Here is a 144,179-nt window from a genome sequence, read left to right on the forward strand (position 1 = left end):
TCTGGGGGTGAAAAGCAATGCTGAATGTTAATTGTGTACCCATAGCCTCCTGAAAAAAATCGTGAAGTAAATCGAGGATCCCTATTTGAGACTATGGATACTGGTACACCATGGACGTGAACTATTTCCTGAATATATATTTTTGCCAATTTATCCATGGAATAGTTGACTTTAATAGGGATGAAATGAGCAATTTTCGTCAAACGATCAATGATCATATAAATAACATTCAATCCCTGTCGTACTGGTGGTAACCCAGTTATAAAATCCATAGAGACATGATCCTATTCCCACTCTCGAATAAAGAGTGGCTACAACTATCCTGCTGGTCTCTGGTGCTCAACCTTAACCTGCTGGTACGTCAAACACTGCTGTACAAATTCGACAATTTCCCTTTTCATTTCACTACACAAAAAATACTCTCGCAGATCCCTATACATTTTAGTACTGTTGATAAGGACTGTGTATTGTGATCTATGAGCCTCTTCTAAAATCGTTCTTCTAATATCATTATCTATAGGTACACACAATCTGGTGCAAAACCTCAGAGCTCCGTCATCAGAGATACTGAACTCCTCTCCCTGACCATCCTGTACTCTGGCTATTACCTCTGCTAATTTTGCGTCATCACCCTGAGCGGCCTTAATCTTTTCATATAGTGTAGGCTGCACAACCAGGCAGGCAATAAATGCTTGAGAATTATCCTTTACCAATTCTATACCAAGTCTCTCCAAATCCATCAGGATCGAATGCTAAACCTCTAAAGCTGCCAGTGCTGGTCCCATTGATTTCTTGTTCAGAGCATCTGCTACCACATTCGCTTTCCCTGGGTGGTAATTAATAGTGTAGTCATAGTATTTAATGAATTCTAACCACCTTCTCTGTCTCATATTCAGTTCTTTCTAGGTAAATAAATATTTTAAGCTTTTGTGATCCGTGAAGATTTCGCACTTTCCACCATAAAGATAATGCCTCCAGATTTTTAAAGCATAAACCACCGCAACTAATTCTAACTCATGCACAGGATAGTTCTTTTCATATTCTTTAAGCTATCTAGTTGCGTAGGTAATGACTTTTCCATGCTGCATTAATACACATCCAAGACCCTTGAATGATGCATCACTATATATAACAAACCCCTTCTCCCCCTGATGGAATAGCTAGTATCCGAGCTGAAACCAACCACTGCTTTAACTCTTGGAAACTCTGCTTATAATCACTGATCCAATCGAATTTCACATTTTTCCTCGTAAGTCGTATCAATGGCCCCGATAATAAGGAGAAACCATCTACGAAGCGTCAATAATAGCCTGCCAACCCTAGAAAACTCTTGACCTCCTGGACATTTCCTAACCTTTCCCAACTCACCACTGCCTCTATTTTACTCAGATCAACTAATACAACTACCTTAGAGATCACATGGCTGAGAAAAGAAACCTGCCTCAACAAGAATTCACACTTCTTGAACTTTGCGTATAGCTTTCTCTCTCTCAATGTTTGCAATACCAGCCTCAAATGATACTCAGGCTCCTCAAAACTCCTCGAGTAGACTAGTATATCATCAATGATTATAACCACAAACTGGTCCAAGTACTGATGGAACACTCGATTCATTAAATCCATGAATATTGCCAGTGTGTTAGTCAATTCAAATGGCATCACTAAGAACTAGAAATGCCTATATCTCGTTCAAAATGTCATTTTTGAGATGTCTTCTGCCCTCACTTTTACTTGATGATAACCTGACCTGGGTCGATTTTAGACCCAAAAATTCTTGCAATTGATCTTTTAGTTCTTTTGACTTAGCCGGAGCCATTCGATAAAGTGCTTTAAACACTGGTGCTGACTCCGGTAGAAGTTCCACAGTAAATTTAACTTCACGGTCTAGTGGCAAACTAAGTAATTCTTCTGGAAATACGTCTGAAAATTTTTTGACCACAGGAATATTAGCTTGTTTCAGTTCTTCTTTTGGCAACTCCTTTATGTAGGCAACAAATCCCTGACAGCCTTCTGGAATCAGTTTCCTCACCTGAATAGTTAACACCAGCTGTGATGAAGAACGTACATGTGAACCAAGAAATATGTATTATTACTCACCTAGAGGTCTGAAAATCAATTCTTTCAAATGACAATCAATACTAGCATGATTAACTGCCAACCAAACCATACCTAGAATTATATCAAACCCCTGCATGTCTAATATCACAAGATCAGCTGACATAATTTTCCCTGAATGGTCACAGGAAAGTCCTTGAGTATTCTCCTACATCTCACCACTGATCCAGTCGGTGTAACTACAGCCAACCCAACATCCAACAACTGTGCCTCATACCCTGTTAACTTATCATACACCAATGAAATAAAAGAATGGGTAGCACCTGTATCAAATAAAAAAATAACTTTATATGAAAAAGCAATAAGGGTACCTGTGACGACGTCTCCAACAGTCTCGGAGTCTCCCGACGTCAATACATACACCCTCGCCGATGTCATGTTCCTCTGCTGACCTCCATGAGGCGCCTGATGACCACCCCGGTTCAGTCTAGGAGCTGGTGCATAATTCAACGACATCTGGCATGTTCAAGCCATATGACCAGGTCTTCCACAACATTAGCAGACATTCTCCCCTAATCGACACTCACCTGAATGTCTCCATCCACATCTGGGGCAAGTGGTATAAGGTTGTCCACTCTGAAATTCACTGTACTCTACCATCTGCCTCTGACCCCCACCGGATCTACCTCCTCTCCAAGGGCCTCGGTTGGACCCCACCTGACAACTCGACGGTGCGGTCCTCTTTTTCTGGTTCTGAATCTCAATCTTTCTCGGCAGACTCTCCTATGCTATTATGGCCCTGTCAACTAGCTTTGAGAAGTCCTGTATCCTTAGTACTGCCACCTGTCTATAAATATCTCGCCTTAAGTTCCTCTCGAACATCCTAGCCTTCTTTACTTCATCTGGAACAATATAAGGGCAGAAATGCAATAATTCAATAAATTTTTCCTCGTACTGCGAGACTGTCATCGAACCCTGGGACAAGCTCATAAACTCCTGTTCCCTAGCCTCTCTAACCAAGGAAGGATAGTATCTATCAAAGAACATACCCTAGAATTGAGCCCAGGTCATCGGCACTGGAATTACACTCTGCTCCTCCAATAGTCTAGTGGTCGTCCACCATCTCTCGGCCTCCCCTGTCAGCTTGTACATAGCATAAAGGACCCTTTGCTCATCGATGCAGTGAAGCACCGTAAAAATATTCTTTATCTCCTACACCCAATTCTCTGCAACCATAGGATCAGCCGCTCCTGAAAATGCTAGCGGGTTCATCTTCATAAATTTTTCTATCGTACACCCCTGAGCTGGAAAGGGACCTCCCTGCTCCCTGGAGCTCCAAGCAATCTCAGCCATAACTTGCTGAGCAACATTATGTAGCACAGCATCTGAATCCCCGCCGCCTGCACCAAAAGGCTCAGCTCCATCATCACCACTAGCGTGAGCGCTACAACCTCCTGGGTCCATCATGCAATATTACCAAATTATTTTAAGTATCTGAATCCTACAATACTATACTAACTAAATTACCCCTAACCTCTCATTACAAATGTAAGGTGGAGTCCTACCATAAGAAAATAGAAATCATCGATAGTTTACTATGGTTTTCCTGGAAATGTCACCCTAGGAAAATCACAGAAACCACCCCAAAATTCTACCCCCAAATTGCATAACGAAACCATAAATTCTCATCATAATTTTCTAATATCAACTTCACTGGTACCCTGTTCAACTCTTCTTAAGATTCCATTCCTGATTTTTGGTATTGTTTTCTACTGTACTCTAGAGTCTATAGAACCTAGTAGCCTAGGCTCTGATACCAACTGTAACGACCCAAAAATTACACAATTTTTTTTCCTTTTAAAATAGATGAATGATGAATTACTCTGATGCCCCTGCTATAACATCTCAGGTTCCAGAAGAGCATTGAGGTATTCCTGTACATAATAAACATACCTATGCAGTGGAAAACATAAAGTCATACATCCATATATATAAATACAATACCAGAATCCAGTGTTTCAAAACCATAGGTACTTCCTTACATTTCCCACCGATACCACCTACCTAAAACATAAACCTCAAAATACACTTACCCTATCAACAGAGTAAATAAAAAGGTCACTCTATCCGCGAGTCTGATATGCTCGCCCAACTGGATCACCTTAAAAATGTTAAAGTAATGGGGTGAGATGACGCTTGGTAAGTAGAAATATGCTATTACTAGTGTGGGGCGACTGAGTTGCATGAATACTATAATAATATCCAAAAACTGTATCAGCTGGTAAATTAATATAAAGTATAACTTGCATTCGTCGTAATTTAAAACATAATAGTATCATTTGAGTTTTCTATCATTCATACTGCTAATATCATACTATAATGCTGTAAATCTGTATATATACATAGCTATGACCTGGAAAATTGTATGTCATGATTTGACCCCTCATGACAGGGTTGTGCGGACTGTAGGCTGGACTTAACTCTGGTTGGCCTACCAGGCAAGTCACTATACTCTACCCTTCCTCAGTCCGGCCAAACTGCATCCACTCCTAAGCATGGAACTGTAAAAACTAACTTGTCAAATCGGGGCCCCTCAAACCAGAGTCCTGGGGAGACTGCAAGCTCTCCAAGCGCAGTTAACGGAATCCACATACTATCTGAGATATGTGGTTGCACTCTGATTTGTAAATAACAACGGTACCGTGCTCTGCTAACTGAATCTGTCTGAACTATTTCATCAAGGATCTTATACTGTATATATAGATATACTATTGTAATCTTTCTACTATTTTCATCATGTTTCCAAAATAACCATAACACTGTAAATTTGATCTGTATATACTATAACATCTGTATAACATATATGTAGTAACTAACTGTGATAAATGTATATCTGTCTGTAATAACTGACTGTATAATCTATAAATCTGAATGTTATGGTTTTAGGAAACATGACATTCTATAATAACTGTAACATGCTAGTCTGAAAACATATCTTTAATACTTGTTTGATAAATATCTATTTATATCCATAACTACTGTAAATTATGATATTCTGGGAAAAAATTATATAAAATCTATATTAGGCAAATATCAACTCAGGCTACACAAATATCAAAAACTCATATTCTGGAAAACTCGATAATAAACTGATATATATATAAACATTTATAACACTTCTAATAACTTTGCTAAAATTTCCTAGCATAGCATATTTCCCTTACTTAATTATGGAAAATCCCTTATTGTAACGACCCGAAGAATAATGATAATTAAATAATAAATAGGGAGGGCAATAGAAACAGAAACAGAAGGGGGTAGCAGACTTCGTCAACGAATGCAGGGGTTTCGTCGATGAGGGTTCTTCAGGATCTCGTCAATGAGGTCCCGTCTCGCCAACGAGAAGATACCAAGAGAGGATTTTTGGGAAGTTTGAAATTCGTCGATGAGGGTGCAGATTCGTCAACAAACTTTCTATAGGATTTGTCGATGAGGTGATGTGGCTCGTCAACAAATTTCGCAGTATAAATAGCCCTAAACTTAGTTTAATCGCAGAAAAATCAATGCAACTTTCCTCTCTCTCTCTCTCTCTCTCTCTCTCTCTCTCTCTCTCTCTCTCTCTCTCTCTCTCCCCCCCCTACGGTCTCTCCTCCATCTTTCTTCGATTTTGGTCCCATCAGATGTCAGATCGATGATCTGAGGTCACCATGATGCTCCTGGCGAAGTTCTCTCCAAGTTTATCGGAGCGGATCGTCGGTGGGATCGAGTTGAATTTCTTCCCAGAGTTAGGGTAAAACCTTTTATTCAATTTTTGGTCTTCTGGAAATCTTAGGAAATGATGGAGACAAAGAAATAATGATGTTTTGTTCTGGAAAATGTTGTTTTTAGGGTATTGAGTAGAAAGCCCTGTGGGTGTTGGACCAGTATACCATAGGGGCTTTCCAATAGTCAAGTAAGGGAAATATGCTATGTTAGGAAACTCTTATACGATTTCAGCATGAATTATATATTTTTATCAAATTATTATTCAGATTATATATATTTATTTACAGTTTCCAGAACTTGATAATATTAATATGTATTTGTGTGGCTTGAGTTAATAACCAAACAGTACTATATTTATAGAATTTGTGAATACCATGTCTATAGTTATTAGTAGAAATACCATGATATTTGCATGCTATAGAATGACGAATTTTTCAGTATATAGTATACTCAGAAATATGCATTTTTAGTAATTTCAGAATAATAGGTTTATTAGTTCCATAACGCCCCAATAAACAGATATTCAGACAGCAGTTCAGTTATACTAAAATCAAATTTTTAGTCAGTTTATTTAGAATTTCAGATAAATTTTATGGGGTCATGATTATTTTAGAAACTACAGTAAAAACAGTATATTACAGATATCAGTTACCTATATAGTATCAGACCCTGATGGATCAAACAGTAGAGCACGGTACCGTAACTACAGATATTCAGTTCAGAGTGCAACCACCTTACTCAGATAGTAAGTGGTATGAGGTCGATCGTGCCCACGTTGGGACAGGCTCTCTATCAGATATGGATTGAGGGGGCCGATCAGACGATCGAAGTTCAATTGACTTACCCTGGTCAGCTAGCCAGGATAGGTCCCACCTTTGGGCCACACAACCCTGTCATGAGGGGTTAAATCATGACATACAACCATCCAGGGAAATTTCTCATATATTATGAGTACTATCAAACTTTCAGAAATAGTAGTATTAATATAAAAAGTAATTTCATACAAATTGGCATGTTCAGTTATGTAGTTAATGGTTTTATTATACGTTATGTAATATCAACATTTTCAGATTCAATTATTCATATTATTCTTAAATCAGATTATTTTTACCAAACTATAGCTCAATAGCCACACCCTAGTAATAACATGTTTCGTCTTACTGAGCGTTGGCTCATCCCAGTGTTGAATTGTTTTTCAGGTGAACCAGCTAGGCAAGCGGAGCAAGCTCACAGGTAGGGGGCTGTTATACTGCCCTTTTTGAGAGTGAGTATTTTTGGGTAGCATGTTTTTGTAAACCCTTAGTATCAGTAAGGGTAGTTTGAGAAAGCAGTGATGATTGTATATTGTGGGTTGGTTTGACACTCTGGTATTGTATTATGTGTGATTTTAATCTATATGATTGACCTTCCGTTGTTTAGGTTAATGATTGAATTTAAAACTAGGGAAAAATATTTTATTTTATTAGCAGATCGTTTCACCTACTGTATCTGGTCCTACACCAGCAAGGTTCCCCACTCAACACCTTGAAAACAACATCTCTGAGAACAAAACTTCAGTATTTCTTTAATTTCTTCATTTTCTATAACTACAAGGAAGGCAAATACTAAATACAAACCTTACCTTGAATTTGGGATGAAGTTCAAGTCAGCCCCACCAACAATCCACTCCGGAAGATTTGGAGAGAACTTTCCCAGGGGCGTCGTGGTGGCCTTGGATTGTCGAACCGTTGAAAAACGAAGACAGAAATGAAGAGAGAAGGGGAAAGGGACGTTTAGAGAGAGAAAGAGGGTTTCCTGCACAGATTTCTTGTGAAAATTTGATTTTTGGGGTACTTATAGACCCGAATTCGTTGACGAGACACGTCATCTCATCGACAAGCCCATAAAGGAAGTTTGTCGATGAACCTGAATCCCTCATCGATGAATTTCAGACTACCAAAAACCCCCTCTCGGTATCTTCTCATTGATGAGACACGTGCCTACGTCAACAAACACCAGTAGAGTACTCATCGATGAAGTCTGCTTTCATCGACGAGACCCCCTTTGAGTCCTTTTAAAGATTTTACTTTCCCTATTATTTGCTTCCAATAATTTTCTGGGTTATTACAGGTAACCCCGATAAGAAAATCCATTTTTGGAGCTAACGGAGATTCTTTTTTGACATCAAAATCCTTCGTCCACTTAAATAGCCGAAATGAATTGCCTTCCATAGTTCTACCTTCCCTTGCCCACTTATGCACAAAATTATGTTCATTTTTCACATGTACAAGCATGTGGTAATCATCCATAACACTGATCGTTGGAATTTCCATCAAGCCCCACGTTTTCACAATCGATAATCGAATTTTATCAATAGATGGTCGATTCCTCAAAAATTCCATCACTAATGCAAAATGAAACTCTTCCTCAGCCTAACCATCTCCACTTCTAAGAAAATAAATCCCAATTCACCATTGATATTAACTAGCAATCTCTTAGGAATTTTGAACACAGGTATCTCCACTTTTTTATTCGTGGCTTGTGCATACGACTGCACTCCGGAACTAGCCTAGACGGCCTTCCTCATCGACGGTGAGGCCATCGGAGGGGGAACGAACCTTCCCAACCCCTCAAGGCACTGGCGAGCCGACGCCAACCAGATTAGGCTACAATATATGAAATAAGAGTTAGAGTTTTCTATATTGGAAAGAGACTGATCAGTATTTGTAGGTGTTGTTTGGTCCTCCTTCTCCTTGAGGCATGCAAGAACTCACCATTTAGAGATGAGAAAAACTTGCGTGCAGCGTGCAGTAGCGTTTGATTAGGACTTTCTATGACGTCGATGGTCTTCTGATTCAGAACTTCTGTGACGGCGATGGTCTCCTTCTTCAGTGGCATGCAACGATAGTAGCGGCGATGTCGGTGGTCTCTTTTTGGCGTGCGATGACGAGCATCTCTGGCAGCATGCAATGGGCTGCGACGGTGCTGGTAAGGAGTCCTAAAACTATTGTCGAGATTGTAGAAGAGAAAGAGCTACAACGAGTAGACAAGGAACAAGAAGGAGGACGGCGCTGGTGCTAAGAAGGGGGCACAGACTGGAGGGCGATCCGCGGCGACTCAGATGATAGCGGTGGCAGCGAGCAGTGGTGACGGAGACACCTACTCCTCCCCGAAATGCTTTGCGCACAGGTGGTCATGGAGGAGAAGACAACAAGCCTTTGTAGATTCGCCTTTGATGAGGCAGCATCCAGAAATGGAAGCTGCGACAGAGGCTACGAGCAGTTCGCCTTTGACGAGGCGGTGTCCAGCAATGATGGCTGCGATGGAGTTTCGAGGGGTCGCGAGCGAAACTAGGGCTTTCTTGTAAACCTCCTTTAACCTTGAGATATCTGCATCTTTCATCTAATAAAAATTTGAAGTAAATAAACAATGTTTTAGTATTTATGGATTACATTTATCATATGTTTGGGAGCATCAAGTGCAAATCTTAACTTCAAATTTGTATAAATTTTGACAAAATTCCATACACTTTTATATTGCATTTTGTTCACACAAATCTGAATCAACATCCAAATTCGAAGCTCCTAAACACATGTTTAGGCCATTAGTGATAACTTTGGAATCTGACCCTATGTTTGGGAGAGGCCTTAGATTTGAATTTCGTAAATTGAAAAGAAATATAATACAAAATCGTATTGAACTTTGTCTAAATACACACAAATTCAAATCTAGAGCTCTAGGACAAGTTTGCATGTTTATGCCCTGCTCCTCCACATTTAGAAACCTTTTTCTTTTTTTTTTCACATGAAAAAGATGCACACACAGAGCATATACACCACGTTCAAAATATTTGAACTCGTATTACATCTTAACTACATGAGTTTTTGAAGACATGTTGAAACTATAAAGTCGCAGCTAAATATGTACCAAACAAATACGATAAAATGTTTAGAGACTATTTTTTCTCTAAACAAAAAAAAAATGCCAAAAAAATGAATCTATATCTACTAGTGGAGGTCACTAGTTGACGAGTAGAGGGAACTAGTTGGCCAGTCGTATCAGGAATTGAACGCAACAGCGGAAAAATGGCTAGTTTTCAAAGTAAAATAATAATTTCTTCCCCCAACGGCTACATAACGGATACAAAGGGTTTTTAGCTATAAATACAAGCTAAAACAACTTGTAAAATGTTAGAAAAACTCTTGGGGAGCTTACTTGCTTATATTTTGATTTTTTTCTTATATTTCTTGCTCCATTTTTGAAGATCAAAGTTCTACTTCTCCTACTCTTTCATTTTGAAAAATCTTTTTGGAGAAAATCTTGGGGTTTATACAAGTAAGCTTTGAGCACATATTAAATTCATATATCTTACTTAAAGAGCTTCTTGTTCTTGAGATTTCTAAGGCCAATTTTATTTGAAGAAATCATTTTCCATATTTCTCCCACCCTCTCTTTTTGAAAATCTTCTTGGAGAAAATTTTTTTGTGTGTGTTGTTTAATTGTCTTGAGATTATATCCACTTTCATATATATATATATATATATATATATATATATATATATATATTGCTTGTGGGCCTTTTTTCTTTTTGTAATATTTTTTCAAAAATCAATTTCTCCCATATTCTTTATTTTGAAAAACCTTTTTGGAGAAATTCTTTAAGTTATTCAAGAGCTTTGAGCATATATTTAATTGATATATATAAAAAAAATATATATATATATATATATATATATATATATATATATATATATATATATATATGTAGACACCCTAATTTTTATCAGGTCATTTCAAAAATCCTAAGTCTAAATTTTGAGATTTGAGATTATGTTGATTAGCTAATTATTCCTAAATTCCTAAGCTTATAAATTGCCATGTCTTACTAAATCATATTCCCAAGTGTACCTAACTGAGTCGTTCTAAAATCATACCATTGAAAAGGTTGGGAATTGTGACGCCCCGATTTTTGTACAAATTTTTTTTCTAATAATAAGTAAATAATCATACGTCATCCATAACACCCACAAATCGGCCACGTCAACAATCCTACTATCATTCATACGACCCAACCCGCATTGGGTACCGGGTAAAAAGTTATTTTATCATACAACCTAACAGCGGAAGACATTATATACATATCAGTCATAATACAATATCCAGAGTATCAATATACACATATACACAATACTATCCCATACCCAAAACAATACAACCCTAATCCAAATTCACCCTGTATATCAGGGTTCCAGCTCCCTTTTATCATGGAGCTCTATCACCCGATCGGTCTCTATTCCCTGAAAATTTTTAGATAAATTTAGTGAGACACATTTCAGTAAGAAGGAATAAATTATTTACAATGTGTAGCCATATGAGTTCAATTATAATATACTTTACTTTTTAAATCATCATTTCATCTGAGAAAATACACTGATATACACATTCTCATAATCATATAGATATATAACACAAGCTTTTATAAGCTTTAAAAATCATTTCTCAAAATCAATCATTCCAATTCATTTTTACCTGCGAAGTTCCTAAGAATAGGAAAAATTACCTGCCCATACAGGTAGCTTCCCTCTGCCCTAACACGTTATGCAGCTTGGTATAACCACATCTGATACCTATCAAGGCACTCACCTTACTTAGTAAGCCCTTAGGCGGAGAGTTTCACTTCGCCTCAATTATATATGTTATTAACTCACACAGTTCATTTCTCATATTTAACATTCTTTATTTCTCAATTTCCATTCTTCCTTTCATTTCTCATTTTAACAATTTTCTCATTCTTTCATTTTCCATTTTCATTTTACTTTCCAGCTCATGAGTATCCTTGGTATCAAATACCAACATCGCGTCTATAACTCATGGCCACCCTGAGGATCTTTCTATCCACGCCATGCTTCCCCCATGGTCAAGGTTGTGTGGCCCAAAGGCTGGATCTAACCGCAGTTGGCCAACCTAGTTAGATCAAATATCATATCACATATCGCGTCTATAGTACGACTGGCCGGCCTATAACCCTAATCCGAACTCAGGGAGCCCAACAACCCTACAAAATGACATAGTCGACTGTTGTGCCACACGCTCCAAGAGTCCGTGTGGTTGCACTAACACCACTCGCAATAATACCGTGCTTAATATCATAACCATCCAACAGGCTTTACCACCATATACCCACAATCATTATGCGGTATTGACATTTTATCATTCATATTTCAAGTATTTCCACATTTTTCATTTTCATATTGCAAAATTAACATTGCAATATTTCATTTCACATATTCACATTTCAATATCAGTATTCTTAACACATTTCATCATTTAAATGATATTTTCTCAATTTATAATTCATCTCATCTCATACTATCATATATATATCTTATTTCACAATTACTCAATATTTCTCAAAACATATTTCCATATTTCACCTTTCTTCATTTTCTCAGAGAATACATTTTTTACACATTTCACTTTCATCATTTTCCCACATTTCAATTCTCATATTAAAACACATTTCAGTATCACATATTTCACAGGGTAAATCATCTAACTCAGTTTAAACATTTCTCAATATAAATCATATGCCACACAAATTTCATCTGATATTTATATCATAATAAATTTCAGGTAAAATAACATACGCCATTTTCACATATTTCTCAACCCATAATTTTCATAAAAAAGATTGTTATAATTTATTCATCTTACCTGACTTACTAAGAGTCTCATTAGGATTCAAATCCTACGCCCTTGGCGCCCGAAATTCAACTCCTGCAATTTACATTTTTTCCCAGATTAATTAACTAATTTCCTCCAAAACAATACTCAACTAACCTTCCCTAAGCTCTATATACCCCAAATTAATATTTAAACTATTATTTAACACCCCCACTTAATTTTCTGAATTTTGCTTGCGGGTCCCAAAATTACACTCGCGGTGCTCACTTGGACCCTAAATTTCAAAAATCTTACTTCAACCCTAGATGCTCAATATTTAGCATTTCTAAATTAATGCTAATTAATTAAAAATAAGCCCCTTAATAACCCCCGTATCCCAAATTTGGGGTTTTGGCCCGACACCCCCACAAGAATTTCGTCCCGCTAGACTTGTAAAGAATCATCCCTAGATTCTCATGGTGGTGTTCGTTCGTTAATTGGACTTATAATTTGTAAGAAATTAAAGAAAAAGGGGAAAATGACTTACCTTAGGGAATACGCCTACGCCGCTTCTACCACCGATCCGCTCCGCTAGAAATGACGGTAGCGGAGAATGGAGTCTAGTGGTATTTTCGGATTTTCGATCGGGCAAAAATCCATCATGAAATCGAGGAGAGAGGGAGAGAGAATGAGAGGAGAGAGAGAGAGAGAGAGAGAGAGAGTTCAGAGCTACGCAGGATGCTTAAAAGAAAAGAAAAGAAAAGAAAAGAAAGAAGAAGAAGAAGAAGAAGAAGAAAAAGTAATCCTGAAGCTTCCAGCTTCAGGATATAATAATAATAATAATAATAATAATAATAATAATAATAATAATAATAATAATAATAATAATAATAATAATAAAATATTTAATTAATATTAATAATAATATATTTTATTAATAAAATAAAAATAAATTTTATTTAATTAATTTTTTTCTTTTTTCTAAAAATCCAATTAATTAATTATTTAATTATTTTTTTGGGGAGGAATTAATCCACTAATCTTCTATATCCCTTTTTGGGGTTATTACAGGAATTGTTAAGTTGCCCCATCAAAATTGGGTTGTTGAAATTTTAATTCAATTTCATATAAGGTTGGGAACCCTAAGTTGATTACCTACTTGATCTGGCTCTTAAGTGCCAGATTGTCTTAAGACCAATTTTTGAAATCTAAGGAATGATCAGATAAAATTGGTTTTGAAGCTTTGATGAAAAATGCACTTTATTAAAAAAGGGGGCACATGCCCAAAGTAAAAGTAACAAGAGGGAGGCTGCAAAGGCATCATAGATACTTATAGAAAAAGATAACACAGGAATGTGCACATACATTATAACTGAAGGAAAATACAGGGAGATAAAAAAGGAAAAGATAGAAGAAAGTACAAATACATTCAAAAAATACAGAGTATTACAATAAATATAGGAAAATGAAAATTAAAAATAGAGCCAATCCTCGGTTGTCAGCTGGAAGAGTAGGAAGCATCTCCCAAAGCCACCTGTTCACAACATGGGAATCAACAAGTCAGATAGTTACTTAATAAAATTCAAAAAAATAAAATGAAAGATAAAAAAGAGAATGTGCACAGAGTTGTTAGAAATGGCTAGTTGATTCCCTCCCGGGAATAAAGGAACAAACTACTAAGGGGAAACTGATTTTAGAGAAGCCTTTGGCTCTAATTTGAGCTACCCAGACCCCTTATAAATAGGGACTCTCGCATAGTGCAAAGGGGGGGGGGGGCCATCAGAGAAAAGGGGGGCATGAAAGAGAGCTTTATAAGAGAAAAGAGGGAGCATTAGAGAGTGTTCGACAATAAAATTAAGAGAAGCACAGAGAGCAATAGCAAAAGGTATTAGCACAGAAGGAGGGAAGGAAATTGAGAAAAGTTCCCTACCAATTCTCAAAGTTGCAGAGATTCCGGAATATGGGAGCTAATCACTCAGAGCCCATACTCTCCAAAACCTAAAAACAGAGCTCAGAAGGCCAATCCAAAAACCTCTAGAAGGGCAGACACCCACAGACCTACCCCCAAGAGAAGAAGACCAGAGGAGAGAGAGGTTAAAAGTAAGATTAATGACTTTCCTCCCTATTTTCTACATTTTACATGCACTGCGAATGGAAACTATGGTTGCAGGTGTCCCTATTTGAGCTTCGGGTTCATGCTCGAACCTGAACCCAACCACTGAAGCTGATACCTCCTAAAATTGAATTAAACCGAACCAGGTTCTTTTGAAACCCATTTGAATCAGACCTAAACCATTCTCCCTTTGACATGGTCCAACCCATTTTCAAAGGCAGCCCAAGTCCCCGCTTGTGAGTCTCGAACCCACTTTTAAAATACCTTAGGCCCAACTTCCATCTAGTTTCAAAACTCGGGCCTCGAAGCCCCAAAATAATCTTCTAAACCCAAGCTCATACCCATTTTTAAACACCCCAAGCCCAACCTTCATCTTAAAATCAATCAGGCCCATACCCATTTTTAAAAGCCCCAAAGCCTAACCTCCATTTTAAAATCATCCAGACCGGTATCCATTTTTAAAAGCCCCAAAGCCCAACCTCCATTTTAAAATCACTCAAGTTCGTACCCATTTTTAAAAGCTCAAGCCCGACCTTCTTTTAAAATACCCAAGCCCAAAACATTTTTTTTTTTTTAAATTGGAGCCCAAAACCCAAACCCAGCCAAAACCCTAAGCCCATAACCCATCAAACTCCAACCCAATACTTTTAAAACCCTGAGCCCCACTCGGAGTACCTCTGTGACGACCTTCTCAATTTCCATATTTTTTTTCCTTTCATAATATAATACAATATCAGAAAGCTCAGCAGATCATAATCCACCTGGACCGGTGGGTACCGAGGATATATCAAAACATATAATGGAAGCCTAAGCAGTAGGAAACATAAAATCATAATAAGATACAAAATCATCCATCACAATACCAAAGTTACTATAACTATTGTATTTATATACACACAATGCACAACCCAAAAGATATCTTAGGGCTATCCCACAAAATAGATCTGACCCTATCAAAACACTTAACCCTTCTAGAAGGGCAGATCAATAGTACTAGATTAGCAAGACTTTACCTGCTCTCCTATCAGGGGCTCCTGAAATGTTTATAAAATTTTGGGGTGAGACACCTCTCAGTAAGGGAAATAAACTAATACTAGTGTGTGGCAACGTGAGCATTTCCATGATATATATATATATATATATATATATATATATTTATATATATAATCATTTACATAAACATAGCCAGTAAAACTGTATATCTCATTTCTAGAAAAACATGTTTACCCATTTCAAAGCAGAATATAATGGGTTTCTACAAGCATAATTTATCTCATATTATAACAATGATACGAAAACAACCCTGGTAGGTTAGCTGACTGTTGTCATGTATTACCCCCACATGACTGGGTTGTGTGGCTCGAAGGCGGGACCTAATAATGGTTGGCTGACCACTGTCAAGTCAAAAGTACAGCCTGTAAGTCCGATGGGTTTGCTAGACTTGGTCCATACACCAAGGTGCTCACACACTTCTTAAAAACCACATCGACCATCCAATCTCACACCACTCCGTACAGTAGCATTAACACAGATATCATGATCATGATGACCATGGACACGTAGCAGCGGTACCGTGCAAGTGCTAGCCTAGACCAAGCCAACCAGGTTCTGATATTATATAACATGTACTGAAACTGTGATACATGGATATTTCATACCATTAATTATCAAATCAATCATATCATTTTTCATATATACGTATATCATGAAAATCATCGCCGTATGCTGATATTTCACATTTTACCATAGCTTGGCCCGTACGCCAACAAATCATATCCATAGCACAGCCCGTACGCTAGCAAATCATTTCCATAGCTTGGCCTGTACACTGGCAAATCATATCCATAACATAGCTCGTACGCTGGTAAATCATTTACATAGTTCAGCCCGTACGCCGACAAATCATATACATAGCATGGCCCATTCGTCAGCAAACATATAAAAATCTCAGCCTGTACGTCAGTATTCCATTATAAAAACTCATATCTTTATCATATTCCCAAAAAACAGTATTTCATATTAATTTCAACTCATGCCACACGAAATAGGTTTTTCATATATTTAACATACCATCATTTTCAGCAGTATTTCCCAAGTATAAAACATATATAAATATATTTATTTTCCTAAGGTCAAATGTTGTAATAATATACATATTTTTCATAAAATACTAGCTTAGTTTATCCCCTTACCTGATTCTTGAAAAGCCCTTAAGAAAATATGTCCTGCACTCGCAGGGTTCCTTACTCAACACCCTGAAAATCACATCTCCCAGAATTAAAGTTCAATATTTCTACGCGCACTATGCTTCCTAGAACTGTCAAGAAACCAAATACTGAGTAGAAAGCCTCTTCCTAGAAGGAGGATAAATCGAAGGATGAGAGAGAGAGTGAATTCTGCGCACAAATGAGCTGAAAAATCACGTTTAGAACTATTTATACCGCGGGATTCATCGACGAGTCGCATCACCTCGTCGATGAGTCTTGTAGAAAGTTTGTCGATGAACCTAAACCCTTATCGACAAATTTCAGACTTCCAAAAATCCTCTCTCGGTATCTTCTCTTCGACGAGACGAAACTTCGTTGACGAGATCCTGAAGAACCCTCGTTGACGAGGCTTGGAAAATTTCTTAAGATTATCCCATCCAAAATGCAACGCTAGATGCCTCCTTCTGTTCCTGTTTCATTTCCCTTTCTTTTTATTATTTAAATATTATAAATTCTTTGGGTCACTACATTCTCCCCTCCTTATAAAATTTCGTCCTCGAAATTTATCGTTCTCGCAACTCACTATTCCTTAAAACAAAGCAGTCTACTTATTTTATTACTTACCCTCACTTATGGGAGAGGAATACCATGGTTACATTCCGAGTCTTGGGATACAAAAGAAAAAATTCTCCCAAAACTAAAATATCACTTACTAATTAAACCTTTACATGTACCTGCAAAAGAAATACTACCTAACTACTTACATTTTACCCGATTAGACTTCATGGAATAAGTGCGGATACTTCTGTTTCATCTACTCCTCAGATTCCCAAGAAGCTTCTTCTACCACATGATTCCTCCATAAAACATTTACTAGAGGAATCTTTTTGTTACGTAACTATTGCACCTTCCTATCCAGATTCTATACTGGTACCTCCTCATACACTAGTGAATCACTGAGCTCTAATTCATCATAACTGATGATATAAGAAGGATCTGTGATGTATTTCCTCAACATAACAACATGGAATACGTCGTGGATCCTGGACAACATAGGTGGAAAAGTTAGCCTATAGGCAACCGACCCCACTTTATCTAAAATCTCAAATGGACTGATAAACCTAGGGCTAAGTTTACCCTTCTTGTTGAACCTCATAACCCCTTTCAACGGAGCTATCTTAAAAAATACGTGATTAACCACATCAAATTCTAGATTTCTGCATTGATTATCAACATAACTTTTCTGTCGGCTCTAAGTTGCAATGATTCTGTCTCTGATAAGCCGAACCTGTTCACGCACTTGCTGAACAAGCTCTGGTCCCACTACTCGTCACTCACCCACTTCATCCCAAAATAAAGGAGATCAGAACCTCCTACCATATAGAGCTTCAAATGGTGCCATGCCGATGTTGGTCTGATAACTATTATTATACACAAATTCTACCAATGGCATGAACTGAGTCCAACTACTCTCAAATCCAATACACATGCTCGGAGCATATCCTCCAATATTTGTATCATCCTCTCAGTCTGTCCATCTGAGTGAGGATGAAATGTCATGCTAAACGATAACTGAGACCCTAGAGCTTCCTGCAAGCTCCTCTAAAAAGGTGACGCAAAACGCGGGTCTCGATCTGACACAATCGATACTGGCATCCCATGAGAACGAACTATCTCCTGAATGTAAATCTTTGTCAAATGGTTAAAGGAGTAGCTGATCTTGATAGGTAAGAAATGGGCAGTCTTAGTCAAATGGTAAACAATCACCCAGACGGCATTCTAGCCGTGCAACGCCATCGGCAGTCCTGACATGAAGTCCATAGGTATATGATCCCACTTCCACTCTGGGATAAATAATGGCGGTAACTGCCTTGCCGGCCTCTGGTGCTCAGCTTTTATTTACTGGCACGTCAAACACTGCACTACATATTCCGCAATCTCTCTCTTCATACCACTACACCAGAACGAATCTCGCAGATCCCTGTACATTTTCGTACTACCAGGATGAATTGTATACAAAGATCTGTGAGCTTCCTCTAAAATAGTCTTTCTGATGTCAACATCGGTAGGAACACATAACTTGGAATGGAACCGCAAAGTTTCGTCATCTACAACACTGAATTACTCCCCCTGACCACTCTGCACTCTGTCCATCACCTCTACTAATTCTGGGTCTTCTCTCTGAGCAGCTTTAATCCTCTCCTGTAAAGTAGGCTGCACTACTAAACTCGCCATGTAAGCCTGAGAACCACTCTCAACTAATTTGATGTCGAGTCTCTCAGATCCATCATAATCGGATACTAGATCTCCATAGTTGCCAATACTGATTCCCTGGACTTCGTGCTCAACGCATCAGCTACCACGTTTTCTTTCCCTAGGTGATAACTGATAATACAATCAAAATTCTTAATTAGCTCCAACCACCTTCTCTGCCTCATATTTAATTCCTTCTACGTGAAAAAGTACTTCAAACTCTTGTGGTTGGAAAAGATTTCACACCGCTCGCCGTACAAAGAATGCCTCCAAATCTTCAATGCGTGTACTACTGTAGCCAATTCAAGATCATGGGTAGGGTAGTTCTTTTCATATTCTTTCAACTTCCTGGACACATACGCCACCACCCTACAATGCTGCATCAATACACAGCCAAGTTCCTTCAAGGACGCATCATTGTAGATAGTATAACCCTCACCCCCTGATGGGATGATCAGCACCGGCGCTGTGACTAGCCTTTGTTTCAAATCTTGAAAACTTTGCTCATAACCGTTGTCCCACTCAAATCTAACATTCTTCTTAGTCAGTCGTGTCAAAGGCCCCGATAACGCTGAGAATCCCTCTACAAAACGACGGTAATACCTAGCTGGCATCAAGAAACTCCTGATCTCCTGAACATTCCTCGGTCTAGCCCAATTCACAGCCACCTCAATCTTACTAGGATCCACAAAAATACCATCTCCAGGTATAACATGCCCCAGAAACATGACCTTCTCAAGCTAAAAGTCACATTTACTTAACTTAGCGTACAACTTCTTTCCTCAAAGCGTCTGCAGAACCTGCCTTAAGTGCATCTCATGCTCCTCATGGCTCCTCGAATAAACCAATACATCATCAATAAACACAACAACAAACTGATCTAAATATGGATGAAAAATCCTATTCATCAAATCCATAAATATAGCAGGAGCATTCGTCAGACCAAATGGCATAACAAGAAACTCGTAATGCCCGTACCTGGTCTTGAAGGCCATCTTCGAGATGTCTTCTGCTTTCACTTTAACTTCATGATAGCCAGATCTGAGGTCAATCTTTGAATACACCCGTGTGCCCTGGAGCTGGTAAAATAAATCGTCTATATAGGGTAGAGGATATTTGTTCTTGATTGTCACTTTATTAATCTTCCTATAATCTATACACATCCTTATAGACCCGTCCTTCTTCTTCACAAATAAAACTGGAACTCCCCATGGAGATACACTGGGTCGTATGAAGCCCTTATCAAGCAGATCTTGCAACTGATTCTTCAACTCTGTTAATTCCACTGGCGCCATCCAACATGGTACTTTAGAAATCAGCGCCGTACCTGGAAGTATATCAAAAAGGAAATCTACCTCACGATTGGGTGGCAAGCTTGGTAACTCATCTAGGAAAACATCTGTAAACTCCTTTACTACAGGCATGTTAGCAAGTTTCAATTCATTCTCTAACACCTCCTTTATAATAACCACAAACCTCTAGAAACCATTCAGCAAAAGTCTCCTAGCCTGGGTAACTAAAACTAGTTGAGGCGGGGATTGCACTTGCGACCCTACGAACTTGAATTTTGCTTTCCTCGGAGGTCTGAATATCACTTCTCGTGCTTAGCAATCTATGCTGGAAAAATTAGCTGCTAGCCAATCCATGCCAAATATAACATCAAACTCGTGCATGTCCAACACTATCAAATCAGCATACAAAGTCTTTCCTTGGATATCAAGTGGACAACCTCAGAGCACCTTACTACACCTCATTGCTAACCCATTCGATGTAGATACCAACAGTTCAATGTCTAACAACTGTGTTTCTGCCCCATATAGTCTAGTGCACCTCGAAGACACAAATGAGTGTGTGGCACCTGAATCAAACAAAGCAATAACTTTAAAAGAAAGCATAACAACCATACTTGTGACCACGTCACTCGCCGTATCAGTGTCACCTAGTGTCAGCGCAAACACTCTGGTTGGAGCTGTATTCCTCTACTGGCCCCCACATGGCGCCTGGTAACCTCCTCGGTATGGTCTAGGAGTTGGAACTGCATCTGGTGGGGTAGGGCAGTCTCGCACCATGTGCCCTGGTTTGTCACAGTGATAGAAGACCACTCTCCCTAGTGTCTCCTAGAAGACCCTGGTTTGTCGCAGTGATAGAAGACCCAGCAATGCCTGACCCTCACGTCCTCCAGTCTCCTGTCTCCGTCCTCTGCCATGATTTCCTCTCCTCCACAGACCCGGTCTATGACCCTGCTGATAACTTGTGGATGCAGATCTCTTCCTCTATCCCTACTCCTCTGCATTAAGACGCTCACCAATTTCTACCAAGGCTGCCCTGTCGACTAACTCAGGAAAGTCCTGGATCTACAACACCACAACTTGCTTGAATATACTCCCCCTTAAGCCTCTCTCAAACTGCCTCACTTTCTTCACCTCATCAGGGACAATGTACGGGGCGAAATGAGAGAGTTCGATGAAACGCGCCGCATATTGCTGAACCGATAACTGTCCCTACTTCAGACTCAGGAACTCTTCCACTTTAGCCTCCCTGACAGTAGCTGAAAAATATCTATCGAAAAACAACTCCTTAAATCGGTCCCATGTCATGGCTATCGGAGTCACCCTCTACTGCTCCAGCAGTCTCACCGCAGTCCACCACCTCTCGGCCTCTCCCGTCAGTCTATAGGTGGCAAAGAGGACCCTCTATTCCTCAGTATACAGCAACACAGCCAAGACTTTCTCAGTATCCCACATCTAGTTCTCAACAACTATATAATCGACTCCTCCCGAAAAGGTCGGAGGGTTTATCTTCGTGAACTTCTCAATAGTGCACCCATGGCTAACTGACGAACCACCCTGCTCCCTTGAGCTCCTAGCGATCTCAACCATAACCTGCTGAGCCATGCTACGTAATACCACGTCAGAGTCGGTTCCAGTTGCACCTGATGGTCCTCCTGCTTCATCATTGCCACTCACATGGGCACTACTTCCTCCTGGATCCATCCTGAAAAATAACAATTGCAACTCAGTAATCCTATCCTCTTATCTCAACACTCTCAACTTATTTTTAATCTCTAGTAATACATTCTAAGAACACAACCCGACAATAGCTTACTATGGTTTTCCTAAAATCGTCACCCTAGGAAAAACATAGAAACTACCACGAAAGTCCTGTCTTTAGACTATAGAACAACCTTAAATCATTCCTATACTCTAGTATCGTTTCCGCTGTATTCTAAAGTCTACAGAACCTAGCAACCTAGGCTCTGATACCAAACTATGACGACCTTTTCAATTTCCACATTTTTTTTGTTTTATAATATAATACAATATCACAAAGCTCATCAGATCATAATCCTCCTAGACCCGTGCATACTAGGGATATATCAAAACACATAACGAAAGCCTAAGCACCAGGAAACATGAATTCATAATAAAATACAAAATCATCCATCACAATACTAGAGTTACTATAACCACTGTATTTATATACACACAGTACACAACCCAAAAGATATCTTAGGGCCATCCCACAAAATACATCCGACCCTATCAAAACACTTACCCTTCTCGAAGGGCAGATCAACAATACTAGATCAGCGGGGCTTTACCCGCTCTCTTATCAGGGGCTCCTGAAATGTTTATAAAATTTTGGGGTGAGACACCTCTCAATAAGGGAAATAAACTAATACTAGTGTGTGGCAACATGAGCATTTCCGTGATATATACATACATACATATATATATATATATATATATATATATATATATACACATAAACATAACCAGTAAAAATGTATATCTCATTTCTAAAAAAACATGTTTACTTATTTCAAAGCAGAACATAATGGATTTCTACAAGAATAATTTATTTCATATCATAAAAATAATACGAAAACAACCCTAGTAGGTTAGCTGACTATTTTTATGTATTATCCCCACATGACTAGGTTGTGTGGTCCAAAGGTGGGACCTGACAATGGTTGGCCGACCACTTCCAAGTCAAAAGTACAATCTATAAGTTCGATGGGTCTGCCAGACTTGGTCTATACACCAGGGTGCTCACACACATCTTAAAAACCACATCGATCATCCAATCTCACACAACTCTGTACAGTGACGTTAACACAGATATCATCATCATGATGACCATGGACACATAGCAGTGGTACCGTGCAAGTGCTAGCCTAGACCAAGCCAGTCAGGTTATGATATTATATAACGTATACTGAAACTGTGATATATGGATATTTCATACTATTAATTATCAAATCAATCATATCATTTTTCATATATACGTATATCATGAAAATCAACGGCCCGTACGCCGGTATTTCACATTTTACCATAGCTCAGTCCATACATTGGCAAATCATATCCATTGCACAACCTATACGCTGACAAATCATTTCCATAGCTCGGCCTATACGCCAACAAATCATATACCTAACACGACCCATACGCTGGAAAACATATAAAAATCTCGGCCTGTACGTCGGTTTTCCATTATAAAAACTCATATCTTTATCATATTCCCAAAAAATAGTATTTCATATTAATTTCAACTCATGCCACACGAAACAGGTTTTTCATATATTTAACATACGATCATTTTCAGCAGTATTTCCCAAGTATAAAACATATATAAATATATTTATTTTCCTAAGGTCAAATGTTGTAATAATATACATATTTTTCATAAAATACTAGTTTAGTTTATCCTCTTACCTGATTCTTGAAAAGCCCCTAAGAAAATATGTCCTACCCCCGCAGGGTTCCCTACTCAACACCCTGAAAATCACATCTCCTAGAATTAAAGTTCAATATTTCTATGCGTACTATGCTTCCTAGAACTGTCAAGAAACCAAATACTGAGTAAAAAGCCTTACCCTGGATTTGGCATGGTTTCCACCTCAGCCCCACCGACGATTCGCTCTAGCAGATTTACAGAGAACTTTCTTAAGAGCGTCATGGTGGCTTCAGATCGTCGAATCGATGGAAATCCTGCCCAGAGTGTTAAAGAGAAGGAGGACAAACTCAAGGATGAGAGAGAGAGTGAATTCTGCACACAAATGAGCTAAAAATTCACGTTTAGAACTATTTATACTGCAAGATTCGTCGACGAGACACATCACCTCATTGACGAGTCCTGTAGAAAGTTCGTTGATGAACCTGAACCCTCCTCGATGAATTTTAGACTTCCAAAAATCCTCTTTCGGTACCTTCTTGTCGACAAGATGGAACTTTGTCGACGAGATCCTGAAGAACCCTTGTCGACGAAACCCTTGTGTTTGTCGACGAGGCTTGGAAAATTTCTTGGGATTATCCCATTCAAAATGCAATGTCAGCTGCCTCCTTCTATTCCTATTTCAATTCCATTTCTTTTTATTATTTAAATATTATAAATTCTCTGGGTCACTACAACCTCTGAGTCTGCATGAGCCTACAGGCTGACTCGTGCAAGTCAACCTTGTCATAACTCAGTAAGTTAGGGTTCAGACGAGTCAAACATGTCCCTGAACCCTGACCTTCCCAAATCTGAAACCCTAATTCCCCAAGCACAACACAGAGATCACAAACACAACCAGCATTCACCAAACACACACACACACCATCATACAGAAAGAACAAACACAGAAGGGAGGAAGATAGTACTTATCTAAAAAAAAACCTGATCAAATCCCCTTTGGGGTCTTAATTCAATTGTTGCCAGAACTGCAGCTCCTTCGTGTGGCCTGAACTTCGCCTTAGCGAATGCGAATGAAGATCGAACCCCATTTGCTCAGCAGACTAATAATAGAAGCCTTAGACCTGAACGTCTAGGGTTTCGAATAGAGGAAAGGATGAGGGAGATTTGAACCTTGTGTTTCAGATCAGTTGGGACTTAGGTTTTCTGGTTCTTAAGGGTCCTAGATCTTTTATAAAAGAGCTTTAGAGAGAACTTTGAAGAGGAAGAAAAGAGAGAGAGAGAGCTAGGGTTTTCAGATTCATCAAGTAGAGAGAGGACCTAGGGTTTTAGTGGTAAAAACTGAGAAAGCAGGGGCTAGGGCTTCAGACTTAGAAGGGAGATTAGGGCTTCGAGGATTGAAGATCTGAACCTGGGTTCATATTGTTCATAAGAGGGAGGATTGAGTTTCAAGGGGGGGGGGGGGGAGTGCTTCGAAGGGAGTCTTTGAGAGTAAGAGAGGAAAGATTGCAGAAAGAATTAGAGGGAGAGAACTGAAAGGAGATCAAAGAGAGAGAGCAGAAGAGAGCTTGAGGAGTGAGAGTTGGAAAAGAGAGAGGGGAGAGATTAAGCTTCAGTATGAAACCCTAGGGTTTCAGGAATCACCAAGAGTGGGAGAGAGGATGGAGAGAGTTTCAGAGGGAAAGGAAAATGAAAAGGCAAAAATGAATGAAATTTTTTTTTTAAAATTTTTGTATGCTTGTTCTTCGGAACTGTCAGAGCACAATGCGTGGCGTTATCTCCTCTGTTGGTTCAATGCCTCATATGGTTATTCCTAGGCCGCATGATATGTGTTTCTTTGGAACAATGTGGATTATGCCACGTAATTGATCCATGCGCGCCAAATCCCAACTGCATGATTCGTGTTGTCTTGGGACAGCTTGGATCATGCCACAACATGGATCCTCATGCACCAATTCCTTGCACTCGGTGGCCAACACGTGGCCTTCGCATCTGGCCCAAACAAGTCCCCCATTGAACCGTTGACCCCCTGATCAGCTCCCCTTCAAGCTGGTTGACTTCTTGAATCAGTTTTAAATTGATTTTCTTTTATTTTATAATTCATATTTGTATTATATTATTTAAATATTTATAAATTCACAAAAAACTCAGAAAATTACAAAAAATTAAAAAAAAATCAAAGGAAAATTATTATAAAAATATTTTTGACTTGGTTCTCATTATTTTCCTTAATTAATTTTTTGTATCATATTATTTAATTGTTTAAAAGTTCAGGAAAATGTGGAAAAATCATAAAAAATTCAAAAAATTGGAGAAAAATTATATAAAAAATATTTTTGAGGACCAAAAATTGTTTTGCAATCTTTTCATCCCGAATGAGTTCAACAATCTCCTAGGAATTTCATAAAAATATATATTATTTCATACTTAGAAAAATCCTATAAGTTTAAAAAATTATGGGAGTGTAGTTTTGTAACATATTTTCTCAATTTTTGTTTCCTTACGATTTCAAAAGGGAGCGGGGGCCCTTCGGAGTATCGTATGCCCTAGTTCTGAGGGAATACTTATATAGTATTTTCATGTCATTAGTGTTGTGTAAATTTCTCTAATAGAGTAAAATAAAAAGACTATTAAATTTAATTTGGGATAATTCTTCAATTAACTAGGTACCATTCATAGAACAGGCGTGTAGGGGGTTCTAGCCTTCACGTAATCAAACTCTCGATCCATACTTTCGTATAGGCAGACCGATTCTACCCTTAATTGGGTAGTAATCACGTGTTCTAATCACACTCCAAAAGGTTAGTGGCGACTCCACCCTTCATTCTTTTCGAAATCAAAACCACTTTTTATTTCGCCCACCCTGGGACACCCTCGCTCTGTGGGGACATCGTGACGATATACTTGCTTGAAAAACTTCTTGAGAAAGGCTTGAGCACATATACACTTTCATATATATATATATATATATATATATATATATATATATATATATATTTGCTTGAAAGGCCTATTGATTTTACAAAAGGTCATATTTGAGAAAAATCATTTTCCAATCTCTCATTGTTTACTTGAAAAATACTTTTGAGAGAACCTTTACTCTACCGAACTTCAAGTTTCATATCTTGTGAGAGTGCATATAGGATTTATTTTGTACATCTCTGCTCATTTAAGAAGCATTATCTTGTACGAAAAATTTATTTTCATATCTTTGTATTGGGTAGTGAACCGTGTTCCAGGTGTGGGGTATCACCTGAGGAGGAGGGCTCCATCCCGTAAGGAGTGTGTCAGGCGTGTGGTATCACCTGAAGAGGGGGACTCCACCTTGTAAGGAGATTCGTAAATGGCTTTGCTCCGCTCGGTTAAGTGAGCAAGATATTGGAATCCTCAAGTGGGTTGGCTTGAGGCGAGGATGTAAGCAAGATTTGCCGAACCTCGTAAAAATACCGTGTTTGCTCTCTCTCTCTCTCTCTCTCTCTCTCTCTCTCTCTCTCTCTCTCTCTCTCTCCCTACTCTCCTTAATTTCCAGCATTCGTATGTTTTTATTTAATTTTTTGTGATTAATGTACGTGCTCTAAATATTTTTGTGCTTGAATATTTGTGGGATTTGAAATTGCATAGAAAGACCATAGGTTGCGATATACTGATTTTGGTTTTGAATAAAGGAAAAAAAAACAACCTAAATTTTTAAATACCCAATTCACCCCCTCTTGGGATTACACCTTAACTATCAGACTCAATATCATTGGTTCATGATAGTTAATATTTAATTTAGAGGTGTGAAATCAATTAAAAGTTTGAAATATGATTTTTTTTTCAAACACTGCGGAAGACTTTAATAAATTATGTCATAAATTTATAATATTAATAGAAATAATAATAACAATAATAATGTTAATTTTAGTAGGCAACTCAATGTTTACATTGCTTTCAACCAATGAATAGACAATAAAGAAGAAAATGAAAACAGAAAAATAATTATTAATACAAAATGCTTTATATGTAACATATAATTTTTTTTCTTAATAAAAAGGCTACATGATCAAAGCCAACTTCTCATTAGAAATACTATGAACATCATAAATTCTTGAACCTTGAACAATGGGAACCATGTAAAAAAAGAATTGCAAGTCAATTACATGGGATCGTTGTCCTCCGATATTGAAAGTTTTTAATATCTAAAGTTGCATCATGAAATTCAAAAGCAAAATAATTGTAGAACTTCAAAACATTACTAATTAAAATATAATACAAAGAATTATTTTTAATTTGATGAGTCCAAGTGATAGTTTCATCCAATGGAACATAATAGCATCCAATTGAGTTATGATTTTCAATTTTTCAAATATAAAAAATAGTGATCATATAAGATGTGTGATGATCTTTGGATAAAGAATATAGTGCTCCACTTTTGGAATTCAAATAAACAAATATCAAACAATGTAGTTAACTAAAGAGATTGATGCCATTTTAGGAGGGTGGAAGAGAGCCCTCACCAATCTAGATGGTAAAAGGAGAATATCAAAGGTTGGTCACAAAAAAGACCATTTATCTAGTAATTAGTAAGTATGAGGGTTTCAAATTTATTTTAAGTGCGCAATCACCTATATGACTACACAAAAGACCATTATAAATGTTGCATAGTAAACATTGATGTTGTATATAGAACTGTATTGCACAGTGGAATAAAAATGCAATAATGAATGAAGATCCAAATATGGGACACACCTACGCAGTATATATGAAAAAAAAAAATCAACACAAGAACACAAGGAATTACGTGGCTTGGCAATGCCTACATCAATGGGAACAATCAACAAAATTTCACCATCTTGGTATCAAAAGAATCAATACAATGATCTTCTTACAATGAGAATACATCTAGAATGATGTATATATAAACCTTACAGAGGTTTCCCTCCAAACACCTAACCAACTTAATGTTCACATTCAAATTTTGAAATCAAACTCACTGCCCAAAACGAACCCGTCAACGATTTGAAGCTGTAACACCCCGAACCCGCCAAGTCGGGCCCGAAGGTTACATATTCCAAACACCTGTTTTTGATATCATGCACCATAATCATGTAGCGGAAAAGTAAATAATCTCAATTTAAATACCAGAGTCTATCTATATATATCCCGAAAACAACTGCAACCATATGTTTATATTACATTCCAGCATTTATAAATATAAACTATACATAAACTACTAACACAAACACTTTAAAGTTTACCAAAAATACTACCTTGCCCGACGCTCTAAGCTCGATCGCCTGATGGACCTAAAAATATAATCATTCACTAGGGTGAGACACATCTCAGTAAGGTAGAACAAATCATAGCAGTGTGTGGCAGAGATTTTAAATAAATATAGAACATATATTCATTTGTGTTTCACTAACAACAACAGTTGAGAAAACGCATCATTAACAACAATACTGTCATCTGATATAATACACGCATTCATAAATATTTTTAATAATAATACCCGAGAATAGGGAAGATTACTCGCCTATACAAGTAGCTTCCTTCTACTTAATACTAATATTAGGGCACTCACTGTAGAGACCCAAAGAATTATAGAAATTAAATAATAATAGAGGGAGAAAAAGGAAAATTAAAAAAAAAAAAAAAAACAGGTTTCATCGAAGAACTCCATATTAGGTTTGTCGCACGCCACGTGTCCCGTCGACGAAATATTACCGAGAAGGGTAACTTCAGGGTATGAAATTCGTTGACGAAGGTTAAGAGTTTGTCGACAAATACCCTTCTTGGCCTCGTTGATGAAGTGACGTGTCTCATTGATGAAGGCAGGTGTATAAGTATGCCAAACTCGAATTTTCAGCGCAAAAATTTGCATGCAGCCTCTTTCTCTCTCTAAAATCCATCCCCTCTACCTTCTCTTTAAGTTTCTGGCTTAAGTTTTTGTCAGATCAACGATCCAAAGCTACCATGCTACTCCTAGGAAGTTTCTCTTAATTTTTGTAGGAGTGGATTGTTGGTTAGGCTAAGTTGGGAACCATCCCAAAATTTAGGTAAGTTAGTTAATTTCAGTTTTATTAGGATTTTGGTGTTTCAGGACTGAGAAGAATATCTAAAGGAAGATAATACTGAAGTTTTGTTAGGAAAATATCAATTTCAGGGTGTTAAGCTGGGGACTACATGGGTGTAATTTTGGAGTAATTTGTAGGTTTTTCCATAAGTTAGGTAAGGGGATAAACTAAGTTAGATTTCTTATGAAAATTTATTTATTATTAGTTTACAACATTTAATTTTAGGTAAATATGTATATTGTAGAATTATGTTGGAAATAATGTCGTTGATTAGAAATATGATTTTCATGTATAATATCATAAATATGATTTCAGAACAGATTTTATGTTTTAAATATCACCCCTTTTATGTGGCATGAGTAACAATTACCATGGAAATTATGATGATGAAATATTATGTTTTCCTAGAATATTCATGTATTACCAATTTTTAGGAAAAACTCTATAACAGTACATGAACTATGTTCTAAATATTATGTTAAATAGTACAGAGATTTCATGATTAAGTATGTTATGATACGCCGGCATAAGGGGTGGGGTTTTATATGATATACCGGCATAAGGGCTGAGGGTTTTAAATGATATGCAATGCCAACATAAGGGTTGTGATTTACAAGATACAAAATGCAGGTGTAAGGGCCGCGAATTTTATATGATATGTTATGCAAGGTTTTATGAAAATGTTAACATAACATATATTATTATGAAATAGCCATGTATCATTATTTGGAAATATACTATATGTTATTAGAACTCATATGACTTGGTTTAGGCTTTCACGAAGAACGGTACCGTAGCTATATCATCACGATCATGTATATGTTAGTTCTACCACTTGTCGTAAGGGAAGCGGGATATCGGCAGTCGATGTGGTTTTATGGTAGTGCAGGCGTTCCTCTAGTGTTTGGACTAGGAGGGGCAGACCCATCGTACTTACAGACTTATGTTGATCTAGCGTGGTCAGCCAGCCATTGCTAGGTCCCTCCTTCGAGCCGCACAACCTAGTCATGTAGGGGTAAAACATGACACCTGCTAGCTATCCATCCAAGGTGTTATTTCATGTACAGTTATATGAGATGATTTTTATGTATTGAAATTCAGTATGTTATACTATGTTATGATAAATTATGTTTTTCCCATATATGATACAAACAGTTTTATCAAATATGATTTATGTTCAGTTATATGTATAACACAAAAATACTCATATTGCCACACACTGATATTAGTTTATTTCCCTTACTGAGAAGTGTCTCACCCAAGCTATATAAACATTTTAGGAGCCCTAGATAGAAGAGCGGATAGGCCTCCGCAGCGTTAGAGTTCGACTGTTCTACCTTGTCTGAAGGGTAAGTCATTTTGCTAGGGTTTGACGGATTTTTGGGTGGCGGCCCTAGGGCACTTTTTGGATATTTTGGGATGTGTGTATGTATATGAAAGTTGTAAGAAAACTTTGGTATTGTGTTGGATGGATGATTTGATATGTATATGATTTTACGTTTTCCGCTGCTTAGGTATCAGTGTTGTATTTTAGGTATATCCCCGGTACTTATGGGTCCAGGTTGATTATATTTTATCATGTTTATTATGTTTTTTTTTTAAATTATGGTAAAATAGGCAGGTCGTTATAGTTTGGTATAAGAGCTTAGGTTGTTAAGTTCTATAGACTTTAGAAGACAGTGGAAACGATACCAAAGTTAGGGAAAGAATTTAAGGTTTTTTTCTACAGTCTAGAGGCAGGACTTCCATGGTGGTTTCTGTGTTTTTCCTGGGGTGACGATTTAAGGAAAACCATAGTAAACTATTGTCGGGTTGTGTTTCTGTATTTTTCCTAGGGTGATGATGTTATGATAAATTATGTTTTTCCCAAATATGATACAAACAATTTTATCAAATATAATTTATATACAATTATATGTATAACATGAAAATACTCATGTTGCCACACACTGATATTAATTTATTTCCCTTACTGAGAGGTATCTCACCCCAGCTATATAAACATTTCAAGAGCCCCAAATAGAAGAGCGGATAGAGCTCTGCAACATTAGAGTTCGACTGTTCTACCCTATATGAAGGGTAAGTCATTTTACTAGGGTTTGACGGATTTTTGGGTGGCAGCCCTAGGGCACTTTTTGGATATTTTGGGATGTGTGTATGTATATAAAAGTTGTAAGAAAACTTTGGTATTGTGTTGGATGGATGATTTGATATGTATACAATTTTACGTTTTCCGCTACTTAGGTATCAGTGTTGTATTTCAGGTATATCCTCGGTACCCATGGGTCTAAGTTGATTATATTTTATCAAGTTTATTATGTTTTAAAAAAATTATGGTAAAATAGGCAGGTCATTATAATTTGGTATCATAGCTTAGGTTGTTAGGTTCTGTAAACTTTAGAATGCAGTGAAAAAGATACCAAAGTTAGGGAAAGAATTTAAAGTTTTGTTATAAAATCTATAGGCAGGACTTCCGTGGTGGTTTCTGTGTTTTTCTTAGGGTGATGATTTGAGGAAAATCATAGTAAACTATTGTCGGGTTGTGTTTCTATAGTGTAGGATTGGATCTTGAAATAAGATACGAATGTCAAGATAGGGGTTTTTAGTTAGATGTGTAAATTATAAGAATAGGGTCCCTAAGTCATATTTATTGTCTTTTCAGGATGGACCCTGGAGGAGGTAGTACCCATGTGAGTGGTAGTGAGGGTGCAGGGCCCTCGAGTGCAGGCGGGGCTGATTTTGATGTGGTACTATGCAGCGTAGCTCAGCAGGTTATGCTGAGATCTCTAGGAGCTCTAGAGAGCAGGGAGGCTTGTCTGCAAGCCATAGGTGCACGATAGAGAAATTTACCAAGATGAATCCTCTGATATTTTTAAGAGGAGTTAATCCTGCAGCCGCTGAAAATTGGATGCAGGAGATCAAGAAAGTTTTGGTGGTATTACAGTATATGTTGACTCTATGAGTCCAATCCTGTTTTGATAATGATAAATCACTTGGTATTTGATCCGTGCATTAAGCATGTGAGCAGGAACATTACGTAGCATGCATGGAAGGTGACGAAGTCATGGAAGCCACAAGGATTATAACCCGACACAATCTATGGAACTAAAATAGTAGAAGAATGAAGATGCAAGCATCAAGTTCAAGATCGTCATAGGAATGAGTATTTAGAACTAAATGTATTTACATATTTCATATTATTTAATTCGACCCTCAAAATATATCCTAGACTGACCTTAGGACTCATGCATCTCATGAAAATCTTTTTGAGGTTTTTCATTGACTTAGAGACTCTATTTAAAACACCGAAAAATGTTTTATAAAGAAGCAAAGCAAGAAAGCAAAAATTGTCACCCCCCGAACCCGCAGATGGGTCTTAGGTGTGAATATAGTAACCTAACCTATCTCTGTATTATTTAAAACATACATGATACTATACTAAATTAGGGTCCACCCCCGTGGGGTACACGTAAACCCTATACACAATTACATATATGTCCATACACCTTAAATATGCAACAAAAATGTTCTTTCTATCGATACATCATACCATACCAGAGTCTATACATAACTGGAAATATACATCCCAAAATACAATACATACAATACATACTCCGGGTATCTACAAAACCCAATACTGACAACCTGGTTACAAAACTTATACCTACCCAGGTACTAAACATAGCTAAACAACACCCCCACTTTCGAATGCTAGGATGCTAGTTTCGACTACCCAAAGGACCTGAAAAATATTTGTATATTTGGGGTGAGACACCTCTTAGTAAGGAAGAAAGTAGGTTATATCAATGTGTGGCATACAAGTGTTAGTTCGGCATAAAACATAACATAATACAATACAGTACAATACAGTTCAATACAGTTCTAGAATTTTTCACAAATTTGTTCTAGTAGATACGTTACCAAACATACGATCAGTGTTATCACACTCAAGCACCTAATACCCTACAATAACCGAAGCCTCACAATGATATCATTGCCAGTATGGTGTAGCTCACACCCATCAGTGACCAGCCGAAAAGAATAGGTAATATTTCACACCCTCAGATATAGAGTCGGACACTCTCGCCCACAGTAATTAGCTGAGACATTGCGTCAACATACGGTAATTAGCCGCTCTTAGATGATTCAGCATGCGGTAATTAGCTGCCCCGAGCTGATTTACAAAACTTGGAACAATTTTGGAACTCATGTCCCTATACTCATCAGCGTACGATAATTAGCCGCCCCTAACTATTTTTACAAAACCTAGAACATTTTACATACAACAGTTCATTCCACACTTATTTGGTATACATAAAATCCTATTGTTTTCAGTTCAAGAATATAATTTAATACAAATATGGGTACGATCATCTCAATACTATAGTTTTAATACAACATACGATTTCTCCAACAAAATAGAGATGATACCTGAAACCCCTAAATTTTCCTAAAAACTGTAACCTAAAAATCCCGCATTTTCATCTGATAGATTTTCCCAAATAAGTAATTAAAACATACATATGATCGTAAACAATAGGTTTACCGATCCCGATTTCAAAAATAAACTAATATAAATAGAATCCTATTACCTTTTCTCGAATACCAAAATACGAATTCTACAGCTCCAAAACTACGAACTGAGTTCCCAAAACCTAAACATCCAAGAACTATACTTTACTACAATTCTTACTACTACATATATACAGAAACGAAAATGAAATCGGACCCTTACCTCGATTTTGGGTCAAAATCCGAAGATTCCCAAAATGAAGATTCGATCCACTATTCTCAAAGAGATTCCTCCCTTGATCCACGTAGTAACGTCAGATCGTCGAATTAGGCAACGAACAGAGAAGAATCGAATAGAGAGAGAGAGAGAGAGAGAGATCTCGCTGGTTCTAGAGAGAAAGAGAGAGAGAAAATTTGAGGTTTCTTAGCACCTAAGCAATGAAATAGGATATTTATAGCCCCTTTGACCTGGCCAACTTCGTCGATGAACTAGCGCCTTCGTCGACGAATCATCCATACATTTTATCGACGAATCGGCTCCTTCGACCATGAACCCTATTCCTATATTTTACAACACGTTCTGTATCTCTTTGTCGATGAGTCTCTGAATTTCGGTGATGAAGATTATGAAGGCCTTCGTCGATGAGAATAATGGCTTCGTCAACGAAGCCTACAAAATTCACCTTTTACCCTTTTGTTATTTAGTCAATTTACATATCTCGGGTCAGGTTCTTACAACCTCCCCTCCTTACAAAAATTTCATCCTCAAAATTTGTAATCTCTCACTTACCAACTCACTACATAACCAAATGCATACCCGACTATAGGAAGAGTCAACAGCCACCCACATAGCAGCCTCGTCCCAAATACATACATATCCTTACTTATGGCGGAGAAATACCGTGGTTACATACATACACTGTCTCGAGAGCTCACAATATCATATACTCTCCTAGAGACTAATTACACAATACTACCATGATAACAGAGTATTACATACATACATACATACCCACACTGACCCTGCTATCAAAGCTATCACTCAGAACAACTGCTAATATTTATGACGTATTTTCGTCTCTAACTCCCAAGAAGCTTTCTCAACTGCGTGATTCTGCCATATCACCTTCACTAACGGTATCTCCTTGGTATGCAGCTTCTGGACTTTACGGTCTAGAATCTGAACAGGTATCTCCTTATACGCCAAAGCATCCCCAACCTCTAAAGATTCGTAACTAATCACAAGCGACAGATCCGATATGTAACTTCTCAACATAGATATGTGGAACACATCATGGATCCTTGAGAGTATTGGGGGTAGTGCAATCCTGTAGGCCATCGAACCCACTCATTCCAGTACCTCGAATGGTTTGATAAACCTCAGGCTAAGCTTGCCCTTCTTCCCGAATCTCATCACCCCTTTCATCAGAGCGATTCTCAGTAATATCTTAACCCCAACCACGAATTCCAAGTCACAATGGCGAACATCTGCGTAACTCTTCTGCTAACTCTAAGCTGATTTAATCCTATCCCTGATCAATCTGACCTTCTCAGACGCTCGCTATACAAGTTTGGGAGCCAATATCTGTTGTTCACCGACCTTATCCCAATACAAAGGAGATTGACACCTCCGACCATACAATACCTCAAACAATGCCATCCCGATACTAGCCTGGAAGCTGTTGTTATAGGCAAACTCCACTAATGGCAGAAACTAAAATCCAACTACCACCAAAGTCTAATACACAAGCCCGTAACATATCCTCCAAGATCTGTATCGTCCTCTCTATTTGTCCATCAGTCTGGGGGTAGAACTCTGTACTGAAAGTAAGCTTTGTCCCCAATGCTTCTTGTAAACTCTTCTGGAATCGAGAAGTGAATCTCGGGTCTCAATTTGAAACAATGGAAACTAGTACCCCATGCATTCTGACTATATTCTACACGTATAAATCTACTAGCCTACTCAAAGAGTAGCTAATCTTCATCGGTATAAAGTGAGCAGATTTTGTCAACCTATCCATGATTACCCAGATGGCATTCTGCCCGTGTAGTGCTGGTGGCAATCTGGTGACAAAGTCCATGGAGAAGTACTCCCATTTCCACTTCGGGATACTTAATGGCTGCAATGGCCCTGCCAGCCTCTAATGTTCAGCTTTCACCTACTGACACATCAGAAAATGCTCTACAAATCGAGCAATCTCCCATTTCATGCCACTCCACCAAAAGGATTTGCACAAATCCTAATACATCTTCGTACTATCCGGATGTACCGTATACAAAGAACGATGCGCCTCCTCCAGAATAGTCCTCTTTATCCCCTCATCGTTTGGAACACACGACCTAGTCCCAAACCTCAGCACACCTCCCTTGGAGATGTTAAAATCTGTAGCTAACCCTTGCCGCACTTTCTCTATAGTCTCAACTAACTCTGCATCATTAGCTTGAGCAGCTTTAATCCTCTCAAATAATGTCAGCTGGATCACCAAACTAGCAATGAAAGCATGATGATTACCATCCACCAACTCTACACCAAGACTTTCCGAATCCTGTATGATATGATGCTGACCTACTATTGCAGATACTGATGTATGCTTTGACTTCTGACTCAATGCATCGGATACCACGTTAGCCTTCCCCGGGTGATAGCTAATGGTGCAGTCATAGTCCTTGATCAGTTCCAGCCATCTCCTCTACCTCATGTTCAACTCCTTCTGTGTGAAAAAATATTTCAAGTTCTTGTGGTTCGTGAAGATTTTACACTATTCACTGTACAAGTAGTGTCTTTAGATCTTCAACGCATATACTACTGCCGCCAACTCTAAATAAAGTGTGGGGTACTTCTTCTTGTACTCCTTGAGTTGCCAAGAAGCATAAGCAATTAACTTACCCTATTGCATCAGCACACATCCCAACCCCTTCAGTGATGCATCGCTGTAAATCACAAAACCACTGTCCCCAAATAGGATGGTTAAAACTAGAGCAGTGACCAATCGGTGTTTTAAATCCTGGAAACTATGCTCACACTAGTTGTTCCAATCAAATCTCACACCCTTCCTCGTCAACCGTGTCAGAGACAGGGACATTAGTCAGTCCAGTAGTATGCGGCGTGGTTTATAAAGCTATCTCACTTCGCCCCGTATATTGTTCCTAATGAAGTAAAGAAGGTGAGACAGTTTGAAAAAGGATTGAGGTGAGGAATATACTAGCAGGTGGTAGTGTTGAAGATACAGGATTTTGCCGAGTTAGTTAATAGAGCAACTTTGGCCGAGGCTAGTAAGCGCATGGATGCAGAGGAGAAGGGACAGAAGAAGAGATATACGCCTTCAAGCTTCCAGCAGGGAGCTAGGTAGGGTCAGTGGAGAAGAGGAAACTATGGCAGAGGACAGAGGCAGGAGACTGGAGGTCGTGAGTTGCAGACAGTGCAAAATTTTCTAGTCTGTCAGAATTATGGAAAGAGAGACTTTGGAGAGTGTCAAGTGGGGAGAGTCGTCTGCTATCGCTGCAGTAGGCAGGGACATCTGGTGCAAGATTGCCCCACACCACCTGATACCGCTCCTGCTCCTAGACCATACCGAGAAAGTTATCAGGCACCCCGTGGAGGCCAACAGAGGAATGTAGCTCCAAGGAGGGTCTATGCTTTGATGCCTGGAGATGCTGAGATAACTGACGATGTGGTGACAGGTATGATTAACATTATTTCATTTAAAGTTATTGTATTGTTTGATTCAGGAGCCACACACTCATTCGTGTCTATGGGATGTATTAGATTATGTGGCGCAAAAACACAGTTGTTAGACACCGAACTATTAGTAACTACACCGACATGGTCAGTAGTGAGGTGTAGTAGAGTGCTCCAAGGTCATCCAGTTGATATTTAGGGGAAAGTCTTGCTAGCTGATTTGATAGTATTAGATATGCATGGGTTTGATGTAATTTTTGGTATGGACTAGTTGGCAGCCAATTACGCCAATATAGATTGTTGTTTGAAAGAAATAATATTTAGACCTCTGGGAAGACCAGAATTTAGGTTTATAGGGTCGCATATGCAATCCCCTCCACAGTTAGTATCAGCTATACATGCGAGGAGATTACTCTTGATGGTTGTTAAGGGATTATGGTCTTTGTTAAGGAGGTGTCAGAAAATGAATCAAAGCTGGGCAATAAACCAGTGGTTAAAGAATTTTCAAACATTTTTCCAAAAGATCTACCTGGGTTACCTCTCAACCGCGAGGTAGATTTCATTATTGATCTACTTCCTGGGACGACACCGATCTCTAAAGCTCCTTACAGAATGGCTCCAGCAGAGTTGGAAGAGTTAAAGGGTCAATTACAAAACCTGCTGGATGAGGGTTTTATTTGGCCCATTGTATCACCGTGGGGAGTTCCAGTGTTATTCGTAAAGAAAAAGGAGAGGTCTATGAGGATGTGTATATATTACGGGGAAATTAATAAGGTAACGATCAAGAACAAGTTTTCATATTTATCAGGATGGTATTTTAGTGGATCCCAGCAAGATTGAGATAGTTTTGAATTGGGAAAGGCCAAAGAACGTCTAAGAAATTAGGAGTTTCTTAGGACTGGTGGGTTATTACCGTCGGTTTGTATAGGGGTTTTTAGCTTTATCAGGACCTCTTACACATCTGACTAGGAAGAATGTCAGGTTTGAATGGGATGATGGTTGTGTGCAGAGCTTTCAAGAAATGAAACAAAGGCTTGTTACTGCACCAATGCTGATCATTTCATCAGGGGGTGATGGTTATGTCATTTACAGTGACGCGTCTTTGAAAGGGCTCGGCTGTGTATTGATGCAGCATGGTGGGGTTGTAGCTTATGCCTCCCGAAAGTTGAAAGAGTATGAAAATAACTACCCTTCCCACGATCTGAAATTGGCTGCAGTGGTGCACACGTTAAAGATTTGGAGGCATTACTTGTACAATGAGAGATGCGAAATATTCTCCAATCACAAAAGTTTAAAGTACTTCTTCACTCAAAAGGAGTTGCACATGAGATAGAGACGGTGGTTAGAACTTATTAAAGATTATGACTGCACTATTAGTTACCACCCAGGGAAAGCAAACATGGTAGCTGATGCTCTGAGTAGGAAATCAGTAGGACCAGTACTGGTAGCTATAGAGGTATAGCATCCGATTTAGATGGATCTGGAGAGACTCGGTATAAATTTGGTAGAGAGTCATCCTTAGGCATTTATTGCTAGCTTGGTTGTGTAGCCTACTCTACAGGAAAGGATTAAGACAGCTCAAAGAAATGACACAGAATTAGCATAGCTGATAGCTAAGGTATATGACGGACAGGGAGATGAATTCAGTATTTTTGTTGATGGGGCCTTGAGGTTCCGTTCTAGGTTGTGCGTGCCTGTAGTTATGGACATCAGGAGGATGATTTTAGAGGAAGCTCATAGGTGCTTGTGCACTGTTCATCCAAGTAGCACTAGAATGTATAGGGATTTGCAAGAGTTTTATTAGTGGTGCGGCATGAAAAGGGAACTTTTCGAGTTCGTATAACAGTTTTTGACGTGCCAGTAGGTAAAAGCTAAGCACTAAAGGCCGATGGGCCAGTTGTAGCCACTTTACATCCCAGAGTGGAAGTGGGATCATGTATCTATGGACGTTGTGACAAGTTCGCCGCCGGAACTGCATGGTCAGAATGCTATTTAAGTGGTCGTTGATAGATTGACAAAGACAACTCACTTTATTCATATCAAAGTCAATTACTCCATGGACAGATTGGCATATATTTATGTTCAGGAGATAGTCCATTCTTATGGTGTGCCAGTGTCTATAATATCAGACCGATACCCACATTTCACGTCATAGTTTTGGAGGAGCTTGTAGAAGGCTCTAGGGTTTCGGTTATCTTTCAGCACAACGTTTCATCCTCAGATAGACGGCCAAACTAAGAGTGTGATTTAGATATTAGAAGATATGCTGCTAGTGTGCATGCTGGATTTTAGGGGTAGTTCGACCTAGTTTATGCCGCTGGTGGAGTTTGCATACAATAACAGCTATCAGGCCAGCATTAGCATAGCACCTTATGAAGTGCTCTATGGTAGGATATGTTGTTCTCCTCTATACTGGTATGAGTTAAGGGAATGGCGAGTTGTAGGGCCAGAATTAGTGCAGCAGGCATATGATAAAGTTTGGCTCATCAGAGTCTGGATCAGTGCAACTCAGAGCCGATAGAAAAGTTATGTTGATACTCACCGTAGGAAACTGAAATTTGATGCTGGAGATCATGTGTTTTTTAAAATAGCTCCATTAAAGGGAATTATAAGATTTGTAAGGAAGGGTAAGCTTAGCCCTAGGTTTATTGGCCCGTTTGAGATCTTTAAAAGAGTGGGGTCAATTGCCAACAGGCTACCCTTACCGCCCGTTCTATTTATAATACACAACGTATTCCATGTTTCCATGTTGAGGAAATACGTCACAAATCCCTCTCATGTGATCAATTATGGTGAGATAGAGCTCAGGGATACTCTGGCTTATGAGGAGGTACTAGTGCAGATTCTGGACAAGAAAGAACAAGAATTGCGCAATAAGAAGATTCCTTTAGTAAAAGTCTTATGGAGAAATCATGCAATAAAGGAAGTTTCATGGGAACTTGAGGAGCAAATACGATAGAAGTACCTGTATCTCTTCAGCAGGGATCAATAGTAATCAGGAAAAGTTACTGGTAAATATATGGAATTTTTTTTGTGCAGGTTAGTTAGATATAATAATTTTCTAGTAGTAGATAGTATTTCAGTGGTGGGAGAATCTTATTTTATGTGTATATGTAATCTCCTAGAGCCTTGAATGTAACCATGGTATTCCTTTGCCATAAGTGAGGGTAAGTAATAAAATAAGTAGCTCATTTTCCTTAAAGGATGGTGTTCGATACAAATAGTAAATTTCGAGGAAGAAATTTTAATAAGGAGGGAAGAATGTAGAGACTTGAAGAATTATAGAAATTAAATAATAATAGAGGGAGAAAAAAGAAAATTCAAAAAAGAAGAAGGAAAAAGCAGGGTTAGTCGCACGCCACGTGTCCTGTCGACGAAAGATTACCGAGAGGGATAACTTCAAGTCTTGAAATTCGTCGACGAAGGTTATGAGTTCTTCGATGAATACCCTTCTTGGCCTCGTTGACAAAGTGACGTGTCTCGTTGATGAAGGCAGGTGTATAAGTATGCCAAACTCGAATTTTTAGCGCAAAAATTTGCATGCATCCTCTTTCTCTCTCTAGAATTCATCCCCTCTACCTTCTCTCTAAGTTTCTGGCTCAGGTTTTCGTCGGATACACAATCCGAAGCCGCCACGCTACTCCTGAGAAGTTTCTCTTCATTTTTGTAGGAGTGGATCATTCGTTAGGCTAAGTTGGGAACCATCCCAAAATTTGGATAAGTTAGTTAATTTCAGTTTTATTAGGTTTTTGGTGTTTCTGTACTGAGAAGAATATGTTAGAGAAAATAATACTGAAGTTTTGTTAGGAAAATATCAATTTCAAGGTGTTGAGCTAGGGAACACATGGGTGTAATTTTGGAGTAATTTGTAGGCTTTTCCATAAGTCAGGTAAGGGGATAAACTAAGTCAACTTTCTTATGAAAATATATTTATTATTATTTTATAACATTTAATTTTATGTAAATATGTATATTGTAGAATTATGTTGGACATAATGCTATTGATCAGAAATATGATTTTCATGTATAATATCAGAAATATGATTTTAGAATAGATTTTATGTTCTGAATATTACCCCTTTTGTGTGGCATGAGTAACAATTAACATGGAAATTATGATGATGAAATATTATGCTTACCCAGAATATTCATGTATTACCAATTTTTAGGAAAAAACTCTACAACAATACAGGAATTATGTTCTAAATATTTTGTTAAATAGTTCAGAGATTTCATGATTCAGTATGTTATGATATGCCGGCATAAGGGCGGGATTTTATATGATATACCGCCATAAGGGCTGAGGGTTTTAAATGATATGCGATGCCAGTGTAAGGACCGTGATTTACAAGATACAAAATGTCGGTGTAAGGGCTATGAATTTTATATGATATGTTATGCAAGGTTTTATGAAAATATTAACATGACAGATATTATTATGAAATAGTCATGTATCATTATTTGGAAATATATTATATGTTATTAGAACCCGGATGACTTGGTTTAGTATTTCACAAAGTACGGTACCGTAGCTATATCATCACGATCATGTATATGTTAGTGTTACCACTTGTCGTAAGGGGCAGTGGGAGATCGGCAGTCGATGTGGTTTTATGGTAGTGCAGGCGTCCCTCTGGTGCCCGAACCAGGAGGGGCAGACTCATCGTACTTACAAACTTATGTTGATCTAGTGTGATCGGCTAGTCATTACTAGGTTCCGTCGTTGGGCCGCATAACCGAGTCATGTGTGGGTAAGACATGACACCAGCCAGCTATTCATCCAGGGTGTTATTTCATGTACAGAATTATATGAGATGATTTTTATGTATAGAAATTTAGTATGTTATACCATGTTATGATAAATTATGTTATTCCCAGATATGATACAAACAATTTTATCAAATATGATTTATGTACTGTTATATGTATAACACGAAAATACTCATATTACCACACATTGATATTAGTTTATTTCTCTTACTGAGAGGTGTCTCACCCCAGCTATATAAACATTTTAGGAGCCCCAGATAGAAGAGCAGATAGAGCTCCGCAACGTTAACATTCGACTATTGTACCCTGTCTGAAGGGTAAGACATTTTGCTAGGGTTTGACGGATTTTTGGGTGGAGACCCTAGGGCACTTTTTGGATATTTTGGGATGTGTGTATGTATATGACAGTTGTCGTAAAACTCTGGTATTGTGTTGGATGGATGATTTGATATGTATATGATTTTACGTTTCCTACTGCTTAGGTATGAGCATTGTATTTTAGGTATATCATTAGTACCGATGGGTCCAAGTTGATTATGTTTAAAAAAAAAAAATGGTAAAATAGGTAGGTCGTTAAACTCACCTTATTCTGTAAGCCCTCGATCTATGTATATAGGCAAAGTCTCCAAGAATAGGGCAGGTTACCCACCCATACAAGTAGCTTCCCTCTGCTCTGGTACCAAACTAAAAATGTCAAGGCACTCACCTTTCTCAGCAAGATCCCCTCATGCTATGTATATAGGCAAAGTTTCCAAGAATAGGGTAGGTTACCTACCCATACAAGTAGCTTCCCTCTACTCTTGTACCAAACTGAAAATACCAGGGCACTCGCTTTTCTCAGCAAGCTCTTGGTAGAAAGTTTTACCTTGCCATAAATATATATATATATATATATAATTAAATTAACATACCATTTATTTTATCAGACCACATTCCACACAGGAAAACACTATCCACATAGAACTCTCATTCATACAAAATACACGGTCCACACAGGACTGTCCACACAAAACTCACCCCCACACAGAACACACGGTCCACACAGGACTGATCCACATAAGACTCACACCCACATAGAACACATGTTCCACACATGACTGGTCCACAGAGGACTAACATCTTCACAAAATACATAGTCCACACAGGACTAACATCTTCAAAAAAATATATCGTGGCCCACACAGGCACCACTAACCTCTAGTACCAATCCCCATGACCTACCCATAGTATATCAGTAGAACAACCTCATCAAGCCTGCCAATGCTCTATCTCAATATATAATGACAATATACGAACTCCTTAAGCCTGCCAACGTATATCATGATTACATCTAGGCGATATAACAAACTCCTCACACCTGCCAACATTATATTGTAATACACACAAATAACCACACAAAATGACCCATGCACACACATCACATTATTTGTCACACAACAATCTCAAGCAACGGTATTCTCAAACAATCATTATTCACCACTAACTGTACTCACAGCTAACCAATGTTCACAATCCAACAGTATATTTCATCATTTTGTACTCACATCAGCCAATTAAATTGTGAAAGTTGTATTCCTGCCACACAATTCTTTTCCATATAAATATGTATATATATATATATTATATCAAAGGTCAATATTTTCCAAATGCCCAATTATTCAAATAAATCATACTTAAATATATATATTTTGTATACCCAAATTAACCGGTTCAAAATTTAATAAAAACCTACTATAATTAATTCCCGAGACCTGTTTTCCTAAATTACGCCCGAAAAAATCCCGAAATGACACATGTGGCGTTCACCCGAATCCTAACTCACAAACCCAAGTTTATCAACTCAAATCCCAAAACAACACTCATTTAACATTTCCTAGGTTCCATATACTTCAATCTAACAATAAAACTTTAAATATCTCACTTACCCTAATTTTGGGATGGTGCCCTGAAAATCTGCTCCACGTTGGTTGCAGAGAATCCTCCTAGGAACCCCGTGGTGGTTCCCGATCGTTGAAATAAGGCTTAATGTAGCCGGAATCGACGGTGGAAGGTTGGAGGGTCATGCGTTTGCATGAAGGAGAGAAGAGAGATTTTTGTTTTGATTTTTCAAATGGCTCTCGATTGTTTATAGTTTCAACTCTGCTGACAAAAACTGTCGTTGGTTTTCTTGGTCTCTCAGAAAATCATTGCTAGTTTTCTCTTTAACCAGCTCGGTTCTTACCATTTACCCTTTACTAACCCGCGGTAAAAACCCCAAACTGTCGCCGGTTTTCTCCCTACTTGGTCAAAAATCTATTTTTTCTCATCTTATTTTATTATTTTATTTTCCGGGTCTCTACATTCTCCCCTAATTATAAAATTTCGTCCTCAAAATTTGTTAATCCATAAATGCTACGAAGTGTGTGTATAATGGAGCCATGTATAAAGATTGAAATTAGGAATAACTTCCCAAGAGGGGGGGTGAATTGGATTCTAAAAATTTCTTTTAATTCCTTTTAAGATACCTTAAACTTCTTTTATTTCTTTTAACCAATTCTTGACTTGTTTGTTTAATTCTTTAATCCATCAAGAATTTAGTTCTTTTATCCAATTAATAACACAATTAAACAACCAATCAATTAAACACAATCTTCAAGCCAAACAATCAATTTATTTGCCAAGTATAAGTTAAACAACAAACAACCAAACCAAGATATAAAGCATTCAGCACTTTGATAATATAAGATCTTCAGATAGTTTGTTTGTTTATATAAGCCCTGTGATTATGAATTTGAAAACCTTGTGAAGAATGTAATTTAATATTCAAATATCCTTTCACAAACACAATAAAGCTTTTGTTGTCAGCCCTAGAAATAATTTGAATGAAGCCCTGTATATATGGATTTGCTTAATATGATGTTCAATACAACATTCAATCACTATTTCCAAATATTCAAAACTCAAATAAACTTTCAGTTAATTTATCTTTGGGTGTTTAACTAAGAAACGTACTCCCGTATGGTTTTCGCAAGACATGGTTTAACCAACGTACTCCCTTTCGGTTTTCGCAACCCAAATCAAAATTAAACTTTAACTTTACTTGATTTCCAAATATGCGTAGTTTATATGATTTTCAAATTTAAACCATCCACGCAATTTAAATATGTACTGAAAATAAAGAGTAGGGAAAGAGAGAGTGAGATGGAGATTTTTACGAGGTTCGGCTTATACCCAGCCTACGTCCTCGCCTTTGGTAAACCACCAAAGGATTCACTAAACAAGTTCCTTTAATGGGTGGAACAAACCTTTACAACACTCCTTGGGTAAGGCTCGAGCCCGCCTTCTCCAAACGATATCCCCTCATCTGGTCACTCCTTAACTAGGCTAGAGCTCGCCTCTCTAAGCAATATCCCCTTGCTTAGCCAACGATCCAAACAACCCTTGGAATCCTCAATCTATAAGATACAAATCAAATAGATGTGTTCAAAGAACTTGCTCCTCAAAGAGCTGGTTAGTACACCAATTACAGCACAACTAATATATTTCAAAGTAAATCACAATATGAAATATAACTTGAAGCTTAAGGAAGTATATCACCAATTAATTCTTTCAATGATTGAAAGATTTAGAATTTGTTGCACAATTCTGGTGAAGAAGATCAACAAAATCTCAATTGAATTCGTGCACAATATGTGAGCTTAAGAGCAAAAGAGAGCCTTGAGAATTTGAGAGCAATTTGAGAGAGACTTTGAATTTTTTTAGAATTTGAATTCTTGGTGCCATGATTCAATGATATTTGAGGCTTATTTATAGACTTTAAAAGGTATGAAACTTGATCCCCAAGTGTGTTGAAGTATCCCCCAAGTTTCCAAAAATTTTGAGCCCCAAATAACCCTATTTAAAAATTTGACCATTATGAGAAAATTCAAAACAGCCGCGTGGCAGATGACTGTCCATTTTGGGAAGTCATCTATCTAGTTAAAACAAATGGGCCGTAGGGTGTCATTCATCTGTCTAAACACACACAGACGCCTCAAATTGTACTAGCAGTCGACTGTCCAGTTCTTGACAGTTATCTGTCATGCTGTCAACTTCGAGCACCTTTTAGTATTTTGGTTATAACTTTTTATGTATAACTCTAAATTTGATTATCTTGATTTCAAATGAAAGATAAGATAAAATCCTAAAACTTTCAGGTTGAACACATTTTAAAATAAGAATTTTTTGATGGATAAAAATGTGCATCAATGCAGATGTATAAAAATTGACAGCATTTGAGAAATCCTCTTTTTGGTGTTTTTTATTCCAAAACTGATTCTATCCTTTTTGAAACAATTTTTAACCTAATAAAAATATTTTCCAAGTATGTTAAAAGGTATCTAGGTCCAATAAATTTACCTAAGAGTTTCATGCATCCATATTGAAATTCTTCAAAGTACTTACATGAAATTTCCTAAACTTTTTTAATTCTTATATTCCTTGAGGTATTTATGCTTGTTTCATCTTTCTTTGAGCTTTCCATGTTGATCACTTGGGCTTTCATTCTTTGAAGCTATTTATTTAATATAAATGCTCTCATGATCTTCAGGCTTTAAAACTTTAAATCCATGCTTCAAGCTTGATATAATCATCCTTATCTGAGGTACAAGCTCTCATGAACTCTTTAACCTTACATTCTTCATTTAGTCATGAAAATACATCATTTAACATAGCATGTTAAGATCCACTTTTTTGTTAGCATCAAAATAATATGTTAAGCCTTATAAGGCCAACAAAGATATTTGTGTGTAACAAGTTTATATTTCTGTGTATATAATGGTATGAATGTGTTACATGTGTTTCCACTTTTATTTTGCTATAGTGTTGTTTTTGGTAGTCGCCTTGGAAACCCTTACAAGACTAGAACTCATCCACTGGGATCAACTTAGGGGATTAAAGCCTTATTGCATACGGTAAATGCAATCGTGTCTCCCGCGAAAGAGGATATAGGTAGGATTTGACAGTTTTCTTAGATTTTGCTTTGCTTAAGGACTAGAAAAGTGTAAGTTGGGGGTTATGATGAGTCCTTAAAATATATGATTTTAGACCCTCATTTACCTTTGATTATCCTCCTTTTATTGCGCATTTACGCAGAATTATCATTGTTTGGAGCTATGCATGGTTTTTTTTTTTTTTTTGTCTTTTCAAGAAAATATATAAAATCATGGAGTTAGGCGTTACTAGAAGCGAAGGAGAATTTAGAGGAATTAAAGCTCACATTCAGACAGGATCTAGTAGCTTTAAGGCATACATAGACAAGAAGATGATGTTCGACCATGTGGCGCGACTAGGAAACCCCAGGGGTGACCTAGTCTTCCACAGCAAACTCTAAGGTTCAGACTAAGATGGCATTGCTGCAAGGCTCGACCAAGTGACCACTGGGGTGACTACGTTGAGATGTTGAGAGTAAAACCGAGATTCATAGATACTGAGAGCCTCGACGAAGTGTTTGACCAAGAGACCCTTAAGGGCAACCATGTTGAGATTCTGAGATTTCCTGAAGACCGAGATACTACAAGTCTCGACCATCAGCTCGACCATCGGTACCCTGAGGCATGACGAAGTCAAAGGCATCAAAGTTCAAATCCTGGACTTCCTGCAAGTCTCGACCAACACGCACACGAGATGACAAAAGGGTGACTTGGTTGACAGCGACGATCTGCTACGTGAGATCTTCCGCAAACTTTCCTAAAATGCAAAACAAACTTTGTAAACCCTAGAGCTTATAAATAATTGATAAGAACATGAGCTTTGGGTTCCTCTTTGGCCTCTCTTAGGTTAGTGACAGACTTAAGATGTCATTGAGAGCCATATTAGATTAGGAGTGGCATAGCTTCTCATGCCTATTTCGGTGAGTGCATGAAGTGTTTGTTGGCCTGTGACAACCAGCGGCGTTCTTGTGCAACTCATGTATATTATGCAGTCATTCCTCTTGTAATTCTCGGCGTTAGTGACAGATGTTTGAAATAATAAAGGGATGATTTTCTTCACTCTTGCTTTCATTTACATGGTTTGATTTACTACTTTCTATTTATCTGTTGTGTGTTTGATGATGGAACATGGAAAAAGATAAGTGCTTCTACGTATCAGTTAGAGGGAAGTAGTCAGCTATAGATCCGCAGAGGTGTTCGTCCATCGTGGAGACGGGGTATACTCTGATTTCTGACCATGCTCCAGACGGTTGATGCACCCTTGCTACCCTGTGCCCTCAATCTCCCCTCTCCCACTTTGGCCTGCTTAGGTTAGCACTTCTATGGAAGTCTAGATGAACGTAGATAGAGGCATGGTGTCCAGCATCGACCACAACATCACTTTGTAAGAGTAGGGTAATCGGTAAAGTTACTTGCTTTCATATAGATTAGATTTAATCACTTTCCTTTACTTGCTTTTCAGTAGATAGAAAACCCACCCCATTGCAAAAATACCACCTTTTCACTTCTTTTTCATAGCAAGACTATAATAAATTAATTTGAAGCGGTTTACTAACTACAATTCAAGTCTCCGTGAATCAACACCCAACTTACCCACTTTCTATAGAACTTGGGAATAGTTAGGTTCATAAATATTATTCTTGGTAGTTAAGGACTCAAGCCTTGGCGAGCCTACCAAGTACCTCAATTAGCCTTGATAAAGATAAAAAAAGGAAAACCCGTATATATGAAATATTATCGAGGCATAATAGGAAGCTTGTTATATTTGACAGCAAGTAGACTGGTTATAATGTTTAGCGTATGTATGTGCGCTCGTTTCCAATTCGCTCCCAAAGAATCACATCAAATAGCCGTTAAAAGAATACTAAGATACTAGATAGGTACTCTTGATTTAGGATTATGGTATCCCAAAGACACTAGTTTTGACATGATTAGTTATTCCGATGCAAACTATGCAGGTTGTAAAATCGATAAAAAAAGTACAAGAGGGACTTGTCACTTTTTAGGACAATCCTTTGTCTCTTGGTTTTCCAAGAAGCAAAATTCTGTAACATTATCCACAGCTAAAGCTGAGTATATAGCTGCTGGTAGTTGTTGTGCACAAACATTATACATGAAACAACAATTAAAAGATTACAATTTAGAATATACAACAATCCCAATTAAGTGTGATAATACTAGTGTTATAAATATATCCAAAAATCCAATATCTCATTCAAGAACAAAACATATTGATATTAGACATCATTTCTTAAGAGATCGCGTATAAAAAGAAGATATAACTCTTGAATTCGTTAATACAAATGATCAATTAGTAGGTATCTTCAAGAAACCACTTTCAGAGGATTGGTTTATATTTATTAGACGTGAATTAGGGTTGCTACATCTTTAAGAAGTTGTATAGAAATGAAATTCAGAAAGCCTGCTTGATAGGCAACTGACACCTAAAGGTTAGGCGCCTATCATGTTATAGCCTGATGGAATTTGGGTCATCAGGCGCCTGACTCCTCGAGCGCTAGGCGCCTGACTCGTGGTGGGTTGCCCTTTCAAAACACAAAAATCCTTCATTTTTAAAGCCATCAGTTGCCTGACTCTGTTCCATTTCTCCCTAAAACACCTTCTCCTTCCCTAAAATAACCACTTTCCTTCAAAATTTCCTCAACGACGAAGTTGAAAAGTGGCTAACCACCCCTCAGGCCAAGACACTCTATCGGAATCAAATCCAATCATCGGATCCAATTCTTGGTAAAGTCCTAGATGTTTCATTCTTTAGTTCTGATTTCCCTAAAATCATATCACTTTTTGAAGATATTGGGTAGTTAAAAATTTATCATGTATCAGGCCACTGGACATTATTTGAATTTGGTCAAAATTTTTTATGCCAATATGGTGAAGCAAGATGTTGGGTTTTCAACTGAACTCTTAGGGAAATACATTCACCTCACTCCATTGTCGTTAGGAAAAATTCTCCATATCAAGCGAGGAGACTTTGAGTGTAAACTTATTAAAAAGCAGTGGATTATGGAACATGGGCTTACTCCACAGGAGTGCTTACCACTCGTTATGACTGAAGAACCCATTTATTTTGGCAATCCCCCACTTTATAAATAGTTGAACCTCCAAGCATTAATTTTGCAAAAAATGATCACCTACAACATCCTACCTTGAACCGGTTAACATGACCATGCTTCGTTTCTTGACTGCTTTGTCATGTGGTGCATTCTGAAAGGTAAGAAGTTGGACCTACCAAGCTTGATAATCAAATGGATGATCATAAAGGAAGAATCTCCTCTTATCATTCTTCCTTATGAAGGGTTGCGGAATTTAGTATTTGCTCATCATCATATCCTTACACCATCCTTCAATTTTGTTAGAAAGACCCATTATGACATATTTTCATCCACAACTCTTAAGCTAATGGGTTATAAGAAGTACACTCAAGGGTGGTTTCATAGAGGTCGTAGGCAGACCACACCTGAGCCTCCTCCTCAGTCTTCTGAGCTAGCTCCATATGTTTCCCAGGACGCCGACACACCAACTTGGTTTCTACCTTTTTATACTCATTACCTCAACTTCAGTGAAAGGATGCAAACTGGTCTAGATTCTCTACAAGAGAAAGTTACCACTGTAGAAACCCACTATTCTTCTTTTGCTTAGTGCTTAGATCAAATGGAGAAGAATTTGGCTAGCTCTTCCAAAGGTGCAGCACCCATTGACATTAGCTCCGCTGTTGACCTCATAGGTCACACCCAGTATTGATCATAACAAATACTCTTGGTACTGATAGTTGTACTAAGGTTTGCATGCAGGTTCACCTTGTGTGCATACTCGAACCGAAAGACATATCATGATCGCGTGCTATGTTCATGCTGATGAATGAAGAAGGCTGTGTTGTATTTGTATTTCTTTTTCACTTACTTCATTTTGGGATGTAATATTATTATGGAATGTACACTCCTATGGCTTGTAATAATTTACATCATGCATGATAGGTAGGTATGCTTAAATCGACCCTAGTTGGACTTTAGATACCTACACAGACCTTAAAAAGACCTTAGGGATCTTCGGTCAACTGACGCCAGATTTTTCTAGTAGGATAGAAAGTCCTTAGATCCCTAAAAAAAAGCACAAAAATTCCCCAACATCACTTATTATATCAGGAGAATCAATTCAGACAAAAATGGACTTAAATTAAAAAGGTTGAGTGGGTTCGAGCAACCGAACCCAAGCCGTGTAAAATGGCTCGGGCGACCGAACAAGTCAACATGTTGACTTCATGTTCAAACACCTGAACCACTTTAAAGCGTATCTCCCTCCGACACCCGAACCTGTGTCAGGTTCCTTTTCAACTACTCAGGCACCCAAACGATCACGTTCAAAATGGGCTCAGGCGACCTGTAACAATTCGAAGAATAAAGATATTTAAATAATAAAGAGGGAGGAAAATGGAAACAATAATAGAAGGAGACAGCCGACTTCATTGACGAGCACGACATTGCATTTTGGAGATGATAATTCCAAGAAAATTTCCCAGGCCTCGTCGACGAACACAGGGGTTTTGTCTACGAGGGTTCTTCAGGATCTCGTCGACAAGGTCTCGTCTCATCGATAAGAAGATACTGAGAGGGATTTTTGGGATGTTTGAAATTTGTCGACGAGGATACAGGTTCGTCGATGAAATTTCTACAGGACTCCTCAATGAGGTGACGTGACTCGTCGACGAATCCCGCAGTATAAATAGTGCTTAAACTCAATTTTACGCAGAAATTCAGTGTCGTGTTTCCCTTTTTCTCTCTCCTATGGTTCTCCTTCCAACTTTCTTCAATTTCGGCCCAGTTAGTCACCGGATCAACAATCTAAGGCTACCACAATGCTTTTGACAGAGTTCTCTTTAAGTCTGTTGGGGCGGATCGTTGGTGGGATCAAGTCAAATTTCTCCCCAGAATCAGAGTAAGGCATTTTGTTCAGTTTTTGACCTTATGGAAGTTGTAGGAAATGATGTAGGCCAAGAAATATTGATATTCTTTTTGGGAAAATGTGGTTTTTAGGGTGTGGAATAGGAAGCCCTGCGGGTGTAAGATCAGTATACGATAGGGGCTTTTCGACAGTTTGGTAAGGGAAACATGCTATGCTGAGAAAACCTAGTATAATTTCAGTATGAAGTTTATGTTTTTACCAGATTATTATTCAAAGTAGAAATTTATGCAATTTATTATTGATGTTAAAATATTTTAAATTATTGTGTGGCATGAGAGTATGAATACAGTATAGAAACATGTTTTTACAGTATTTTCAGGAATATGTTTTATAGAATATACATACAGTGAAATGCGTTTATAGTATCCTTTAGAATACCATGATTTTACAGTTTTACAATGCCATAACAGGTAGATTTACAGTTTATCTCAGAAAAATACAATTGATATAATTACAGATTATTACAGCGTTATGGTTTATACAGTTATTACAGAATCATGGTAAAATAGTTAGTTGTATATATAAACGTATTATATAGTATCAGACCCTGATGGATCAGACAGCAGAGCACGATACCGTAGCTACAGATATACAAATATTCAATTCAGAGTGCAACCATTGAACTCAGATAGTAAATCGTATGAGGTCGATCGTGCCTAGTTGTGGATAGGCTCCCCATCAGATATGGGTTAAGGAGGGCTGATCTGATCGAAGAGTAGAGTGGTTTACCCTGGTAGGCCAACCAGGATAGATCCAGTCTTCGGGCCGCACAACCCTATCATGAGGGGTTAAATCATGACATACATCCATTCAGGGAAATATTCTCAGATATTATAGTATTATCGGATTTTTTGAAATAGTAGTATTATTATGAAAAGTAATTTCATACAATTTGACATGTTAAATTATGTAGTTAAAGGTTTTACAATATGTTATGTAGTATCAGCATTTTTCGGTTTTAGTTATTTGAACTATTCTTATCTCGGATTAATTTTTACAAATCCACATCTCAATAGCCACACACTAGTAATATCATGTTTCATCTTACTGAGCTTTGGCTCATCCCAGTGTTGAATTATTTTTCAGGTGAGCCAGTTGGGCGAGCGAAGCAGGCTTGCAGATAGAGGAGCTATTAGTCTACAATTTTTGAGAGTGAGTGTTTTTGGGGTTTAATTTTGTTAGCCCTGGTATTAGTAAGAGTAGTTCCTAAGAGTACAATGAAATATGTAATATTTGTGGAATATTTAGACACTCTGGTATTTTATATATATATAAGGTTGAGTTTCATGTTATTTGCTTTCCGCTGTGTAGGAAATTATTTTAATTTAAAATAGTAGAGAATGTATTAATTTTATAAGGAGGTTGTTACACGACCGAATTGGTTGGTTCAGTTAACCGAACTTGGCTTTGGGCACTCAAACCTCGAAAATTTGGATACTGACTTTGATTTAGCCACCCTGAGTATAATTTCAGGCTCCCGAACCTTTTTAAAATGATTTTTTGCCTAAGTCTGTTCGGGCAACTGAACTTAAGTTCAGCCACCCGAACCTCTCGAGTTAAAACATTTTTACTGATTTTTTTAAAAGGGGTAAAATGGGTTAATTTCATTAAACTTGTTTTAAACTTTTCTAACTATCCCCATTTAGTCCCTAACAGTCGAAAAATCCTCCTTGCCTAAAAATACCTGTTCATTTGTCATAATTAGCGAGGATTAGCAAAATTGATTAGGGCCAAACTCTCTCAAAATCAAAAATCCTATTTTAGCCTATACTACTCCCAAACACTTATACGCTCCATTTTTCTTGATCTTTCAACTGTTATGAGTGTATTTAGTGTGCTTGTGCATCATTCTAATTTGCTCATACTCTCATTAGATTATATTGTTTTTTTTTTTTGTTGAGAGTAGAAGCATCAAGTTCTTCCACTGATTTAATTTGATAAATCTTGTGTGGGAGGACTTGGAAGGTTGTGGTTCTTGTATTGTCATTGCAAGACACCTAAACCTATATTTTTATGTGCAAAAATCATTTTCAAATCTTACATTCAAACACTCCTTGTGCTTAGTATATTGAGAACATCTTGCTGCGTTTGTTTGAATCAACTTGCTAGCATATTTGAAACCTTGATCTGATATTGAGATATTCAAATATTGTGTATCAAATCTTGCTTAGGTTTACACTCTTGATCATTGATTGATTATCTATACTTGATTGAGTGTTTAGCACACATTAGAGCATTGAGCATATTTACATATCATACGTGCTTGCAATATTGCTTAAGCTATACTAATGTACATATCTGCTTGTGAAGAAGCACATTTTTCTTGTACGTAAATTCATATTGATTGTATTCCAAGCTTGAGCTTGAAGAGGGAGACTAGCCCTATTGAATAGTTCCGGACTGGCTTAGACTTGGTTAGGAAAGTTAAGTGCGTCATCCTAGTAAGGCGTGTTGGTTGAGGTTAGCCCTGTTAATTGACCTGGTTGTAATCGGTGCCACTCCACCCGTTAAGTGAGTTTTAATGGAATCTTTGAGCTTGCGAGTTAGAGGCGGGGACGTAGGCAGAGTTGGCTGAACCCCGATAACATATCGTGTGTGTACTGTTTAATATTTCTACAATTTATATTTACTGCACATGTATGTTTTTATTGTGAATGATTGGGTTTATTATTGCATAGACAGACCCTAGGTTGCATAATACTGTTGATCTAGTTTAACCTAGGAAGTAATTTTAAATACCTAATTCACCCCCTTTCTTGGGGTTGCACCAAAGCTAACATCCGCTCCTTCCAGTGATGCTGCATTTGATGAGGATTCTAAGGAAAAAGGAAGAAAACGATGATGCGTCCAAAGAAGAATTTGAAGAAACTGCTTATGATGCTTCTACAGATGCCAATGCCGATTGATCTTAGCTATCTTTTGATATTTTGTTGCTCTTAGATGTTGATCTTGTCTTTGCATTTTGTATTAACACTTGGTACTTTTTGGTTTGTTTCTCCAGACTCTTGTTTATACATGTATTACTTTAGACGGCTATAAATATTTTATATTAAATGCTCTGATATTGACTATGCTTGTTAATTCTCTTTTACTTTTTAATTGATGTCAAAAGGGGGAGAAAAATTATGAGAGCAAAAGAAGTAAAAATTGTGAGGGCAAAAGAAGTTGTTAACAATGATTGCAAAGATATACATCTTTGTATGTTTTGAATGCTTAAAGAACCTTGTTTGACTATTTGATATAAATCTTGCAATCTATGTTTAAGTACTGAAACTTTATTATTACATGTGTGCTTATTGTAAGGCGGAGCCTTTTAAGGAACCCTGTCTCTTTTTGCTCCGGATTTGTCATCATAAAAAAGGGGGAGATTGTTGGCCTAACAAGGCTTATGACTCTTATTTTGATGATAACAAATCAAGGTAATTTAATATGTTTCCAAGTTGAAATGTTTCAGGAATAAAATATTAGAAAGCTCAATGGAATTATGCAAACAAGTGGTTCAAGCAAAAACTCAAAGGGTGACAAAGCTCAAAGATTGATGAAAGCTTAAAGTTTGAAAGATTATGGAAGCTCAAAGTGTGATTGAAAACTCAAAGAAAGGACTCAAAGCAAGAACATATATGGAGACTCCAGGAGTTGAAGAATATAGAATCTTAAGGAAGTTTTCATGTAAATACTTCAAGTAAAAATCAATATAAAAAGTATTGAAGCTCTTTAGGACAAATTAAAATCTTAAGAAACCATTTCTAAAGACCTTGAAATATGATTTCTAAAGTTATAAATAATGAAGGCCTAAAATGAAAAGAGTTTTCGAAGTCAAAATCTTAAAAAACAAATGTTTTTGAAAGCTTAGGTGCCTGACCAAAACTCCCAGGCGACTGACCATTTTTGTGTCTTTTAAGAACTGGCAGATGGAAAGGTGCCAGGTGCCTGATGGTAGCCTGATAGGCGCCTTCCTTGTCAACTGAGGTGACTTACATTATTTTGATAGGCGACTGCTAGTATTCTGACTTTCAATTTTAACTGAGACAGATGCCTGACAAATCATGATAGGCGGCTGCCACTCGACTGATTTTTAAAATTACAAATGGGAAAATTTTAAAAATTGGTTTCTTGGGCTCCAAACTTTTTGTAAACTTGACCAACACTCCAAGTAAACTTGGGAAGCAAGGAATTAACTTTTTAAACTCAATATATAGCCCCCAAGACAAGGATTTTAATAACCAATAAAATAATTTCAACAATCTCAAAACTCCCAAGTGCTCTCAATTCTCAAAAGCTTTCTCGCTCACATCCTGCTGGTCTCTTAACTGAGTTCTTGCTGATCATCTCACACGAAATTATGCTTTAAATTCTGAATCTTTCATTCAAAGGAAGATTAATCTGGTGATAGACTTACATTGAGCTTCAATTTCTTTATATTGAAATTTACATTGAAGTATATTTTATGCTTATTGTTGTACTAACCTACTCTATCTAAGAGTGATTCTTGTACACAAGTCTCTTCTTCTTATTTCTTGTTTCTTGACAGTTCAAGGCTTTTGGATCGTTGTAACCAAGTGTGGGGTATCGCTTAAAGAGGGATCTCTACCTGTAAAGAGGGAAATTGTAAACGGTTTGCTCCACTCGGAAAGGAGTGTTCTAGTGGAATCCTTTGGTGGTATTGGCCAAAGGTGAGGACATAGGCTGGGGATAAGCCGAACCTCGTAAAAATCTCGATGTTCCTCTTTCCTTACTCTTTATTTTCAGCACCTTTATATATTGTGTTGTGTCTATGTTAAGTGCAAGAGACTGACAAAAAAATTAAGAATTAAAAGAAGACTCTTAATAAAAAGAAAGTATGTTTTGATTAACATTTTGCAGAAACCCAAAAGGGAGTACGTTGGTTAATCATTTGCGGAAATCTTAATTAAGAGATTGCAAATAAATTCACTCAAATACAGGGCTTACAAATATCCATACGGTTGCATCTTGAGTTCTTGCAAAAGTTGAAATTGCACTAGTGTTGCAAATTGTGTTTGGTTGGGTATCTTTGATTGATTATTTTAAGTTATTAATTGATTGATTGTTTGATCAAGTTTTTATTTACTTGTGGTGTGTTTAGTATAGGGTTGTGAATTGATTGAATTAAAAAAGCTGTGTCTTTGATAAATTAAACAAGCAATTCGAGAATCCATAAAAGGGACTAAAATTTTTTAATAACCCAATTCACCCCCCTCTTGGGATAACTACTTCACTTTCAAAAATCATTTCATTCCATTTCTCTTCTCTCTCACCCTCTCTCTCTCTCTCTCTCTCTCTCTCTCTCTCTCTCTCTCTCTCTCTCCTACGGCCTCTCGAGGCTTCGGCAAGTCCCCCAGTGATTTCCTTCTTCCTCCTTGGCTTGCTGACGGTCTTCTCCTCATTGTAGTCAGGAACTTGGGATTTTTTCCAGGGAGCGTGGTAGGCTGTTTTTAGGATCAAGTAAGGGGAATAAATTATGTCAATTTGTTTTCTAAATTGAACCGATTGAATTGAGAATAGGGATACAAAAATACTATCTATGATTTTCTGAATTATTCAGGCATATGGAAACGATGGGTTTTGGTTATTTTATATATATATATTTGGAAAACCAAAATGAGTAGGGTTGATTGTCTCCTTTTTCTTATTGAACTGGTATTTTGAGTTGAATAAAAGTTATGGAGATGGTTAGACCTAGTTTTCAACGAAAATATATTTTTCTCGGGCAGTTTAGTATAGTATGATTTATCAGTCAAAAATCATATGGCATGAGATTTATTTATATTTTATTGCACAATTGAATCTGAGTATTTTTATGGTATTATACAGTGAAAATGTGATTTGTACTGATTGATGGAAATGCTGAAAATGTGGTGGAAATTGTGAAATGTGATATGACGGCTAAATGTTGTGTTTGATATGATGGCTGAATGTTAGGGTTTGATATGACGGCTGAATGCTGGGTTTTGATATGATGGCCCAATGCTGGGTTTTGATATGATAGATTTTATACTGAGTTACAAAAATGAGATTATATTACCGTCTTTATTACTTAAATTGCATTATATGGTTTAAGAATCTTGAGGACCAGATGTGATGAGAGCACAGTACCGTTGCTAGTGAATGAGTTAGTGTAGCCACACGGTAGTGTGACGTGTAGGCCTTCAGACAGTCGATTTGGCCACGAAGAGTTGTTGTACCCCTCTAGAGTTCGGACCAGACTAGGTAGGCAAATCGGACTAACTGATGGAATTCTCTAACTTAGCCTGGTGGAAAGCCAACCATGGCTAAGTTTAGTCTTCGGACCGTATAACCAGATCATGTGAGGATATTACATGATGAATATGTTGTCCAAAAAGGGGTTTCTTCTATGCATATATGTGAATTTATGTAAATGATATTATTTACTAAGCTGATTATTGTGAAGAAAATGTATATTTCCAACTGTATAGGTGTGAGTTATATTATACCTATGCTATATTTTTCAGCTAAAGTAAATTAAAGAATGTGTTTGATTTCACTGAAACTCATGTTAGCCACACGCTGATAATAATTTATTCCATCTTACTGAGAAGTGTCTCACCCCAATAAACATATCAACTTTGCAGGACTTACAGGAAACTGAGTCTAGGAACTTCAGGGCGGAACCTAGATGAGTTAGCTGAGAGTGAGTGTTGGTTGGACCCTATTTTGTCATATTTAGTTGCTTTTAGTCATTCTGGGTTGTAATATGTTTTGAGAGATATTGATACAAAGATTAAGAGGTAGTACTTTGGCATGTATGGTACACTGGCAGCAGAAGAGGAAATAGAAGAGATGAACCATGCAAAAGAAGAGTTGGACATTAAGGAAAGCATGTAGGTCGTGCAAGAGAAGGGAGGTTGGGTTGTGACCTTCATTATAAAGTCACGTAAGGTCCATGCATGCATGGGCCATGCATGCACGAGAATGAGAAGGTAGGGTCATGTGCACTGAAGGAGGGTCTCGACTAGGCCATGCCATGCATGTATTTCGTGGGCTATGCATTGGGACTGTGTGAAACAAAAGCAGGGCCTATGCGCTGGACATGAGAGGCTTGAGAGCTAGAGCCCGTGGAGGCATGTGGCTAGGAGCCCTAGGTTATTATAAAAAGAATAGGGTTTTATGGGGTGAAAAGTTATTTTGGGGAGTTGGGGCGGCGCTGAACACGCCGAAGCACTCTTTAAGTATCTTAAGATTCAATATACTATGTTCATATGCTCTTCACTTAGTGCACGCATGAACTGGCTTACGATGCTCACAACATAAGCTATATTTGGTCTTGTGTGTGACAAATAGTTTTATCTCCCAACCAACCATTGATAACAATCCTTGTCTATTGGAACTTGATTTGGAAAAATTCCCACTTTATGATTCATTTTTATGGGCGTTTCTACTGGTTTGCAAGCAAGCATTCCAGTTTCCATTAAAAGATCTAGCACATATTTCTGTTGCGAAAGGAAAATCCCTTGTTTTGATCTTGCTACTTCAATCCCCAAAAAATTTTAAGTTGCCCCAAATTCTTCATTTCGAATTTAGTAGCCAAATACTCTTGTAACACTTTCATTTCGCATGGGTCATCTACTGTCAAGACCATATCATCAACATACACGATTAAAGTTGTTACCTTCCCTTCTTTGTGTTTTATAAGCAATGTATGGTCTGGATTACTTTGCTTATAACCAAATGCTTTCATTGTAGAAGAGAACCTCCCAAACCGAACTTTAGGTGATTGTTTTAGCCCATATAATGACTTCTTCAATTTACAAACTTCACTTCTACACGAAGAACTACGTTTAACTCCGGGTGGCAACTCCATCTAGGTCTTCCTCTAAATCTCCATTAAGAAAAACATTTTTAACATCAAATTGTTGCAGAGGCCAGTCTCGATTTGCTGCTATAGATAATGAGAATGTGAATTATATTGATCTTGGCTACTGGTGCAAAAGTCTCTTGATAATGCACCCCATATTTTTGCGTATACCCCTTTGCAACTAACCTTGCTTTATATCTATCAATACTGCCATTTGCTTTGAGTTTCACTGTGAACACCCATCTACATCCAATCGTCTTCTTTCCTTCAGATAATGGAACAAGTTAAAAGTGGCATTCTTTTGCAGAGCCTCCATTTTTCTTTCATCACCTTTGTCCATTTCGGATCTATCATTGCATCCTACACACTACGAGGAATAGATACATTGGATAGTTGATAAATAGTGATTCAAACAATCTATGGGAGGACACATAGTTGCTAATCGGGTATTTGATCTTGGCTTTAGGACCAAGTTCATATTGTTTCTTTGGGACTCCCTCATTCGATCTTTGGGGATATTTAGGAGCTATATTTTCTATAGGAACATGTGTTTCATGGGACTCATTAGACATGAGATTCGAGATTACCTGAGGAAGAACATTTTGGGTTGATTCTTTAGTTGATGGTGTAGACATGGGCAATTCTAAGGACATCGGTGATTCTGATATATCGGGGGCACCTCGTTCATTTTTGGGAGGAACTAATAACTCACTCTCAATTTCAGGAATACTATCACAACTTCATTGAATACTTTTCCCAAAATGTTCATTCATTTTTATTAACTCTATAAGATCATCTCCTCCACCACCTTCTTGTAACACATTCTCTTCATTAGAGCTCTCCCCGTGAAGAGAAGGTCCAAAGACTCCCCCTAAATAAGAAGGCTCTAATTCATGAAAAGAAGCATCCAGGTCATATGTTATTTTTGGGTTTCAGGGTTATAACACCAATATTCTTTCTGAAAATTAGAATGGCCAATAAAAATGCATCGTTTCGCACATGGATCAAATTTAGTTTGCAGATTTTTGGGGATGTGAACATATATAGTACAACCAAAGACTCGTGGTTCAAGATTTGGGAGATGGGGAACTGAAAGTAAAGATTGCATCTTTTGTTGCGGGTTTGAAAGTCTATCACCAAAGAAGGTATTCGATTAATGAGGTAGGCAACGGATTTCACAGCTTCTCCCCAATAGAACCGAGGCATGTTCATGCCAAAGAGAGATGCACGAACCACCTCCAATAGTTGTCTATTCTTCCTCTCCGCTAATCCATTTTGCTGCGGAGTATAGGTGCAAGAGGTCTAATGATGAATCCCATGTTGACTAAGAAACTTGCCAAATGATGCATCTACAAACTCAGTACCATTGTCGGATTGCAGAACACGAATCTGCTTCTGGTACTAAGTGCCCACCATATTATGAAATTCTTGAAATGTTGTACATACCTCACTTTTTTTTGTGAAGTAGAGACACCCAATTCATTCTACTGCATTCATCAATAAATGTAACAAAATAACGAGATTTAGAAATAGAAGGGATTTTTACAGGACCCCAAATATCAGAGTGAATAACCACAAAAGGTTCTGAACTTTTATTCAAACTTGGTAAATAAGAAACACGATGGCTCTTAGCTAGTTCACAAATGTCACAATGAAAATCCAAATCATTCAAAACTGAAAAAAGATGTGGTTGTAATTTTCTAAGATAACCAAAAGAAAGATGTCCTAGTCTTCGGTGTCATAACCATATAGTTGCTCAAGCTTTGTCTTTGCTGCTAGTTTGATTTGCCTGACTAAATTTTAGTTCCCCATTTTCTGTCAACTCCAAGTAGTAGAGTTTGCCCCGCCTAACACCATAACCAAGAATCTTCTGAGTTAGAATGTCCTGAAAAACACAAAACGATGGCTAAAAAATTACAGTGCAAGCAAAAGTGGAGGTAATTTGGCTAATGGACAGAAGGTTATATTCAAGGGATGGAACGACAAGGATTGTGTCTAATGTGAGAGTGTTAGATAAGATGACAGATGCCTCTCTAGTAATAGGAGAGGTGCTACCATTAACTGTGGAGATAACAAATTGAGGAGAAAGGAGATCAGATTGTAACTGACCAGAGTCCCTAGTCATATTATCGAATGCACCTGTATCAATAATCCAAGTACTATTCTTAGAAGTTGCAGAGAATACAAATGACAATACCTAGGTGGGCAAAGTTTGCTGTAGGCTGCCTGTGATTGGTCTTCCTCCGTAGATGTCACCATTGCTTACCCTACAATCTTCTTTCTAGGTTTCTTTGTGAAGTCCCACCACTCAGGATAGCTAATGATTTCATAACATTGTTGTTTTGAATGCCCTGTTTCACCACAATGAGTACATACCAGGCAGCTGGACTTTCTAGTTGATTGATTGTTTCGATTCTTCGACAACCAGATGATTGTCCTTGCCGAGTTTGGTTGGCCAGCATAGCTGAGCTCTTAGAGATTGGACAAGAGCCTCCCATTGTCTGTCATTATTGATATTCTCTCTTGACATAACCATATGTGCTCTCCAAATCAAGTTTTGGGCCTTTACGTACGATTTCTCCACCGACCTGATCAAAATCAGAGACAAATCCATTCAAAAAAATATGAACTCGAAGCCTAGCCATCGCGGAATGCAACTAGAGAGCACATCTCCATGAGTTGAGACCATAATGAGAAATTGGTCTTATCCAGTGTGATACTAGTAGGAAACACATAATTGTCTTGGTGGACAATAATTGGTAGTGTTGGGTTGTTTGGTATGGTTGGAATAATGGGATTGGGATCCGCTACGTAGTTTCAGATGAACAAGAAGAAAGGGAAAAAAAATTTGATGGTAACTTTTGGGTATGGGCTTCCGAATACGAGATTTGGTTCATGTTAGAGAGTTCTCTTAAGATTAGAACTGCTCTGATACCATGTTAAACAATGGTGTTCGTGGATAATTCTCATACTATTTTTTTTTTTCTAACAAAGCCAGAAACAATCCTATTCTAAGAGAAACTAAATATTCCTATATTTAATACACAAGATTGGTCAACTAACCCGATCCCTAGGATTAATTACAAAATCAAGCTAATAATTACACCACACATACAGCTCATGCTGACAGGTTCTGCTGATTTTTTGTCCATGCCACTGGCGCAAACCCCCCATTAAAGCATATATTTCTCTTGTTTCTTGAAGTTAGCTGTCATAGTTTTTATTCTTTTAGTCTAACATGAATCAAGAAATTTTCTGATGAAAGAGTTGGGTTTAGTCACTGGTGTCAATAAGGATTTTGATACCTAGTAGGACTATAATCACTTTTATGAGTATTATGTTAACTTTGAGAGATTCACTGCAGTTGGTGCTCGAATTCCCAAAGGCGTTCTTCTTATTGGCCCCCCGAGAACTGAGAAGACTCTTTTGGCAAAAGCAATTGCTGGCGAAGCAGGGGTTCCATTTTTTTTTCTATATCAGGTTCTGAGTTTGTTGAAATGTTTGTTGGTGTTGGTGCCTCTCGAGGAATGCTCCTTGCATTGTGTTTGTTGATGAAATTGATGTTGTTGGACGGCAAAGAGGAACAGGAATTCGAGGAGGGAATGATGAAAGGGAGCAGACTCTTAACCAGCTTTTTGACCGAAATGGATGGTTTTGAGGGAAACACTGGTGTCATTATGATTGCAGCAACTAACCATGCGGATATTCTTGATTCTGCCTTATTGAGGCCTGGACGATTTAATAGACAAGTAATTATCTTTTTTTTTTTTTTTTTTACTATTGTTGGAATATCAAGCTTAATTGGTTGGAAAATCCAGGCCGTCCGTTTCGTTGGAGAGATCCAATGGCTGCAGTTTTTCTTTTATTTTAAAGGGGGGCAGTGATGTAATTTATCTCTCTTTGTATTGTAAACAATAAAAGAAAACACAGCAGGGGGCGGGGGTTCTTCATCTTCAGGTCTTGGCAGCTTCAGAGAAAAAAAAAGGGGCAGCGCAGGAGATCTTCCCTTTCCAGCTACGAGTCTTCACCAACGCGAGAGACGCCTGCAGCAAGTCTCTTGCAGAGCCGCAGCGAGAGTCTTCTTCACCCGAGCGCAGGAGGGTTTCCGTTCCACAGCTGCGAGTCTTCACCAGCTGCGAGGGCACCTGTAGCCGAGGGTTCTTCAGCCGCGCGGGAGTGAAGCCGCACGAGAGAAGGAGACGGCAGCGGAGGTTCGGCATTGGGGGGATCTCCAACCTCCAGCGGAGGCACGCGCAAGGGTAAGGCAAGGTAAGCTCAGATTTGGTTTCTTAGGGAGGATTTCTTGTAGGGAAATCAGAGAGAACAATAGGAAGAAACTAGGGTTATTCGCACGTGCGAAGAGGGGGTTTCTTGGGTATTTATTTCTGCCGATTTAATATAGTATCTCTGGACGTGAGTTTCTGCCTGTAGGCCAATTTTTGGATGAACCAAGTAAATGTGTTTTTGTGGATTGTGATTTTGTGATTGACATATTTATGCTTTGCTGAATACTATTTGGTGAACATATATTTTTTTTTATCAGGTTTAGTACACACTCAGCGTCAAAATAAATAGGTTTATGTTTAGGTGTGATTGTGGTTGATGCCTAGATTAAAATCTGAAAATTGAATTAGCAATCAGCTGGTTATACACACAACAACTATATTGACTCTGACTGAGAAAAATGAAATCTGATGTATTGGTGCAGGTAACTGTTGATGTATTGGGAAGAACAGAGATCTTAAAGGTTCATGGTGGCAATAAGAAATTTGATGGTGATGTATCTTTGGATGTGATAGCAATGAGAACGCCTGGTTTCAGTGGGGCAGATCTGGCAAACCTCTTAAATGAGGCTGCCATATTGGCTGGTCGTCGTGGGAAGACAGCAATCTCATCAAAAGAGATTGATGATTCAATTGATAGGATTGTGGCTGGAATGGAAGGAACAGTTATGAGTGATGGGAAGAGCAAAAGTCTGGTGGCATACCATGAAGTTGGCCATGCTATTTGTGGGTAAGAGAGAACATTTCTGCTGTTAATGTTTCTAGAAAATTCAGATAGTTAAACCTTTCTAATATTCTATCTGCACATCCAATGCCATGATGCAAATATTATTCAATGGTAGATAATTGGGACATTATATTCCTTTAACTTGGTCCAGCCCTTTTAAAAATTTTGCTCACCTGCATAATAGTACCAGGAAGGTTTGATTTAGCTGAAGATTGTTTTTTTTTTCTTTTCTAAAATCATTTTATGGTTTTTGGGAAGCCTGAAAAAAAGTTGGATGACAGTCCAAAATCGAGTTTGGAGAACAAAATCAATCAATTGAAATTGGCACTCTAATTGTATTTGTGTAATAGGTAAGGATTATGCATTCTTAGCAGGGACATCTGTGTGATATTGTCAAACCTCATATTGTCAAATGCACAAAACCTGCCCATCTTTTGGGTGCAAATTACTTTTTTTTTTTTTAATATTTGATGTTCTATAAAGTCTGAGCAGCAATATTAAATGCACAAAACCTACCAAGACATGTCCGCTTTTAGAGTTTTATTTTATGCAAAGTATAAATTTTTTAATATTTGATGGTCTGTAAAATGTGAGGCAGCATTCGATGCTTTTGTCTAGGCATCATTTTGTCAATGCATTAAGTTCTAGCCTGTGAGTACGTAATCTCATTTTTTATCCAACTCATTTGCCCCAACTTGCTTCTAACAACAACTACGCCCACCACACCAAAACAAAAAGGAAAAACAAGGTTTAAATACATTATTTTTATTTTTTCTTAGCTAGTGCTTTATGTCTTGGTTATTGCGACAATCATCTCTCTCTCTCTCTCTCTCTGTTTTTCTTTCTTTATTTGGGGGGGGGGGGGGTGACAGTTCTTCATGCACGGTGCTGAGTCATTATAATTAACTAATAGAACCTGGATTTGCTTATTTTCCCGCCATCAAATATCATAGATGTAATGATGATGATGCATATTCTTATTTGATATATGCACTGGTGCATCTGGTGCATGTGCTTAGCATCTTTGTGCCAAATGCGAATTTCTTTAGTCTGATAATGAACTTATATTTGACAGTGGTAGAAAGGAAAGTGAATTTAGTAATTTTGGCCATCAAGAATTTCCACTGCATTCTACCATTAATTTTCATCATTGTAGCAAGTTGTTTGATCGTATTAAATTTCTGAAGTTTAATCTTTCTCCTCAAATGTAGCTTTATGACTAATAAATAAATGATTATCAATTAAATTACATTCTCTCTTTTGTTAATTAACCGCCTTTTCATATGTTGACTGTTTTAGTGTTTTTGTAGTGCAGTGACATGGTATATGTTTGTTAATATGATTCGCTTCATGAGTTAATAAAATAACTCCTGCTTCATTTTTTGCTGTTCTGCAGAACTTTTGACTCCAGGACATGATGCTGTTAAAAAAGTCACCCTTATTCCCCGTGGTCAGGCACAGGGTCTAACATGGTTCATTCTAGCTGATGACCCTACCCTTATCTCCAAGCAGCAACTTTTTGCAAGAATTGTTGGTGGACTTGGTGGTAGAGCTGCCGAGGAAGTGATCTTTGGTGAACCTGAGGTGACAACAGGTGCAGCTGGTGATTTACAGCAGATCACGGCTTTGGCCAAACAGGTGAATTAGCTTTTCTATGGCCAAGTTTATGAATATCAACCCACTGCCAACTTTGGCCCTTTACATGTTTGGAAGAGATTCAATATAAAAAACAAGTTTTGGGTTTTGTTTTTAACCCATTTTTAATTCAAAATTGACTTATAACTCACTTAAATAGAGTCAAAAAGAGATATGGAGTCCGAAGGGCAGGGGGGGTTTCTTTGGTGCTTGAGAGATGGAAAAGATAGGGCCCCACAAGTTTTTAATTTGCCGCCGAGGAATTCAAACGAAAGGGAATGAGGGCATTTCTATCTCTTGAATTGGGTTTGAATCAATATTGATGCTACTTCCTATTTAGGAGATTGTGCATGGGTTTGTCATCCTCCGCATTATTGTCCCTCCTAGAATCAATAGCATTTTGTCGGAATACTTCCTGTCTTTTTAGTCCTATAAATAAAGTACTATAGCTATTGGACTCTTACAGTCTTCAACTATGGAGTTCCTTTGCACTTGCATGTATTTGTATTCTTTTATCATCTGTGGGATTGTGGCTGTACATATAGGACTCCTTGAGGGCCCAAGGTTCTAGGTTCTATTCCCACCTAGCGTTGAGGATTGTATGCTAGCATTGACTGCTATTGACCCCATTGTTCGTTCAGTGGGGCTTCAATTTTCACTGAACTTACTATATGTTTTGCACGTAGGAATGAAATGAAACCAAATTATGCAGGTCTTTTATTCAATGCCATTTCTATCCCACTCCATTGAGCGAACCAAACTTGACTTTAAAGAATATGATCTTTTTGCTTGAGGATGGTTACCACATTTGGAATGTCTAAGATTGGCCCATGGTCACTAATGGACTCATCAGCTCAGAGTGGCGATGTCATCATGAGAATGATGGCGAGGAATTCAATGTCAGAAAAGCTTGCAGAAGACATCGATACTGTTGTGAAGAGGATATCAAGCAATGCGTATAAGATAGCATTGAGCCACATACAGAACAATCGTGAAGCAATTGACAAGATTGTGGAGGTCCTTCTGGAGAAGGAAATAATGACTGGAGATGAGTTCAGGGCAATTCTCTCAGAATTTGTTGAAATACCAGCTGAAAATTGGGTCCCTCCTCCAGTACTAGCTCCGGTCACTGTGTAAGCAACATTAGTCACCAATATTTGGCCTGAATTTGGCTCTCTCTCTCTCTGACTGGAGATGAGTTCAGGTCATAAACTATTTCATAATAAATAGTTTATGACTAAAAATACATAACAATAGTCACCTATATTTGGCCTTATTTATAAAATAATTAAAATTTTAATTTACACACAAAAAATTTGTGTGTAAAAAATTATCAAAAATTAATTTTAAATACAATTGATTAAATAATTAATAATTAATATTTTATTAATTCCCGTGATTATTTATATTCATAAATTATTTAAGTTTTATATTTTAACATAATCAAATCATATATATTTATAAAAAAATCATTATCTCATGTATACATCCAATAAAATGGAAGAGAATTTTGTGAATATATACATGGGATAATGATTTTCTTATAAATATATATGATTTGATTATGTTGAAATATATGAACTTAAATAATTTGTGAATCTAAATAATGATTATCATGAGAATTAATAAAATATTAATTATTAATTATTTAATAAATTATATTTAAAATTTAAATTAATTATATTTACTTTTTTATTCTTTATGTATAATGGAGAACTTTTTCAAATAAAAAGGGATCGTTAAAAGATAATAAAAAAAAATTCAAAATTGGATTGCTCCCCACGTAATCGAAATTAGGTAAAGCCCCTTATAGTACTTGTTGAGAGAGCGAGAGAGCCCTTGTGCCAACATGCGTCGTGCCGCATCAAGAGAAAGCCTACGGTGGAGGATTCTATCCCCGGGCGTATTGCGACTCTATCGACCCCACTTGTGGTGAAGATGCGGTCGTTTATTAGTGACCACAACGATACAAAATTGAGCGTCGTGAGAAAGCTCTGGGACCTCTTTGATCGGGAGGCTTTAGAGAGCGTCAACCGCAGTAAGAGGGGCATTGAACCATGACTTGAGAATGAAGATAAGAGTTCTTCCTGTGAAATAATTAGGGTTTCTTTCTTAGAGATATTTTTGGGTAAAAAGTTTTATTCTCGTGGATGTATTGAGAAATATTTCATGTTAATTCAACTTGCTGATTTTGCTTGTCACTTTTTAATTCAAGTGCATCAAAATTTGATATTAAAGTTTTTTAATATGTTTCCAATTAGAAGTTATGAAGAAGAAGAAGAAGAAGAAGATATAGTGTTTCTTGTTGATGATTGAACATTGAACATCTTCTTTATGCTTCAATCGAGCCCTCCTGTGTCGCCTCTAGGGTCAGATTAATGTAATATAAACAAATTAAATGACATTAATTTGAACCATACAATAAAAGGTTTAGTTTACTGACATTTACTTATGATTAATGTAATATAAACAAAGAATTTTCGACCCTAGAGGCACAGGAGGACTAGATTGAAGCATAAAGAAGATGTTCAGTGTCCTATTATCAACAAGCAACACTATTTCTTCTTCTTCTTCTTCACAGCTTCTAATTGAGAAAATATTAAAAAACTTTAATATCAAATTTTGATGCATTTGAATTAAAAAAGGGCAAGCAAAATCAGCAAGTTGAATCAACATGAAATATTTCTCACTACATCCAAGCGAATAAAACTTTTTACCCAAAAAAATCTTCAAGAAAGAAACCCTAATTATTCCGCATGAAGGACTCTCATCTTCATTCTCAGGTCATGATTCAATGCCTCTCTTACTGCGGTCGGCACTCTCCGAAGCCTCCCGATCAAATAGGACCCGGAGCTTTCTCGCGATGCTCAGTTTTGCGTCGCCGTGGTCACAAATAAACGACCGCATCTTCACCACGAGTGGGGCCGACGGAGTCGCAGTACGCTCGGGGACAGAGTCCTCCACCGTAGGCGTTCTTTTGATGCGGCATGTTGGCGTGGGGGCTCTCTCGCTCTCGTTCTCTCAATGAAAACTGTAAGGGGATTTATCTGATTTCGATTACGTGGGAAGCAATCCAATTTTGAATTTTTTTTTTCAAATCTTTTAACGCTCCCTTTTTATTTGAACAAGTTTTTCATTATACATAAAGAATAAAAAAAAAAGCAAATACAATTCATTTAATTTTAAATATAATTGATTAAATAATTAATAATTAATATTTTATTAATTCTCATGATAATCATTATTTACATTCACAAATTGTTTAAGTTCATATATTTCGACATAATCAAATCATATATATTTATAAGAAAATTATTATTTCATGTATACGTCCAATAAAATGGAAGAGAATTTTGTGAATATATACATGGGATCATAATTTTATTATAAATATATGCGATTTGATTATGTTGAAATATATGAACTTAAATAATTTGTGAATGTAAATAATGATTATCATGAGAATTAATAAAATATTGATTATTAATTATTTAATAAATTATATTTAAAATTAAATCAATTGTATTTATATTTTTTATTCTTTACTTTTTTATTCTTTATGTATAGTGGAAAACTTTTTCAAATAAAAAGGACCGTTAAAAGATTAAAAAAAAAAAAAAAATTCAAAATTGGATTGCTCCCCACGTAATCGAAATTAGATAAATCCCCTTACCGTACTCGTTGAGAGAGAGAGAGAGTCCTCGTGTGAACATGTGCCGTGCTGCATCAAGAGAATGCCTCCGGTGGAGGATTCTGTCCCCGGGCGTATTGCGACTCTGTCGACCTCGCTTGTGGTGAAGATGCGGTCGCTTATCAGTGACCACGACGACGCAAAATCGAGCGTTGTGAGAAAGCTCTGGGACCTCTTTGATCGAGAGGCTTCGGAGAGCGTCAATCGCAGTAAGAGAAGCATTGAACCATGACCTGAGAATGAAGGTGAGAGTTCTTCATGTGAAATAATTAGGGTTTCTTTTTTGGAGATTTTTTTGGGTAAAAAGTTTTATTCACGTGGATGTATTGAGAAATATTTCATGTTGATTCAACTTGCTGATTTTGCTTGTCATTTTTTAATTCAAATGCATCAAAATTTGATATTAAAGTTTTTTAATATTTTTTCAATTAGAAGTTATGAAGAAGAGGAAGAAGATATAGTGTTGCTTGTTGATGATAGAACATTGAACATCTTCTTTATGCTTCAATCTAGCCCTCATGTCCTGCCTTTAGGGTCAGATTAATGTAATATAAACAAATTAAATGACATTAATTTGAACCATACAATAAAAGGTTTAGTTTACTTACATTTACTTATGATTAATGTAATATAAACAAAGAATTTTCGACCCTAGAGGCACAGGAGGACTAGATTGAAGCATAAAGAAGATGTTCAGTGTCCTATCATCAACAAGCAACACTATTTCTTCTTCTTCTTCTTCTTCTTATTCTTCACAGTTTCCAATTGGGAAAATATTAAAAAACTTTAATATCAAATTTTGATGCATTTGAATTAAAAAATGACAAGCAAAATCAGCAAGTTGAATCAACATGAAATATTTCTCAATACATACACGCGAATAAAACTTTTTACCCAAAAAAATCTCCAACAAAGAAACTCTAATTGTTCCGCAGGAAGGACTCTCATCTTCATTTTTAGGTCATGGTTCAATGCCTCTCTTACTGTGGTCGACCCTCTCCGAAGCCTCCCGATCAAAGAGGTCCCGGAGCTTTCTCGCGACGCTCGATTTTGCGTCGCCGTGGTCACGAATAAACGATCGCATCTTCACCACGAGCGGGGCCGACGGAGTCACAATACGCCCGGGGACAGAGTCCTCTACCGTAGGCGTTCTCTTGATGCGGCATGTTGGCGCGGGGGCTCTCTCGCTCTCTCAACGAGTACTGTAAGGGGCCTCTCACTCTCTCAATGAGTACTATAAGGGGATTTATCTGATTTCAATTACGTGGGAAGCAATCCAATTTTGAATTTTTTTTTTTTAATCTTTTAACGCTCCCTTTTTATTTGAACAAGTTTTCCATTATACATAAAGAATAAAAAAAAAAAAAAAAGTAAATATAATTCATTTAATTTTAAATATAATTGATTAAATAATTAATAATTAATATTTTATTAATTCTCATGATAATCATTATTTACATTCACAAATTATTTAAGTTCATATATTTCAACATAATCAAATCCTATATATTTATAAGAAAATCATTATCCCATGTATACGTCTAATAAAATGGAAGAGAATTTTGTGAATATATACATGGAATAATAATTTTCTTATAAATATATACGATTTGATTATGTTGAAATATATGAACTTAAATAATTTGTGAATGTAAATAATGATTATCATGGGAATTAATAAAATATTGATTTTTAATTATTTAATAAATTGTATTTAAAATTAAATCAATTGTATTTACATTTTTTATTCTTTATTTTTTATTCTTTATGTATAGTGGAAAACTTTTTCAAATAATAATGGACCATTAAAAGATTAAAAAAAAAATTCAAAATTAGATTGCTCCCCACGTAATCGAAATTAGATAAATTCCCTTACCGTACTCGTTGAAAGAGAGAGAGTCCTCGTGCCAACATGTGCCGTGTTGCATCAAGAGAACGCCTACGATGGAGAATTCTGTCCCCGGGCGTATTGCGACTCTGTCGATCCCACTTGTGGTGAAGATGCGGTCGTTTATCAGTGACCACAACGACGCAAAATCGAGCGTCGCGAGAAAGCTCTGAGACCTCTTTGATCGGGAGGCTTCGGAGAGCGTCGACCGCAATAAGAGAGGCATTGAACCATGAACTGAGAATGAAGATGAGAGTCCTTCCTACGGAATAATTAGGGTTTCTTTCTTGAAGATTTTTTTGGGTAAAAAGTTTATTCGCTTGAATGTATTGAGAAGTATTTCATGTTGATTCAACTTGCTGATTTTGTTTGTCCTTTTTTAATTCAAATGCATCAAAATTTGATATTAAAGTTTTTTAATATTTTCCCAATTAGAAGCTGTGAAGAAGAAGAAGAAGAAATAGTGTTGTTTGTTGATGATAGGACACTGAACATCTTTTTTATGCTTCAATCTAGCCCTCATGTGCCGCCTCTATGGTCAAATTAAAGTAATATAAACAAATTAAATGACATTAATTTGAACCATACAATAAAAGGTTTAGTTTACTCACATATACTCATGATTAATGCAATATAAACAAAGAATTTCCGACCTTAGAGGCACAAGAGGACTAGATTGAAGCATAAAGAAGATGTTCAGTGTCCTATCATCAACAAACAACACTATTTCTTCTTCTTCTTCTTCACAGTTTTTAATTGGTAAAATATTAAAAAACTTTAATATCAAATTTTGATGCATTTGAATTAAAAAAGGATAAACAAAATCAGCAAGTTGAATCAATATGAAATATTTCTCAATACATCCAAGCGAATAAAACTTTTTACCCAAAAAAATCTTTAAGAAAGAAACCTTAATTATTCTGCATGAAGGACTCTCATCTTCATTCTCAGGTCATGGTTCAATGCCTCTCTTACTGCGGTCGGCGCTCTCCGAAGCCTCCCGATCAAAGAGGTCCCAGAGCTTTCTCGCGACACTCAGTTTTGCGTCGCCGTGGTCACGAATAAACGACCGCATCTTCACCACGAGCGGGGCCGACGGAGTCGCAGTACGCCCGGGGACAGAGTCCTCCATCGTAGGCGTTCTCTTGATGCGGCATGTTGGCGCGAGGGCTCTCTCGCTCTCTCAACGAGTACTGTAAGGGGCCTCTCACTCTCTCAATGAATACTGTAAGGGGATTTATCTGATTTCGATTACGTGGGAAGCAATCCAATTTTGAATTTTTTTTTTTAATCTTTTAACGCTCCCTTTTTATTTGAACAAGTTTTCCATTATACATAAAGAAAAAAAAAAAAGCAAATACAATTCATTTAATTTTAAATATAATTGATTAAATAATTAATAATTAATATTTTATTAATTCTCATGATATTCATTATTTACATTCACAAATTATTTAAGTTCATATATTTCGACATAATCAAATTATATATATTTATAAGAAAATTATTATTTCATGTATACGTCCAATAAAATGGAAGAGAATTTTGTGAATATATACATGGGATAATAATTTTCTTATAAATATATACGATTTGATTATGTTGAAATATATGAACTTAAATAATTTGTGAATGTAAATAATGATTATCATGGGAATTAATAAAATATTGATTATTAATTATTTAATAAATTATATTTAAATTTAAATCAATTGTATTTATATTTTTTATTTTGTACTTTTTTATTCTTTATGTATAATAGAAAGCTTTTTCAAATAAAAAGGACCGTTAAAAGATTAAAAAAAAAAAAAATTCAAAATTGGATTGCTCCCCACGTAATCGAAATTAGATAAATCCCCTTATTGTGCTCATTGAGAGAGAGAGAGAGAGAGTCCTCGTGCGAACATGTGCCGTGCTGCATCAAGAGAATGCCTCCGGTGGAGGATTCTGTCCCCGGGCGTATTGCGACTCTGTCGACCCCGCTTGTGGTGAAGATGCGGTCGCTTATCAGTGACCACGACGACGCAAAATCGAGCGTTGTGAGAAAGCTTTGGGACCTCTTTGAACGGGAGGCTTCGGAGAGCGTCAACCGCAGTAAGAAAAGCATTGAACCATGACCTGAGAATGAAGATGAGAGTTCTTCATGTGGAATAATTAGGGTTTCTTTTTTGAAGATTTTTTTGGGTAAAAAGTTTTATTCGCGTGGATGTATTGAGAAATATTTCATGTTGATTCAACTTGCCGATTTTGCTTGTCATTTTTTAATTCAAATGCATCAAAATTTGATATTAAAGTTTTTTAATATTTTTCCAATTAGAAGTTATGAAGAAGAAGAAGATATAGTGTTGCTTGTTGATGATAGAACACTGAACATTTTCTTTATGATTCAATCTAGCCCTCATGTGGCGCCTCTAGGGTCAGATTAATGTAATATAAACAAATTAAATGACATTAATTTGAAACATACAATAAAAAGTTTAGTTTATTAACATTTACTCATGATTAATGTAATATAAACAAAGAATTTCCGACCCTAGAGGCACAGGAGGACTAGATTGAAGCATAAATAAGATGTTCAGTGTCCTATCATCAACAAACAACACTATTTCTTCTTCTTCTTCTTCACAGCTTCTAATTGGGAAAATATTAAAAAACTTTAATATCAAATTTTGATGCATTTGAATTAAAAAATGACAAGCAAAATCAGCAAGTTGAATCAACATGAAATATTTTTCTCAATACATCCAAGCGAATAAAACTTTTTACCCAAAAAAATCTTCAAGAAAGAAACCCTAATTATTCCGCATGAAGGACTCTCATCTTCATTCTCAGGTCATGGTTCAATGCCTCTCTTACTGCGGTCGGCACTCTCTGAAACCTCTCGATCAAAGAGGTCCTGGAGCTTTCTCGCGATGCTCGGTTTTGCGTTGCCGTGGTCACGAATAAATGACCGCATCTTCACCACGAGCGGGGCCGACGGAGTCGCAGTACGGCCGGGGACAAAGTCCTCCACCTTAGGCATTCTCTTGATGTGGCGCGGCGGCATGTTGGCATGGGGGCCCTCTCGCTCTCTCAACGAGTACTGTAAGGGGGCTCTCACTCTCTCAATGAGTACTGTAAGGGGATTTATCTGATTTCTATTACGTTAGGAGCAATCCAATTTTGAATTTTTTTTTAATCTTTTAACGTTCCCTTTTTATTTGAACAAGTTTTCCATTATACACAAAGAATAAAAAAAGTAAATACAATTGATTTAATTTTAAATATAATTGATTAAATAATTAATAATCAATATTTTATTAATTCCAATGATAATCATTATTTACATTCACAAGTTATTTAAGTTCATACATTTCGACATAACCAAATAATATATATTCATAAAAAAATCATTTTCTCATGTATACATCCAATAAAATGGAAGAGAATTTTGTGAATATATACATGAGATAATGATTTTCTTATAAATATATATGATTTGATTATGTTGAAATATATGAACTTAAATAACTTGTGAATGTAAATAATGATTATCATGAGAATTAATAAAATATTGATTATTAATTATTTAATAAATTGTATTTAAAATTAAATCAATTGTATTTACTTTTTCTTTTATTCTTTATGTATAATAGAGAACTTTTTCAAATAAAAAGTGATCGTTAAAAGATAAAAAATTAAAATTAAAAATTAGATTGCTCCCCACGTAATCGAAATCAGATAAATCCCCTTACAATACTCATTGAGAGAGAGAGAGAGCCCTCGTGCCAATATGCGCCGCGCCGCATCAAGAGAACGCCTACAGTGGAGGATTCTGTCCCTGGGCGTATTGCGACTCTGTCGGCCCCGCTTGTGGTGAAGATGTGGTCGTTTATCCGTTACCACGACGACGCAAAATCGAGCGTTGCGAGAAAGCTCTGGGACCTCTTTGATCGGGAGGCTTCAGAGAGCGTCGACCGCAGTAAGAGAGGCATTGAACCATGACCTGAGAATGGAGATAAAAGTTCTTCGTGTGGAATAATTAGGGTTTCTTTCTTGGAGATTTTTTTGGGTAAAAAGTTTTATTCGCGTGGATGTATTGAGAAATATTTCATGTTGATTCAACTTGTTGATTTTGCTTGTCATTTTTTAATTCAAATGCCTCAAAATTTGATATTAAAGTTTTTTAATATTTTCCAAATTAGAAGTTGTGAAGAAGAAGAAGAAGAAGAAATAGTGTTGCTTGTTGATGATAGAATACTGAACATCTTCTTTTATGCTTCAATCTAGCCCTCTTGTGTCGCCTCTAGGGTCAGATTAATGTAATATAAACAAATTAAATGACATTAATTTGAACCATACAATAAAAGGTTTAGTTTACTCACATTTACACATGATTAATGTAATATCAATAAAGAATTTCCGACCCTAGAGGCACAGGAGGGCTAGATTGAAGCATAAAGAAGATGTTCAGTGTCCTATCGTCAACAAGGAACACTATTTCTTCTTCTTCTTCTTCTTCTTCTTCACAACTTCTAATTGGGAAAATATTAAAAAACTTTAATATCAAATTTTGAGGCATTTGAATTAAAAAAAGACAAGCAAAATCAGTAAGTTGAATCAACATGAAATATTTCTCAATACATCCATACGAATAAAACTTTTTACCCAAAAAAATCTCAAAGAAAGAAACCCTAATTATTCCACAAGAAGGACTCTCATCTTCATTCTCAGGTCATGGTTCAATGCCTCTCTTACTGCAGTCGGCGCTCTCCGAAGCCTCTCGATCAAAGAGGTCCCGGAGCTTTCTCGCGACGCTCGGTTTTGCGTCGTCGTGGTCACGGATAAACGACCGCATCTTCACCATGAGCAGGGCCGACGGAGTTGCAGTACACCCGGGGACAGAGTCCTCCACCTTAGGCATTCTCTTGATGCGGCGCAGCGGCATGTTGGCGTGGGGGCTCTCTCGTTCTCGCTTTATCAATGAGTACTGTAAGGGGGCTCTCACTCTCTCAATGAGTACTGTAAGGGGATTTATCTGATTTCTATTACGTTGTGAGCAATCCAATTTTGAATTTTTTTTTTTAATCTTTTAACGTTCCCTTTTTATTTGAACAAATTTTTCATTATACATAAAGAATAAAAAAAGTAAATACAATTGATTTAATTTTAAATATAATTAATTAAATAATTAATAATCAATATTTTATTAATTCCCATGATAATCATTATTTATATTCACAAATTATTTAAGTTCATATATTTCGACATAATCAAATCATATATATTTATAAGAAAATCATTATCCCATGTATACGTCCAATAAAATGGCTCTCAGTAAGTGTCGACGTCGTCAAATGGAACTTTCATCCATATTAAAAATTGCATACAAAGTAAAATAAGTGTCATATATATATCAATGGAAAAATAATACATAACTATTAATAAAATAAAGAAGTGTTGAGTTATGCTAGATAGTCTTTTAAATTTTTCATTAATGAAATTAAAACACATTAGGCAAATAAAGCCACCATACACTACAAGAAAAATGCATTTTAGAAAGAACCACAGATGGAAGTATGAGCCTCGAACAAGGTAGTGTCCATAAGATGTCTCAAAGTAACTTAAGGCTTAAGGCATTTTAGAAAGAATCAATTACACAATTGGTACTTTCTATTGAATGTTTTTCAACACTATTTCTTAAATTTAGAAGTGCACTCATGGGCATAAGTGCAATGTCATTAGAACAAAATTATAGCAATAATCCCAAAGAATGTTTTTAGTTGAAGGAAAAAATATTCTTTAAATGAATTGTCCCAAAATTGGTTCTTCCATTGATACGTACAATTATCACTACAAAGATGAGCAAACCATACCCTCATTTAAATAATTACTAACTCATTTTTGCAACCAAAAAGTTCCTCGAACTAATTGTCAAGGCATAAGAGTTCAACTAACTCATCTCAAACTCAAATTTGGACAACAATGACCAGAAACGGTGAAAATCCAGTAGCAAAATTCTCATCCACAATTTTATTTTTTTTTGTTTTTTTTTTGGGGGGGGGGGGGGGATTACAAGGGCGGTGTCTCATTAAATAAGGAACTCAAAAGAAGTAATGAACAAGACGAAAGAATGTACCGAACGAAGTGTCAAATAAGATTGCCATGGGTGTGGCAAGGCCCAATACAAACAAACAAGCGACTATTTTAAAAAAACTAAAAATAAGATCCATTGTGGTCTACTTTGTGCATCGAGGTGTCCTTTGTCCTTCTATTATGACATGTACAAATAAACCAAAAAGGCTTGTTAACACATTCTAGTGCCATAATTTCACATGCATTACACTCCCCTATGCTGCCAAAATCCATAGGAGCCCTAATCTCCCATCTTCTTTGCTCCAAATAAAATAGAAGGGACTAGGCCAAAAAATTGAAATGAATCAAATCTTTCATCTTCTTAAGAACTTCCACTGTTGTCTATATAAAATATATATAAAAAACATATATTTATGGATCGCCACTAATAAAATATCCTTAAAAGTCCATTTCTAGATCATCATCATTGATATATATAGTGCTTGAGAAATAATAACAAATTATGAGAACACATTTAATAAAAATGCAAAATTTACAAAACACGACTAGATAAATATTAATTTAAGAAATATGAACACAAAATATATAAATTCACTGCCCTACTATTGTATTTTTAGTTCATAATCTTCTATTAGCAAATGCATACTTAACTAAAAATAAAAAAAAATAATATTATAGATTAGAATACCTATATTTACATATAGGGCAAATTTTGGTGATTTGATGCATACATTAATACATATATATATAGGGTGAATTCCATTTACCTCTGCTCAATTTTTTGAATATGATACTCTACCTTTTGAGTTTTTGAAAACTAACACAAAGCCCCCTAAAGTTTAATTTTATTAACAAAATGAACCTTTCATTTGTTGATCGTTAGTCGACTGTAAGTTTAGTGAAAATAAAATAAAATTTATCATTAATAAAATAATAATTTTACCCTTTTACTCAATTTTGATAAGATCATGGCTTTTAAATTCGGGCCAAGACCAATTGGTTTGAATTGGTTCAACCGGAACTGATCAACGGGCTGATTCGGTCAGCACTAGAAAATTGGAAATGAGATTAACTGGAATTAACTTGGTCGACTTAGCTCGAACTAGGGTCAAAGTCCAGTCAAACTGATTGAGGAGAAATGCTCTAAAAAAAGATGAAAATTACTAGTGTCCTCCTTCATGAGGTATCCTACCCTACCACCAAGCAAGATTATATATAACTAGTAATACACAACATCACGTACTTATATAAATATTTTAACAAAAAAAAAATTATAATAATATTATAATAACTGTAAAGAATATAAAAAATAAATAAATAAATAAATAAAAATTTTATTTAGATAGTTGCTAGATTTTCTTGGTTTTAATTAACTAATGACTTTAATTAATTTTTTTATAAAATATGTATATGAGATTGGAGTGATAATATTTTTTCTAATATATATATTATACAAATATATAAATAAATATATTATAATGTGATGCTTATATCACCGATTTGACCACTAGTCTAACCAATCTGGTGGCTTCACCTGAATGGTCATCGGCCTAGGTTTTAAAAAGCATGGATAAGATAAAATAAGAAAATGATATCAATTAATAAATTAAGTTAGAAAAATTGGTCAGTTAATTACAATATGTTTTGAAAATTAAATTATAAGAGAATCCAACACCTAACAACTAAGTCGGACCAATCAATTGACATAAGCATAGCAATATAATTAAATTATTATTATTTTAAAAATAAAATTATAATAAATAAATAATGCTAATAATTCAGAAAATGTACTTAAATAATTATATTGTCACAAAATATTTTCTATATACATTTAATGAAAATTGTATGACTAAATACATCTTTAACAAATAAAATATAATTTTTAAAAATGAGCTTGGATCGAGTGGTTGTTCAAATTGTAGCTTGCTTTCTAAGGCTTATTGAATATTATATTTAATAGCATAACAACTTAAATAAAATCAAGAAAAGTTGGTGAATTATCTCAAATTTTCTTTATCCATTTAACACTCATATTTTACACACAGAAAAACAAGCATCCAATTTTATAATTTTAATTTATATAGAATAAATTTTAAATATTTAGTTTGTCTTTTTTTTAGCACTATGTTTAGTAAGTTATTTGAATTTAAAAATATTGAATTGTATTTTATTTGTTTTATGAAGCGTTTATTTAAGCTAGATTTTTTTTCTTTTATTTATTTGAGGGAGGGGGGAAGAAGAGAGGGAGATAAGTATAGAGAGAGCCCCCATGCCCCATATTTAAAATCATCGAGCTTTTTTTTTTTTTTTACAAAAATATTATTTTTTTATTTAAAAAACATAATTGTATGATAGTTATATAGAATTATGGTAAAGCATAACCGACTCTCCAAAAGCTCATAGCAAAACCATAATCAACTTTTAGAAAGTGAGTTATTGTGAGGCCCAACATGCATGAATTATGTGTGTCCAAAGATAGTCAGCTCAAAATCGACTTCCACAAGTTAGTTTATTAATAAGTCCTTTCCTTAGGCACTTTATAATCTATCGGGTTTCCATAAGATTGTTTATTAACATGCCTTACGCCTAATTTTTTTTTTTCACATAAATGTATTTCCCTCAAATTTTGTAACCAATTGAATTTTTCCATAATTTTATAACGCCTCTTCATGTCATGTTTAACAAGCTTTTGAAAATAATTTTGAATGCAAGCTTGCCTGCCTCTCTCTTTCTCTATATTATCTTTCCTTACCCCTCTATTTTACTCTTTGGTGGTGCCAAAATGTGCCTCAACAGCAGCAGTTCTAAGCCATCAATGCTCAATGGGGCAAAGAGATGGAGAGAGAGGTGGGACATGCTGAAACTAGGTGTGACACTTGGCAACACAACAACCACCTCATAACTTTGTAGACCAGCAATCGGCACCTGACAAACAAATGGAAGCACTACAAGACCCTTGTCACCATTGACTATGATAGTCTTGTCATGTTTCTAACCTAGAAGGGGACACTTAGTAGGCAGTTGGCAGTAAGTAGCTGTTATCTTGTCTTGGCTTAACTAGACTTATAATGACAAACCAAGATATGTAATTGTGTTGTTAAACGTGTATACAGGTATTACGGTATAAAAGCAAAATGAAGATGCAAATTGGAACATGAAGCACACAAATAAATGAAAGATGGTTGTTGAATAATACCTTGGATGAAGACCAAGTTTAAGGATATGAAGACCTAGTTAGTTTATCATGTGTATTGTAAACTGGATTTCATGCAAGTACATCTCAATTGGTTCTTGTTACGAAACTCTTAGGTTATTTATTTGAACCCTAGATACCTTCTAAAGTCTTACAAAATATTTTTCAAAGTCCAAATGTTATTTCAAAAGATTAAAATCATTTTTGGAATTTAAAATATAAAGGAATTTGAATTTATGAACAACACGGTTTGGCATTGTTGGCCTAACAAGGCTTAATCCTGTTTTAATAATGACAAACTAAGGAATCTAATTGTGCTATCAAGTGTACTTACAGGTATTATAGCTTACAAGCACAATGAACGATGTAAAGCCATGAAGAACACACGTAAAATGAAGAATGACAACTGAAGAAGAAGCTTGGATGAAGATCAAGCTTGATGACATGAATACTAAGATCGTAATTCGTGTGTATCGTAATATAAGTCTCATGTAAGTACTTCTCAAACTTATGTTTGTTGTGAAACTCTTGGGATTAATTACTGGACCTAGACACCTATTTTAACAACTTGGAAAATATATTTACAAAGTCCAAATATCTTTTCAAAAAGATACAAATAAGTTTTGGAATAAAAAATAAAAAGAACATTGAATTTTAGGGTGTTCGGGCACCTGAGGCTTATGCTTAGTTGACTGAATGCAACAGTTTGAACAAACTGATCTGACATCAGTGACAAAATAGAAATTCTAGGTTGATTTTTTTGACTATCTTGTGCCAAATTTTAAATAATCTTTTAAAATTAGGTATGAAAAATTTTGGACAAAAACTTTTGAGATTTGATATAAAATAAATACAAATTTATTGGTTTCAAAAATTTCAAAGACATTTCCTACTATCTGAACATTGTCCTCTTTCATTAGTAAAGAAGCATAGTCATAAATTGACGCTCCCCTCCTCATGCCCCTCCCAATTACAACCAATAATTGAAATGAAATAAATTTAAAGCTGTGTTTGAAAGTATAAATTCGAATAGTTCAATATCTAAAATCCAATACGATTGCTTAAGAAAAAAAAAATTCACTTCTCAACCAATGAGAACAATTTATACCCAATAAAGGGTGTCCTCAACTTACGCCCAATCATTTAGGTCTTATTTTGGAACTCAAAAAATATAAAGAAAAGAAAAGTAAAATATAAAGAAATCTATTTTTTTTTGTTTGATTATTACAAAAAGTGAAATATATATATATATATATATATATATATATATATATATCAAATTAAGGAATAAAAATTGAATTTTACAATATTAATGTTTTATTTATTAGAAGAAATTTTCATTTTTAGTAGTGTATAGCATAGAGAGGAAATATAGTGAACACTAAATTTTCTCCTTTTTTTTTTTCCAATAAAAATCTTTGATACCTTTTCTATTTGTTAATTACATGGGGTGTCCTATCCGTAAGACCTTTCACTAAGGTCCATACGTACCCTTCAGAGGTCGTGCTGGTCAAGTGAGTCCAGGTACACCATCAGCCACAAGGGCTTACACCAAGCTCAGCCACCGGCTTATGATTAAACCAAGTCTGCAAATTAAGTGATGATGCGATGACCCATATCAGATTCTGCATGCCACATGGCGACCCATCAGCCAATCAGGCGACTTCTCAAACTGAATAAGAGCTTTAGTCTTAGCTATCCGTCAAGATAAGCCCATTGACACATTAATAGCTTCAACACACTCCAAATCAAACAGAACAGCACACCGGAATGTTGAGGATCTCATGCTTCCCAAATATAGCAGCACTGACCCTTGATTGTAGAGATTCGTTTCCATAATATTTGTAATCTCACTTAATTGTAATTATCTCTTCTAAATATAAATATCGCAATCCATAGCCATGGTTTCTTCACATGGTATCTGCCTAAAGCACAGAACACACTGCAGGGCAAAAAATAAAATAAAAATCAGCTAATAAGTTAAAATGGCTTCCATTACCTATGCTTCCTCTGCTGTGGTTGTTGTGAAACTTGAGATTGTTCCACCTAACTTTACCACAGTTACAATTGTACAGGTAAATAGAGAGTGAATAATTGTGCAAAATTACACCAGGTAAATTCCCAGGGAAGTGGGGGGTCACAACGGACCGCTTAAATCCCTCTTTCCTAGACAAAATTTTCCTTAGACATGTAATTAACACAATATATTACTACAACTATACCCGACAAAAGTTAACTACTGAATAGATAAATGGAAGAACACCAGAATTAACGAGGTTCGGCTAATTGTGCCTACGTCCTCAGACACTATCAATCAATATTTCTCTATTGTAGAAATATTACAAAATGAGAGAGAGAAGAGAGAATGTGCCTAAGAGAGAAGTAGGCAAATTTTGGGGATGAGAATACAAATGGAGGTGATGGGTTTATATAGGTTAGGAAAAACCACTATTACAACCACTAATCACCTACCTTTGAAAAATTAGCCCACCATTGAAGACTTCAATGGCAATTGTAGGCTTCTAGAATGAGCCATATTTCAACAAATCTCCACCTTGGCGAAATTCCATCTCTTAACATCTCTCATAGATTCCATAATGTCTTCAAACGCACTTGTAGCGCAAATCTTTCAATTTTTAACAATGTTGATCAAGTTTAAGCAATGTTGAAACTTGACCACTGTTACCACTTTTGTCATCATATCAGCAGGATTCTCAATGGTTCGAATCTTCTGGATTACTACTCCACCTTCTTCCAGAATTTCTCGAACAAAGTGATATCGAACGTCGATGTGCTTTGTCCTTGAATGGTAGACTTGGTTCTTTGCTAGATGGATAGCACTTTGGCTATCACAATGCACATTGATGTGCTTCTGTTCAATTCCCAAATCTTTCATCAATCCTTGAAGCCAAATTGCCTCCTTCACAGCCTCTGTGACTGCCATATACTCTGCCTCTGTAGTGGACAAAGCAACTGTTGACTGTAAAGTAGACCTCCAACTAACTGGTGCTTTTGCAAGAGTAAAAACATAGCCAGTAGTTGACCGACGCTTATCCAAATCACCAGCATAGTCAGAATCACAATATCCAACAATACTATGATCATCTTGCTTATCCTGCTCAAATATTAGTCCAACATCTACCGTATACAAAATGTATCGTAGAATCCATTTCACAGCTTGCTAATGTTCCTTTCCAGGATCATGCATATACCTGCTCACAACTCCAACGGCTTGTGAAATATCGGGCCTTGTACACACCATGGCATACATTAAGCTACCAACAATACTTGAATACGGTACTTTTGACATGTATTCTCGTTCTGCTTCAGTTTTTGGAGACATAGATGCATTCAACTTGAAATGAGGAGCAAGTGGAGCAAGTGGAGTACTAACAGGTTTTGACTTCTCATCCATACCAAAACGCTTCAGTACTTTCCTCAAATATTGTTTTTGAGTCAAACAAAGCCTCCCCAATTTCTTATCTCTACTTATCTCCATACTGAGAATTTTCTTTGCTTCGCCTAGATCCTTCATCTCAAACTCCCTATTCAACTGAGCCTTCAGTTTGTCAATTTCTGTCTGACTTTTGGAGGCTATCAATATATCATCAACATAAAGAAGAAGATATATGAAAGATCTATCTTGTAGCTTGCAAAAATACACACAGTGATCATATTTGCTTCTTCTGTACTTTTGCCCCATCATAAACTTGTCAAATCGTTTATACCACTGCCTTGGGGATTGCTTTAATCCATACAACGATTTTTCAAGTTTGCACACCATATTTTCTTTTCCAGCAACTTTGAAACCTCCTGGCTGAGTCATGTAGATTTCCTTTTCCAAGTCTCCATGTAAAAATGCAGTTTTTACATCTAATTGAACTAGTTCCATATCCAATTTTGCTACCAAAGCCAATAAAATTCTTATGGAGGAATGTTTTACTACTGGAGAAAATACCTCATTGTAATCAATTCCCTCCGTTTGTGCATAGCCTTTAGCCACCAACCTTGCTTTGTAGCAAACACTATTCTTGTCAGGAAATCCATCTTTCTTTGTATATACCCATTTACACCCAATTGCCTTCTTTCCCTTCAGAAGACTAACAAGCTTCCATGTTCGATTCTTATAAAGGGACTGCATTTCTTCATTCATGGCTTCCCTCCACTTTTCTTCTTCCGAACTTTGGATTGCTTCATTGTAAGTAACAGGAGTATCATCGTTTGCAATTGGAGATGCGTAAGCCACCATGTCAACAAAGCGAGCAGGCTTTCTAATTTTTCTCTTTGGCTTACTCAATGCAATAGATTCATGTTGCTGTGGAGGTTCTTGGGTTGAAACTTCTTCTACAGGCGACTCTTCTTCTACCATAGGAGAGTCTTCATTTTCTGGGTAAACAATTCTTCTATCAAACTCCACCTGTTTTGGAGCACCATCTTTTTGCTCAACACTTTCTGTTGTCACCTTTCTTAAAAAAGTAGATTCATTAAAGGTAACATCCCTGCTGAAAATTATTTTCTTTGTTTCTGGACACCAAAGACGATATCCCTTTACTCCATAGGTGATTCCCATAAAGATTGCTTTCTTAGCCCTCGGATCCAGCTTTGATTCCTTGACATGATAGTAGGCAGTGGAACCGAATACATGTAAGGAATCATAATCTATAGCAGGCTTTCCAAACCATTTCTCCAATGGTGTTTTACCACAAATAGCAATAGATGGTAGGCGGTTGATGAGGTGGCAGGCATATGTTACAGCCTCAGCCCAAAATTCTCTACCCAACCCAGCATTGGATAACATACACCGAACCTTCTCCAACAATGTTCGATTCATACGTTCTGCCACTCCATTCTATTGTGGTGTACTTCTCACTGTGAAGTGTCGTATAATACCTTCATCTTCGCAGACTTTAAGAAATGGATCACTTCTATATTCTCCACCATTATCTATACGGAGGGGCTTGATCCTTCTGCTTGTTTGAGTTTCCACCATATATTTCCATTTGAGGAAGACTCCTAACACTTCATCCTTAGTTTTCATAGTATACACCCATACTCTTCGAGAAAAATCGTCAACAAAGGTCACATAGTAGTGTTTTCCTCCCAGTGAAGTTGTCTTGGGAGGTCCCCACACATCAGAGTGAACATAATCCAAAATACCCTTGGTATTATGGATTGCAGTACCAAATTTCAGTCTTGTTTGCTTCCCTTTGATGCAATGTTCACAGAAATCTAGCTTGCAGATCTTTACTCCCTTTAATAATCCTTAATTTGTAAGAAGTCCCAAGGATTTTTCACCTGCATGCCCCAAGCGTATATGCCATAACCTAGTTGCTTCTATGGCTTTATCATCAGAAGAAACTGTTGCTGCCGTCCCAATAACTGTACGACCTTGATAGTGATACAAGTTATTGTTCTTCCGAATTCCCTTGATTACCACGAGTGCACCAGAGATGATCTTCATGACTCTGTTTTTTGCTGTTACTTTGAATCCCTTTGATTCAAGGGTTCCCACAGAAATAAGATTCTTCATCAAACTTGGTACATATCTAACGTCTGTCAATATTTTGATTGATCCATCTTGATTCCTCAAGCGGACTGAACCAATCCCATGTGTGGTAAGAGGGACATCATTTGCTGTGTAGACGACTCCACCTTCTAGTTCTTTAAAATCAAAAACTAATCCCAATTGGGACACATATGATGGCTACACCCAGAATCGAGTAGCCATATACTCAAAGAACTAGTTGATGGCGTAGCAGCAAGCGAAAGATCTGACCTCCCATCTTCGTACTCAGCCACATTTGAGATGGCCTTTCCTTTATCAGGTTTGCCTTTATTCTTTAGCTTCGGACAGTATTTCTTCCAGTGCCCCTTTTCCCGATAAAAGGCATATTCATCTTTGTTTGGTCTGGACCTTGACTTGGATCTCTCTTTCTTTCTACTATTCTGGCCTTGTGAACGGCCTCGAACTACTAGAGCCTCATTGGCTCCACTTGTGCTTTCAAGCTTGTCCTTCTTCCTCAATTCATAGCTGTACAAAGCAGCACAAACCTCGCCAAGAGACACTTTATCCTTTCCATGGAGCAGAGTAGTTTCAAGAAACTCAAACTCCTCAGGAAGGGATCCCAACAACATCAAAGCCAGGTCTTCATCTTTAAAAGTCTCATCCAGATTAACTAGATCAGTAACCAACCTATTAAAGTTGGTGATATGATCATTCATAGTGGTACCCGAGACACAAGTGAAGCGAAATAGTCTCTTCTTCATATGGAGTTTGTTCTGAGAGCTTTTCTTCAAAAACTTCTCCTCCAGTGCCTTCCACAACTTGTTTGCAGAAGTTTCCTTACAGAATGCATACTTCTGCTCTCTTGAAAGACACGATCGAATTGTACCACATGCTAACCGATTGATGGTCCCCCATTCTTTCTTCTCAATATCTTCTGGTTTCTCTTCTTCAATGGCAATGTCTAGACCTTGCTGAAAGAGAGCGTCTAGAACCTCACTTTGCCACATACCAAAATGACCGGTGTCGTCAAAAATCTAGACTGCAAATCTGGCATTTGTCACAGTAGTTCTTGCCAAAATAGACGAGTTTGATGTGGATGCTTTTGCACTATCTGCCATCTCTGCCATAAATGCTATTCAATAGTTGCCGATGCGGAATGCCAATAGCCCAAGGAAAACTTTTCTGATGTGGAAGATCAGACTAAGCTGGAACCACAGAGCATACTAAGAATAACCTTGGCTCTGATACCAATTGTTGTGAAACTCGAGATTGTTCCACCTAACTTTACCACAGTTACAATTGTACAGGTAAATAGAGAGTGAATAATTGTGCAAAATTACACCAGGTAAATTCCCAGGGAAGTGGGGGGTCACAACCGACCGCTTAAATCTCTCTTTCCTAGACAAAATTTTCCTTAGACATGTAATTAACACAATATATTACTACAACTATACCCGACAAAAGTTAACTACTGAATAGATAAACGGAAGAACACCAGAATTAACGAGGTTCGGCTAATTGTGCCTACGTCCTCGGACACTATCAATCAATATTTCTCTATTGTAGAAATATTACAAAATGAGAGAGAGAAGAGAAAATGTGCCTAAGAGAGAAGTAGGCAAATTTTGGGGATGAGAATACAAATGGAGGTGATGGGTTTATATAAGTTAGGAAAAACCACTATTACAACCACTAATCACCTAACTTTGAAAAATTAGCCCACCATTGAAGACTTCAATGGCAATTGTAGGCTTCTAGAATGAGCCATATTTCAACAGTGGTAGCCGTCTTGATCTTCTCCCAGGAAGGTTCTCTAAATACCCATAACACGAAATGGGTTGATTAGCAAATACTGATAGAAACACAAATGGTACTATTTTGAATGATCACACATATATAAACATAGACAGAATGAAAGTTTGATATGATGCTAGTCATGTGTGCATAATCAATTTGGTTGGCTTTGAACAAATAATTCTCTGCTTCAGTGATTCTTTAGTTCGAATCTTTTCTCACACTGCATGTTTGTATAGAGGCAAATAAAAAATGTAGTTAAATTAGCTAACACTGAATATTTCCTCTGATTGAGTATATAGTGAAATAGAAACTGAACATGATCATTGTACTGAATGAATGTACCTTTAATCAGTTCCCAAAAGAGTGGATCTGTTCTTGGGGCAACCAAGGCATCCTTCTTTGGACGGAGAAAACTGAGAGCGAGGAAGTATACAGCACCAACCAGAACACGGTCTCTTTCTGTATGTGCTGCAGCAACAGACCTAGACAGGCCTCTCTGGTTCCCAGGCAGCACCCCTCCTCCTTGGCTCGATAGCAGGTTCAGTACTGGTTTTCTTTCTTACATTTCTGTGCTCTGTATTTTGCAACTATGTTCCTAGAATATTTTCTAAATCCTGCACGGCAGCCTCCCCGGAGACTTTGGTTTTGATCCTCTAGGTCTCGGTAAGTCAAGGCAGTACCATCCAATTTAGCTCATCATCTGGTTCTTTAAGTATCTGATCACTGACAGCCTCATCAACCCTTGATTATGTCTTGAATAGGATCTGATGCAGAGAATCTGAGATGGAACCAACAAGCAGAGCTTGTACACTGTAGATGGGCTATGTTAGGCGTTGCAGGTATTTTCACTACTAACCAGGCAACAAAAAACTCCTACCCTTCTTAATACCTTGCGACGACTCTAGTCAACGGTTCTCTTGCCCTTAACTATGTGTACAAGACGATGGTTCTATAGACCATGCTACGCATTATATGAATTTTCAATTATCAACCTTACTCAAAATCTCATACGCGTCATGCTATTGGTTGGTTGATCTTCAATGCCATAATAATGAATTTTAGAAGAGTTCTTCTATGCGTAAATATAAATTTACAAAAAACTGCAATTCAATATCTATATGCATCAATAAAATGGGGAAGAATACAATGATCCTATTGACTTTTTGAGTCCGTTCTTTGGTTTTGATTATGACAAATGGCATATTACTAATGTGTGTGCCAGGTACTTGAAAAGGTCATTATTTCAATGCACACACATGAGAAAGGATTGTTGGAAGCCTAAAAGACTTAAAGATCATACCCTATGCAGAATCCGAAGAGCAGAAGATTGAAGAAGAAGATTATTATTGTAAATGCATTTATGTTTTAAATTTGATCTGTAATAATTTATATCGGTCTGTAATAATCTCTACATGTCATGCATGTGGGTAATCGTAAGTTCAATAAGACTATAGTTTGACCATAGGGACTGAAAGACCTTAGGGTAACACCGAATTCTTGGGACCATTTCAAAACGGCCTCAGTAAGACCCTAGTATGACTTTAGGTCCAACACTCATGCACCTATATCATACAAACTTGAGGAGTGTTAAAAATGCATTTAATTGAATCATATTAGGGAGTTTGAGAGAGCTAGGGCGACCAAACCCCAGGAGTTCAAAACTCCTCGGGCACCCGAACTGTTGAGAAGTCAACAGTTGACTTAGGCTCTCGGGCGACTGAACATATTTGTGCATACCTTCCCCGGGAGCCCGAACCACCTAAAAAGGACCTCTCACCAACTCAGGCTACCGAGTATTTTAGTTCAAATTGGCATTGGGCGACCGAACACATGCGTTCGAGCTACCAAACTTAGGACCGGACACCCAAACCTACGAACAAATGTTTCTGACTTTTGTTTGGGCTACCGAACGTACACTCGGGCCGCCAAACCATTTTCAAGGCCTTTTAAAAATGTGTCTGTTCAGGAGACCAAACCTCGAATCAGCCACCCGAACCTTGTCTAGTTAAAATTATTTTAACCGAGGTAAAATTAAGTTAATTTGGGTTAATAGTGCTTAAGCATTTTTGAATTTTTCTAATAATACCCAATAGGTCTCAAACGGTTATATTTTGGACATTGTCTATAAATATGAGTTCATTTGTGAGGATTAGCAGGAGATTAAGAAAATCATTAGCCAAAATTCTCTCAAACCCAAAATCCCATTTTGCCTAACTCTCATACCTTCATTCCATTGATTAATCTTAACTTTGTGAGAGTTCTTGCTTAGGTTATTCCTTAGTATTATTGCTCATACTCCCATCACTTTGCTTGGTTGATTGGTATTGATAAATCTCGTGTTGGGAAAAAACCTAGTAGCTTAAGGATCTTTGCATTGTCATTGTAAAATTCCTATAGCTTGAATTTGGTGTGCAAAGTAATTTTCTATAAACTAAAATATTTTCAAACTACTATTGTGCTCATTAAATTGATAGAAAATCTTTTGAGTTAAGTTTGAATATTTGATTAACATCTTTGAAACTCTGATCTGCTATTGAGATTTCATTTAACTTGTTTCAAAGATACAACTTGCTTAGAACACTCTTGTTGAGTGTTATTTGCACATTTATTCACATCACTAAGCTTACATTACCTATATTATTGATGTGTATGTGATTGCGCGTATTGGGTATATATCTACTTTACATGAAAGCATAATCACTGTACCAGTCTAATTGAGAAAAATACTGTTGTATTCCAGGCGTGGCTTAAAGGGGCAGTAATCCAGCCCGGTAAGGACTGTTAGGGCCTTCTCCGCCCCACAAGGAGAATTTGTAAAGGTTGAGGTCGGCCCTGTGCTAATTGACCTAGTTGTATTAGGTACCGCTCCACCCATTAAGTGAGCATTATTGGAATTCTCGGCCTTGCGAGCTAGAGGTGGGGAAGTAGGCACAATTGGCCGAACCCCAATAACATTTCTTGTGCGTGCTTGCAATTTCTGAATTTTAAATTCCAGTACATGAATATTTATATTTTACTATTGTGAATGATTGGATTTATAATTGCATAGACAGACCCTAGGTTGAGTAATACTGCTGTTAAATCGATTGACCTAAGCGATAATTTTTAAATATCCAATTCACCCCCCTTCTTGAGAATACACCAAAGTTAACAAATCCCATTTTTCATAAAAGAAAGAAAATAAATAAATAAAAAAATTGTACCTTTATAAATGTATTTGCTCAAATTAATAAGGGCATTTATAAATGTCTATATAAAAAAATAAGTAGACATATCTAGAATTTAAAGAAGTAAATTTTGAATACAATCAAAATTTTATTTGTTGCACCCCATGACCTCCCCTTTCTTCTTGAGCAACCCTTGACGTGCCATCCAATTTATCAAGCTCAAATCGGGATCTATAACGGGTCGACCTTCTAGGAGCATTCAGAGTCGTTTGAAATTGATTGCATTCAAGAGGCATTATGCAATGTATTGATTGGGCAATCAAAGCAGCTTCCCTGATGGATTTCGAAACCCGAAGGAGTTGCTTCAGATCAACAAAATTGGTTAGATAAAAAATGCTAATTAGAAGGTCCTCCCACAAGCTCTCAAGGTCCTCCCACAAGCTCTCAAGCGTGGGCGTTATCCCTACCAAAAAACCCTAACCCTTCTTCAAAATTCTCTCTCTTGCTTCACCTCCATTAAACACAAGCAGGGAGGTAGCCAGAGGCAAAGTCGGTGCTCGCGCTAAGATACGTGGGATCCAAGATTTCTAAACCCCACTGAACCCAACGTTGGACCGAACCCCCAACCAAGTCCTGACTGAACTGAACCTGAACTAGATCCTAGAGCCCACCTATTTTAAACCCCCAAAGCCCAACTCACTTAAATTGTTTTAATCCCCCAGAGCCTAAACATTTTTTTAAACCTCTAGCCCATGTGTTTTAAAAAGAAATCACAGGTCCATTTGTTTTAAAGAAAAATCCAAACCCATTTGTATTAAAAAGGAACTGAAGCCCATTCTGTTTTAAAAAGACACTAGGCCCACTTTAAAAGAAACCCAAGGCCCATTCATTTTTAACCCAAAGCCGACCTTTTTAAAACCAGAGCCCGTGTGTTTTAAAACCAGAGCCCAATAACCTTTTTTTTTTTTAACCAGCATCCAGATGTTATAAAACCAGAGCCCACCCATTTAAAATCCCAAGCCCACCAAATCTTTTTAAACTAAGAGCCCCTGAAAAAGAAATAAATAATTAAAAGGCCCATTATTTTAAGCCCGAACTTGACACGTGTCAGAGCCCACTAGGCCCACTTGGAGCACATCCAAGTCCACACAAACCTAGTGGTTGACTCGTACGAGTTAATCCAGTAAGAACTCAACAGATTAGGGTTCGAACGAGTCGACTCGTCCCTGAACCCTAACCCTAGAATCTGTGAAACCCTAGACTCGAACTAGCACTTAATCCACATGCAACAAAGAATTGAGTTTCTTCCCGGTTTATCTTTTTTTTTAAAATATATTAAATAATACATTTTTTGGAAAAATAATTCCCGGAATGACTCTAATGTAATCTCACTACTTGGTCCAACGAGATTTAAACGGCAAAGGGAATTCATGTGTTGACGCGTGGTGGCCAAATCTCACTGGATGGAGTAGCGAGATTTAGCCATCCAACGAGATTTGCATGGATTAAAATAAGTCTCAAAGTTTGTGAGGAGTTTGTAGTTTTTGTAACTAGGTTTGGTTTGGCACTTGATCAGGAACTTCTGAAGTTTCTGTACTGGGTTTTCTCTTTATTGTCAGCATGCAGAGTTCCTGAGATGCTTGCAGTTGTGTTTTTCCTGATAAGAAGGCTCTCCAGTTCAATTCATGTCTGTACATTTCAGTTTAGTTCAGGTTAGCACTTCTCTGACCTGTTTTGACCAATTATGGTTGTTGGGAATTGTTGCTGGGAAAGGAGGTCTAATCGTCTGACGACCTTGGAAGCTGCTGCTTTGGATATGTAATCTCATTGTGGTCTAATTATTATTAAAAGGGTTCTTGCAATTCATGCTTACCGAATGTGCTGTAGGTGAGAAAATGCTAATGCAGTGGTTAAAATTCTGATGTCCTGAAGATGGTTAAGTTTTGCTGCTAAAGAGTGGTGTTGTTATGTATGATTTTAGATTTTTAATTAGTTGAAACTTCAGTTGTTGCTGCTTCTTGATGCAGACTTGAGTTGTAAGTCTTGTGAAGTTTTGCTTGAAGGGCTGTGTTTTCTAATGAGGTTCAGAAGTTCTCTGGTTCAGCCCGGAAGGTGCAATGATGGTGCTTTAATTTTGTTTCGAGGAACTAATCTCTGATAGTGAGGAATTAATTCTACAGGCGGTTGTTAGTTCATCTATAGCTAACTATCTATGTTTTATGTATCTACATATATTTTAGTTATTTATGTATATATTTAAAAAAATTCTGAAGGTGTTGGAAATTCATGTTCTTTTATTTTTTTTATAAGATCATGAGATCTCCCCTTGGAGTTCTCTCTGATGGCATTCTAGTTGGAGATATTGGCTTGGATGTTAAAAGTACTTGTCCTTTCATTACTTGGGGCTCTTTTGATTGGATGTATGCTTATTCTGGCTTATGGTTGGTCTTCTATTAGATGGTTTCTTCATCAAGGTTTTCTGGGTTTGATTCTCTTTGGGAGATGGATTGTACCTCTGTCCTTTGATGCTATCTATCGTTCTACTTCATCATGGTCTTTGGACTTCCTTCTCAATCATCAACTTGGATTAAGCCTCTTCCTATGATGTTGATTTTTGTTTGATCGCCTTCTCCAGAAATGATCGTAGCTGATGCTCAGTCTACCTTCATTAGTTCTTTATGGTGGTGGTTCGAGTTCAGCTGAAGCAATATAGATTGTTCTGGTGATAACTGGCCTCTCTAGTTATCCTGGTTTTTTCTGAAGGCTTAAAAAAAATTCATTTCTTTCTTTTTGTCTCTCTCGTTCCTCCTATCGATCAGACACCGCTTGTACTTTCATCGGAAAACAAACCGGGATATATATTTTTTAACATGTGTATGCATTTTTTGAATTTTGCAGAATAGAGCATGTGCAGTTAAACAAGAAGGACGGGGTGGCGAAGGTGACGGGGACGGCGCTATGCGTGGCGGGGGCGACGGTGATTACTCTGTACAAAGGGCCGACGATATACACTATAAAAAATTTGATTTTTAATGATGAAACTATTAGTAACGGATTCAATTTCGTCACTAAAAGTGGGTATTAGTGACAGTTTTAGCAACCGTCACTAATACGATACTATTAGTGATAGATTTGAAACCGTCACTAATAGTTTCATCACTAAAACCCAAAAATATCGCGGGAAAATATTTTTTGCGTAGAAATTATCCCGGAAAAATATTAGCGACTATTTTTGCGATATTAGTGACGGATTCAATCCGTCACTAAAAGAAACTTATTAGTGACAATTAAATAACCGTCACTACTATTATTTAAAACAAATAAAAAAATTTTATTTCAGAGTATTAGTGACAAATTGGAAGATTTTGTTGACCTGATAGGTCACATCTGGTTTTGATAATGACAAGTACTTGTTATATTTGACAGGTATCTGAGAACATGTGCTGGTATACAATTCGCAAATCAAAATGATGGCACAAGAAGTAGAGATTGAAGGTCCTAAAGACTTTATTTGTATTGTATTTAAATTCACTATTTATTATGGGTTTGTAATAATAAATAGTATCTAGGTTGTAATAATCAAATGCATCATATGCATGATATGATAGATAAGCTCAAACGAAAAAGACCTATAATGACCCTAGGACACTCATACATGTATAAACATAATGTGTTTATAAGGATAGGGTGATTACATAAGGAAATAGAACTGAAATGCATTAAAAATGCATATTCGATCAACCGCACCTTCACAATGAAAATCTTTCGGTTGACCGAACCGATCACCAGGTCAACTGTTTGATCATGGCATGGTAGATCGAACCCTGCCCAGTTCAAATCACCCAGTCGACCGAACTCTCTCTCAGTCAACAGTTTGACCATACGGTCGACTGCACCTATTGCTTAAGCTAACCACCTGGTCGACTGAGTTCCCACGTGTGTTTGGCCAACTGCCCGGTCGACCGAACCACTTAGTTCAAATCCACATGGTCTATCGAATTGCGTGAAAATGAAAAATCGCCTTTGGGAAGCCTATTCTAGTCGACCGAACTTCCAGTTCAAATTTTACCCGGTCGACCGAACTTCCTTACTGGGTCAACCAAACCTCACGTCCGGTCGATTGGTGCTCTCGGGTTACCATATAATTTTTTAAATGGGGTTAATTGAGTTAAAATGGTTTAAAACAATACTAATAATCCCCTATGTATCCTAGATGGTTATAATCATGGGGTAGCCTATATATACCCCCTCATTTGAAAAGATTAGTGATTGATTAGCAAACTTGATTAGTGAAAATTCTCTGAAATCCAAAATCTCTCATACTCACTTCCAAGCATCCTACACTCATACTTACCTTACCATATTGCCAAAAATCCGTTTGTAAGTGTGAATTGAGTGTTTTTACCTTAAAGGTTTGCTCTCTCTAATTTGTGATTAATTGAGATTATTTTGTTTGAAAACAAGACGTTAAGTTTTTCTTAGGAGACTTTATCAATAAGTCTTCCCTAAGAAAACTTCACTTGAGCTTTTGAGTGTTGCATTATTATTGCAATACCTTAAGGAGTTCTCATTCGATTTTGGTTGTTAAAAATATTTTCAAATCATTTTCAAATATCTCGTGTATTTCATTTTGAGAAAAATTCTTGGAAAGATATTTGCTTATGTTCTAATGATCTTTGTTGCACTATTCTTTGATTAGTATTATGTTTTGAACACAAAGATCAAACCATTTTTGCAAACAAAATTTAAATATGTAATAACCCCAAAAATGGTTATACAAGATTAGTGGGGTGATTCAAAAATAAAATAAAATATAATTAATTAAATTTATAAACAAAAAAGAAAAAAAATAATTAAAATTTATTTTTATTTTTATTAATAAATTTATTATTATTATTATTATTATTATTATTATTATTATTATTATTATTATTATTATTATTTCATCATATCTCCTGAAGCTTACTTTAGGAGGATTTCAAAACAAAAAAAAAACATCCAGGGTGGAAAGCTGCGCAGAGCCCCCTCGCCCCCCCTCAGTCTCTCTCTCTCTCTCTCTCCTCTCGTTCTCTCTCCCTCTCTCCTCATTTTTCTGATGGATGCTTGCCCGATCGAGAAAATCAGGAAATACCGTTAGACTCCATTTTCCGCTGCCGTCATATCTATCGGAGCGGATTGGTTTTAGGAGCGGCATAGGCGTATCTCCTGAGGTAAGCTAAATTTCTACTTTTACCTCAATTTCTTGTAAATTTTAAGCCCAATTGACGATCGGACACTACCACGAGAATTTAGGGATAATTCTCTACAAGTCTAACGAAGTGGATTTCTCGTGGGGTCGTTGCAGGCATAACCCCAAATTTGAGATAAGGGGGTTATTAAGGGGCTCATTATTATTTAATTAGTGTTGATTTAGAAATGTTAGAATATTGGGCATTCTAAGGTTGAAATAGGATTTTTGAAATTCAGGGATCGAGTGAGCGCTACGGGTGTAATTTTGAGACCCCGCAAGTATAGTTCAGAAAATCAAGTGAGGATGTTAAATATTAATTTAAACGTTAATTTGAGGTATATGGAACCTAGGGAATGTTATATGGGTATTATTTTGAGAAATGAGTTAATTAATATGGGGAAAACGCGAATTGTAGAATTTGAGTTTCGGACGCCAAGGACGTAGGATCTGAGTTTTAACGAGACTCTCAATAAGTCAGGTAAGGGGAATAAATTAAAGCAGTATTTTTATATTATTGATTGAATGAATATTTGGAAAATAAAGTTATGGTATTTTTTCTTGTGAAATTAATACATTATAAATATTAGATGAAAACTATGTGGCATATGACGCATATTGAAAAATGTGAAATATAATGATGAGTAATTTTTGAGAAAATAATGAAATGAGAATTATTGATATGTTAGTAGGAAATAAAGAAATGTGGTATTTATATGTGAATAGAAATGATTTTTATGAAAATGAGATTGCATAAATTATTGATATAGGTATTTTGAGAAATGTTGAAATATGTGAAACACGATATATGCTATTATAAGATGATGAAATGTGCACAGAAAATGATGGGAACATTTTTATTGAGATGAATTGAGATATACTGATATGAGATTAATAGTGTATATTGATATGAAAATGTTGAAACGTGAAAATGAGAACGTGAATTCTGAAACGTATATACTGAAATGTGAAAATGGGAAATATGAATACTGCAAAATGGGATCATTGAAATATGATTGATGAAATGTTAATACCGCATAATGATTGCGGGTATGTGATAGTAATAACTCTAATGGATGGTTATGGAAACCTGATTCACTCGAAAAATGAGCAGCTCAAAAGTTATCCCAAGTATAGGAGTTACGTCATGTAATATTTAGCCCAAGGGTTAGATCGTCTCCTCAGTGAATGCGTTTTAATATCAAATTTTACGCTTTTCCAATCGAAATTAAGAAAAGAAAAATTTACTGAACATAACTCAGATTCAATTTCCTAGGATTTTCGAGATTTTGTGACGAAATTAAAACAACGTGAAATTTAATTTATGAACCTAACATGCACTAAAGAAACAGGAAACACGCACATTAAAATAGGTGATAACAAAATTAACTGCGGAAAAATAATCTTACATCTAACCATTTAGATAGGGAATAAAACCTTCATTTGAAATTTTGGACAAAAGTCTAAAAACGAAAACTTTATTACGCAAGTGAAACATTCAACCATAAATTTATTAATTAACTACTAACTTAAATTTAAACTTAACACAATCAAGAAACCAAAATTATTTCCAACAATGACATTGAGAACTGACTTAAAAAATAACCCAAACAGAATTTAAGATTGAACAATGAAAAAAAGATTAATAAAACTTCTAACAGAAACTTTAAACAAAACTAAAAGTATTAATAATCCCAACTTTAAATTGAAGAAAAATATAAGCTTGACAATTAAAATAAATCTAACATTAAACTAAGAAAAGAGAGAAGATGAGAGAGAGAGAGAGAGAGAGAGAGAGAGAGAGAGAGAGAGAGAGAGAGATAGCCGAAAATCTGAGAGAGGCCAAGAGTCTTTTGCTGTCTTGCGCACCGCCGCCTCCCACTGCTTCCTCCCCTCTATAAACCCTTCTCCCCTATAAAATATCCTATTCCCTCTCTAATATTTTGCCCTAGCCATGTCGCCTCTTGAGTTTGGTACATGGGCCATTTTTTGGTGGCCCAAGACTCTTTTTTTTCCTTAAGCACTGCACACGGCCCAGCGCAGTAACTTCATTTTCAAGCCCAATTTTGACCTAGTAAAAGTTAGAATTAGAAAAAGGCTATTTCATAATTAATTGTACATATCTTAGTAAGATTTCCAATGCCACTTTAATCACACCAATCTGAGGTCATATGAAAGAGTTATGATTAAAATACCAAAATACGTTCAGGTTGTCTCGTATCAAATTTCGGACTTGTATTGTTGCCCACTTTTCATTGCATGACACGGATTCATGGGCATGAAGCCCACATAGTCTTCTCACACAACACTTGGTTCTCTTTTATGTCTCCTTTAATTTCAAAAATTATCACATTGCATAGTACGAATTCTTCAAGTTTTACACACGCACACAACTTCAAACAACTGCGTGCATGACTTGTCATTTGCAGGCATGTGGCTCACGGTCCAGTCTTCGATATTTGGTTCCATGCACATGACCTTGATTTGAACTCTAGCACACATACACACACTTAAATTTTTAATCTTGACTTTAATGTCCAAAAATTATCATGCAGCAATAAGTTACCAAAAATTCGTAAATAATCGAGTAATGATCCAAATATTGTAATTCAAGCTCAATGTTAAATTATTAAACATAATTAAGTATCTAATTAAAAATATAATCTTTAATGCATGATTTTAAACACCTAATTATGCAATTTAGTATCGTAATCAAAACCCTAATGATGGGTTGTGATATTGAGCACGGTACCATTGCTAGTGGTGTAGTGTAACCACACGAACTCTTGGAGCATGTGGCGTGACAATTGACTGAGCTATTTAGTAGAGTTGTTGTGCCCTCTAAGTCTGGATCAGGGCTATAGTCTGGCCAATCGTACTACAGACGTGAGATATTTGATAAGATATTTTGATCTAACCGGGTTAGCAAACCGCAGTTAGATCTAGCCTTCGGGCCGCACAACCTTGACCATGAGGGGAAGCATGGCGTGGAAAGAAAGTTCCTTAGGGTAGCCATAAGTTACAAACGCGATGTTGGTACTAGATACTAAGGATACTCATTAGCCAGATAGTGAAATGGAAACAGAAAGTGAAAGAATGATAAAATGGGCTACAATGAGAAATGAAAGAAATAATGGAAAATGAGAAATAGAGAATGGTAAAATTGAGAAATGGATTCGTGTAAGTTTATAATATAAATAATTGAAGTGAAGTGAAACTCTCCACCTAAGGGCTTATTGAGTGAGGTGAGTGCCCTAATAGATGTTAGATGTGGCCATACCTGGCTACATAATGGGTTAGGGCAGAGGGAAGCTACCGGTATGTGCGGATAGTCTTCCCTATTCTCAGGAACTTCGTGGGTAAATATGTGTTGGAAATAATTGAATCTGAGAAATGGTTTTAAAGCTTATAAAAGCTTGTGTTCTATATCTATATGATTATAGAATATGTTTATCAGTATATTTTTCTCAGATAAAATGTTGATTTGAAAAGTAAAGTGTGTTATAACTGAACTCATATGGTCATTCACTGTAAATAATTTATTCCTTCTTACTGAGATATGTTTTACTCAAATTATCTAAATTTTTTAGGGAATAGGGATAGGTCAAGTGATAGAGCTCCAAGACCATAGGGAGCTGAGACCCTGACACACAGGGTGAGTTCTTGGACTAAGGGGGTGTAATTTCCCTAGAGTTGAGTTGTTTTTGGGTATGTGATGGTAATGTATATATATATATACATATATATATATATATGTATGTATGTATGTAGATACTCTGGGTGTTGTATTTTGGTTGTTAAGTATATACTATCTTTTGCTGGTAGGTTGTGTAAATGAAATGACTTTTTACCCAGTACCCAATGCAGGTTGGGTCATATGAGTGGTAATAGGGTTGTTGAGGTGGCCGATTTGCAAATATTGTTGATGACGAGTGAATATTTATTATTGTAAAAAGAAATTTGAACGAAAATCAGGGCGTCACAGTTTGGTATTAGAGCCTAGGTTGCTAGGTTCTGCAGACTTTAGTAAACAGTAGAATACAATATCAGAGTATAGGAATAGATTTTGAGGAAAATAGGAGACGGGTAGATTGGAATGTGAGTTAGTGATTGTTAGAGGATGAAATGAGAATTTAAGGTTCTATCTTGCTGCCTAGAGACAGGAGTACCAAAGTTGTTTCTGTGTTTTTCCTGGGGTGACGATTTTAGGAAAATTTTGGATACTATCGCTAGGTCTTGTTTCTGAGTGGTAGGACTGAATCTTAAATAGGGATTAAGGATGTGGAGATAGATGGTCGTAGAAGAGTAATTTATGAATTATAACAATGTATTGGTTGTGTGATAGTAATTGTATGCTGAGATTAGTTGCTTTTTTTGCAGGATGGATCTGGGGAACAGTAACACAAGTGCGGGAGGTGATGGAGTAGGACCTTCCTATATAGGTGGTGGAGACCCTAACGCAGTATTGCATTACTTCACCCAGAAAGTGATAGCTGAGATGACCAATAGCTCAGGGGAGCGGAGCTGTACGATCGAGCAATTCACACGTATGCGACCCCTGTCTTTTACAGGAGGAGCGGACCCACTAGTAGTAGAGAACTGGGTTCAGGACATAGAGGACATACTAGCAGTTCTCTCATGTACATACGAGCAGAGAGTGTTATTTGCCACTTTTAAATTGACTGGGGAAGAAAAACGCTGGTGGAGGTCAGTGAGGTTATTGGAGGAGCAGAGGCCTGACCCTATAGCGATGACGTGGAGTCGCTTTATGGAGATTTTCTTTTATCGGTACTTTCCCGCTATGGTCAGGAGTGTAAAGGCATCAAAGTTTTTGTATCTGACCCAGGGGCCTTTTACGGTGCAGTAGTATGCAGTAAGATTTATTGAGTTGTCCTCATTCGTCTCATATTTGGTGCCAGATGAGGAGAGAAAGGTAAGAAAGTTTGAGGAGGGCCTGAGGCAGAACTTGTTTAAGCAGGTGGTAGGCTTCCGAGCTTAGACCTTCTCAGAGATAGTAGACAGGGCTGTAGTGATTGAGAGCGGCCTACAGAGAGGTGCAGCAGCACAAAGCCAGAGGAAGAGGCCCGTGCCTTCTGATTTTTAGGTGGGGTCCAGTCGAGGGCCATGGAGGAGATATGATAGCAAATCGGGATGACGACAGGGAGGAAGAGATCGAGCAGTAAAGGGTAGATAGATGCCCCCTCCTTGTCCCAAAAGTTTCAGGAGGCACCCAGGAGAGTGCCGAGTGAGGGAGGTTATCTGTTATTAGTGCCACGAATCTGGACATATCGTGAGAAACTGTCAGGCACCGCCAGCGGTAACGGTTGCTCCTTGACCGTATAAAGGGGCTATCAGGCACCTCAAGGTGGACAATAGAGGAATACTGCTCTGGCGCGAGTTTATGCACTAACGTCGGGAGATGCTGAGGTGGCAAGAGATGTGGTGATAGGTACTGTTTCAATACTGTCATTTAAAACTACTATCTTGTTTGATTCAGGGGCGACTCATTCTTTTATTGCTCGGGAATATGTTAAGTTGTGTGAGTTTGAACCTCAATAGTTAGATATTAGTATGTCTGTTGCTACACTGACTAGGGATGTAGGGATATGTAGAAAGGTACTCAGGGACTGTCTAGTGGGTATTCAAGGGAGGTCTTTGTTAGCTAATCTGGTGGTTTTAGATATGTATGGGTTTAAGGTAATCTTGGGGATGGACTGGTTAGTTACCCACTATGCCAGCATTGATTGCCATAAGAGAGAGGTAGTGTTCACACCTCTAGAGGGATAGGAGTACAGATACGTGGGATCATGTGTGCGCACCCCACCTCAGTTATTATCTGCCATTCAGGTGCATAGATTGCTATCAGAAGGCGCTTAGGGATATTTAGCTTTTGTGAAGGCAATATTAGAAGGGAAGCTGAGGGTAGAGGATATCCTAGTCGTGAGGGATTTTCCTCATGTATTCCCTGAGGATTTTCCAAAACTACCTCTTGATCGTGAGGTAGAGTTTGTTATTGACTTGGTTCCAAGGACAACGCCAATTTTGAAGGCGTCGTATAGAATGGCACCAACAGAGCTGAAGGAATTGAAAGAAAAGTTGTAGGAACTGTTAGATAAGGGGTTTATCCGGCCCAGTGTGTCGCCTTGGGGAGCACCAATTTTATTTGTGAGGAGGAAGGATGGGTCGATGAGGTTATGCATTGACTAAAGGGAAATAAATAAAGTAACTATCAAGAATAAATACCCACTCCCACATATCAATGATTTGTTTGACCAGTTACAGGGGAAACAAATCTTTTCGAAGATAGACTTACGCTCCGGGTACCATCAGGTGAAAGTCAAGGCGGAAGATGTTCCAAAGATGGCATATAGAACACGATATAACCACTTTGAATTTCTAGTTATGCTGTTTTGTTTGACGAATGATCCTGCAGTATTTATAGATTTGATGAACATGGTCTTTCATCAGTATTTGGATTATTTTGTGGCAGTATTTATTGATGATATACTTTTGTATTCGAAGAGCCCAGAGGAGCATAAGGAACATTTGAGTATAGTGCTTCAGGTGTTGCAAGAGAAGAAGCTATATGCGAAGCTCAAGAAGTGTGAGTTTTGGCTGGAACAGGTTACCTTCCTTGGACATGTTGTATCCAGGGGTGGTATTTCTGTTGATCTGAGTAAGATTAAGGTGGTAGTAGACTAGGTACGACCAAATAACGTGCATGAGATCAGTCTGAAGCCGAGTGCCTTTGTCCATTGGTGCTACCAGACGATCCTCCATGGCTGCTGTTGCTAAAGCTGTGTGGTGACTGTCTCTCCTCCATCTTGGACACCAGCCACCAGCCACCTGAGAAGCCCATCCCGCTGCTGTCAACCGTGCTCCCTTGCTCCAGCCACGACCTTCTCTCTTTTTCTTTCTGTTTCCTTTTTCTTCTTCTTCTTCTTTTGCTTCCTTTCCTTTTAGTTAGTTTTTTTGTTGCTTTATTTTTGCTTTTAAATAATTAAATGAATACTATTATTTTTCATTGAATTTTAATTTGAAGCTTTGAATCTTGTTGGGGTATTTTTATTCAAGTTTATTTATTTAGTTTTTTTTTTCTCAATTAAAGTTATCATTAGTTCATGGACTACTGTTCGAGCTTAATTCACATAGGTAGTATGAAGACAAAAAAAGAAGTGTAATGATTTTCCTAATTGACTAAGAAAAGACAAAAATTGAAGAATGAGAAGAAGAAGAGAGAATAAGAAAAATAGAATTACACATGAATGAAGTGGAAGGTTAATACCAGCTCCACATAAATACAATAATGTGTTAGGGACATGACACATGTTCTCCACATATGAAGGCTCTTCAACCGCTTAATGTCTCAGATGTATTCACACTTGGTTGTGAATAAGTTGATCTACGGTGGTCTTGGTTGGATATGACAAGTAGGTGAGAAGATGCTAGGGTGAAGGACCCGACACCTCACAAATAGGATGGATCTTTTTCAGACTAGTCCACTCCATACATTTAGCGTTTGTTCCTTACAATATGTGGGATATTTGATCGCGACACTCCTCCTCACATATGATGAGTGAACCCATTTTTTAGAGTATTTTTGGTATACCAGTTAGGCAAAGTCAAAATGACCATTCTGTAGGTGTCCACTGGTATCCTGGGTGTAAAGAGCCATACACATTACACATACCTCGAGATTTCGCCTGTTTATACTCGAATTTATATGACTACATTAACTCTGAATTGTATTGCTAGTTAACTTCATGTGAATATATTGTTCTTAACAGCCATATAATGATGAGACTTGCATGAATGACTTATTTTGGAATTGCATGCATTATATATGATGAGTTTGTGTGAAATTGGGTTATACGTCTGTATGTGAAACGATATGGTTGTGTCGTATGTGCAGTTGTTTCATGTTTGTTGGAATTAGTATTTGTGGATACCGCCATGAATTTCATTCACGTTATTTGCTAGAGACTAGTGAAACATTAGTTAAGGGTGTGATTACACGTCTAAATTGCATAATTAGGTATTTAAAATCATGCATTAAAGATTATATTTTTAATTAAATGCTTAATTATGTTCAATAATTTAACATTGAAGCTCTAATTACAATATTTGGATCATTACTCGATAATTTACAAATTTTTGGTAACTTATTATTGCAGGATAATTTTTGGACATTAAAGCTGAGATTAAAAATGTACGTGCATATATGTGAGTTAGAGTTCAAATCAAGGTCATGTGCATGAAGCCAAATATCGAAGATCAGACTGTGAGCCACATGCCTACAAATGACGAGTCATGCACGTAGTTGTTTAAAGCCATGTGCGTGTGTAAAAAATGAAGAATTCGTGTTATACAATGTGTTAATTTTCAAAATTAAAGGAGACATAAAAGAGAACTGGGTGCCGTGTGAGAAGACTACGTGGGCTTCATGCACATGAATCCGTGTCATGCAATGAAAACTGGGCAACAATCCAAGTCCGAAATTTGATATGAGACAGTCTGAACGTATTTTGGTATTTTAATCATAACTCTTTCTTATGACATCGGATTGGTGTGATTAAAGTGGCATTGGAAATTTATTTCATGCAAATTTAATTTTTAGTTAGAATTTAAATTCTATTACAAAAATCTCAGGAAACTGAATCTGAACTATATTCAATAAATTTTTCTTTTCTTAATTTCTTTTGGACTTACACAAGTTTGGAATTCAAATGCATTCCTTGAAGAGACGATCTAGCCTTTGGGTTAAGTATTATACAACTAAACTCCTATACTTAGGATAACTTCCGACTTGCTCATTTTTAGAGTAAGTCAAGTTTTTGACACCGATGCCGGGGAATGTCAGTTTTAATTTTAGATTAGTATTTTTCTTGTTATTTTAATTTTTCTCATGAAAAAGAAAAAGAAAAAAAAAAGAGAAAAAGAAAAAAGAAAAAATAAAAAAGAAAAAGTTTTGAAGAAAATATAGCTGCACCTGCACCACGCACACTTATAGATTTTTTGCAACCCACACAAACCACATATCCATCTTGCATCATATTGCCTGAGAATGCGCAGAACTTTAACATTAAGCTTGGAATGATATCTATGATACCTTAATTTTATGGGATGGAGTGTGAAAATCCGTATTGCCATTTAACTAATTTTGAGCTTGCATGTGTTATATTCATAGATAGGGCTGCTACTAATCAGGCAATTAGATTGTGTTTATTTCCTTTTTAATTGAAAGACAAGGTTAAGACGTGATTTAATTCTCTTAGGCCAAATTCTATCTCTAGTTGGGCTGATATGCAAAACGAATTTCTACATAAATTTTTTCTCTTACTGAGAACTCAATTTTAATAGGAACAGATCAGTCGATTCATACAAGGAGTTGATGAGACCTTTCAGGCTTGCTGGGAGAGATTCAAGGACCTGATAAACATATGTCCACATCACGAATTCGAATCTTTGAGGTTAGTGAATTATTTTTATACTGCCCTTACCCCTGAATGTAAATAGTTTGTCCAGACTATGTGCAATAAGGAGTTCTTTAGCAAGGAACCGGATGAGGCTCTATCATTCTTTGATTATTTAGTTAAAAGTCCCCAACAATGGAACACACGATATGAATGGGCACCAATGGTAGCACAACCTCTCAAAACAATCAGTGGTGGAGGTAGATACGAGGTCAAAGAGGAAACTAATTTACGGGCTCTTGTTGCTGCTTTGTCTAAAAAAAATAGAGGTTATGGAGTTAGAGAAAGTGAAAGCTGCGAAATTGGTGGAGGGTTGTCCGCTTTTACCAGGATTGCAGGAGAGTGGATCTGATTAGATGCAGTCAGCAAATTAGATCAACAAATCCCAAAATCAGCAATTCTTGAATACTTATAATCCGAGATAGAGGAATCACCCAAACTTCTCATGGAGGAATGATCAGTCTAGTCCATCTTCCTTACAGTTTCAACAATTTCCTCTATCTTATGCACCACCTTCGTAGCCACTATATCACTCAGTTGCAGCTCCTCAACACCAGTATCGGACGCAACAGATCTTGTTGACCTTATAGGTCACACCCTGGTTTTGATAATGACAAACACAATTGTATTTAATAAATATCTAGTTCATGTGCAGGTTCATATTAGCATATCTTCAGTGGTACGTGAAAAGCTTAAAGACTTGAAGACAATTTCGTACTCTTAATTGTAATAGTTTTTAAATGAAATTTGTCTGTAATAGTAATTAGGGTTTTCGGTTTGTAATAAGCTCACACACATCACATGCATGATTTAATTTGTAAGCTCAAACCGAACCATAGAAAGACCTTAGGGTGAACCATCGGTTGACCAACACCGGACTTTTTCGGTGTTTCCAAATTGGACCCCAAGCGACCTTAGGACACGCACATATGCACATATGTTTATTAGGCACTTGAAATAGACTTATTTGGGTCAATTCGGGACCGAAATGCACACTTGGTGCACTTTCGGTCGACCGGCCAACTCAGTTCAATCTGGCCTGGTCGACCGAAATCGGTTCGGGTCAACTGTTTGACCCAGGCCCAGTCGACCGACCCCTTATAGGTCATTTGACCTCGGTCGATCGAACCTCCTGGGAGTCAACTTTTTGACCTCCCGGTCGACCGACCAGATTTGTACCCCAGCTACCTGGTCGACCGAGGGGTCTTGGGAGAATTCCCAACTGCCTGGTTGACCGAGCCCTGTAATTCAAAAAGGCCCCGGTCGACCGAACCTCGAAAATTTGGCAAATCGCCCTCTCCGGTCAACCGAGCCACTCAGTTCAAAATTGCCCTGGTCGACCGAGCTACTTGAGTCCTGGTCGACCGGACCTCTCGGGTTGCTCCCATTTTTTACCGCAGTTAATAATTTTTTAACGGGGTTAAATTATCTTAAGTGTCATTAATCTTTTCCAAAAATCCCTAATAAGTCCTCAACAGTCAAAATTTTTAGTATGTCTATATATACTCCTTCATTTGGTGATTTAAGCACGGATTAGCAAAAAGATTAAGAAAATTTCTCTCAAGCCAAAATACTCTTTTTTTGCCTCTCATTACTCACATTTCTTTTCATACCTACTCAAGCTTACACTCTTCATCGATCTAAATTATTTGTAAGTGTATTGAGTACTTTTACTTAGAGGTTAGCTCTCCATATTGTTGCATATTTGAATCGATTTTTGAGAGCATAACCTAAGTTTTCTTAGGAGGCTTTGCCAATAAGCCTGCCCTAAGAAAGACTTGTTGTGACATCCCAAGTATTGCATTCTCGTTGCAATATCTTAGGAAGTTCGTTTTTGTTTGGAGATTGCAAAAATACTTTCAAACATATCCGAATATCTTGTGGTGTTCATATTGATATATTTGTGAAAAGATATTCGTGTGTGTGATATATCAATCTTTGTGGTATTATTTATACAAGTATATATATCATTTGCCGAAAACAAAGATTATCTATTTTGCAATCCAAGCATATACGCATTCTATTGATTGATAATATTGAGGCTTGTTTGATATTCTGTGTGAACACTCTTGACTGAATATTTGAAGTACACAGATTATTATTGACACTCTCACGTACTTGCTACACAAATAGAAAACATTGTTGAGAGTTGACATATTTAGACCACACTGAGCTTACATTATTTAAATCATCTGTGGTGTTTGTGTGTGTGCGCATTTGTGGTACAAATCTGCTTTACGTGAAAGCACTCTTGTATTGTACCTTTGATTGTATATCTGAGTGATTCCAGGCGTGGCCTGAGGGGACGGTAATCCAGCTCGGTAAGGATTGTTGTAAAGGTTGAGGTCAGCCCTGTGGTAATTTGACCTGGTTTGTATAGGTGCCGCTCCACCCGTTTAAGTGAGCAAGGTATTGTGATAATCCTTGTGCTGGTTAGCCAAGGCGGGGACGTAGGCAGTTGGCCGAACCTCGATAACATATCTGCGTGTCATCCTCTCTTTACTGCTTTCTGGTGCTTGTATGGTTGTTTAAACTGCTTTATTTAATTTCTGGCATATTTACATTATTTGCACTAGATTGACCCTAGGCTTGTGAACATACTGCTGCTAGGAGGAATACCTAGGAGATAAAATTTAAAAATACCAATTCACCCCCCCCCCTCTTGGGATCACGGTAAAGCTAACAGATCTCTTAGAGCTACGTACTTCCGGGATTTCAACCAAATTTAGCTCCTATTCCATCAAAGAAATCATTTCATAATAGCATGGCGTAGATGGCGAATATGTTTCAGCAATTCATGCAGATTCAAGTCACAACTAACAATCAGTACACTCAGGCCATAAATAAATTTTGGGACACCATTAATGAGTTGAGCACGCAGTTTAATATCTTAGAAAAAAAGGAATTTCCAGTAAAGCATCAGCCTAATCCTCATGAATACTAGCACCAACAACAACAAATACATAATGTTTCTCTTGAGACAGCGGAGGCCGTTATTACTTTGAGAAGTGGAAAAGAAGTTCCCCAACCTGAGATACTCACTAACAGACCAACAGTTGTCCCAACACCTTAAGTTACAACTGAAATAGATGAGGTCAAAGAAAAATCAGAGGAAACAAACCCAGAATTGAAGATGTTAGTTAACCTGGAGACCGAGACTAGTAAGGAGCACCAACCTGTGGTACCTTACCCTCAGAGATTGATAGTCGTGGAACCATCATTCCCTACTGGATTAAATATCAAGGAGTGCAATGTTAAAGCAAATCCCCGTAGTGGTAAGGTGATGGGTACACCCGATAAAGAGGGTGAGCAGACTGGTGAGAATTTAACTTTCAAGGAACCAGGTAAAATTTTTAATGTTAATGCTTTTGAAGAACCAAAGGTAACTGCTTTGACAACTTTACCTCAAAGACCGGTTCTTAAAGAAGTGACTTTCCTAGAAAATATACTGAATAAAGATCATTTCTTGTTAAAACAAGGAAAGAAGTCTGCACATGTTTTGTCTGGTACCTTAAAAAGTATTGATTTATTTGAGGCTAACTTTTATACAGTTAATAAGGCTGATTCATTGTGGTAACACAAATTTGGTGACTCGCCCGTTCAATTTATAGACCTGCACCCACCAGATGAAATTCCTCCAGAGCCTCCGCCAGACAGAATGTGATGTTTTTTTCCTCTTTATTTTCATTTTGTTTTACCTTGTTTTATTTTTAGTTAATTTTTAGGTACATTTTTCCTTAGTTTCAGTTTTTCTTTCCCCTTACTTCTCCACCCAGGTACGCTCCACTTTCCCTATGCACATCTTTTCTATTTCCCCTATGCTTGCACTCGTATTGTGGCATCTTATAGGAACTGTTTCATAGCTTAATCTAAAATCCATAACTTGTTGCTTCATGTATAGCATTTGAGCACAACAACTTCCAACCGCTACGTATTTAGCCTCGACTATGGACAGAGCAATTGAATTTTGCTTCTTTGAAAACCAATATACCAAAGAATGTCCTAAGATATGACATGTGCCACTCGTGCTCTTTCTATTCACTTTACTGCCGGCAAAATCAGCATCTGAATAGCCAACAATCTCAAAGGATGTATACTTAGGATACCATAATCTAAGTTCAACGGTTCCTTTCAGGTATCTAAGTATTCGTTTGACAGCTAATAAATGTAACTCTTTAGGTGCAGCCTAAAATCTTGCGCACAAACATACACTAAAAATTATATTAGGCCTGCTGGCAATCAGATATAGTAAGCTACCAGTCATCCCATGATAGAGCTTAACATTTACTGGTATACCTTGTTTGTCTTTGTCTAATTTCAAAGAAGAGCTCATAGGTGTCTTTAGTATTTTTCCATCTTCCATATTAAACCTTTTGAGTAAGTCTCTAATGTACTTCAATTGATTTATAAAATTCCATGTTTTGCTTGTTTGATTTGAAGTCCTAGGAAGAAATTAAGTTCACCCATCATGCTCATCTTAAATTCATTTTGCATAGTACTTGCAAACTCATTGCACAACTCTTCATTTATTGCTCCAAAAATGATATCATCTACGTATACTTGAACTAGGAGCATGTTATCATTCTTAGATTTTATGAATAGTGTTGTGTCTATCTTTCCTCTGATAAATCCATTGTCCAGTAGAAAACCGCTTAGTCTTTCATACCAAGCTCTAGGAGCTTGCTTTAAACCATACAAGGATTTAATTAGTCTATAAGAATGATTTGGATACTTATGGTTTTCAAAACCTGGGGGTTGTTCTACATATACCTCTTCACTTATGTAGCCACTTAAGAATGCAATTTTGACATCTATTTGATATAGTTTGAAATCCTTAAAAGCAACATAAGTTAACAACATACGAATGGCTTCCATTCTAGGTACAGGTGCAAAGGTTTCCTCAAAGTCTATTCTTTCTTCCTGGTTATATCCCTGAGCTACTAAACTTGCCTTATTTCTAACAAGTATCCCATGTTCATCTTTCTTGTTCTTATATATCCATTTTGTTCCAATAACAGTCTTATCCTCAGGTCTAGGAACTAATGTCCATACTGTCTTTCTCTCAAATTGGTTCAACTCTTCTTGCATAGATATCACCCAAGATTCATCCTCAATTGTTTCACTCACATTCTTAGGTTCTTTTTGAGATAGGAATGCATAATGACTAATCGTATTTCTAAGTGAGGATTGTGTGGCTACTCCACGTGATGGTTCACCTATTATTTGATCAGTGGGGTGATTCTTTATATACTTCCATTCTCTAGGTAGTTCATTAACCTCATTTTCAATTTGATTATTTTTAGCAGATGGTTCCTCAATTTCATTTCTCTTATCTAAATCATTTTCAATAGACAGTTTTTCAAACTCCTTATTTATCTCAATTTCGTCCTCATCAGTCTTTTTAGAGAAAGGGTTTGACTTAACAAATACTACACGGATAGATTCTACAACAGTTAATGATCATTTATTATATACCCTGTAAGCTTTACTATCTAAGGCATATCCTAGAAAAATACCTTCGTCTGATTTCACACCAAACTTTCCTAAGTGTTCATTGTCTCTAAGAACAAAGCATTTACAGCCAAAGACATGAAAATATGAGATGTTTGGTCTAAGGCCATTCCATAATTCGTAAGGAGTCTTATTTAAAGATGGTCTAATCAAAACTTTATTTAGAACATAGCAGGCAATATTCACTGCCTCAGCCCAGAAGTACCTAGGTAGTTTATGTTCATTGAGCATTGCTCTCACCATTTCTTGTATAAACCTATTCTTTCTTTCAACTACACCATTCTGTTGTGGTGTTCTAGGAGCAGAAAAGTTATGAGCTATTACTAATGAATTACAGTAGTCTTTCATGCCTTAATTTTTAAACTCTTTACCCCTATCACTTTGGATTTTTGTAATTGTATATCCCTTTTCATTTTGAGTTTTCTTGCATAGATTTATAAATTGTTCACACGCTTCATCTTTGTGACCTAAAAATAGCACCCATGTATATCTAGAATAATCATCAACTGTAACGAATGCATATGATTTTCCTCCTAAACTCTGAATTGGGTTTGGACCAAATAAATCTAAGTGTAGCATTTGAAGTAGCCTAGTAGTAGAGATTACTTTCTTCTTCTTAAAACTAGATCTTACTTGTTTTCCTAGTTGAAATGCATCACGGATTTTATCTTTCACGAATTTTGCCTTAGGCAGTCCCTTAACTAAGTCTCCTTTAACTAGTTTAGATATTAAGTCCATGTTTGTGTGTCCTAATCTCCTATGCCAAATCCAACTAATTTCATTCATAACAGAGAAATAGGTTACGTGTTGAGAAGCAAGGTTGTCAAAGCTCAGTGTAGACATTTTCATAACAATCAGTAGTAAACAATATTTTGTTTTCATATTTGTTCTCTATAGTGCATTTGTCATGTTCAAATGAGACTTTATAACCTTTATCACACAGTTGACTTATACTCAATAGATTATGCTTTAATCCATCAACTAATAACACGTTATCAATAACAAGGGAAGGTTCTTTACCAACCTTACCAACGATTTTACCTTTTGAGTTATCCCCAAATGTAAGGAATCCTCCATCTTTGGATATGATAGATGTGAATTTAGCTTTATCTCCTGTCATATGTCGCTAGCATCTGCTATCCATATACCACTTGTCCTTTGAAGTGGACAATCTTAAACACATCTGCAAAGCATAATTAGATAACTACCTTTGGTACCTAGATTTTCTTAAGTCCATGGGGGTTAGCGCAAGACTCTCCTTTGACTTTCCAGACCTTTTTTATATTAACATCTTTGTTCTTAAAAGGACAGTCAAATTTTATGTGACTTGACCTCTTACATTTAAAACATGTAATATATCTATAAGAATCTTTTGTTGGAACATAAGATTTTGACTCTCTTACAAAATATCTCATGTAAAGATGTCTCTATTTTAGGTTATCCTTTCCATTAAAACCAAGACCTTCCTTTTCTTGGGAGTTTCTTTAAGCTCCAAGGAGTTTTTTAAAATTAGTTTGACCTTCTTTAAATTTACAAATAATCTTAGATTTATCTTTCAAATTATTTTCTAACTCCTCAATTTTCAAATCCTTGTCTCTCATTAAGGATGCATGAGATTCATTTTGACTTTCTACTAACTTTGAAAGTTTCTTCAATTTTAACTTCAAATCAGAATTTTTCTTATCCATTTTCTCAAGCATTTTAAGTGTATGCAGATATTCCTATTGCATATCATCATAAGAAAGCATGTTATTTTCATTTTCTGAATCACTGGAATAATAAGATGAAGCAGAACAAAAAGATTGTACCTCGTGGTCTTCGTGAGCCATCAGACATAAATTTGCAATCTCATCATCACTGGATTCAGATTCTGAACTACTAGTATTGTGAGTATTCCAACCAACCTTTAGTGCCTTCTTCTTCTTCTTCTTGGACACTTTCTTCAGCTGGGGACAATTTGGCTTGATATGCCCAACTTCTCTACAGTTATAACACGTAGAAAGATCATCTTTTTGCTTCCTTCTGCTTGACTCTTCCTTTTATTTTTTTTAGCCCTTGAATTTTTTGGTGTATTTCTTGTTCTTTCTCATGAACTTTCCAAATTTCTTAATGAGAAGAGCCATGTTATCATCTGATTCTGAATCACTTCCTTCACTAGAGCTGTTAGATGATGCCTTAAGTGTTGTAACTTTCTTTGCTTTATTTTGCTCACTCTTCCTTTAATTTATTGCTAGTTCATAAGTAATGAGTGATCCGATCAGTTCATCAACTGACATCTCCTTTAGATTCCTTCCTTCTGCTATTACAGTAGCCTTAACTTCCCAAACTGGCAGTAGTCCCCTAAGTATTTTCCTGATCAACTCATAAGTAGAGTAAGATTTACCAAGAGCATTTAAAGAATTTGTGATGTGTGTGAATCTAGTGTACATGGATTGAATAGATTCTCCAAAAGTCATTTTAAATGCCTCATATTCACTAGTAAGCATGTCTATCCTACTATCTTTTACTTCCTTAGTACCTTCATATGTGACTTTTAATTTTTCTCAAATCTCTTTAGCAGTGTTACAGGCCATCACCCTATTAAACTCATTTACATCTAGTGCACAAAATAGCAAGTTCATTGCAGTAGCATTTATTTGCACAGAGTGCGTATCCCCGACCTCAATCCTTTCTCAAACATCTGAGCTTTCAACAGCTCATCCAAAACCATGTGTGGAGCGAAACGTAATAACTCCACAAACTTGGCCGCATATTATTGCACCATTATGGACCCCTGAGTCAAATGTAGAAACTCCTCTGCTTTCGCCTCTCGGGTGGCAACCGAAAAGTATTTGCCAAAGAAAACCTCCTTGAAATGGCTCCAGGTAATAGATGTACTCCTCCACTAGTTTTGCCGACCTCCACCACCTCTTGGCCTCCCTAACCAGTTTAAAGATGGCATATTGTACCTTCTACTCCTCAGTACAATGTAGAACAGTCAGGAGTTCCTCTATCTCTTGAATCCAGTCCTCAGCTACGATCAGATTTGCACCTCCTTCAAAATCCGAAACTTGTTTGGGTGAACTGCTGAAATGTACAACCCCCAACTACCAGTGACTAACCCTGCTCTCTCCGAGATTCCTTCCTAGAATGACGTGTTATGCTACGTAGCACCGTCGAGACATCAACGTCATCCTCACTGGAGGTATCCACGTGTATATCTCCTCCAGTATCAATGTCCTTCCCCTTAGGATCCATCCTGAAGACAAAATAAAAATTAGCTTATAATTCCTCATTTATCATATCTGAAACAAGTTTTGACACGAAAAGTTACTATAACATATAAGTTCTAATCCACAATTCATTCATACCATCCTACTACATAATCATAACACCAACACCACAATGTGCTCAATCGATCTACCGTTCCAACTTACGTGAACCAAGTTCGGATCTCTCAACCCAGAAATGAAACCATTAATGGATTTTCCGTAATTTTCCAGAAATCATCACACTTGGAAAAAATACAGAAGACCATCAAGAGATTACCGCCTCCAAGTTTCCAGACCACTATTCCTCCTAACCTACCCACTTTTATCCTTATCCTAACTCGAACCTATGCTCTGGTATTAATTATCCTTAAAGTTTGCAAGACCGTTAGGCTTTGATACCAACTGTAATGCCCCGAACTCACCAAGTGGGGCCTGAAGGTTACGCATTCCAAACACCTATTTCTGATACCATACACCACAATCATGCAGCAAAAAAGTAAATAACCTCAATTTAAATACTAGAGTCTATCTATTTATATATCTTGAAAACAATTGCAACCATATGTTTATATTACATTCCAGAATTTATAAACATAAACTATACATAAATTTCTAACACAAACACTCCAAAGTTTACCAAAAATACTACCCTTCCCAGAGCTCTAAGCTCGATTGCCTAATGGACTTGAAAATATAATCATCCATTAGGGTGAGACACATTTCAGTAAGGAAGAAAAATTATAGCAGTGTGTGGTAGAGAGTTTAAACAAATACAAAACATATATTCATTTGTGTTTCACTAACAACAACAGCTGAGAAAACACATCATTAACAACAATACTATCATCTGATATCATACACGCATTCATAAATATTTTTAATAATAATACCTGAGAATAAGGAAAATTACCCGCTCATACAAGTAGCTTCCCTCTTCTATAATACTAATATCAGGGCACTCACCTTACTCTATAAGCCCTTGGGCTATGTATATAGGCAAAATCTCCAAGAATAGGTAAGGTTACCCGCCTATACAAGTAGCTTCCTTCTGCTCTGGTACCAAACCGAAAATATTAGGACAATATACAAGACATTTGTGAAGTAAAATCAAGGTATTATATTTTCAGAAATAGGGTATTTTGGGACCCTACAAGCAAGGGTTGAGGACCCCAATGGGTGGTACTTCAAGAACCCAGGTAAAATGATATATGGATTATAGTTTAGGAATTGTGCATATGTGGATTTGGGGAAATATGTATGCGAAAATTATTTAGGTGAAGTCAGTTGTTTGATTGGGAAATTATATGTGTATTATCTCAGGATGTTGAAATTATAAATGCTGCACATGTGAGACTGTAAATAGCAGCTAGTGTTCAGATAGTCAGGTAAGGGAAATATATTATGCTAGTAGAATTTAGTATGATTTTCAGTATAAAATATACGTTTTACCAAATTATTATTCAGATTATAAAATATTAGTATAATAGAAAATACAGATTTAAGAGTATGTGAATCCCATTTATTTAATTGTGTGGCATGAGCTAGCAACATAGTAGCACAGTAATTATATAGTTTACAAATACCATGTTTTACAGTATATTAGTAGAAAATATCATAGGATATGCATGTTTTATAGAACGATGACTTTTCAGTATACATACAGATAGAAATTATAAAGTATATTCAGAAACATGATTTATAATATTTCGAAAATATCTATGTACAGAAACATATATTTTCAGCAATTTCAGAATATCATAATTTCAGAACCATAAGACCCAGATACTCAGATATTCAGATAGATATTCAATTATACAGATATTAAATATTTAGTCAGCTATTCAGATTATTCAGATTAGTTTTACAGTGTTATGGTTATTTCAAAATCATGGTAAAACAGTAATATAGATATATTAGTTACATACATAGTATCAGACCCTGATGGACCAGATTTAGTCAACAAAACACGGTACCGTAGCTATTTTCAGTTCAGAGTGCAACCACATAGCTCAGATAGTATATGGATATCAGCAATAGATCATGCCTATGTTGTGGATAGGCTCCCCGTCAGTTAGGGTTGAGGAGGCCGATCTAACTTTTGGAGTTCAATTGACTTATCCTGGTCAGCCAGTCAGTGATAGATCCCGCCTTTAGGCCGCACAAACCTGTCATAAGGGGTTAAATCATGACTTTTAGTTATCCATCCAGGGAATTTTCTCAGTTATTATTATTATTATTATTATTATTATTATTATTATTATTATTATTATTATTATTATATATCTAGATTTATAGAAACCGTAGACATACCTATGAATATTAGAAGTATTATGAATAGAAAATTTAGAAAAAATAGTTTATATTAAATAACATAGGTTATACTGCACATTATTTATACATGTTTTCTCATATTCAATATTTATGGTATTTCTAAATCAGATTTTACAAATCTGTAAACTCACCTGCCACACACTAGCAATAGCATATTTCGTCTTACTGAACATTGTCTCATCCCAGTGATTTAACATTTTTCAGATGATCCAACTAGCAGATTAGGCTCACAGATAGAGGAGACTACAATACTGCCCTGTCTATAGGGTGAATATTTTGGGTTGTCATTTTTGAGTAGTCCATAGGTTCAGATGAGGTTATTTTGAAAATGGTTATGTATGTGTATTTTGGGAAGAATTCTGACACTCTGGTATTGTATATATTGATATGGTTGTATGTATTCTGCTTTTCACTGTTTAGGTAGTTTATTGGGTTCCAGATTCCACGGTCCCTATCTGGTCCATGATGATGCTTTGGTTTTATTAGAAGGTATTAGAGTAGAGAAATTTTACAGTTATATAATAAAAAAAATGGCATGTAAATCAAGTCTTTACATACACACATCACATTATTTGTCACACAGTAATCTCAAGCAGTAGTATTCTCAAACAATCATTATTCACCAATAACTGTACTCACAGCTAGCTAATGTTCACAATTCAACAGTATATTTCATCATTCTGTACTCACATCAGCCAATTAAATTGTGAAAGTTGTATTATTGCCACACAATTTCTTTTCCATATATATTATCAAAGGTCAATATTTTCCAAATGCCCAACTGTTCAAATAAATCATACTTAAATATATATATTTTGTATACCCAAATTAATTGGTTTAAAATTTAATAAAAACCTACTATAATAAATTCCCCAGACCTGTTTTCCTAAATTATGCCCGCGAAAACCCTGAAACGACGCCTGCAACGCTCAACCTAATCCTAATTCAAAAACCCGAGTTTATCAACTTAAATCCCAAAACAACACTCATTTAACATTTCCTAGGTTCCATATACCTCAATCTAACAATAAAACTTTAGAATATCTCACTTACTCTGATTTAGGATGGTGCCCCAAAACCTCAAACTGAAAATATGCTTCGTGTAGGTTGCAGAGAATCTTCCCAGGAACCCCTTGGTGGTTCCTAATCGTTGAAATAAGGCTTAATGGAGCCAGAATCGACGGTGCAATGTTGGAGGGTCATGGGTTTGCATGAGTGAGAGAAGAGAGATTTTTGTTTTGAATTTTCCAATGGCTCTCGATTGTTTATAGTTTTAGCTCTGCTAACAAAAACCATTGTCGGTTTTCTTGGTCTCTCAGAAAACCGTCGCCAATTTTCTATTCAACCAGTCCGATTCTTACCATTTACCTTTTACTGACCCGTGGTAAGAACCCCAAATTGTCGCCGATTTTCTGTGTCCTCCAAAAAACGGTCGCTGGTTTTCTCCCTGCTTTGTCAAAATTTTATTTTTTTCTCATTTTATTTTATTATTTTGTTTTCCAGGTCTCTACAGAAGCAATAGTCATACACTTTCGTTGATGGATTAAACCCGAGAGCAACATTTTGAAATCTTCAGCCAAACCATCAACGGTTGGAGCAAACCATCGACGGTTTCTCATAGTGCTGATTCTACTATGCTTTTCTTCCTTGTGTAAGTCATCCACTCAAAGATATGAGCCACAAAACACAACAATCTCTACCTTGGCAAATATTTTCCCCTTAGGAGAATTCCAAAAAAACATAGTCCAATGCTCCACCTTGACCTTGGAATGTTAAGTTGGGCTTGCCTCCTTTCTAGTACTTGGAGACATGAAGTAAGTCCAAGCAATGCTTGAACTTTTCAGTAGTAACCAGTTTTGTCAAAATGTCCGCAGCATTTTCAGATGTGTGAACCTTCTCCAGTACAAGTTCACTTGAAATAATCAATTCCCAGACTATGTGGAACTTTACATCAATATGCTTGGTTCTAACATGGTACACTTGATTCTTCGCTAAGCAGATTACGCTCTGACTGTCACAATGCAGCACAGCTCCACCTTATTGTATACCCAGCTCCTTGATCAAATTGATAAGTTATAAGGTTTCCTTTGCAGTTTCGGCAATTGTTATATATTCAGATTCAGTTGTAGACAATGCCACCAGGTATTGTACCATGGACCTCCAACAGATGGGTCCTCCCACAAGAGTAAATGCATAATCCGTTGTAGACCTTCTGCCATCCATATCCCTTACATAACTGAGCATCAACAAACCCCATAACTGATGGACTATTCCGTTGCTTGTCGAACATAATGCCATAATTAAATGTACCTCGTAAGCATCTAAAAATCCATTTGATAACCTCCCAATGTCGTTTACCCGAATTAGAGAAAAACTTACTCACCACACTCACTGCATATCCCAAGCCTAGTCTTGTACACACCATGTTATACATTAAACTTCCCACAACACTAGCATAGGGGACCTTTGACATGTCCTAGATTTCATCATCTATCCTTGGGCATTCCGCGGTAGACAATTTAAAGTGATTCGCTAGAGGTGTACATACCAGTTTAGCATCTGTCATGTTGAACCTATCCAACACATTCTCTACATAACTACCCTAAGATAACCACAACCTCCCTACAATTCTATCCCGATGAATCTCCATCCCAAGTATCTTCTTGGCACCTCCATGATCCTTCATGGAAAACACTTTATGCAACAGATCCTTTAACAGATTTACCTCACTTAAGTCCTTCGTAGCTATTAACATGTCATCGACATACAACAATAAGAAAATCAGAGAACCATCATCAAGGTCTTTCACATACAAGCAACAATCATATTCACACCTCCTATAGCCTATCCAAATTATATAGGAATCAAATATTTTGTACCATTGCCTTAGAGAATGTTTCAACCTATAAAAAGAATTTTTGAACTTGCAAACTAAGTGCTCTTGCTCAGGTTCACTGAATCCCTCCGACTGTACCATATAAATATGTTCCTCCAAGTCACCATGGAGAAATATCATCTTCACACTCATTTGTTCAAAATGCAGATCATAATGAGCTACTAATCCCAACATAACCCTGATGAAAGTGTGTCAGACCACATGTGAGAGGATTTCATCATAATCTACTCCCTTCTTCTGTGAGTACCCCTTTGCCACTAACTGTTCCTTGAATTTATTTCCTTCCTTTTTTGAAATTGCTTCCTTCTTCATATATACCCATTTGTAGCCTATTGCCCTCTTCCCATCTAGAAGTTCCGCCAAAACCCAAGTCTGATTCATATGCAATGACTTGATTTCCTTCATCATTGCAGCCATCCACTTACTTTTCTTCTAACCATGCACTGCCTTTTGAAATATAGTTAGATCATTGCTACTGGTAATGAACACATAATATACTAGATCATCAAAGCTATACCTTGCCAGTGGTTTGATAGTGTGTTTGGGTCTCCGTATAAAGACATTGTCGACTTGCTGATTTCCCAAACTAGAACTTCCTACAATCAGTAGACCAAGATCATTGTCATTGCCCTGAGTTCCTAACTCCACCTGTACAACATGCTTATCTTTGCTTTAGTTTTCTAGCTCACGTTTCTCTTCATCATCAACTTGACTACACTTCACCATAACTTTCTTATCGAAAACTACATCCCTACTAATCACCACCTTGTATGTCATTGGATCCCATAGCTTGAATCCCTTCACACCCTTTTGATACCCCAAAAAGATGCAGCGTCTATACTTTGCATCAAACTTCGATATCTCCTTACTAGACACATAGACATAGGTTGGACATCTAAATACCTTCAATCTGGAATAGTCATTTCACATCCATACCTCTTCTGCCATTTTCCCCTCTAGTGATGCCCTTGGTGATCAATTCACTAAGAAACAAGACATAATAACTTCCTCAACCCATAAATTCATCGCTAGCTTTGCATTAATTATGAGACACTGAGCTCTCTCAACTAGAGTCTGGTTTATCCTTGTAGCCACACCATTTTGCTGAGGTGTCTAGCGAATAGCAAAATGTCTCTTAATGCCCTGTTGCGCACAAAACTCCATGAAACAAGAATTAGCGTACTCGCTCCCATTGTCTGATCTGAGGTGTTGACTCTATGAGTTCAATCCGGTTTTGATAATGACAAATCACTTAGTATTTGATTTGTACATTGAGATTGTGAACATGAACTATATTAAGCATGCACGGAAAGATAACAAGTCATGGAAGCCATGAAGATTAAAGCATACATATCTTGGCACAATCCATAGAACTCAAAGAGTATAAGAATGAAGATGCAAGCAACAAGTTCAAAAACGTCATAGGAATGAGTATTTAGAACTAAATGTACTTACATTTCATATGATTTAATTTGAGGCTCAACATATACCCTAGAATGACCTTAAGACTATGTATTTCATGAACATCATTGGGGGATATCTATGGAGATAGAAATATTTTCAAAACCCCAAAAAATATTTTTATAAAAGAGTCAAAAAAGAAAGAAAAATAGATTTTTGAACTGAAAAGAAAAAATCTACGAATTGGGAACTTCAAAAGACTAAACTCAGCGTTCAGTTGTCTGAAGTTGTAACTTCAGAAGACCGAAGTTAAGCTCAATCATCTGAAGAATTTTTTTAAAATACCAAAGATAAAGTTTAGTAGGCTGAAGAATTTATAGTGAAACACAGAACCTAGCAGAAGCACCTCAGAAGACTGAACTCAGATTTCAGTCGTCTGAACCCGATACTTTAGAAGACTAAACCCCGACTTCAGTCATCTGATCCTATGTCCAGGTTAATTTTTTAAAGCTCTAAGGAACTTCAGTCGTTTGGGCCTTTAACCTCAGTTGTTTGAACCTACGGGAAAGTTTTAAAATCTAATTTTTAATGAAAGAACACGCGAGCTATTTCTTTGATCCAACGGTTAGGATTGATTCTAAGGGTAAGTCACCTATATATTGAACACCTAAACCCTAGTGCCTGACCTAAAATCAACAAGAACGATACTTTTGAAAGAAGAAGAGAAGAGAACATGTTTTTGAAAGAGAATTTAGAAACTTGAACATATTGTTGTACGATTGTCCGCACTCCAACTCATATTCATCAAGCTTGGGAAAATCAACTCAAAAAAACAAAGGGACTTCATATACACATCTTGATTTCATTTTGGTATTGAGGTTTGGTAAATCAATCTTCTCGTTAAGAGTTATTCTCATAGAGTTTCTTCATCTAAACTGATTTGCTGATTGATATCTATTTTTCAAAGAGGTTGTCATTGCAAAATCTATTTTTGAATATTTGTTAAGAGGTTGATCTTGAGTGTGCATATATTAAATCATTTTGATAAGATTACCACTTTAGAAAAGCTTTTGTTATTGATTAGATATTTTTTATTCAAATGAGTTTTCATTCAAAGACTTGATATTTTCAATATTCCAAAATCTACTTGATTGAAAAGTCTAAAGGTTATCTATATACACTTGAGAGAAATATTGTTGTGACAAAGTGTGTTTCAAATCTTTGCAACTTTCAAAGCTTTTTATGTATTCAAAGATTTAACCTAAGTTCTCCAAAGCATTGACTCATATAAATATTTTTGGGAGAATTGATAAAAGGGAAAGTTAGTGAATCATACTCTTGTATATAACGATTATATCGTTACATACATTCTAAGCTTCAAGTTTCATCATATGATTATGTGTTAGGAATTTCAATTGTACTCACTAACTTAGATAGAAGCAACATTGAGTGTTTTGCAGATTTACTATTATATTATAATCACGGTTCGGGTTGTGAACCAGGTTTGAGGAGAGAGTTGTATCTCTTGTAAGCAGTAGAGTAAGAGGAAGTTGTACCTATTGTATGCAGCGGATGTAAGAGAAGCTCTGTCCCAATTTAAGGAGCAAGGATTTTAGTGGAATCCTTGAATAGGTTGTTCAAGGCGATGACGTAAGCCGGGTTGGCAGAACCTTGTAAAATCGTGTTTGCCTTCTCTCTTCCCTTATCTTTTTAATTTTTGCAATGTACTTCATTAGTTATATTGCATATATGTATGTTGAATAACCTCATATGAACTTGATAAGTAATTTGTTAAATTTAGAAAGAGAGACTAAGAGGTAAATAAGTTTGAAAGTTTTCAAAATACCCAATTCACCCACCCCCCCCCCCCCCTTTTTGGGATTGCACCTAAATCAACATTTGGTATCAGAACCTTGTTACATAGACTTAATCGTTTTCATTAAAAAGATCACGATGGCTTATTGTGGTGTATCCCCATTTGGTGTGGGACAAATCTCTGCAAGACCTCCAATGTTTTATGGTGAAAATTTCACCGAGTGGAAAATAAGAATGACTATTTTTGTCAAATCAATGGATTGGAGGACTTGGAGAGTTATTGCTCATGGAAACTTAGTTCCTATGAAAATTGTTCATAATGTTGAAATCCCTAAATCTGAATATGAGCTGAATGAGAATGACATGAAATTAATGCAAATAAATTTTGGTGCTATGAACATTCTATTGCTTGGTTTAGATACTAATATTTTTCATGAAATCAAGTCATGTCAAAGTGCTAAGGAGATATGGGAAGAACTTGATAGGAGATTTGGGGAGATCAAAGGAAAGAAGTCACCTACTTGGGAAGATTCATGCTCAAATGATCAGGTAGTAGAACATTGTGGCCTAGTTGCATTAGTTGATGAAGAGGTACACTCTACTCATTCTACTTCTTATTCAAATTCTCAAAAAGATTCATACAATGACTGTGATACATCTTGTGATAATTCTGGAGGTGAATATTATGATGAATCTGATAATGATAACATGCCATTTTATGAGGAATTACAAAAGGAATTTGCTAAGGCTTATAAAATATTAACAAAGATGTCCAAAAAGAAAATAAGTTGAAAAGTGCAACTAAAGACTTAGCAAAACAGTTAGAAGAGTTTTGAGAGTCTCATACTTCTTGGGAAAAAGAAGAGATTGAAAAGGAATTAGAAATTAAGATATTAGTAACAAAGAATGAGGCATCACTGAAAGATTTAGAATAAAAAATTAGTGTTGAAAAAGAAAAGGATTTGAAAATCATAAAATTAGAAAACAAGAATGATATGATGGCAAAAGAGCTGAAAGAGTTAAGATCCAAGATTTCGAGTGATAATGCAAAAGATCTTAAAATTTATGAACTTGAATGTAAAGCAAACAAAATGACCGACGAATTGGTAAAATTACAAGCTATTTGCAAAGGTTTAAAGAATTTAAAAATTCAAGACCTAGGCAGAAAGATAGAGGATCAAGCTAAGATCATCCACACATTTAATAAGGGAAAAGAAAATTTTGAAAAGCTCTTAGGTTCTCAAAAGATGATCTTAGACAAAGAAGGTATAGGTTACAATGAAATTGAAAATGGGAGAAGAAAGAACCTATACATGGGGTATTTTGTTAAAGCATCAAAATTCTATACTAGTACCTCCTCCGGTCCGTATGCTTACACCACTTGCATATTATGTAAAAATAAAGGACACATTAAATTTATTGTCCATTTAAAAGGAAATGTGTGAAGCTCAAACAAGTTTGGTGAGTCAAAGAAGAATGAGTACCAAACAAACCCCAAAAACTCCTCTTAGACTTTAGGATTGAGAATTTAGTGAAGTCAACCACATAAACAAAAGGAGGTCGTGATAACTAATAGACTTGGGGAATAGTATATACTTAAAATGTAAAATTTTAGCATGTGTATTTACTACACTATTATTATACTAAGAATCCTACAAGAAAGTTAAGTTAATATGATTCCTTTAAGCAATATATCCAATCTAACTACCTAATGCTCTTATATCGTAATGATTGGGTAAAATGTTAAAATATTGAATAGCATGCAAATCTTGATGTATTCAAAGTGAAGGTTGAGAGATTAACTGTTAAAATATCAAGAAACTAGTATCCTTGCTATGACTAACATAAGTCATAACAATGAAGAATAAATCCACTTCCAAATGAATTAAAGCATTGTTCTTTAACAAATAATTTTTATTACTTAACACATGCTTAAATATTAATATCCTAAGTTAAGCAGATCATGTTCATTGCATAAGACTAAGCCTTTATGAATAAATTATATATTAAACTTCATCTAATCCTAAACTCATTCTTGGAGCCTCAAATGGTTAAATCAATCATCATTCTAGCCACAAGCACTAATAATCATAAACTCCATATCTATCGAGTGCTTATTAAAAGACATCATGCTATAATCAAATCAGGGGCATTCTTTAAGGGAATCAAATTGCTTACCAAGACATTTTTAATAAATATTCCCTTTGTGCTTTAAATGTAAAAATCCCTAATTTTGATTTGTGATTAAACAATATCTTCCATAAGAAATCTTTACCATACCATGATCATATCCGTTAAAGATTCATCTATTATAGGCTCATACCCTTACTTAAAATTGAAGACATACTTATAAGGCACCGACCAAAAATTGGATAATCAAAAATACCTAAAGAGCAATATTCAAAAAAAAATTTAATATTCTCCCAAATTGCTTTTGGCCTATGTAGTTGGATATATTCACTTCCACGAAAATATTTTGAATATTGTCCACACACAATGAATATTCTTCCCAACTTAATGATAATTAAATTGTTAAGAGTATTTGCAAAATCTCACTTCACAAGCTATCTAACTTCAAGTCAAATCTATTAGAAGATTTTGAATATGTCAAATGGCTAAGCTATATGTTGTAGGTTTCAATGTATATGATAATGCAAATGACTAGGAAACCTATGCGTTGAGATCCATAAGAAAAGAAGCAATATAGGTTTGTGACCCTGAAGTATAATTGATTATGACTTTTTAATCCTCTAAGCTAAAGCAGGTAAAGTCAAGTATAAATAATTCAAAATCTTAGAACACTCAGCTAAACTGGTGAAGAATGATTACAAGGAAAAGACATAAGAATATGATAAGTGCACAACTGAAGGAGAGCAAATTAACTTGAAAATACTATGGCTCTGAAACATAAGCATAATCACATTTAGTATCATATTTTGTATTTACATCAGGTATCAAATCATGAATGGTATGTGTAAAATCTTTTGTGCATATTTGAGCAACATGTTAACCACATGAATTTTTTTTAAACTATGTTGAACTTAATTTGTTGCATGCTTGAAAATATTTAGGGGAGCTGAGCTCCATTCCTAGAGAAAGGGCATGAAGAACTCATGGGCATCATAGTATCACTATAGTTGTTCTAAAATAATTTACATTGATTGTTTATATGGTTTTGAACTAGTAGTGGAATTAATCTTTGATAAATATAAGCATTTCATTTCATCTACACAAGTATTTGAATTTATAGGGGGAGCATCTCGAAATTATTTACTATCTTACTATGCTTACCAATATTTCTTGTACTTAGATGTGCAGTGAACTTTCTGCAACATGCACTCAATTATGATGATTCTATTGAATACTCTAAATGAAAAATATATTGTTTTGCCGAAAATTCCTTAAGTTAACCATATGATCTTGTTTTGAAATGCGTTGATATAATTAGGATTTGTATGGTTAGTCTTTCTAGTTATAATTCTTTTCGAAATGTACTTAAAGCAAATATTTATAGCACAACTTGTTTTTAAAGTCCAAAAGGTGAGAGATATATACTAGAGCAAATTTTTTATGAGAACTAAAGGGGGAGAGATTTTTTTTTAATTGCATAATCTACAATGTGTATGAGCTTAAATAAATAAAACAAGGGAAAGCTTTTCTAAGTTAAAATAAATATAGTTGCCTAGAATGTAGATGACATAATCCAGGGGGAGCAACGTGATAGTTATGGTGCAACCCCAAGAGGGGAGGGTGAATTGGGTATTTAAAATTTGTTGCTAGTTATGGTGCAACCCCAAGAGGGGAGGGTGAATTGGGTATTTAAAATTTGTTGCCTAGGTCTACTGATTTTAACAACAATGTAATTTAGCCTAGGGTCAATCTATGCAATCATCAAACAAACATACACGTGCAGTAAATGTAAATTGTGGAAATGTAAAGAACACACACAATATGTTATCGGGGTTCTGCCAACTATGCCTACGTCCCCGCCTTGGCCACACCAGCACAAGGATTACCACTATAATGCTCACTTAAATGGGTGAAGCAGCACCTATACAAACTAGTTCAATTCAAGGGGCTAACCTCAATCGACACGCCTTAACAGGATGACGCACCTAACTTTCCTAACTGGGTCTAAACCAATTAAGGACTACTCCACGGGGTTAGTCTACCTCTTCAGGCTCATGCCTGGAATACAACCAATGTGTATAAAAATGTTTATACACGGAAATGCGCTTCAACATAAGCAGATGTGTGCACCAATATAGCTCAGTCAATAATGCAAGCACGAATGATATGTGAATATGTTCAGTACTCTAATGTGTGCTAAACACTCGATCAAGTATGATAATCAATCAAGATCTAGAGTGTGTATCTAAGCAAGATTTGAAACACAATATTTGAGTATCACAATATCAAATCAGGGTTTCAAATATGCTAAGCAAGATAAATCAAACAAACTCAATAGGATATTTCAATGTATAAAGCACAATGGAGTTGTTTGAAAGACTAGCTTTTCATAAAAGAATTTTTGCACACAAAATTTGGGATTAGGTAACTTGCAACAATAATGCAAGAACCAAAAACCCTCAAAGTCTTTCCACACTAAATTTATCAAATGAAATCGGTGGAAGAACTTTAGGCTATACTCTCAAGTAAAATCAATCAATCAATATACCAAGAGAGAGTATTAGCTAGAAAAATTAAGCACAATAGCCTCATAGAGATACTCACAATGCTGAGATAAAGAGAATGAGGAGTATATGAGTGTTTTCAAGAAGTATTTGGCTAGTATAGGGTTTTTAGGGTTTTGAGAGTTGAGAGAATTTTTACCCTAATCAAGTTTGCTAACCATTGCTAATAAAGACAAATGAATAGGGATATATAGGCAAGGAGGATTTTTTGACCATTGGGGACATAGTGGGTATAATTAAAATTGTTTAAAAGACCATTAAGAAAATTAACCCTATTTACCCCATTTAAAAAATCAGTAAAAATATTTTTAACTCGCAAGGTTCAGTCGCCTGATTATAAGATCGAGTGCCCGAACTGTGACTCGGTCGGCCGAACAAAAGTCAGTAGCTTTTGTTCGACATTTCGGGTGCTCGGCTCAGAGTTCAGTTAACCAAACTAGGCAGTTCGTTCGCCCGAGCCTCTTTTGAACGTAAATGTTCGGTCGCCCGAGTAGTTAAAAAGTGCTCTGGCAAGCATTCGGGTTCCTAAGGAAGATACGTTAAAAAAAGGTTTGGTCGCCCGAAGCTAAGTCAACATGTTGACTTGTTCGGTCGCCCGAGCTGCTTTGCACGGTATAGGTTCGGTCTCCCGAACCCTCTCAACCTTTTTAATTTTCAGTCCAATTATAATTCCCCTGATATGAAGATGATAATGGGGACTTATTAGTGGATTTGTTTAGAGACCTAAGGACTTTCTATCCTACAGGAAAAATTTGGTGTCGGTCAATTGATCCCTAAGGTCTATGTAGGTATCTAAAGTCCAACTATGGTCGTTTTGAACATACCTACCTATCATGTATGATGCAAATTATTACAAGTCATACACACTCACAGTTCATAATAAATTTCATCCCAGAATGAAGAAATAATCAAATGAATACAAAATATAACACATAGATCTTCATTCTTTAGCACGAACACTTCATGTCATCATGATATGTCTTTTAGTCCTAAAGCGCACACAAGGTGAACCTACATGCAATTCTCAGTACAACCATTAGTACCAAGAGTATTTGTCATAATTAAAACTAAGTGTGACCAATAAGGTCAACACAACGTTACTTAATTTTCACAATTGGTTAAAAATTTTTATTCAGCTCACTTGTTCTCATTCGGTATCACATTAGTTAACTTTTGGTATCATGATAAGAGAATATGAACTTCCACATGTTAATCCTCATATAAACTTTGAAATTTGCCACATTGTGTATGTTCACAATGCAATTTACATTCAACAACACAACTTTATGTATTAGCAAGGAGGGGAAATAAATTTTCCAAATCTAATGGTTGAACAAGTTTAAATCTTTAAGAGTTAAAGGGGGAGAAGAATATAAAACTATGTCCACTCATGTACTATTATACACCTTTTTGTTGATGTCAAAAGGGGGAGAAAAATCAGGAGGAGCAAAAAAAAAAAATTGATTGTTGGAAAAATGGGGAGCAAAAATTGTTGGCAAAACTAATTGTGTAAAGGGAGAGAAGAATCAGGTATAGCAAAAATTGTTGGCAAAACAAATTGTGTAAAGGGGTGAAAAATCAGGCTATAGGAGAAGAATCAGGCTAAACAACGTGTGTATGAACATGAGCATGTTTCATTTGGAATCAGGCTAAACAACATGTATATGAGCATGAACATATTTCACTTACTGAATATTTGATGCATTATTTGAGGGGGAGCCTTGTTAGGTGTAACCCATTTTATTCTATATTTTTGCTCGTGTATTTGTTATCATCAAAAAAGGGGAAATTGTTGACTCTATGAGTCCAATCCAGTTTTGATAATGGCAAATCATTTGGTATTTGATTTGTGCATTGAAATTGTGAACATGAACTATATTAAGCATGCATGGAAGGATAACAAGTCATGGAAGCCATGAAGATTAAAGCATACATATCTTGGCACAATCCATTGAACTCAAAGAGTACGAGAATGAAGATGCAAGCAATAAGTCAAAGAACGTCATGGGAATGGGTATTTAGAACTGAATGTGCTTACATTTCATATGATTTAATTTGAGGCTCAACATATACCCTAGAATGACCTTAGGACTTATGCATTTCATGAACATCATTAGGGGATATCTATGGACTTAGAAATATTTTTAAAATCCCAAGAAATATTTTCATAAAAGAGCCAAGAAAGAAAGAAAAATAGATTTTTGAACTGAAAAGAAAAAATCTAGGAATTGGGAACTTCAAAAGACCGAACTCAGCGTTCAGTCGTCTGAAGTTGTAACTTCAGAAGATGAAGTTAAGCTCAATCGTTTGAAGAATTACTTCAGAAGACTGAAGATAAAGTTTAGTTGCCTAAAGAATTTATGGTGAAACACAAAACCTGGCAGAAGCACCTCAGAAGACTGAACTCAGACTTCAGTCGTCTGAACCCGACACTTTAGAAGACTAAACCCCAACTTCAGTCGTCTGATCCTATGTCCAGGTTAATTTTTTAAAGCTCTAGGGAACTTCAGTCATCTGGGCCTTTAACCTTAGTCATTTGAACCTGCAGGAAAGTTTAAAAATCTAATTTTTAATGATAGAACATGCGAGCTATTTCTTTGATCCAACGGTTAGGATTGATTCTAAGGGTAAGGCACCTATATATTGAACACCTACACCCTAGTGCCTGACCTAAGATCAACAAGAACGAGACTTTTGAAAGAAGAAGAGAAGAGAACATCTTTTTGAAAGAGAATTGAGAAACTTGAACATATTGATGTACGATTTCCTACACTCCAGCTAATACTCATCAAGTTTGGGCAAATCAACTCAAAAAAACAAAGGGACTTCATATACACATCTTGATTTCATTTTGGTATTGAGGTTTGGTAAATCAATCTTCTCGTTAAGAGTTATTCTCATAGAATTTCTTCATCTAAATCGATTTTCTAATTGATATCTATTTTCCAAAGAGGTTGTCATTACAAAATCCATTTTTGAATATTTGTTAAGAGGTTGATCTTGAGTGTGCATATATTAAATCATTTTTATAAGATTCCCACTTGAGAAAAGCTTTTGTTATTGATTAGATATTTTTTATTCAAGTGAGTTTTCATTCAAAGACTTGATATTTTCAATATTCCAAAAATCTACTTGATTGAAAAGTCTAAAGGTTATTTATATACACTTGAGAGAAATATTGTTGTGACAAAGTGTGTTTCAAATCTTTGCAATCTTCAAAACTTTTTATGTATTCAAAGATTTAACCTAAGTTCTCCAAAGCATTGACTTATATAAATATTTTTGGGAGATTTGATAAAAGGGAAAGTTAGTGAATCATACTCTTGTATATAATGATTATATCGTTACATACATTCTAAGCTTCAAGTTTCATCATATGATTATGTGCTAGGAATTTCAATTGTACTCACTAGCTTTGTTAGAAGCAACATTGAGTGTTTTGCAAATTTTCTATTATATTGTAATCACGGTTCGGTTTGTGAAACGAGTTTGAGGAGAGAGTTGTATCTCTTGTAAGCAGCGGAGTAGGAGGAAGTTGTACCTCTTGTAAGCAATGGATGTAAGGGAAGCTCCATCCCAATTTAAGGAGTAGGGATTTTAGTGGAATCCTTGAGTGGGTTGCTCAAGGTGAGGACGTAGGCCGGGTTGGCTAAACCTCGTAAAATCGTGTTTGTCTTTTCTTTCCCTTATCTTTTTAATTTTCGCAATGCACTTCATTACTTATATTGCATGTATGTATGTTGAATAACCTCACACGAACTTGATGAGTAATTTGTTAAATTTTGAAAGAGGGACTAAGAGGTAAATAAGTTTGAAAGTTTTCAAAATACCCAATTCACCCACCCACCCACCCCCCTCCCCCCCCCCCCCCCCAGTCTTGGGATTACACCTAAATCAACATAAGGTATTTAATTCTACTCCCCATCTAGTTTTCTACTTTAGCTTTCCACAACTTAAACCTGACAAACGTATCTGACTTGTGCTACATGAAGTACCCATACTTTTCGTTTAATCATCAATAAAACTCACAAAATAAATATGTCCATCCCTTAATGCTACTCTCACCAACCCCCAAACATAAGAGGGTATGTGGTCAAGAATACCTTTCGTCTTGTCAACAACTGATTTGAATTACATCCTATTTTGCTGCCTAAGAACACAAAACTTGCATAAATTCAGCTTGCATGTTTTCATGCCCTTCAAGAGTTTCCTCTTATGAATTTCTTTCATGCCATGTTCACCTATATGCCCAAGCCACATATGCCACAAAACAGTTTCATCAAATTTAGAATCTACGGCTGTAGCTCCACCTACAAAAGAAGTTCCCTGTAGTGCATAAATGTTTCCATCTAACTTTTGCCCTTTCATCACTGTTAGATTGCCTTTGCACTCGTTCATTATTCCACTTTCAAACTTGTAATTGAATCTATTACAATCCAAAGTACCTAGTGAAATGAGATTCTTCCGTAGGTCCGGTATGTGTCTTACATTACTCAAGGTTCTTATAGCACCCTCAAACATTTTGATTCTTACATCTCCTGTGCCAATGATTTTACATGATACATCTTTGCCCATAAGAACCCTTACTGATTTTCAGTATTCCCTTTCTTCTATTCCGGATACTCTGATTTAATGTACCCCTTGCCACACTTAAAATACTGGATTTCCTTTTTCTTCTTGAACCGAGATCAAGATTTTTGACTCGATCTATTTCTGAATTTTCCCCTCCCACGTTCATGGTTACTTTTCACAACAAGTCCCTCTACATGAGATATTTCATCTCTGACTTTTTTTTTTTTTTATGAAAGCCAAGAAATGCATTTGTCACTTATTCCACATTCAAGGTCTCCTTGCCTCCATGTAAGAGTTGTAACTAAGGTCTCATATGTGTGAGGCATTGGTAGGGAATTTAGTAGCATCGGCACTTTATCTTCCACTTTGAATTTCACATTAACTCGCATTAAATCACTTATGATTTGATTAAATGTAACAACCTGAATAAAATGGTAGTTAAATAATAAAAGAAAAGGGATATGGGAACCGAAAACAGACGACATTGAAAAGGAAAAGGGGGTCAGCAGGGCTTAGTCGACGAACACAGGATTTCGTCGATGAAGGCTTTAAAGATTTCGTCGACGAACACAAGGCTTCGTCAACGAGAAAATACCGAGAGGGGGTTCCGAGGCAACTTGAATTTCGTCAACTAATACAGGGTCTCGTCGACGAAATTTGTGAAGTACTCGTCGACAAAGGTCGACCTCGTCGACGAAATCCTCTATTTTATAAGTAAGAAAAATCCAGGGAAAATATCATTTTTACGAAGCCTCTCTCTCTCTCTCTCTCTCTCTCTACGACTCTGTCTCCCTTCTCTCTTCGTTTTCGGCCCCACTGGTCTTCGGATCGACGATCCGAAGCTACCACAACGCTCCCGGCGGAGTTCCCTCCAAATCTGCTGGAGTGGATCGTGGGAGAAAGCAAGTTGGAAATCATCCCAAAGTTGAGGTTAGGCTTTTTAAGTCATATTTGGTATTGCGCTAGTTATAAGAAATGTTGTGCACATGAAAATACTGAAGTTTAATACTGGAGGTTTTCAGTTTCAAGGTATTGGTCAGGGAACCCCTCAGGTGTTAAACTTGAATGCTTTTGGGTGAAAACTTTCTACTCAATTTTAAGTTTTTTGACAGTTGAAGAAAATGTTGTACGCTTAGAAATACTGAACTTTAATTTTGAGATTTTTCATTTTCAAGGTGCTGAGTTAGGAACTCTGCGGGTGCGGTACAGTTTTATTAGGGGCTTTCCAAGAATCAGGTAAGGGGATAAACTAAGCTAGTTTACGTTTTTGAGAAAATGCTTATATATATATATATATATATATATATATTTATCATTTGATTTATGGAAAATGTATATCTTTATATATATATATATATATATATTTTATATTTGTAAAATACTGTGAAAATGATCGTATGTTGAATATGTGGAAAATCTATTGTGTGGCATAAGTAAAAAATGTTGTGAAATACTATTTTTCTGGGAATGTGGATGATATGGATTTTTATGATGGAAAACCGGCATATGAGCCGAGATTTTTATGTGATTTTCTGGCGTACGAGCCGTGCTATGTGACCGTGATTGCCGGCGTACGGGCCGTGCTATGAGATGTGATTCACCGACATACGGGCCGTGCTATGTGATTACTATTTGCCAGCGTATGGGCTGTGCTATGTGTAGCTGGCGTACGGGCCGAGTTATGATAAAATGTGTAATATCAGCATACGGGCCGATGATTTTCATGATACATGTATATATGTGAAATGATATGATTAATGTGAAAATAAATGATATGAGATATTTATGTATCACGGTTTCAGTATATGTATATGATATCAGAACCTGGTTGGCTTAGTTTAGGCTAGCACTTGCACGGTACCGTTGTTATGTGTCCGTGGTCCTCGTGATCATGATATCTGTGTTAAAGCCGCTGTACAGAGTGGTGTGAGATTAGATGGTCGATGTGGTTATTTTCAAGAAGCGTGCTGTTATCGCCCCTGGTGTACGGACCAGTCTGGGTAGACCCATCGGACCTACAGATTAGACTATTGACTTGGCAATGGTCGGCCAACCATTGTCAAGTCCCGCCTTCGAGCCACACAACCCAGTCATTTGGGGGTAATACATGAGAACAGCCAGCTAACCTACCAAGATGATTTTTATGTTATTATTATTATCATGGTATGAGATGAGAAATGTTTATGAAAATGCAGTATGTTCTGCCATATTTTGATATACATATGTTTTCCCAGATTTGATAAACAGTATTGAATATGTTATGTATGGTATATGTAGAACACAGAATACTCATGTTGCCACAGACTAGTATTAGTTTATTTCCCTTACTGAGAGGTGTCTCACCCCTAAATTTCATAAACTTTTCAGGAGCCCCAAATAGGAGAGCGGGAAAAGCCCGCTGACATAGTGTGGATTATCTACCCTTTTTGAAGGGTAAGCTTTTGGTAGGAATAGTATGTTTTTGTGGGAATTATCCCTAGATTCATTTTTGGGATGTATATACTGAGAGATAGTGTTTGTAGTACTCTGGTATGTGTTATGCACATTATGATGAGATGTGTATGATTTTATACTTTCTGCTGCGTAGGCCTCTGCTGTATGTTTTGTTATATCCCTGGTACCCACGGGTCCAGGTGGATGGTGACCTGCTGAGCTCGATTGTGGGATATGTAGTATTGATTTTTATGATGTTGATAATATTATAAAAAAAAATGTGAAAAATGAGCAGGTCATGACAGCTTGGTATCAGAGCCTAGGTTGTTAGGTTTTGTAGACTTTAGAGTGCAGCAAAAACAATACCAGAGTTTAAAAAATGATTTGAGGTTTTGTTCTACAGTCTGGAAGCAGGACTTCCGTGGTAGTTTCTGTGCTTTTCCTGGGGTGACGATTTCAGGAAAACCATAGTAAACTATTGTCGGGTTGTGTTCCTAGAATGTAGAACTGGGGATTAGAAATGAGTTAGGAATGTTGAGATAAGTGGTGAGGATAAGTGGGTGAACTATAAGGATAGAAGTTCTAAGTCGTGTTTGTTGTTTTAGGATGGATCCAGAACGAGGAAATAGTGCCCATGCGAGTGGCAGTGATGGTACAGGACTATCAGGTGCAGCTAGGACCTACTCTGACGCTGTATTACATAGCGTGGCTCAGCCGGTTATAGCTGAAATCGCTTGGAGCTCGAAGGAGCAGAGTAGTCCATCTGCAGGCCATGGGTACACCATAGAAAAGTTCACGAAGATGAATCCTCCCGCGTTCTCAGGTGGAGTTGATCCTGTAGCCGCCAAGAACTGGATGCAGGAGATTGAGAAGATCTTGGCTGTACTACAGTGTACTGAGGAACAGAGGGTCCTCTTTGCCACCTATAGACTGACAGGAAAGGCTGAGAGGTGGTGGACTGCGGTGAGACTATTGGAACAGTAGAGGGTGACTCCGATAGCTATGACATGGAACCGATTTAAAGATCTGTTCTTTGATAGATATTTTCCAGCTACGGTCAGGGAGGCTAAGGCAGAGGAGTTCCTGAGTCTGAAGCAGGGACAGTTATCCGTCCAGCAGTATGCAGCACGTTTTATCAAGCTCTCTCATTTCACCCCGTATATTGTTCCTGATGGGGTAAGGAAGGCGAGACAGATTGAAAGAGGTTTGAGGCGGAGTATATTTAAGCAGATGGTGGTGCTGCGAATCTAGGACTTTGCTGAGTTAGTCGACAAGGCGGTTTTGGCAGAGATTGGGGAGCATCTTGATGCAGAGGAGCAAGGACAGAAGAAGAGATATGCATCCACCGGCTATCAACAGGGTCATAGACTAGGTCAGTGGAGGAGAGGTAATCATGGCAGAGGACAGAGATAGGAGACAGGAGGACGCGAGGTGCAGACAAGGCAGGGTCCTCCAGTCTGTTAGACTTATGGTAGGAGGCACTGGGGGGAGTGTCGAGCTAGTGGTATGGTGTGCTACCCCTGTGGTAGATCGAGGCACATGGTGCGAGACTTTCCAACCCCATCAAATGCAGTTCCAGTGTGTTATCGCTGTGGTAAACCGGGGTATATGGTACGAGACTGCCCTACACCACCAGATGCAGTTCCAGCTCCTAGACCATACCGGGGAGGTTATCAAGCACCACGTGGGGGCCAGCAGAGGAATACGGCTCCAGTCAGGGTGTTCACTTTGACACCGGGCGAGGCTGAGACGGCAGTTGACGTGGTAATAGGTATGGTGATTATGCTTTCTTTTAAAGTTATTGCATTATTTGATTTAGGAGCTACACACTCGTTAGTGTCTTCGGGGTGTATTAAATTATATGGGGCTGAAACATAGTCATTAGATTTTGAATTATTGGTATCTACGCCTACTGGATCAGTAATGAGGTGTAGTAGGGTACTCCGCGACTGCCCAGTAGAGATTTAGGGGAAAATATTGTCTGCTGATTTGATAGTGTTAGACATGCACGAGTTCGATGTTATAATCGACATGGATTGGCTAGCGGCTAATTTTTCCAACATAGATTGCCGTGCACGAGAGGTGATATTCAGATCTCTAGAGAAAGCGGAATTCAAGTTTGTAGGGTCGCGAGTGCAATCCTCGCCTCAGCTAGTTTCAGCTGTGCAGGCTAGGAGACTACTATTGAGTGGTTGTCAGGGGTTTGTGGCTGTTGTGAAAGAGATGTCAGGGAATGAGTTGAAACTTGCTAGCACGCCGGTAGTAAGGGAGTTTACAGATGTTTTCCCTGATGAGTTACCAGGCTTGCCACCCGATCGTGAGGTAGATTTCTCTATTGATCTACCTTCTGGTATAGCGCCGATTTCTAAAGTACCGTACCGGATGGCGCCAGTGGAGTTAGCAGAATTGAAGAATCAGTTGCAAGATCTGCTTGATAAGGGCTTCATATGACCCAGTGTATCTCCGTGGGGAGCTCTAGTTTTATTTGTGAAGAAGAAAGATGGGACTATGAGGATGTGTATAGACTATAGAGAGATTAATAAAGTGACAATCAAGAACAAATATCCTCTACCCCGTATTGATGATTTGTTTGACTAGCTCTAGGGTACACGGGTGTATTCGAAGATTGACCTCAGATCCGGCTACCATTAGGTGAAGATGAAAGCAGAAGACATCTCAAAGACGGCCTTCAGGACCAGGTACGGGCATTACGAGTTTCTTGTTATACCGTTTGGTTTGACAAATGCTTCTACGGTATTTATGGACTCGATGAACAGAGTCTTCCACCGATACCTAGACCAGTTTGTTGTGGTGTTTATTGATGATGTACTGGTCTATTCAAGGAGTTATGAGGAGCATGAGACGCACCTGAGGCAAGTTTTGCAGATACTTCAGGAGAAGAAGTTATACCCCAAATTCAGTAAATGTGAATTTTGGCTTGAGAAGGTTGTGTTCTTAGGGCATGTTATTTCCGGAGATGGTATTTCTGTAGATCCCAGTAAGATTAAGGCGGTGGTGAACTGGGCTAGACCGAGGAATGTCCAGGAGATCCGGAGTTTCTTGGGGCTAGCAGGATATTATCGTCGTTTCGTTGAGGGATTCTCAGCTTTGTCAGGGCCTTTGACACAACTGACGAGGAAGAATGTTAGATTTGAGTGGGATGATAGCTGTGAGCAGAGTTTTCAGGAGCTGAAGCAGAGATTAGTCACAGCACCAGTGTTAGTCATCCCATCTGGGGGCGAGGGGTATGTTATTTACAGTGATGCGTCCTTGAAGGGACTTGACTGTGTGTTGATGCAGCATGGCAGGGTAGTGGCATATGCGTCCAGACAGTTGAAAGAATATGAGAAGAACTACCCTACCCATGATCTTGAGTTAGCTGCAGTAGTACACGCATTGAAAATCTAGAGGCATTACCTGTACGGTGAGCAGTGTGAGATCTTCTCCGACCACAAGAGTTTAAAGTATTTCTTTACGCAAAAGGAACTGAATATGAGACAGAGAAGGTGGTTGGAGTTGATTAAATATTTTGACTGTACCATCAGCTATCACCTAGGGAAAGCAAACGTGGTAGCTGATACATTGAGCAGGAAATCTAGGGAGCCAATGTTGGCGGCTATGGGGATTCAGCATCCGATCATGATGGACCTGGAGAGACTCGGCATAGAGTTGGTGGAGAGTGATCTCCCGGTGTGTATTGCCAGCCTTGTGGTACAGCCTACTTTGCAGGAGAGAATTAAAGCTGCCTAGAAGGAAGATCCAGAGCTAGCAGAGGTGATAGACAGGGTACAGAGTGGGCAGGGGGGAGGAGTTCAGTATTGCAGACGACGGAGCTTTGCGATTTCGTTCTAGATTATGCGTTCCTGCAGATATCGAGATCAGGTAGACCATTCTAGAGGAGGCTCACAGATCCTTGTATACAGTTCATCCTAGTAGTACGAAGATGTACAGGGATCTGAGAGAATCGTACTGGTGGAGTGGCATGAAGAGAGAGATCGCCGAGTATGTAGCCCAGTGTTTGACGTGCCAGCAGGTAAAGGCTGAGCACCAGAGGCCGGTAGGGCAGTTGCAGCTATTATTTATCCCGGAGTGGAAGTGGGATCATATATCTATGGACTTCGTGTCAGGGCTGCCGACGGTGTTGCATGGCCAAAATGCCATCTAGGTGATTGTTGATCGATTGACGAAGACCGCCCACTTTATTCCTATCAAGACAAGCTACTCTCTCAGCCGTTTAGCGAAGATCTACATTCAGGAGATAGTTCGTTCTCATGGAGTGCCAGTATCTATTGTGTCAAATCGAGACCCACGATTTACGTCACGATTTTGGAGGAGCTTGCAGGAAGCTTTGGGGTCTCAGTTATCGTTTAGCATGGCATTCCATCCACAGTCAGATGGGCAGACTGAGAGGACGATACAGATACTTGAGGACATGCTCTATGCGTGTGTATTGGACTTTGGGGGTAGCTGGACTCAGTTCATGCCACTGCGTATAATAACAGTTATCAGTCTAGCATTGGAATGGCACCATTTAAGGCTCTATATGGTAGGAGATGTCGAACTCCTTTGTTTTGGGATGAAGTAGGTGAGCGGCAAGTTGTGGGGCCAGAGCTTGTGCAGCAGACATGTGATAAGGACCGGCTTATCAGGGACAGGATCAGTACAGCTCAGAACTAACAGAAGAGTTATGCTAACCATCACCGCAGGAATTTAGAGTTTGACGTGGGTGATCACGTGTTTATGAAGATAGCTCCTATGAAAGGGGTTATGCGATTTGAGAGGAAGGGTAAACTTAGTCCTAGGTTTATCGGTCCGTTTGAGATTTTAGATAAATTAGAACCAGTAGTGTAATAACTCGAGAAAAAAAAATTAAATAAAAAAATAAAATAAAAATAAAAGTAATTAATTAATTGGTTAAACACTATTAAATAAATGTATTAAATAAACAAATAAAAATAAATAGTATGAAAAAAAATAATTAATAATTAATTAATTATTAATTAAATGTTATTAAATAAATAAATAAATAGTAAAAAAAAATGGAATAAAGATATATATGTAAGCTTAACATATATATATAAGTTAAAGTATAAGTTATATATATATAAAGTAAAAGTAAAAGTAATATATATATATATATATATATATATATATATATATATATATAAGTTAAGTTAAGTAAAGTAAGTTAAAAGAAAAAAAAAAAAAAAAGAAAAAAGAAAAAGAAGATGAAACTCAAACGTCTCTCTCTCAATCTCTCTCTGAACTTTCTCCTTCTTCCTCTGTTTCACCCGTCGCCCCTCCGTCTCTGCTTCTCTCTCTTCCCTCATTTCTCGATGAATACTCAACCAATCGAAAAACGGAATGTGCCATTGGGTTCCTAGCTTCACCACCGACATTTCTACTGGAGCGGATTTGTCGTGGGAATGGCTTAGGTACTGCTCCTGGGGAAAGGTAATTTTTCCCCAATTTCTCAATTTCTGGTTAAATCTGCTGTTGAATCGACGATCAAGCACCACCACGAGGTCCTAATCGTCGCTGTCGTCATTTTGACGTAGGTAATTTTTCAATTGGGGTTTTCTAGGCCCTACTCCAAAATGAGAGTGGGATTTGGAAAATTTGGCAATTTGGCTAAATTTAAGGGTATATTTATTTATTTAGGAATTATGGTCCTAGGAAGTATTAAATTAATATTTTATTCATGAATAATTTATTGGAATTAGGAATTTAATTTCAGGGTCTGGGTGAGCGCTGCAGGTATTTTTCGGCGTCCCTGTTGGCGTAGTTCAAGAAATCAGGTAAGGGGAAAAATATATATTAAATCAGAATTTTTATGAATTTAATGAAAAAATAAATTATGTTATATGTACATGTATATGTTTCGGTATGGGTAAAATGCCAGTCATTTAAATTATATTTCCTTCGAATTTAGGGTTGTTTATTAGATATGTATATGCGAAAATGAACTGATGAAAGTGGAAAAATATTTTCAGGATAATTAAGTAAGAAATGAAATGTATTTTCAGTATATAAACACTAAATGTTGGTTGGCTTATTTTACAGGCAGTGTATGAATTTTATTGCTAAATTGTGTGGCATAAGAATCTGTGCAAATTATATGTTAAATGTATGAGATGCAGGCTAAGTAAGTAAAACAATGAGAATAAAATATGATATGGACAATGTTGCCTGTGTATGTTAAATGCAACCATGTAAATGTAAGACAGCTGAAAGAGAGTCATGTTAGCAAATCTAGCACACTTCTATGTAGACTAACTGATGACAGCTAAAAGGAGCTATGTTAGCAGATTTAGCACATTTCTACGTAGACTAACTAATAATGGCTAAAGACCAGCTGTAGTACGAAGTAATGAAATGAAATGTTATGCAATGAAATGACGATGAAATGGCAATGAAATGAAATGACAAATGTAAATGACGTAAATGGGAAAGAGCCACTTAAAGTGAAACGAAATGCAAAGTTAAGTTATGAACAAGAATGAATGTGCATGAATGTATAATGACAGAAAAGAATGATGTATTATGATAATAGAAGTATGTATGTACGTAGAACATGTTACGATTGGGCGAGGCATACCTTTTTCCTGAGGGCTTGCTGAGTAAGGCGAGTGCAATAGTAGTTTCAGATGTGGCAGTAGCTACATAACGCACTAGGGCAGAGGGAACCTACTTGTATGGGCGGGTAGAATTCCCAATCCTTAGGGCCTTCGCCGGTAAACTATTGTTGAATGCGAGAGTACGAGATCAATCTAACACTTGAGGGCTTACTGAGTAAGGTGAGTGCCCTAGTATGCTTAAATTGCGACCTTCGGGTTGCTAAATGTATCAGAGCAGAAGGGTGCTACTTGTATGGGCGGGTAATCACCCCTATCCTCAGGCAATCGCGTGGGTTAAACATTTGCATGTGTTTGTTTAGGATCAGAAAATGACTTTCAGTATTATGTTAATGATTTGCAAATATTATAAAATGATATGTATAATCTCATGATGGTCGCACGCTGAGTTTAATATATTGTTTCTTCCTTTATTGAGATGTGTCTCACCCGAATATGAATTCATTTTTTTTTCAGGATTTCTCAGGATCGAGCTTGAGAGCTCGAGATTTTATAACATTTTTGGAAGATATAAGAAAAATGGTATATCTTTATGTTAATTTTGATATGTATATTTTATGTTTTATAATTTATGTTTTAAGTCAGTTATGAAAGGATAGTTGTGAAACATGTTGGTATTAGTGAATAATGGTTTGGAGACATGCATATATTTGAATACTGGTGGATGATTAATTTATTATGGTTGGTAGTTAGAATTAGTAAACTCTGGTATTACGTTATATGGAGATTATGGTTATATTTCCGCTGCGTATATTATGGATTATGGATTATCAGGGATATGATCAGGTATAACGCGCTGGACCCGGGTTTTAAAGGATTCGGGGCGTTAGAGGTAGCCTACAGACTAGCTTTGCCACCTATGTTATCCAGGATCCACGACGTATTCCATGTTGTGATGTTGAGAAAATATGTCCCAGACCCTTCTCATATCATTAGTTATGATGAGTTGGAGCTTAGTGATTGATGGGGATTAACATGCCTTATGTATCCCTTTTACTGATATGATGACACATGGACGACCTCCCGATCTCCACTCCTTTGCTGACATGGTGACACGTGGACGACCTCCAAATGTCCACTATTGTTTATATCTATTTTGCAGGAACACATGGGATTAATTGAAGATCATCTACTTCTTTGATGGAAGATTTTTTTTATTTGAAGACTTTGCTATTGTGTTAATTTATATTTTTCATGTATATGTTATTTCGAGATTACTAGGTGCTTGAAGACCATGCTTGAAGACCCAAGTGAAGTATTGAAGCAAAGTCCAACTCAAAACCCATGTGGCCCCCACATGGCTCCAATGGGTCCCACACGGTTTTGGCCTTCCTTTTGGAATGTGTTTAAATTTCAAATTTGAATTGTAATAATGCAAGACAACTAAGCTTGACTTGTGTGCTTATGAGTTGGAGTTCCTTGTTTTTTAGTAAGTATTAATTGTGTTAGGTTAATAGTTGTTGAAAGTTATTGAGAGTTGTTGTTGAAA

The 144,179-nt window shown here is 36.9% G+C and overlaps 2 protein-coding genes, 1 non-coding gene and 1 pseudogene across 3 annotated transcripts; 3 read left to right on the forward strand and 1 right to left on the reverse strand.

The window, feature by feature from the left end:
* Window positions 1-8,715: 8,715 nt before the first annotated feature.
* Window positions 8,716-67,270, forward strand: LOC131166772 (ATP-dependent zinc metalloprotease FTSH 8, chloroplastic-like; annotated as a pseudogene).
* On the forward strand, window positions 65,291-68,271 carry LOC131166773 (ATP-dependent zinc metalloprotease FTSH 2, chloroplastic-like). The gene is made up of 4 exons (XM_058125344.1): window positions 65,291-65,502; window positions 66,575-66,669; window positions 66,896-67,137; window positions 67,957-68,271. The coding sequence occupies exons 1-4, from the start codon at window positions 65,291-65,293 to the stop codon at window positions 68,269-68,271; spliced, it is 864 nt and encodes a 287-aa protein (XP_057981327.1).
* A 21,345-nt stretch (window positions 68,272-89,616) lies between these two features.
* Window positions 89,617-95,944, forward strand: LOC131166774 (chlorophyll a-b binding protein 7, chloroplastic-like). The gene is made up of 7 exons (XM_058125345.1): window positions 89,617-89,822; window positions 89,910-89,947; window positions 90,046-90,123; window positions 94,071-94,163; window positions 94,479-94,563; window positions 95,350-95,439; window positions 95,878-95,944. The coding sequence occupies exons 1-7, from the start codon at window positions 89,617-89,619 to the stop codon at window positions 95,942-95,944; spliced, it is 657 nt and encodes a 218-aa protein (XP_057981328.1).
* An 11,083-nt stretch (window positions 95,945-107,027) lies between these two features.
* LOC131167175 (small nucleolar RNA R71) lies at window positions 107,028-107,136 on the reverse strand. Its single transcript, XR_009140032.1, has one exon. It is a non-coding gene; the product is annotated as a small nucleolar RNA R71 (small nucleolar RNA).
* Between the last annotated feature and the right edge of the window lie 37,043 nt (window positions 107,137-144,179).

Source organism: Malania oleifera, chromosome 10 (assembly GCF_029873635.1).
Source record: "Malania oleifera isolate guangnan ecotype guangnan chromosome 10, ASM2987363v1, whole genome shotgun sequence".
In the NCBI taxonomy this organism is placed as follows: Eukaryota; Viridiplantae; Streptophyta; class Magnoliopsida; order Santalales; family Ximeniaceae; genus Malania; species Malania oleifera.

Coding starts and splice junctions, on each gene's coding strand:
- LOC131166773 (XM_058125344.1), top strand. CDS start 65,291: ATGAGAACGCCTGGTTTCAGTGGGGCAGATCTGGCAAACCTCTTAAAT. Junction 65,503..66,574: donor GTTGGCCATGCTATTTGTGG/GTAAGAGAGAAC, acceptor TATATTTGACAG/TGGTAGAAAGGAAAGTGAAT. Junction 67,138..67,956: donor TCACGGCTTTGGCCAAACAG/GTGAATTAGCTT, acceptor GGAATGTCTAAG/ATTGGCCCATGGTCACTAAT.
- LOC131166774 (XM_058125345.1), top strand. CDS start 89,617: ATGAATGTACCTTTAATCAGTTCCCAAAAGAGTGGATCTGTTCTTGGG. Junction 90,124..94,070: donor GGCTATGTTAGGCGTTGCAG/GTATTTTCACTA, acceptor CTTTATTGTCAG/CATGCAGAGTTCCTGAGATG. Junction 95,440..95,877: donor GGGGCGACGGTGATTACTCT/GTACAAAGGGCC, acceptor TATATTTGACAG/GTATCTGAGAACATGTGCTG.